General features: G+C 46.5%; 4 protein-coding genes across 5 annotated transcripts; 1 reads left to right on the forward strand and 3 right to left on the reverse strand.

Annotated features, from left to right (window-relative positions):
• Positions 1 to 5,568: 5,568 nt before the first annotated feature.
• ZNF711 (zinc finger protein 711) lies at positions 5,569 to 39,263 on the reverse strand. The gene is made up of 9 exons (XM_069746112.1): positions 38,833 to 39,263; positions 25,856 to 25,959; positions 25,191 to 25,718; positions 19,372 to 19,533; positions 11,999 to 12,145; positions 11,248 to 11,385; positions 9,153 to 9,200; positions 8,491 to 8,628; positions 5,569 to 7,347 (listed from the first exon to the last, which is right to left on the reverse strand). The coding sequence occupies exons 2-9, from the start codon at positions 25,935 to 25,937 to the stop codon at positions 6,170 to 6,172; spliced, it is 2,421 nt and encodes an 806-aa protein (XP_069602213.1). The 5' UTR covers positions 25,938 to 25,959; positions 38,833 to 39,263; the 3' UTR covers positions 5,569 to 6,169.
• A 1,708-nt stretch (positions 39,264 to 40,971) lies between these two features.
• Positions 40,972 to 57,043, reverse strand: LOC138661433 (uncharacterized). The gene is made up of 7 exons (XM_069746113.1): positions 56,895 to 57,043; positions 55,562 to 55,667; positions 46,664 to 46,858; positions 46,244 to 46,334; positions 46,068 to 46,156; positions 43,263 to 43,392; positions 40,972 to 41,226 (listed from the first exon to the last, which is right to left on the reverse strand). The coding sequence occupies exons 1-7, from the start codon at positions 56,962 to 56,964 to the stop codon at positions 41,092 to 41,094; spliced, it is 816 nt and encodes a 271-aa protein (XP_069602214.1). The 5' UTR covers positions 56,965 to 57,043; the 3' UTR covers positions 40,972 to 41,091.
• A 13,016-nt stretch (positions 57,044 to 70,059) lies between these two features.
• APOOL (apolipoprotein O like) lies at positions 70,060 to 115,452 on the reverse strand. Of its 2 annotated transcripts, none has more exons than XM_069746116.1 (9): positions 115,354 to 115,452; positions 112,720 to 112,824; positions 112,493 to 112,612; positions 112,017 to 112,071; positions 104,153 to 104,251; positions 103,355 to 103,446; positions 103,044 to 103,160; positions 101,124 to 101,259; positions 70,060 to 71,090 (listed from the first exon to the last, which is right to left on the reverse strand). In XM_069746116.1, the coding sequence occupies exons 1-9, from the start codon at positions 115,363 to 115,365 to the stop codon at positions 71,014 to 71,016; spliced, it is 813 nt and encodes a 270-aa protein (XP_069602217.1). In that variant the 5' UTR covers positions 115,366 to 115,452; the 3' UTR covers positions 70,060 to 71,013. The 2 variants fall into 2 exon arrangements, with proteins under 2 accessions (XP_069602217.1, XP_069602215.1); XM_069746114.1 differs by lacking the exon at positions 70,060 to 71,090 and adding an exon at positions 80,487 to 80,991.
• Positions 74,490 to 79,730, forward strand: SATL1 (spermidine/spermine N1-acetyl transferase like 1). The gene is made up of 7 exons (XM_069755931.1): positions 74,490 to 74,744; positions 74,864 to 75,049; positions 75,418 to 75,469; positions 77,052 to 77,132; positions 77,207 to 77,308; positions 77,401 to 77,441; positions 79,566 to 79,730. The coding sequence occupies exons 1-7, from the start codon at positions 74,490 to 74,492 to the stop codon at positions 79,728 to 79,730; spliced, it is 882 nt and encodes a 293-aa protein (XP_069612032.1).
• Positions 115,453 to 144,179: the final 28,727 nt, after the last annotated feature.

Raw genomic sequence — 144,179 nt, forward strand, 5'->3', positions numbered from 1 at the left:
GTCGGCTTGTTACCGATCAGTGACCCTGGGGGAAAATGTGTGTAAATGGGTTAGTAACTGGCTTAGTGATAGAAAGCAGAGGGTGGTTATAAATGGTATATTCTCTAACTGGGTCGCTGTGACCAGTGGGGTACCGCAGAGGTCCGTGTTGGGACCTGTTCTCTTCATCATATTTATTAATGATCTGGTAGAAGGTTTACACAGTAAAATATCGATATTTGCAGAGGATACAAAACTATGTAAAGTAGTAAATACAAGAGAAGATAGTATTCTGCTACAGATGGATCTGGATAAGTTGGAAACTTGGGCCGAGAGGTGGCAGATGAGGTTTAACAATGATAAATGTAAGGTTATACACATGGGAAGAAGGAATCAATATCACCATTACACACTGAACGGGAAACCACTGGGTAAATCTGGCATGCAGAAGGACTTGGGGATCCTAGTTAATGATAAACTTACCTGGAGCAGCCAGTGCCAGGCAGCAGCTGCCAAGGCCAACAGGATCATGGGGGGCATTAAAAGAGGTCTGGATACACATGATGAGAGCATTATACTGCCTCTGTACAAATCCCTAGTTAGACCGCACATGGAGTATTGTGTACAATTTTGGGCACGGTGCTCAGGAAGGATATAATGGAACTAGAGCGAGTACAAAGGAGGGCAACAAAATTAATAAAGGGGATGGGGGAACTACAATACCCAGAGAGATTAGCAAAATTAGGATTATTTAGTCTAGAAAAAAGACGACTGAGGGGCGATCTAATAACCATGTATATGTATATAAGGGGACAATACAAATATCTCGCTGAGGATCTGTTTATACCAAGGAAGGTGACGGGCACAAGGGGGCATTCTCTGCGTCTGGAGGAGAGAAGGTTTTTCCACCAACATAGAAGAGGATTCTTTACTGTTAGGGCAGTGAGAATCTGGAATTGCTTGCCTGAGGAGGTGGTGATGGCGAACTCAGTCGAGGGGTTCAAGAGAAGCCTGGATGTCTTCCGGGAGCAGAACAATATTGTATCATACAATTATTAGGTTCTGTAGAAGGACGTAGATCTTTGGATTCATTCTGATGGAATATAGGCTGAACTGGATGGACTAAAGGCTTTTTTCGGCCTTGCTAAATATATTACTAAGACCTTACAAAACTCTAACGCGGGAGAAGAAAATTAAAGGGATTGTCCAGGACTTTGCCCTATCATAAGGATAAGCCTTTACAACTGAAGGATTTGGAAGCTTCCCCAGCAGTATATTGAGATTTTCGGCATAGAAGAAACCTTTACGGCCGCTCGCTGAACACACCCGGTCAGTAATGGTTTGTAGAAATGGTAAAAATAAAATGCAATATCCGCTCTTTATTTGATGCTCGTTATGATGGGGAAACACAAATATTCGCACATGAACAGTCTTATCTTACAACGTGTACGTCATTTACACCCACATACAGCCACGTTACCGGCTCATCTCAGAGGAACTTTTTACCTGAAATTCATTAATAAAAAAAAAAATAGAACAGATTCTTAAAAAAATAAATAAAAAAAGGACAACAAAAACACAAGTCAAAACAGAAAACAAAATAACTTTTTTTTTCCCATTTGATACAGTTGTACAAAAAAGTAGCCACTTGCTGGGAGCGGTCCCAGGACAGACCCCTATAATGGAGGCTTGGTTACAGGGGGCAGCGAAGGTTCCCCAAGTGCTGCCGAGAATTACGGAACCTCACGTCACAACCCGGGTTGCGATCTTTAGGGTCAGTTCACATGCGGCAGATTTGCTTCAGAAAGCTTCTGCGAAAATCTGCTCCACATGCTTAAGGTGGGTTTTTCACCTCCAGTCATAAGAGTATGCACCAATTACCGAGGTCCCACAAACAAATATAAAGTCACATAAAACGCTTAATACTCCAGGACGCCTGCCCTCCCGCACTCGGCCCGGGCCGTGGTTTATGGTCGGTGGCATGCTAACACACAGCGGCACTGGAGAGACAGGTGCGTGTATGTTCACTGTAAACTATAGGATCTGCGGACCCCCTTACAGGGGGGCAGCAGAGGCTGATGGGAAAAATACACACACTGTTTGGGGTACGGCACAGCATGGGATTATGGGTGATTCCATCCACTGACAGAATTGAGGCTTTTGAACTGATCCGGTCCTGGTGAAGCTTAAAGGACAACTACTGCAAAACTGACCAGAATGACAGAGGACAGCGCATGCATCAGTGAAGCGCCAGCTCCTGGGTCCAGCCATAAGCAGTCAGGGCCACAGCTCTCGCGTCTCCATCTCCGAGGCCTACACGAGCGGCCATCGCTCTGTATACACATGGACGGATGCAACTGGGGAGAATTCGAGCCTACAAGTGTACAGGGTTTTTTTTCCCCCCTCCTCTTGACATCTGAAATAAAGGAAGAATTGCTCCAACCAAAAGCGTTGTGCCTGCTCCAGCATTGCAGGTAAAGGCTCGGCCAGGCCTGAGCAATTCCCTATCACCTTATTGCTACCTGCACCTTGCTGCAAAATCAGCAGTAAAATGCGGGAATTTCCTTACAGATTTCAAATCCGCAGTAAAAATCCACACAAATGGAAAGTCTATACAGGCTACAATCCGCAGCACAACACGTGGATATTGCAAAAGAAAAATTGAGACATTGCTGCGGATTTGCAGTATACATACCACGTGCTAGCATGTACGAAGGAGAAATATCTGCACTGCAGAGCAACTCACATGCGGAAACTCCACAGCATGGACAGCAGGGTTTGATTAAATTTCATCTACACTGTGTGCAGAATTATTCGGGAAGTTGTATTTTGATCAGATGATACTTTTTATACTTGTTGTCCTGCTCCAAGCTGATCAGGCCTGAGAGCCAACTACCAATTCAGTAAATCAGGTGATGTGCATCTCTGTAATGAGTAATGAAATTGTAGTACACATATTACACACATAGATCACATACAGAAATACCAATAATACTATCAGCGGAGTATAATGTGGTACGTGTGCATGTAAGGACCGAAGTAACAGGGACAACTGTAAAACAGGAATCCTAATACGCCACAGGAAGAACACAGTCACTATGTCCCATAAAATATAAACCTTTATTAGATATATATAAAACACATAACAGCAGAACAAGCACATTCAGTAAAAATGGGGCAGGTAAGACCAACTATATTGCAACACCACTATACACAAAAGGGCTACATGGTGCCCCCCACAGCAACAGCACACAAAAGATAATAATGATGGTAAAGTAGATAATAATGCATAGTATGTATGGGAATATAGGCCTATTATCTACCATCATTATCTTTTGTGTGCTGTTGCTGTGGGGGGCACCATGTAGCCCTTTTGTGTATAGTGGTGTTGCAATATAGTTGGTCTTACCAGCCCCATTTTTACTGAATGTGCTTGTTCTGCTGTTATGTGTTTTATATATATCTAATAAAGGTTTATATTTTATGGGACATAGTGACTGTGTTCTTCCTGTGGCGTATTAGGATCTCTGTAATGAGGAGGGGTGTTGTCTAATGACATCAGAACCCTATATAAGATGTGCTTAGTTATTAGGAAACTTCCTTTCCTTTGGCAAAATGGGTCAGAAGAGAGATTTGACGGATCTGAAAAGTCCACAATTGTGAGATGTCTTGCACAGGGATGCAGCAGTCTGGAAATTGCCAAACTTTTGAAGCGTGATCACCGAACAATCAAGCGTTTCATGGCAAATAGCCAACAGGGGCGCAAGAAGCATGTTGGGCAAAAAAGGCGCAAAATAACTACCCATGAATTGAGGAAAATCAAGCGTGAAGCTGCCAAGATGCCATTTGCCACCAGTTTTGCCGTATTTCAGAGCTGCAACGTTACTGGAGTAACAAAAAGCACAAGGTGTGCGATACTCAGGGGCATGGCCAAGGTGAGGAAGGCTGAAAAACGACCACCTGTGAACAAGAAACATAAAACGTCAAGACTGGGCCAAGAAATATCTGAAGACTGACTTTTCAAAGGTTTTATGGACTGGTGAAATGAGAGTGACTCTTGATGGGCCGGATGGACGGGCCGGAGGCTGGATCAGTAAAGGGCAGAGAGATCCGCTCCGACTCGGATGCCAGTAAGGTGGAGGTGGGGACTGGAATGGGCCGATATCATCAAAGATGAACTTGTGGGACCTTTTCGGGTTGAGGGTGGAGTGAAGCTCAACTCCCAGACCTACTGCCAGATTCTGAAAGACTTCTTCAAGCAGTGGTGCAGGAAGAAGTCGGTATCGTTCAAGAAAAACATGATTTTCATGCAGGACAATGCTCCATCACAGGCCTCCAACTACTCCACAGCGTGGCTGGCCAGGAAAGGTCTCAAAGAAGAACAAATAATGACATGGCCCCCTTGTTCCCCTGATCTGAACCCCATAGAGAACCTGTGAGATCTACAGGGAGGGAGAACAGTCCACCTCTCGGAGCAGTGTCTGGAGGCTGTGGTGGCCGCTGCACCAATGTTGGTTGGAAACAGATCAAGCAACTGACAGAATCTATGGATGGAGGCTGCTATCATCACAAAGAAAGGAGGCTATATTGGGCACTCATTTTTTGGGGTTTTGATTTTGCATGTTAGAAATGTTTATTTCTAAATTTTATGCAGTTTTATTGGTTTACCTGGTGAAAATAAGCAAGTGAGATGGGAATATATTTGTTTTCTATTAAGTTGCCTAATAATTCTGCACAGTAATAGTTACCTGCACAAACAGATATCCTCCTAAGATAGCCAAATCTAAAAAACCCCACTCCAACATCCAAAAATATTAAGCTTTGATATTTGAGTCTTTTGGGTTGATTGAGAACATAGTTGTTGATCAATAATAAAAATAATCCTCTAAAATACAACTTGCCTAATAATTCTGCACACAGTGTAACTAGCTGGTACTTTGCTTAAAAAAAAAAAAAAAAAAATCCATGTTAAATCCGCAGTGTGTAAAATGATTTAGGGTGAGTCCACAAGTGATGGAGACCCCGCTGTGCAGAACATTAATAACAAATCTCTACAATGTGCCATGGAAATTTTCAGCATGAAAAACTGACTTGCTAAAGTCTGTGAATTAAAACTTCTGCATTCATTTTTTTTTCCAGCTTTCTTGCCAAATTTTCCCCAATGAAATAATAAAAATTGCGGATGACTGTCTCCGTGTCCAAGTTCATAAAGTGGGGACCCTGCGGGCATCCGAAGATGCCGGATGAGTGGGTGTTATCCCTCCATATACTATCTTGTTCCCAATGGACAGGACACTGTCTTTAACGGCTGTAAATATGGCTGTGGGATAAAGACGAAGTGGGCAAAGCCCCTGATGAAGATCCCGGTGTGGTGCTCCCATTATATACACACACCTTGCATTTCTTGGATTTTCAGCATTGCAGTAGTTGTCCAGAAGCGCCACCGCCTCCTGCCATCCCTCGCTCACAGACGTATCTGAGATAAAAGTGCTAATTTTCTGGTATATTCTTCCATTTATAGATATAATATATTCTTATTTACATATATTTAAAATAACAGAAAACTCCATCAGACTCATACGTACGTACAATAAAACCACACTCCACTGTAATAACGATAAGAAGCTGTGTCCGTGGGGCAACGCCGCCTTATCTAGCACCTTTTATCTGGCTGCATTCCACCTTTAGGATCAGGAAATAATAAAAATGCTACTGGATCAATACTGAACCCCGTCACCTTGTCCTGTTAGCAGCGCTGTAAACTCTTTATACACGGTATCCGCCGCCATGGCGTTTTCCAGAAGGGCACAATCGCTTCATTTTGCAGCACAAGGAAATTGCAACGTTCAGGCACAAAGTTGAAAACGAGCGTTTGTGAACCCTCGACCAGTCATAGATCCGAGCCCAAGCGGAGGTGGGCGGGCCGCAGAGTGCTGGTTCTTGTGGTTCTCCTGCAGCCTGCTCCACCCCACCCCCAACGTTGACCCGTTATTTTCAGCGTTGGTCAGTTACACGTGTGTCACGTGCTCTAGTGCACAATTAAAGATTAACCCCTTCATGACCGAGGAACGCACAGCAAAGTGCAAGAAATAAATAAATTAAAAAAAAAAAAGAAAAGTCTGCGGTTCCAAACTCTGAAGTGGCAGTCGTCCCCTGCGGCAGCTGCAGTCGTCCCCTGCGGCAGCCACAGCTACATGACGACCTCTTTGTGGTGCCTCATGATGTGCTGATTTTTTTCTGACGGCCGGCGGAATCCCTTCTTGCAGAACTCGCAGCGGTGCGGGTAGTCCTTTGTGTGAATGCTGATGACGTGCCGCTTAAATCCCGAGGCGTCGGTGGTGCTGTACTCGCAGTACTGACACTGGTACACCTTCTTGCCGCTGTGAGTCTTCATGTGCTTCTTGAGCTCGAGCTGAAGCCGGAAGCCTCGTTTGCACTTTTTACATTTAAAGGGCAAGTCCTTAGTGTGAACGGAGAGGATGTGGCCGCTCAGTATGAAGGGGTCTGACGTCTTAAAGTCACAGTGGCGGCACTGGTGAATCTTTTTGCCTTTATGGGTCTCGCTGTGCTTCTTGAGTTCTGAAGGACGGTGAAACCCTTTCTCGCATACCTCACACTTGTGGGGGAAGTCCTTGGTGTGAACGGATATGACGTGCCGTTTAAGGTCACTGGAGTTGGTGCTCTTGTGGTCACAATGGGGGCACTGGTGGGTTTTGTGACCTTGAAAAAGCTCGGTGTGCCTTAAAAGTTCCTTTTCGTCAGTAAATGCCTGCGGGCACTGTTCACATTTGTAGGGCAAGTCCGTCCCGTGCCGGCTTTTAATGTGCGTTTTTAGGTTGGACTGGTCGGCGCACCTGAATTCACAATAGTGGCACAAGTACGGCTTCTCACCCGTGTGCGTCCTCATGTGTTTTTTTAGCTCAGAGGGATGCCGGAAACCCTTTCCGCATTCAACGCACACATGGGGGAAGTTCTTGCTGTGGACAGCCAGCAGGTGCCGGTTCAGCAGTCCCTGCTCGCTGGTCTCGTAGTCACAATATTTGCACTTGTGGAATTTGGGCTCTTTGTCTCGCAGGATGAGCTTGTTGGAGTTGAGGGGGCTCGCCTCCCGGTACCTCCGCGTGTATTCGGTGAACTCGTGCGTCTTGTCCACCTTGCTGCTCAGCTTGTGGCTCTCCAGGTGGTTGTGGAAACTGACCTTCTTGTTGGTGGTGAAGTCGCAGTCCGTGCACTGATATTTCTTCTTCATCATGTGGTCGGGGTGATTCTTCATGTGTCGTTTCAGGAAACCTCTGGACTTAAACTTCTTGCCACATATGTGACATGGGTAGACAGTCAGCGGCTGTCCGTCTGGACCGATGATGACGGCTGAAAAGAAAAACACAAAAGGTAAAAAACACAAAAACACTAAATATTGCAGCAGAGGATCAGCATGTGAAGAAATCATGACATATGAACTAACCTATAGCAAAAGCCCCCACTTCGGGGGACCCAAAAATAAAGTGCGCCCGGAATATGGAAGTCCTGAAAAATTGTGACCTGAATGATAATGCTGCAGGATCATGGAGCCCCACAATAAAGTCTTCACCCCACGTGACACATGGGGTCAGCGACTTCCCAAGAACAGTTGGTGTGAATCGATTAGCACAACCCGGACCATCACCCTGACTGTAATCTCTGGCTGCATCATTCTACCAGCGGTCCTGAAAGACTTCAGCATATAGTGTTTGTTTTTTTGCACCTTGTATTAGACTGGCCTAAAACATCTTGATGGCTGAGAAGTAAAACCTGCATAGGTACATGGTCACACTACACCACAGGTGGAGAAATTGGCCACAACAGTAAATTCTGGGTGCTGGGTGGGAGCTGTGATCCCGCCAATGACCTGTCGGCATCCGCAGCTCTTTTTTTTTTTGATTAGCTGACCTGGCATGAGATCACAACAATGACTCCTTGCCAGGTCAACTAATCAAAAGTAGAAGCGCAGATAAACAAATGGTGGTTCTCCCGGCTCCAGCCTAGCAGCCAGTTTACCATCATGGTGTAGTGTGACCATGTACCTAGGCAGTAGTGATGAACGAACGTGCTCAGATAAGGTGTTAAAGCATGCTTGTATGCTAACAGAGTGCCTTCAGTGTGCTCGGATACTATGTTCGAGCCTCCATGACTGCATGACTCTCGGCTATTTGATAACCCCGACACATGTAGGGATTTCCTGTTTGTCAAACAGCCAAGAGACTCAAACATATTATTCCAGCACGCCCTAGACACTATTAGCACCTTTTCCGACCACGTTCGCTCATCACTACTAGGCAGGTTTTCCTTCCCAGCACTCAAGATATTTTACGTCAATCTAATACAAGATGCAAAAACAAAACAAAAAAAAACTCCACTAAATACCTCTGGCAGAAGGTAAAATGTTAAGCAACGTCCAACACAAAACCCAGCACACAGGGGCAGGTTTACTTTTCCGGGCCATTTTGTGCGCCCTGTTCTAGGTTCTGGTGGTACCTGTCTGCCACTGCCTGGCGTCACCTCTCCTCCTCTTCTTGGCTTTTTGTTTCAGCGCTCTGCTGGTGGCGATACTGTCACAGATCTGTAGGTACTGGGTCGCTGGTCCGTTCTTGTTTTGTCGAGCCTCCAAGTTTCCTGTTGGAATAAAATGTCATAAGGAGAATAAAAACAAAAAACTGGATTGTGACCCATTTATGAGGAGGCTCACTGACCCTATGATCGTTAATAAATGTACTGTATGGTCAAATCACACTAGTATCACAGTCAGAGCTGAATGCAAAATTGTGCGGAGACAAATTCATGAAGCTCTACGGGTCTTTTGGCTCCTTGTAGGTATTGTCTATCTTCATATGTGTACGTTTTTGGCTCGATATCCTCATGTATATTTTGTGATACTCAAAAGAATCCGGTCCTGTGTCCCCCCCACCATTGTCAATAAGCCTGATGGAGACATCCAAGCTTAGCACTCTAATATTGATCTTCACGACTCCCATAGATCATGAATAGAGCGTCAGAGCATATGTATTGAGGCTGAGCCACTAAGAAGGGATTTGGGACCCTCTCTCTTGAGCTCGATGGGGACAGACACTTATCCCCCTGGAGAGGTGATAAAATCACAATGTAAGACACCACTTTTTAATTTCACTCTGATGACTTACCAGTCTCCTGCCAGTCTCCGTATTTTCTGGGCAGCTCCCGCTCATCTCCTACAGGAAAAAAAAAAGAATAATAAAATCAAGAATTACATAGAAATTCAAAGTAGTAACTTCTGACTACGTCTGTCCTGGAGCTTTCTGGCCCTCGCCATCATTCCGAAATAATGGATACACAGACAGATACATATATTCCACTTTAAAAAGACATTCCATACAATTTTTGAGTTACTTTAAGTTTACTTTGTGCGCCCGATTCATAGTAACATAGTACAATAGTTATTAAAGGGAACCTGTCACCCCGTTTTTTGAGATTGAGCTATAAATACTGTTAAATAGGGCCTGCGCTGTGTGTTCCTATAGTGTATGTAGTGTACCCCGATTCCCTATGTATGCTGAGAAATAACTTACCAAAGTCGCCGTTTTCGCCTGTCAATCAGGCTGGTCAGGTCGGGAGGGCGTGGTGACATCGCTGGTTCTTCCTCAGCTTTACGTTGGTGGCGTAGTGGTGAACAAGCAGCGCGCGATCTGCGCTGTAATCCCTTGCATCGGTGGGGGCGGCCATCTTCCTGGGGCCGCGCGTGCGCAGATCGAGTGCTCTGCTGCACGGGGCTTCAGGAAAATGGCCGCGGGATGCCGCGCGTGCGCATTAGAGATCGCGGCGGCCATTTTCCCAAAGCCGAGATGCAACTCGGCTTTGGGAAAATGGCCGCCGCGATCTCTAATGCGCACGCGCGGCATCCCGCGGCCATTTTCCTGAAGCCCCGTGCAGCAGAGCACTCGATCTGCGCACGCGCGGCCCCAGGAAGATGGCCGCCCCCACCGATGCAAGGGATTACAGCGCAGATCGCGCGCTGCTTGTTCGCCACTACGCCACCAACGTAAAGCTGAGGAAGAACCAGCGATGTCACCACGCCCTCCCGACCTGACCAGCCTGATTGACAGGCGAAAACGGCGACTTTGGTAAGTTATTTCTCAGCATACATAGGGAATCGGGGTACACTACATACACTATAGGAACACACAGCGCAGGCCCTATTTAACAGTATTTATAGCTCAATCTCAAAAAACGGGGGTGACAGGTTCCCTTTAAGGTTGAAGGAAGACTAAGTCCATCTAGTTCACCCCATAGCCTAACCTAACATGCCCTAACATGTTGATCCAGAGGAAGGCAAAAAAAAACCCATGTGGCAAAGAGTAAACTCCACATTGGGGAAAAATGCATAATTTCTCAAGTCACTTTTCATTTTCTGTTTTGTGGTATTTGTTGATATTTTTGCACCAAATTTTTCAAAATATCAAATTCTCTTTATATTTAGTAGCATGTTCCACTAAAAAGTTGCTAACTTGAGCACACAAAATAAAATATATATATTTTTGTTTTAAATATCTAGTAGTGATGGATGATTTATGCAAATATACAGAGTTATATAATGACCACACTCGGCCGCGGATTGTCTGCAGCCTTCTCTATTCCATCAAGAGCAGACTTCCATTCTGGTGGAATACAAAAAGGCTGCCGCCAATCAGCAGCAGTGATAACCGAGCTTAGAGGTCGCAGGATCTAGTCCAGCACAAGATGGGAAGAGTATAGTGTGTACCGAGGACGGGGGTTGTAGCCATCATCCAAAAGTGGGGGTTTTCTTTTAACAGACTAGGCACCTAATTATATGAGCAGGCTGACACGACAGATTTCTCCACATCTGAGAAAAACGGTCCAATTAGTCTGATCTGGCATCATTTTTTGGGGACATGGAAAGTGAAAAGATTTTAAAAAAAAAAAGTTTTTTCCCACATTCTCCATTGAGGGTTTTTTTTTTACACACTGACCCATGGACTTGCATTGCTGATTTTGATCCGACACTTGGATTAAAATTATGGACCTATCCGATTTTTTTTCTGCTGATCACTTTGTCCAAGGAGTAAAAAAAAAAAGAAAAAAAAAAAAAGGGACATGTGCACAGCCCCAAAGAATATCATTGGTACGGATCGCACTCGGTCGTGTGCATGAGCCTTAGATGTGATTTGGCTTATGGCTTCATCCCGATATCTCCCCTAGTGCCTTATAAAAGTCCTCAGGGACTGCAGCTATTTCACCCACCATAAGCAGCTGCCCAGGCCACAGGAACAAAGGTCTTGCTCAGGTTGGCGTCCTCAGTCTGAGCCTCTGGAAGAGAAGAAGCCTCCTCTTCCCCCACGATCACCTCCATGTAAACTTCATCTGCGATTTCCGCGCAGCCTGGGTATAATGGAGAAGTCGTTGACTATCACATATCACAGATTTCTGGATGAGTAGGTGCCATGTTATTAGATGAGCCAGTGTCTGATACAATAATACAGCCGCCCACGTACTCAAGAAATGGTGGGAATGAGCCTACAAATACTGAATGTGTACCATCAGCATTTCTATGCAGCTTTAGAGGTAACTAGAGTACCAGACCGGATGTAAAATCTACAAAGTCACGACATTTTATGCAGAAATGTAACCAAGATGCATGAATATTAAACGTATTATTTTCCGGGGGATGTCTGCTTGGGGTGCACTTAATCTATAATGAAATGACAGATATACTTGTGATCAGGAAGGATCTTCAGGTATCTGGTCATCAGTGCTGTGTATCAAGAAGGGAGCTGGCTCAGCCAGTAAAATTAGGCAGCCAGACCCCTCCATGCACATCAGTGTGAAGCAAAAAGGTGAAAAGTGGAGCTGCCAGGACCCCCGACCGATGCAGACAACTTGAGACTGGGGCACCTGCGTTACTACCAGTACTTCAGCTTTCTTGTGCAGCGGCGCCCCCTTGTAAAGTCTTCAGGCGACTCCTGTCTAGGGAAGAATAAAAAGGTTTCCTTACCGATATCTTCATCTTCCTGAGTGGAGTCTTTGACAGTCATGTACACCATCTTCTCTCTCTGTACTCGAGCCAGACCGCTCTGCTCGAGGACTCCGGCGATGGGATGCCCGTTGTGGAAGTCGCTCTCTGTAACAATTTCTGTCCCCCCTGGAAGAAGACGTAACAATTAGGAGAACGTCAGAAGACAACGGCTTTACCAAAATCTATCGATTTGATGAAGTGATACATGGCCAGTAGCAGAAAAGTTCCCACCAAAGAAACATCACTTTCCAGTAGCGTCCACTAGGGCGGCGCTATACAACACAAACACGCCCGATATGACATGCTAGAGCGCTGTCTGGGCTGTTTAATGTCGTCTTCACGTCTCACATTCACTCTTCACATCTCCACAACAAAACTGCAATAATCCAGCATCAGACATCTGAGCTATCCAATCTGCAAAAATATACTCCATATAGAAATCCAGAGGTCACGACTTCAGGACGCTTAAGTGACCTCAGGGGGCTGTATAAGGGGATGAGACCCTAAGATCTGGGCTGCAGACCTGGCCCCCAGGTTATCGGTGGCAGGACTGGTTTTGTCGTTTTGCAGTCTACAAAGTTTTTATATTTATTAAGCATTTTTTATTCCCCCCCCCCCTCCATTTCCAATTTGAGTGAATCGCTTACATAGTGATTCCTAGTGCACTGTCACAACTAATGACGCTGCTGTAGGAGATAGAGATGAGGTTACAGAAAGAAAATCCAGGCAGGAGACACCGACACGTGTGAAAGTCGAGTAACGTGTTGTCTACTTCTACAAATGGATTCCTTCCAGTCTACATTTGCATTCTGCCTCCAGTCACATCCAAAGCAGATTTGCTGACTTCCTGCCTTGAGAGAACGCCTTTCTGTGTCCAAGGACATCAAGTCATTTTTGGGCTCGGGCACACCGCAACACTAAGACGGTGCCTGGTCGCTGCGGCCCCCTGTAAGTGGCGGCTTGTTTTGTGACATAGGGGTTTTTGAAGCGACTTGCCGGTAGCTGCACCATCACATTAATTTACATTACCCTGCAATGTGGGAGCGACAACATATTCTGGGGGCCGAGATCTGTGACCCCCAATGATCCTGAGAAAGGGGATCTGCATACAGTGGAGGTCAACCATGCGCTCATTGTCTATAGGGCTACCAGAGACAGCCAAGTACAGCTCCGCTTTCTATGGCAGTCCTATGGACAATGAATGGTGACACGGTGCTCATGTCCCACCATTACTCCATTCACACCGAGTCCTGTGCTCAGGACCTAGAAGATCAGCAAGTCATCACCTCTCCTAGGATAGGACTGCATAAGCTTGGTACAGGTCCATTATTGGACAAAAACATACCTCTCCTCCAGGACCGGTGCCCTTCCAGCGATGGTGTCTCATGTGACATTATCATGTCCTGTGAGCACTGCAGCCATCATAGCTCCGTCTGAGGCTGACTGGCTGCAGCGCTCATACGACATGATGTGACGACCTTCGGAAGACACAGCGCTGGCATCACTGGAACGGCGCCGGTTCAGGACGTAGGTGTTTAGATTCTATCTGGATGACTCCAGCATTTAACAATCACGGTAACTCTATACGTCGGTCGAGAGTGTTAGTGACACCGCGGTCAGGGGTCCTGCACTCATTTCTCCGGCTCTCACCCTGGTGTGGACACTCGCCCAGTATACAGATTCACTTCTCCCGCTCTCACACTGGTGCGGACACTCGCCCAGTATACAGACTCATTCCTCCCGCTCTCACCCTGGTGCGGACACTCGCCCAGTATAGACTCATTCCTCCCGCTCTCACACTGGTGCGGACACTCACCCAGTATACAGACTCATTCCTCCCGCTCTCACCCTGGTGCGGACACTCGCCCAGTATAGACTCATTCCTCCCGCTCTCACACTGGTGCGGACACTCACCCAGTATACAGACTCATTCCTCCCGCTCTCACACTGGTGCGGACACTCACCCAGTATACAGACTCATTCCTCCCGCTCTCACACTGGTGCGGACACTCACCCAGTATACAGACTCATTCCTCCCGCTCTCACACTGGTGCAGACACTCGCCCAGTATACAGACTCATTTCTCCAGCTCTCACATTGGTGCGGACACTCGCCCAGTATACAGACTCATTTCTCCCGCTCTCACACTGGTGCGGACACTCACCCAGTATAGACTCATTTCTCCCGCTCTCACCCTGGTGCAGACACTCGCCCAGTATACAGACTCATTTCTCCGGCTCTCACCCTGGTGTGGACACTCGCCCAGTATAGACTCATTTCTCCGGCTCTCACCCTGGTGCGGACACTCGCCCAGTATAGACTCATTTCTCCGGCTCTCACCCTGGTGCGGACACTCGCCCAGTATACAGACTCATTTCTCCGGCTCTCACCCTGGTGTGGACACTCGCCCAGTATAGACTCATTTCTCCGGCTCTCACCCTGGTGCGGACACTCGCCCAGTATACAGACTCATTTCTCCGGCTCTCACACTGGTGCGGACACTCGCCCAGTATAGACTCATTTCTCCGGCTCTCACACTGGTGCGGACACTCGCCCAGTATAGACTCATTTCTCCCGCTCTCACCCTGGTGCGGACACTCGCCCAGTATAGACTCATTTCTCCGGCTCTCACCCTGGTGCGGACACTCGCCCAGTATACAGACTCATTTCTCCGGCTCTCACCCTGGTGTGGACACTCGCCCAGTATAGACTCATTTCTCCGGCTCTCACCCTGGTGCGGACACTCGCCCAGTATACAGACTCATTTCTCCGGCTCTCACACTGGTGCAGACACTCACCCAGTATACAGACTCATTTCTCCCGCTATCACCCTGGTGCGGACACTCGCCCAGTATAGACTCATTCCTCCCGCTCTCACACTGGTGCGGACACTCACCCAGTATAGACTCATTTCTCCCGCTATCACCCTGGTGCGGACACTCGCCCAGTATAGACTCATTCCTCCCGCTCTCACACTGGTGCGGACACTCGCCCAGTATAGACTCATTCCTCCCGCTCTCACACTGGTGCGGACACTCGCCCAGTACACAGATTCATTCCTCCCGCTCTCACACTGGTGCGGACACTCGCCCAGTATAGACTCATTCCTCCCACTCTCACACTGGTGCGGACACTCACCCAGTATACAGACTCATTCCTCCCGCTCTCACACTGGTGCGGACACTCGCCCAGTATAGACTCATTCCTCCCGCTCTCACACTGGTGCGGACACTCGCCCAGTACACAGATTCATTCCTCCCGCTCTCACACTGGTGCGGACACTCACCCAGTATAGACTCATTCCTCCCACTCTCACACTGGTGCATATAAATACAAATATTTTGGCCTGCACTCTAGAGTTGAGTCGGGGTGCTGGTGCGACAGACCATAGGGTCTAATACTAGTATTACGTTAGGATCCACCGCACTCCCTATGTGGAATATCTTATACAGAAATCTCCAATTTTTTTGAAATTTGCTAATTTATTTACGTGCAAAAAAATAGTCAATCAGGAATATCAGATCAAAACAGAATTACTACAAAAATAGTGAATGCGACTCGGTATGATTTCGACGTTTCGACCCTCCCGGGTCTTACTCGGAGGTCGCACTTAGTCCAGGCTACATGAATAATTCCTATGGTAGGAAGGATGTTGTCCCTGTGATGTCCAGGGGCAGGTATGGTTTCTTTGATATTTAAGTGCAGCCTAGTAATTGATCTGTCTCCGGATATGACCTCAATTGAAATAGACCGCGACGTATCAGCGTCTTGCTATTTGTTTTTTAACTTAGGGGCTGGTTCGTCTCTGGGTATAGGCCTCTCTTCAGGACGCAGGAGCGCGGTTCACTGGTCACTACAGGATTGAATGCCTATATAGACAACAGCAAGACGCTGATGCGCCGCTTTTACCTCCTCTCAAGGCTTTTCCTGGAAACAAAATATTCATAAGGCTGCATGCACCACCTTACCATCAACCTAGGACCTACACGCCGTTACTGCCAGATAAGGTCATACCCAGAGACGAACCAGCCCCTAAGTTAAAAAACAAATATCAGCAAGACGCTGACATGTCGCTGTCTATTTCAATTGAGGTCATATCCGGAGACAGATCAATTACTAGGCTGCACTTAAATATCAAAGAAACCATACCTGCCCCTGGACATCACAGGGACAACATCCTTCCTACCATAGGAATTATTCACGTAGCCTGGACTAAGTGCGACCTCCGAGTAAGACCCGGGAGGGTCGAAACATTGAAATCATACCGAGTCGCATTCACTATTTTTGTAGTAATTCTGTTTTGATCTGATGTACCTGATTGACTATTTTTTTGCACGTAAATAAATTAGCAAATTTCAAAAAAATTGGGAGATTTCTGTATAAGATATTCCACATAGGGAGTGCGGTGGATCCTAACGTAATACTCACACTGGTGCGGACACTCGCCCAGTATACAGACTCATTTCTCCAGCTCTCACACTGGTGCAGGCATTCGCCCAGTATACAGACTCATTTCTCCCCCTGTCACACTGGTGCAGACACTCGCCCAGTATAGACTAATTCCTCCCGCTCTCACCCTGGTACGGAAACTCGCCCAGTATACAGACTCATTCCTCCTACTCTCACACTGGTGCGGACACTCGCCCAGTATACAGACTCACTTCTCCCGCTCTCACCCTGGTACGGAAACTCGCCCAGTATACAGACTCATTCCTCCCACTCTCACACTGGTGCGGACACTCGCCCAGTATACAGACTCACTTCTCCCGCTCTCACCCTGGTACGGAAACTCGCCCAGTATACAGACTCATTCCTCCCCCTGTCACACTGGTGCGGACACTCGCCCAGTATACAGACTCATTCCTCCCACTCTCACACTGGTGCGGACACTCGCCCAGTATACAGACTCATTCCTCCCACTCTCACACTGGTGCGGACACTCGCCCAGTATACAGACTCATTCCTCCCACTCTCACACTGGTGCGGACACTCGCCCAGTATACAGACTCATTCCTCCCACTCTCACACTGGTGCGGACACTCGCCCAGTATACAGACTTATTTCTCCCACTCTAACCCTGGTGCAGACACTCGCCCAGTATACAGACTCATTCCTCCCACTCTCACACTGGTGCGAACACTTGCCCAGTATACAGACTTATTTCTCCCACTCTAACCCTGGTGCAGACACTCGCCCAGTATAGACTAATTCCTCCCGCTCTCACCCTGGTACGGAAACTCGCCCAGTATACAGACTCATTCCTCCTACTCTCACACTGGTGCGGACACTCGCCCAGTATACAGACTCATTCCTCCTACTCTCACACTGGTGCGGACACTCGCCCAGTATACAGACTCACTTCTCCCGCTCTCACCCTGGTACGGAAACTCACCCAGTATAGACTCATTCCTCCCACTCTCACACTGGTGCGGACACTCGCCCAGTATACAGACTCATTCCTCCCACTCTCACACTGGTGCGGACACTCGCCCAGTATACAGACTCATTCCTCCCGCTCTCACACTGGTGCGGACACTCGCCCAGTATACAGACTCATTTCTCCCCGTCACACTGGTGTGGACACTCGCCCAGTATAGACTCATTCCTCCCGCTCTACACTGGTGCGGACACTCGCCCAGTATACAGTCATGGCCAAAATATTTGAGAATGACACCAAAATTATATTTTCACATGATATGCTGCCCTCTGGCTTTTATTAGTGTTTGTCTGATGTTTATATCACATACAGAAATATAATTGCAATCATATTATGAGTACCAATAGGTTATATTGACAGTTAGAATGAGTTAATGCAGCAAGTCAATATTTGCAGTGTTGACCCTTCTTCTTCAAGACCTCTGCAATTCTCCCTGGCATGCTCTCAATCAACTTCTGGACCAAATCCTGACTGATAGCAGTCCATTCTTGCATAATCAATGCTTGCATTTTGCCAGAATTTGTTGGTTTTTGTTTGTCCATCCGTCTCTTGATGATTGACCACAAGTTCTCAATGGGATTAAGATCTGGGGAGTTTCCAGGCCATGGACCCAAAATCTCGATGTTTTGTTCCATGAGCCATTTAGTTATCACCTTTGCTTTATGGCAAGGTGCTCCATCGTGCTGGAAAAGGCATTGTTGAGCGCCAAACTGCTCTTGGACGGTTGGGAGAAGTTGCTCTTGGAGGACATTCTGGTACCAATCTTTATTCATGGCTGTGTTTTTAGGCAAGACTGTGAGTGAGCCGATTCCCTTGGCTGAGAAGCAACCCCACACATGAATGGTTTCAGGATCTTTACAGTTGGCATGAGACAAGACTGGTGGGAGCGCTCACCTCTTCTTCTCCGAATAAGCTGTTTTCCAGATGTCCCAAACAATCGAAAAGGGGATTCATCAGAGAAAATGACTTCTCCCCAGTCCTCAGCAGTCCACTCCCTGTACCTTTTGCAGAATATCAGTCGGTCCCTGATGTTTTTTCTGGAGAGAAGAGGCTTCTTTGCTGCCCTCCTTGAAACCAGGCCTTGCTCAAAGAGTCTCCGCCTCACAGTGCGTGCAGAAGCACTCACACCAGCCTGCTGCCATTCCTGAGCAAGCTCGGCACTGCTGGTAGTCTGATCCCGCAGCTGAAACAGTTTTAAGATACGGTCCTGGCGCTTGCTGGTCTTTCTTGGGCGCCCTGGAGCCTTTTTGACAACAATGGAAGCTCTCTCCTTGAAGTTCTTGATGATGCAATAGATTGTTGACTGAGGTGCAATCTTTGTAGCTGCGATACTCTTCCCTGTTAGGCCATTTTTGTGCAGTGCAATGATGGCTGCACATGTTTCTTTAGAGATAACCATGGTTAACTGAAGAGAAACAATGATACCAAGCACCAGCCTCCTTTTAAAGTGTCCAGTGATGTCATTCTTACTTAATCATGACTGATTGATCGCCAGCCCTGTCCTCATCAACACCCACACCTGTGTTAATGGATCAATCACTAAAACGATGTTAGCTGCTCCTTTTAAGGCAGGACTGCAATGATGTTGAAATGTGTTTTGGGGGTTAAAGTTCATTTTCTGGGCAAATATTGACTTTGCAAGTACAGTAATTGCTGTTAAGCTGATCACTCTGACATTCAGGAGAATATGCAAATTGCCATTAGAAAAAATGAAGCAGTAGACTTTGGAAAAATTAATATTTGTCTCATTCTCAAAATGTTTGGCCATGACTGTACAGACTCATTTCTCCCGCTCTCACCCTGGTGCGGACATGTGAGGTGATGAGCGGCAGCGAGCGGATACAAGTTCATACATATTCACAATCGAGCATTTCACGGTGAGATGGGTTGATGGCCGCGTGTGAAGTGTACTGACCTATTTCCACATCATCATCTGCCTCCGCTTTGAATATGTAAACTTTAATCACCTCTGAACCAAACCCATTTTCTTTAGACGCTGCGTCCCCGTGGGAAATCTCGGTGCTGATTTTGAGAGGAGCGCTGCCGATGCGTTCTAACTTGTCCCCGACGTCGTCTACTGCAGGATGAAAAGGTATTTACAGGATGTTAATTAACTGCGAAGAGACGATGTGCAGAGACAGGAGCAGTCACAGGGCACCATCATCTTCCCTGATGGGGTCTTAATCTGGGCATCCACCTGGGGCTGCCCAGGACATTGCGGTGGTCTCTGCATCTCACCACTTCTAGCGGTTGGAACCTTAATAATCCAGAGACCACCAGAGACCGCATAAGGAAGGTGCTCACAACAGGCAAGATCTTCTGTCTGGTGGAAGAAGCCACGGTACTAGGGGGCTAGCCAAGAATACGGCAGTCTCATACCAGACATGAACCTTCAAAACAATCCTACACAAGCTGCAGCCTGCTGCATTCTGCCAGCCTCACAGCTGAAATCCCCCAGCATTCCCTGTATGGTCTGTGTCTACACGGAGCGTGTTCTGATGCATCGTCAAACTCATGAGCAGCGATCTAATATATTCACTGAGCGTCTACCAAACACGAGGGCAGAGAGCGCACTGCTATATGGGAGGACGGCAGAGCCGAGAAAAGGCCAGAACTGCTCCGCGCAGAATGAACACATAGGAGAAACCGAAGATTTCAGCTGTAAAGTCTATAAAATACTCACTGCAGGATCAGTAATTTAATGTATGTACACAGTGACTGCACTAGCAGAATAGTGAGTGCAGCTCTGGAGTATAATACAGGATGTAACTCAGGATTAGTAATGTAATGTATGTACACAGTGACTGCAGCTCTGGGGTATAATACAGGAAGTAACTCAGGATCAGTAATGTAATGTATGTACACAGTGACTGCACCAGCAGAATAGTGAGTGCAGCTCTGGAGTATAATACAGGAAGTAACTCAGGATCAGTAATGTAATGTATGTACACAGTGACTGCACCAGCAGAATAGTGAGTGCAGCTCTGGAGTATAATACAGGAGGTAACTCAGGATCAGTAATGTATGTACACAGTGACTGCACCAGAAGAATAGTGAGTGCAGCTCTGGGGTATAATACAGGATGTAACTCAGGATCAGTAATGTAATGTATGTACACAATGACTGCACCAGCAGAATAGTGAGTGCAGCTCTGGGGTATAATACAAGATGTAACTCAGGATCAGTAATGTAATGTATGTACACAGTGACTGCACCAGCAGAATAGTGAGTGCAGCTCTGGAGTATAATACAGGATGTAACTCAGGATCAGTAATGTAATGTATGTACACAGTGACTGCACCAGCAGAATAGTGAGTGCAGCTGTGGAGTATAATACAGGATGTAGCTCAGGATCAGTAATGTAATGTATGTACACAGTGACTGCACCAGCAGAATAGTGAGTGCAGCTCTGGGGTATAATACAGGATGTAACTCAGGATCAGTAATGTAACGTATGTACACAGTGACTGCACCAGCAGAATAGTGAGTGCAGCTCTGGGGTATAATACAGGATGTAACTCAGGATCAGTAATGTAATGTATGTACACAGTGACTGCACCAGCAGAATAGTGAGTGCAGCTCTGGGGTATAATACAGGAGGTAACTCAGGATCAGTAATGTAATGTATGTACACAGTGACTGCACCAGCAGAGTAGTGAGTGCAGCTCTGGAGTATAATACAGGATGTAACTCAGGAGCACTGCAGGATCAGTAATGTAATGTATGTACACAGTGAGAGCGAGTATGTTCAATAATGAGTGCAGCTCTGGAGTATAATACAGGGTCAGCACCAGACAATATACTGTGAAGGAAATAACTATTTGATCTCTTGCTGATTTTGTAACTTTGTAAGATAGAATATCAAAAATAAAATTCAGAAGATCACATTGTATAAATTATATAAATGTATTTGCATTTTGCAGTAAGAAATAAGTATTTCATCCCCTACTGACCATTAACCCTCCGTCAGTGGCAATATGTTTCATAACGAGTTTAGGGGCATTGCGCCTGTCCGGCACAGGCTAGAAAATTGGCTATATTTGCCTTTTTTTAAAATGTCAATGCTCTAAAAGTGATCAGTTACCTTAATAGGAATGTAATAAATGAGAATACACATAATCTGGTGTAAAAAAAAAAAGTTTAATAACCAGAAAAGTAATATGTTTCTAGGTCTTGAGCCTCCTCCTTTGCTCTCTCCATCTTGATCTGTATCGGACACATCTGGACATTCTTCCACATCATCTTCTGAATCAATGATGTCACTTTCTTCCCCTAAATCTTCTACCTGTAAGGGGTCTGTCTCATCATCATCAAGCAGTATAGTTTGCACTTGTCCAATGCCCTTCATGTTGAGCAAGTCAAATATTCTCCTCGCCATTTCATAAGAAAAGCAGAAGCAAGAGAGAGAATATGTGTTAGGGCGCAATGTGCCTGAGAAGCACATTCTTATTTCTAACAAAACCTTCTGTGACAAATCCACAAATTTAGCACTAGCTATTCATAAAACAAGCTAAAAAAAACAATTTGGATGAATAAAAACAGAAAATTCTAATCGTCAAAGGTGTGACGCATTCAGGGGCAATGAGCCGGAGAAGCCAAAACACTGATATATCTGATCTCCTGCAGCACAAGAGGCTTCTCAGGTGTCACACAGCCTTTATAGTTATGAAGGTACTGGGAGGATGGTGTTTCCGAGATAAACCACTGAAAATAGAGAAATGAAACCAAGTGAGCTGCGCCTGTCAGATCAGTTGCCCCTGATGGAGGGTTAAAGCTATATTCACACTTTGCGGATTTTGCTACGGATCCGCAGCGGATTTGACCGCTGCGGATCCGCAGCAGTTTCCCATGAGTTTACATTACAATGTAAACCTATGGGAAACAAAAAACGCTGTGCACATGCTGCAGAAAAATCCGCGCGGAAACGCTGCGGATTACATTCCGCAGCATGTCACTTCTTTTCTGCGGATTTTCACCTGCTCCAATAGAAAACTGCAGATGAAAATCCGCAGAAGAAACCGCAGTAAAAACCGCGATAAATCCGCAGTAAAAACCGCGACGGGTTTTCACTGCGGATTTTGGAATTCTGCTGCAGAAAAATCCGCAGTGGAATCTGCAAAGTGTGAACATAGCCTAAGAGTTCTGGCTCCTACAGACCAGTTAGACTCCTAATCATCTCGTTACCTGCATTACAGACAGCTGTCTTACATAGTCACCTTTATAAAAGACTACTGTCCACAGACTCAATCAGTCAGACTCTAACCTCTACAACATGGGCAAGACCAAAGAGCTTTATGAGGATGTCAGGGACAAGATCATAGACCTGCACAAAGCTGGAATGGGCTACAAAACCATAAGGGTATGTGCACACGATGCAGATTTAGTGCAGAACTGCAGCAGATTTTTCTGCAGCAGAAACGCTGCAGAACTGCACTGTGATTTACAGTACAATGTAAATCAATGTGAAAAAAAAAAAAGCTGTGCACATGGTGCAGAAAAATCTGCGCAGAAACGCTGCAGATTTCAAAGAAGTGCATGTCACTTCTTTTGTGCAGTTCTGCAGCGTTTCTGCACCCTCCATAATAGAAATCCATTGGAAAAAAACGCATCAAAAACCGCACAAAAAACGCACCTGCGGATTCTACAAGGAGATGCAGAATTAGTGCAGATTTTCTGCAGAAAATTCTGCACCAAATCTGCATCGTGTGCACATACCCTAAGTAAGACGCCGGGTGAGAAGACGACGACTGTTGGTGCAATAGTAAGAAAATGGAAGAAATACAAAATGACTGTCATTCGACATTGATCTGGGGCAACATGCAAAATCTCACCTCGTGGGGCATCCTTGATCGTGAGGAAGATGAGAGATCAGCCTAAAACTACACGGGGGGGGGGGGACTTGTTAATGATCTCAAGACAGCTGCGACCACAATCACCAAGAAAACCATTGGTAACACATTACGCCGTAAAGGTGTAAAATTCTGCAGTGGCCGCAAGGTCCTCCTGCTCCAGAAGGCACATGTGCAGTCCGTCTGAAGTTTGCCGATGAACACCTGGACGATTCTAGGAGTGACTGGGAGAAGGTGCTGTGGTCAGATGAGGCAAAAATTGAGCTCTTTGGCATTAACTCAACTCGCCGTGTTTGGAGGAAGAGAAATGCTGCCTATGACCCAAAGAACACCATCCACACTGTCAAGCATGGAGGTGGAAACATTATGTTTTGGGGGTGTTTCTCTGCTAAGGACACAGGACTACTTCACCGCATCAATGGATGGAGCCATGTACCGTAAAATCCTGAGTGACAACCTCCTTCCCTCTGCCAGGACATTAAAAATGGGTCGTGGCTGGGTCTTCCAGCAAGACAATGACCCAAAACATACAGCCAAGTCAACAAAGGAGCGGCTCAAAAAGAAGCACGTTAAGGTCATGGAGTGGCCTAGCCAGTCTGCAGACCTTAATCCCATAGAAAACTTATGGAGGGAGATGAAGCTCCGAGTTGCCAAGCGACGGCCTAAAATTCTTAATAATTTACAGATGGTCTGCAAAGAGGAATGGAGCAAAATTCCTCCTGACATGTGCGCAAACCTCATCATCAGCTACACAAAACGTCTGACTACTGGGCTTGTCAACAAGGGTTTTGCCACCAAGTATTAAGTCTTGTTTGCCAGAGGGATCAAATACTTATTTATCACTGCAAAATGCAAAGACATTTATATAATTTATACAATGTGATCTTCTGGATTTTGTTTTTGATATTCTATCGCTCAAGGGTAAAATTAACCGACCCTTAAAATTATAGACTGTTCAGGTCTTTGTCAGTGGGCAAACTTACAAAATCAGCAAGGGATCAAATACTTATTTCCCCCACTGTATATAAGGTAAGCATTATGACATATTCAGAGACTCAAACATATGACCGCCATATACTAATTATATGACCGACCTCCTCCTTGCAGCCACCACTACATACAGAATGACACTTGCTATAGGGGCCAATGACAATAGAGATAAATGCAGGAGATCGCTGTGGCTGCAGACTAAGACTTTTATAAGTTTCTATTAAAGCTGGTGGGAGCAGGGGATTTGGAGCTCTGTATCAGAATTTCTGAATCAGTATACGTAATAGGTAACTTACAGAGCTCTACTTGTATAGTAAACTACATGTGCAGGTACTTACACAACCAACGTACAATGTGATGGGAGAGAGACAATAACTTTTCAGGCTCTTACTTATGGGGTCTCATGAGGAATACAAGCTTAAGGAGCCAGACATGAAATCTGGGCTCTCTGAGTTTGAAACCTCAATCAAATACGCTGTAAATAAAAGAAAACAAGGGCAGGGTTTAGAAAAGCATTAACGTATATAATGATTAGCTGTTACTACCCCACGCAAGCTTCATACATAGGTGAATTCTACATGTAGAAAGCTCAACAGTCCAGGAACATATGCCATAGACCGGACAGACCAGCACTTGACAGGTGTAAGGTGTCTTTTGGTGTTTGTGTCTTTGAGAATCTCAATGATGGTGTGAATGCACCAGGGAGCAGATAAGCACATGATATGTGCAAATATCCAGCAACGTTATTGCCCTGATGACCATGGACCACAGCTACGACACAATGTGACTAAACTGAGACTATATAAAAATCCCACCGGTGGCTCAAGTGTGCAGATCCATTATAAACTGCAGCTTTTTTTCTAACTATACCCTTAATGAACGGACCTTTACTTACAAGATATCATCAGGTAATCCTCCGCAGCACATTTTAGATCATTGTCCTCCGTTTTAATGGTTACGGAGGAGCCGGCAGCCTGGATGTCAGAGGAATGAATTATGGCATCAGAGTCACAGCTGGCCACCAGAACCTCCTGTGACACCATGGTTGGGGAGTGAGAGTCCGACATCACGTCCTGCACCACCTGGGCCAAGTGACCATCAGTCGCAGCCGCGAGATCGGCCACAAACACTTGGTCCGTCACGGTCTCGGTAATAATGTCAGATTGTAATACTTGATGGCTGCTTTCCAGCTCCTCCTCAAGAGCGACGTCAGTTTCCAGGACAGCCTCTGGCACAATGTCGTGCTCTGTGACGACGTCATCCTCGCTGATAATGTCCGGACCCTGCACTACGTCATCCGATAGCTCCTCCTGTGCCAAGGTGATGTCATCGTCAGTGATGACATCGGAAACTAACATGCCCTCTGGAACAGAGACGACAATGTGGTCGCCATCGACGTGGGCTGTGCCGGTCATCCCAGCCACTGCGGAGACAACCAAGGAAGACAGGAGAGAGGTTAAAGACCTTAGCAAGGTCCTGAGCACAAATCACAACATCATATTCCGCCATTACTATTAAATGTATGGAGTACGGAAATAAAAATATATAGGATGAATGTACCGAAGTCCTGCATGATCATGGTGTGAGGAATTTTGGCTTCTTGTATCTGGAGCTCCAGCCTGCCACCTCCCGGATCCATCATTATTCCGAGGCATTCACAAAACCTGCGGGAAATAAAGCCACACATTAATGGAGGAATGTGAGTGCGGTGTTCAGAAGGGTTTATTCCAGATTCCTGTCCTAGTTCAGGGTAAAGGGCCCTGTACACATTAGGCCATAGTCATCCTGATCCGCCAACGCTGTTATGTATGTGACGTGCAGGCCAACTGGTGGTTGGGGCGAGACGTTGATTGCATATGTCCAATTTCGGACTACCGAACGCATGGTTCTCCCGGATATAAGCCCCGGCCAACATGTTAGTGGCTTTCTCATAGAGAACACAGGAGCGCTCAGGTGAACAAGCACACCTGCGTATGGGAGAGCCGGCTGAATGATGTGATGTGTATGGCTGCCGTTAGGTGGGATTACATCTAATAACCACGGATCAGCAACTTTTAATTGCCCGTTCACACATGGAGACCGGGGTAAACAGTCCCTGTACGATCCATATAGATTGCTCGGTGTATATAGGCGGCCATAGTTCTTGACAGCAAAGGTCCCGTTTACACAGGTCAACGCACTGCAGAAAACCATGAACTTTTGTGCAGCACAAAAGATCATTTCTACAGATGAACAAGAGTTTTGCTCGTTATTCCAGCGAATGGCAGCCAGTTTATACTGCAAGATTATCGAAAAAGCGAGTGTTCCTAGTAAGCCATCTCCATCCACCTGATTGCACCGTGTTTAGGAGTTCACAGTGCAATCAAATAAAGGACATACAGCACCTCCAATGTACAGTGGCTGGCAAAAGTATTCACACCCCCTTGGCGGTTTCCTTGTTTTGCTACCTCACAACCCGTATTTCCGTTTTTTTTGCAGGTTTGCATCAGTTCTTGTAAAGCACATTCCTACAACTGTGAACATTTGGTTTAATTTTTATTGCGAAGCAAACAACAAATAGGACAAAATAACTGAACACTTCAGTGTGCATAACTATTCACCCCCTTAAAGTCAGTACTTTGTAGAGCCTCCTTTTGCAGCAATTACGGCTGCAAGTCGCTTTGGATAAGTCTGTATGGGTTTTACACATCTGGTCACTGGGATTTTTGCCCATTCCTCAAGGTAAAACTGCTCCAGCTTCTCCAAGTTAGATGGTTTCCTCTGGTGAACAGCAATCTCCATTGGATTGAGGTTTGGCCTTTTACTAGGCCACTCCAAAACATTTACACGTTTCCCTTTACACAACTGGAGTGTTGCTTTAGCAGTATGATTTGGGTCATTGTCTTGTTGGAAGGCGAACCTCCGACCCAGTCTCAAATCACTGACAAACAGGTTTTGCTCAAGAATTTCCCTGTATTTGGCACCATCCATCATTGCCTCGGCTCAGACCATTTTCCCTGTCCCTGCTGCAGAAAAACTTCCCCACAGTATCATGCTGCTACCACCATGTTTCACTGTGATGATGGTGTTCTTGGGGTGATGAGTTGTGTTGATCTGGTTGAAGACATAGCGTTTACCTTGGTGGCCAAAAAGTTGAATGTTTGTCTCATCTGACCACAACACCTTCCTCCATACATTTGGGGAGTCTCCCACATGGCTTTTGGCAAACTCAAAACAATCCTTAAACACAAAATTGTAAGTATAGGTTTTTTTTCTCCCTACTTTTCCATAAAGGCCACATCCATGGTGTGTACGGCTTATTGTGGTCGCATGGAGAGATACTCCAGTCTCTGTTGGGAACGCTGCAGCTTCTTCAGAGGTTGATCTCTGTGCTGCCTCTCTGATTAATGCCCTCCTTGCCCGGGCTGAGAGTTTTGGTGGGCACCCTCTCTTGGCAGGTTTGTTGTGGCACCATGTTCGTTCCATGTGATGATGATTGATTTGATGGTGCTCCAAGAGATTGGGAGATTTTTTTTTTTTTTTTAATAACCCAACCATGACTTGTTCTTGTCAACAACTTTGTCCCTGATTTGTTTGGAGAGCTCCTTGGTCTTCATGGTGCGGGCTGGAGAGCTCCTTGGTCTTCATGGTGCGGGCTGGAGAGCTCCTTGGTCTTCATGGTGCGGGCTGGAGAGCTCCTTGGTCTTCATGGTGCGGGCTGGAGAGCTCCTTGGTCTTCATGGTGCGGGCTGGAGAGCTCCTTGGTCTTCATGGTGCGGGCTGGAAAGCTCCTTGGTCTTCATGGTATGGGCTGGAGAGCTCCTTGGTCTTCATGGTGTGGTTTGGAGAGCTCCTTGGTCTTTCATGGTGTGGTTTGGAGAGCTCCTTGGCCTTCATGGTGTGGTTTGGAGAGCTCCTTGGCCTTCATGGTGTGGTTTGGAGAGCTCCTTGGTCTTTCATGGTGTGGTTTGGAGAGCTCCTTGGTCTTCATGGTGTGGTTTGGAGAGCTCCTTGGTCTTCATGGTGCGGTTTGGAGAGCTCCTTGGTCTTCACGGTGCGGTTTGGAGAGCTCCTTGGTCTTCATTGTGTTGTTTGGCTAGTGGTGCCTCTTGTTAATGGTATTGCAGCCTCTGAGGCCTTTCAGAAAAGGTAAAGTGTATATACTAACACACATGTGACACTTAAGATTGCACACAGGAATATGTCTGGTCACTAAGAATGGACGTATGAAGGGAATTCCTTGCACAAATTTTTTTTAGGGACCTCATCACAAAAGGGATGAATGCACATACCAATTTTTAGTTATTTGATCCCATAAATTTAATTTCTGCCTATATTTTTCTCACTTCACCAACTTAGACTATTTAGTGCCGATGCATCACACACAAATCGGATTTAAAAAAAAATTAAACACGTGGTAATGTAACAAAATAAGTAAAAATTCAAGGGGGTGAATATTTTCACAAGCCACTGTATATACATTTAAAAAATTCTACACGTCCCTGATAAGATCCCAGGTTTTTGACACATAAAAAAAATCCTAACAGGAAGAATGATTTCAGGAGTTTTGCACCTACAATGTCACCCACAATCTGAACAAATCCATTGTTCAAATATTTGTATTAAAAGGTTTTAATTATTTACATGCAAAGAATCAGGCATTATAATATTAATTGTAATTAAAGTTTTGTTGTTATATAGCCTGGGGATGGGAATGACAAATAGAATAGGAAACTTGCTTAGGAAGGAGAAGAAAATAACATGAGGAAAGGGTAAGACAAAACAGATTAAAATGTAAGGAGTAACATTCTTATTTAGGTTACAAACGGATATAACACACAATCAGCTATGAAGGAAGTAATCTCATTAATCAAACTGGTGATGGGGGGGTAGTCTAACCAAGGTTCCCATTTGTGAAAATATTTATCCCAAGAGTTGTTGATAATCGCAAATCTTTGCTCATAAGTTGTGTAGTGAAATTTTTTCTATTATGTCCTGAAAATTAGGAATAGAAGTTTTTTTTTCCAAAAGTGATGCAATAGCAATTTTAACCACAAGAAAGATATGTATAAACAAAGCTCGAAAATCTGGGTTAATATGTTCAGTTCTAAAGATAGAAGAGCTAAATGTGGCGAAATGGAGATATTACTCCCTATAATTTTATTGATTAAACTAAAAATGTTCTTCCAAAAATTACGTATTTTGGGGCAGAACCAAAATGAATGAATCAGGTCAGCTCTGCATCCACAATCTCTCCAGCAATGGGGAGAGTGATCAGTAAAAGCTTTCCTTAGTTACAAATGTTCAGGTAGACGACGTTTAGATTCGAGAAGGATTCTTGTACTTTTCCTTAGCTGGATAGAACACAAGATCAATTTCTGGAGCTTTGTATTTTAATCTAAGTTGTATAAATGGGACGAAATTAACGTAGTCATGAACATTTTTAATAACATTTTAGCTCCACTTTCTTCCATGATGCTCAGATGTTTTGGCTAATTATTAAATTATTTTCAATGGAATGTTTTTTATTTGCTCATATTTAGGGATTTTTTTTTTTAAGAGAGATCTGCTAATTTTTCCCAGGCAGTTATGATCTGTGAGTTGGGTACTGAGGTAGTAGGATTGGATAAAAAAAAGTTTAATAAGAGTGAATGCAGTGATAGTTTTTCGCTTAAGGAAGATTCAAGAGTAACCCAAGCAGGGGGACGGATGTTTTTGAACCAATTTTGGCAATGTTTGATTAGGTTAGTACTGTAATAAGCAGACAGATTGGGGAAACCCAAAATCCAGTGCGGTCTTACTTTTCACCAGACGGTATTTAGAGGCTCTTGCTTTTCCGTGGTTCGATATAACCTTGTTTAACAAGTTTGGAAGGATATTAATATACAGAAATAAAAAAGGAATAGCTCTAAAAACGTACAAAATTTTGAGGAAAATACACATCTGAAATAAAATGTAAACTCGTGTTTAGTGAAACTCTTTAAATCTTCTTGGATGTTCTGAACGAGACTTTATACGTCATATTCTATTGTATTTTGATGTGTTTTGCAAAGTACGACATCTAAATAGATAGTTATTTTCCCAATCAATAGAAGTTGTGTTCGTTATGTAAGATTTGGTAATATCGTAAAAAAAAAAATAAATAAATAAAAAAGGAGAGAATTTTAGATTCATTTTCATTAATTTTGTAATAAGAGACCTCTTCCAATCTTTTTAGTGTGTAAAGGATTTCTTTAGAAGAATTGATAGAATCTTTTAAAGAGAAAATGATGTAGCCACGAACAAACAAACTTTAACATTTCTGGGTTTAGTGGAATTTCTTTTAATTTTTTGGTTGGGTCTAATTTTTTCTGTGAAAGGTTACATAGCAAGGGCAAATAGGAGAGGGGATAACAGACACCCCTGATGGGTTCCCTTAGAGAACTCATTTGACAGGTGGCCATTACCAAAACCTTTAGATGTTGGATAAGAATACAAAGCCTTTACATTTTTAATCGCTTGTTCATTAAAATCACATTTTTCCACTGTCTGCCTCAAAAATAATTTCAGATAACTCTGTTGAATGCCTTCTGGGTGTCAAGTGTGATCATTAATGATGGGGATTCTTCCCTTTCTATAATGTATTAGTTTAAGTGATCTTCTTGTGCCGTCTATAGTTTGTCGACCTTTAATAAAACCAAGTTGGTTATTATACACAATTTGGGGCAGGATATTATTTAACCTGTCTGCTAACAACTTGGAGAATATGTGAATATCAGTATTTATCGATGAGATCGGTCTGTAACTTGTGACAAGGTTTGGATCGTTTTTACGTTTAGGGACCAAAATGATGATGGTGGCTTGTAACATTTCCAATTGAAATTCTATTTTCATTGCGTAAATACCTTTGTTAAGTAAAGGGTTAGTAAAGTATTGGAAGATTTTATAAAATTCATTTGGGAATCCATCTGGACCAGGAGATACTCCTGTTTTTAAGGTTGTTGATTATTCTTTTAAGGGTATGTTTACACATTCAGGATTTCCATCCTTTTTTTTTCAGGACAGTTTTTTTAAAAAACTGCAGCTCTTGGCAGAAAACGCAGGTCCTTTTTTTGGTCCTTTTTTGATGCGTTTTTTGATGCGTTTTTTTATCCTTTTTTTATGCAGTTTTCTATGCAGAGACTGTGTGTTTCCTAGGAAGCTTTTTAGGGCTAAAATGGCTGAAAATACCCTAACCCTACCCCTAACCCTACCCCTAACCCTACCCCTACCCCTAACCCTACCCCTAACCCTACCCCTAACCCTACCCCTACCCCTAACCCTACCCCTACCCCTAACCCTACCCCTAACCTAACCTTAGTGAAAAAAAAAAAAAAATTCTTAATTTTTTTATTGTCCCTACCAATGGGGGTGACAAAGTGGGGGGGTGTCATTTACTATTTTTTTATTTTGATCACTGAGATAGGTTATATCTCAGTGATCAAAATGCACTTTGGAGCGAATCTGCCGGCCGGCAGATTCGGCGGGCGCACTGCGCATGCGCCCGCCATTTTGCAAGATGGCGGCGCCCAGGGAGAAGACGGCCGGACGGACACCGGGACGCCGGGTAAGTATAAGGGGGGGAGATTAGGGCACGGGGGGGGGCATCGGAGCACGGGGGGGGGGCATCGGAGCACGGGGGGGCGGGATCGGAGCACGGGGGGGCAGCCACACTCCGCCCACGCACTTCCGCCCGCTCCCCCACACTTCCTGCTGCAGCGGTTCTGCACATCAAATCGCAGTAAAACCCGCAGATATATTTTTGATCTGCGGGTTTTACTGCGATTTTGACCTCACAATGGAGGTCTATGGGTGCAGAACCGCTGCGGTTCAGGAAAAAGAAGTGACATGCTCCTTCTTTTTTGCCACAGCTATTCTGCGCGGCTTTTTAAACGAAATTACGGATCATGTGCACAGCAGTGACTGTTTTCCATAGGGTTACATTGTTATGTACCCTGCATGGAAAACAGCTGCGGAACCGCAGCGGCAAAACCGCTGCGGTTCCGCAGTAAAAAACGCACTGTGTGAACATGGCCTAACTTCTTCAGAAAAGAAGGAATTTAATGTATCAGATTTTTGTTGAGAAATGTTTGGTAATTTAATTTTATCAAGAAAATGTTCTATGTTGTACGGATTTGGTTGGGGAATACACACAAAAATACACAAAGAAAATGGGAGACGTTTATTAGCATCCTGGATAGGACCTGTGCACAGTATATACCGTATGGGAATAAACATACCAGAAATAGGAGGAAACCAATATGGCTAAATAGAGCTGTAAGGGGCGCAATAAGTGACAAAAAGAAAGCATTTAGAGAATTAAAGGAAGTAGGTAGTGAGGAGGCATTAAATAAATACAAAAAATTAAATAAATTCTGTAAAAAGCAAATCAAGGCAGCAAAGATTGAGACAGAGAGACTCATTGCCAGAGAGAGTAAAAATAATCCTAAAATATTCTTTAACTACATAAATAGTAAGAAACTAAAAAATGATAGTGTTGGCCCCCTTAAAAATAGTCTGGGTGAGATGGTGGATGAGGATGAGGAAAAAGCCAATATGCTAAATGACTTTTTTTCATCAGTATTTACACAAGAAAATCCCATGGCGACAAAATGACTAGTGATAAAAATTCCCCATTAAATGTCACCTGCTTAACCCAGCAGGAAGTGCGGCGGCGTCTAAAAATCACTAAAATTGACAAATCTCCGGGCCCGGATGGGATCCACCCTCGAGTACTGCAGGAATTAAGTACAGTCATTGATAGACCATTATTTTTAATCTTTAGAGACTCCATAATAACAGGGTCTGTACCACAGGACTGGCGTATAGCAAATGTGGTGCCAATATTCAAAAAGGGAACAAAAACTGAACTCGGAAATTATAGGCCAGTAAGCTTAACCTCTACTGTGGGTAAAATCCTGGAGGGCATTCTAAGGGACGCTATACTGGAGTATCTGAAGAGGAATAACCTCATGACCCAGTATCAGCACGGGTTTACTAGGGACCGTTCATGTCAGACTAATCTGATGAGTTTCTATGAAGAGGTAAGTTCCGGACTGGACCAAGGGAACCCAGTGGACGTAGTGTATATGGACTTTTCAAAAGCTTTTGATACGGTGCCACACAAAAGGTTGATACATAAAATGAGAATAATGGGGATAGGGGAAAATATGTGCAAGTGGGTTGAGAGCTGGCTCAGGGATAGGAAACAAAGGGTGGTTATTAATGGAGCACACTCGGACTGGGTCGCGGTTAGCAGTGGGGTACCACAGGGGTCAGTATTGGGCCCTCTTCTTTTTAACATATTTATTAATGACCTTGTAGGGGGCATTCAGAGTAGAATTTCAACATTTGCAGATGACACTAAACTCTGCAGGGTAATCAATACAGAGGAGGACAATTTTATATTACAGGATGATTTATGTAAACTAGAAGCTTGGGCTGATAAATGGCAAATGAGCTTTAATGGGGATAAATGTAAGGTCATGCACTTGGGTAGAAGTAATAAGATGTATAATTATGTGCTTAATTCTAAAACTTTGGGCAAAACCGTCAATGAAAAAGACCTGGGTGTATGGGTGGATGACAAACTCATATTCAGTGGCCAGTGTCAGGCAGCTGCTACAAAGGCAAATAAAATAATGGGATGCATTAAAAGAGGCATAGATGCTCATGAGGAGAATATAATTTTACCTCTATACAAGTCACTAGTTCGACCACACTTAGAATACTGTGCACAGTTCTGGTCTCCGGTGTATAAGAAAGACATAGCTGAACTGGAGCGGGTGCAGAGAAGAGCGACCAAGGTTATTAGAGGACTGGGGGGTCTGCAATACCAAGATAGGTTATTACACTTGGGGCTATTTAGTTTGGAAAAACGAAGACTAAGGGGTGATCTTATTTTAATGCATAAATATATGAGGGGACAGTACAAAGACCTTTCTGATGATCTTTTTAATCATAGACCTGAAACAGGGACAAGGGGGCATCCTCTGCGGTTGGAGGAAAAAAGGTTTAAGCATAATAACAGACGTGGGTTCTTTACTGTAAGAGCAGTGAGACTATGGAACCCTCTGCCGTATGATGTTGTAATGAGTGATTCATTACTTAAATTTAAGAGGGGACTGGATACCTTTCTGGAAAAGTATAATGTTACAGGGTATATACACTAGATTCCTTGATAGGGCGTTGATCCAGGGAACTAGTCTGATTGCCGTATGTGGAGTCGGGAAGGAATTTTTTTCCCCAATGTTGAGCTTACTCTTTGCCACATGGGTTTTTTTTTTGCCTTCCTCTGTATCAACATTTTAGGGCAAGTTAGGTTAGGGTATGGGTTGAACTAGATGGACTTATAGTCTTCCTTCAACCTTAATAACTATGTAACTATGAATTAAAGAATCTTCAGCTAAATTGTATAATTTACCATAATGATTGGCAAAGGTGTTCTCAATTTCTTTGGGGTGTATACTAAACAAGTTATCTTGTTTTTCAATATTATGCTGTTTTTATTCTCATTTGTTTTACCCTTGAAGCCAAGAGCTTCGAGGGTTTGTTGAAGGATAAATAAATATGTAGGCTAGGTTCACATTGCGTTTTAATGTGAGCGCTAGCGGACAGCGTTGCACGGCGAAATTAACGCCGTTAAACGCGTCCGTTAGCGCTCCCATTGCCCGCAATGTTAAAGCGCATTGCTAGCGCGTGTCATTTTCGGCACGCGCTAGCGATGTGCCGTTCTTTTGTAGCGCGCCTCGGACGCTGCTTGCAGCGTCCGCGGCGCGCCCGAGGTCCGTTCCCGCAGATCGGGGATCTGCGAGAGCGGGGACGTTTAACGCGACCCCGAAAAAGACATTACGTTAGCGCAACCCGCTAGCGCTTAGCGCTAAACGGGTTGCACTAACGCAATGTGAACCCTAAACCTGATTGTTTTTATGTATTTGTCGCAGTCCTTGTAAAGTAAATTTCTCAGTTATATTCTTAATTTAAGTATTTTGGAATGTATGCTTTGAGATGGTGAACAAATCCATTGAGAAACAAAACAGAAATCATTTTGGAGGGGGAAAATAAAAATAGCAAAACTTAAATAATGTGGTTGCATAAGTGTGAGCACCCGTGGGAATGTGGTTGTGTTCAGAATCAGCCAATCACATATAATCTCATGTTACATAGTAGTACGCTGCACTCACAGCGATGCAGGTTAATGCCATAGAAAGCTGCTGATCTAGGAGGATTTTCCTACATTTTCTCCTAGTTGTATTTTACAGTAAAAACCATGGTCCATAAACAGCTGACAACACAGCAAAGGTATCGCACTGTGGAAAGTTATCAGAGAGGAGAAGGTACTAGATCTACCATCCTGTGTCACAGACCAGCTGTATATGGGGGGGGGTCTCCTGTGTCACAGACCAGCTGTATATGGGGGGGGGCTCCTGTGTCACAGACCAGCTGTATATGGGGGGGCTCCTGTGTCACAGACCAGCTGTATATGGGGGGTCTCCTGTGTCACAGACCAGCTGTATATGGGTGGTCTCCAGTGTGACAGACCAGCTGTATATGGGGGGGGTCTGCCGTGTCACACACCAGCTGTATATGGGGGGGGCTCCTGTGTCACAGACCAGCTGTATATGGGGGGGGTCTCCTGTGTCACAGACCAGCTGTATATGGGGGGGTCTCCTGTGTCACAGACCAGCTGTATATGGGGGGGTCTCCTGTGTCACAGACCAGCTGTATATGGGGGGGGTCTCCTGTGTCACAGACCAGCTGTATATGGGGGGTCTCCTGTGTCACAGACCAGCTGTATATGGGTGGTCTCCAGTGTGACAGACCAGCTGTATATGGGGGGGGGGTCTGCCGTGTCACAGACCAGCTGTATATGGGGGGGGCTCCTGTGTCACAGACCAGCTGTATATGGGTGGTCTCCAGTGTGACAGACCAGCTGTGTATGGGGGGTCTCCTGTGTCACAGACCAGCTGTATATGGGGGGGGTCTGCCGTGTCACAGACCAGCTGTATATGGGTGGTCTCCAGTGTGACAGACCAGCTGTGTATGGGGGGTCTCCTGTGTCACAGACCAGCTGTATATGGGGGGGGGTCTCCTGTGTCACAGACCAGCTGTATATGGGGGGGGGGCTCCTGTGTCACAGACCAGCTGTGTATGGGGGGGGGCTCCTGTGTCACAGACCAGCTGTATATGGGGGGTCTCCTGTGTCACAGACCAGCTGTATATGGAGGGGGTCTGCCGTGTCACAGACCAGCTGTATATGGGTGGTCTCCAGTGTGACAGACCAGCTGTGTATGGGGGGTCTCCTGTGTCACAGACCAGCTGTATATGGGGGGGGTCTCCTGTGTCACAGACCAGCTGTATATGGGGGGTCTCCTGTGTCACAGACCAGCTGTATATGGGGGGTCTCCTGTGTCACAGACCAGCTGTATATGGGGGGGGGTCTCCTGTGTCACAGACCAGCTGTATATGGGGGGGGGTCTCCTGTGTCACAGACCAGCTGTATATGGGGGGGCTCCTGTGTCACAGACCAGCTGTATATGGGGGGTCTCCCGTGTGACAGACCAGCTGTATATGGGGGGGGGGGGTCTCCTGTGTCACAGACCAGCTGTATATGGGGGGGGGTCTCCTGTGTCACAGACCAGCTGTATATGGGGGGGGGCTCCTGTGTCACAGACCAGCTGTGTATGGGGGGGGGCTCCTGTGTCACAGACCAGCTGTATATGGGGGGTCTCCTGTGTCACAGACCAGCTGTATATGGGGGGGGTCTGCCGTGTCACAGACCAGCTGTATATGGGTGGTCTCCAGTGTGACAGACCAGCTGTGTATGGGGGGTCTCCTGTATCACAGACCAGCTGTATATGGGGGGGGTCTCCTGTGTCACAGACCAGCTGTATATGGGGGGTCTCCTGTGTCACAGACCAGCTGTATATGGGGGGTCTCCTGTGTCACAGACCAGCTGTATATGGGGGGGGGGGCTCCTGTGTCACAGACCAGCTGTATATGGGGGGGCTCCTGTGTCACAGACCAGCTGTATATGGGGGGTCTCCCGTGTGACAGACCAGCTGTATATGGGGGGGGGGGGGGCTCCTGTGTCACAGACCAGCTGTATATGGGGGGGGTCTCCTGTGTCACAGACCAGCTGTATATGGGGGGGGGGGGTCTCCTGTGTCACAGACCAGCTGTATATGGGGGGGTCTCCTGTGTCACAGACCAGCTGTATATGGGGGGGGTCTCCTGTGTCACAGACCAGCTGTATATGGGGGGGGGGCCTCCTGTGTCACAGACCAGCTGTATATGGGGGGGGTCTCCTGTGTCACAGACCAGCTGTATATGGGGGGGGGGGGGTCTCCTGTGTCACAGACCAGCTGTATATGGGGGGGGGTCTCCTGTGTCACAGACCAGCTGTATATGGGGGGTCTCCTGTGTCACAGACCAGCTGTATATGGGGGGTCTCCTGTGTCACAGACCAGCTGTATATGGGGGGTCTCCTGTGTCACAGACCAGCTGTATATGGGGGGGGGGGCTCCTGTGTCACAGACCAGCTGTATATGGGGGGTCTCCTGTGTCACAGACCAGCTGTATATGGGGGGTCTCCTGTGTCACAGACCAGCTGTATATGGGGGGGTCTCCTGTGTCACAGACCAGCTGTATATGGGGGGTCTCCTGTGTCACAGACCAGCTGTATATGGGGGGGTCTCCTGTGTCACAGACCAGCTGTATATGGGGGGGGGTCTCCTGTGTCACAGACCAGCTGTATATGGGGGGGGGGGCTCCTGTGTCACAGACCAGCTGTGTATGGGGGGGGGGCTCCTGTGTCACAGACCAGCTGTGTATGGGGGGTCTCCTGTGTCACAGACCAGCTGTATATGGGGGGTCTCCCGTGTGACAGACCAGCTGTATATGGGGGGGTCTCCTGTGTCACAGACCAGCTGTATATGGGGGGGGCTCCTGTGTCACAGACCAGCTGTATATGGGGGGGTCTCCTGTGTCACAGACCAGCTGTATATGGGGGGGGTCTCCTGTGTCACAGACCAGCTGTATATGGGGGGGGGTCTCCTGTGTCACAGACCAGCTGTATATGGGGGGTCTCCTGTGTCACAGACCAGCTGTGTATGGGGGGGGCTCCTGTGTGACAGATCAGCTGTATATGGGGGGGGTCTCCTGTGTCACAGATCAGCTGTATATGGGGGGGGGTCTCCTGTGTCACAGACCAGCTGTATATGGGGGGGTCTCCTGTGTCACAGACCAGCTGTATATGGGGGGGGCTCCTGTGTGACAGATCAGCTGTATATGGGGGGGGGTCTCCTGTGTCACAGACCAGCTGTATATGGGGGGGTCTCCTGTGTCACAGACCAGCTGTATATGGGGGGGGGTCTCCTGTGTCACAGACCAGCTGTATATGGGGGGGGTCTCCTGTGTCACAGACCAGCTGTATATGGGGGGTCTCCAGTGTGACAGACCCTCTCCGCTCAGCTCCGGCCTGTAGATGGAGGCTCCGGCGTCCCCGGGCCGCGGCCTGTCCTCTCCATCCCCCCGGTTACCTGCCAGGCTCCGGGCGTCCTCTCTCCGCCGGGGTCTCGGGTCTCCGGATCAGGGGGCTGCGAGGCCTCGGCCAATGAGCGCGGGGAGCGGGCGCAGCCTCCTCCTCCTCCCCCCGGCCCGGAGCGGCCTCCTCCCTCCACACCTCACGTCACTGGCGGCGGAGAACCGGCAGCTGCAGGCCGCAGCACCGCCCTCCCCTCCTCACGGCCGGAGCACAGACCTCAGGACTAGCAGTCACCCGCTCACCACTGCCGGGCCCTGCGGGTGTAACGGGGTGGTGAGGTACCACAACCCCCAGCATCTCCCCTCACACGCAGGCCCCGGCCGTATGCTGCTGTACCGGGGCCTCCGTTATCCTTCCCGTTACCAGGAGACCAGTCTATAGGGCTCAGCGACCGAGAGCCGAACCGTTACCCATAGCAACCAACAAGATCACCGCTTTTATCTTTCCCCTGTAAACAAAGCATGCATGTTATTGGTTCCTATTGGCGAACGGCTATAAACACTCATTTCATTGGTTGCTCCACTCGGTTATTTAAACAATAATTTGATTGGTTTATGTTATAAAACAAGAAATGTCTAAGGTCACAGGTACAGAGAATGAAAGCGGTGATCAGATTGGTTACTATATCTATGAAGCGATTAAAAGCAATGATCTGATTGGTTGCTATCCCTGTGAAGGGTTGGAAAGCAATGGCCTGATTGGTTACTATACCAATGAAGGGAGTGAAAGCAATGGCCTGATTGGTTACTATACCAATGAAGGGAGTGAAAGCAATGGCCTGATTGGTTACTATACCAATGCAGGAAGGCTAAGCAATGACCTGATTGGTTACTTTACCAATGAAGGGAGTGAAAGCAATGACCTGATTGGTTACTATATCAATGAAGGGATGGAAAGCAATGACCTGATTGGTTACTATACCAATGCAGGGAGGGGAAGCAATGACCTGATTGGTTACTATATCAATGAAGGGATGGAAAGCAATGACCTGATTGGTTACTATACCAATGCAGGGAGGGGAAGCAATGACCTGATTGGTTACTATATCTATGAAGGGATGGAAAGCAATGACCTGATTGGATACTTAGTTACATACATAGTTATTAAGGTTGAAGGAAGACTTTAAGTCCATCTAGTTCACCCCATAGCCTAACCTAACATGCCCTAACATGTTGATCCAGAGGAAGGCAAAAAAAACCCATGTGGCAAATAGTAAGCTCCACATTGGGGAAAAAAATTCCTTCCCGACTCCACATACGGCAATCAGACTAGTTCCCTGGATCAACGCCCTATCAAGGAATCTAGTGTATATACCCTGTAACATTATACTTTTCCAGAAATGTATCCAGTCCCCTCTTAAATTTAAGTAATGAATCACTCATTACAACATCATACGGCAGAGAGTTCCATAGTCTCACTGCTCTTACAGTAAAGAATCCGCGTCTGTTATTATGCTTAAACCTTCTTTCCTCCAGACGCAGAGGATGCCCCCTTGTCCCTGTTTCAGGTCTATGATTAAAAAGATCATCAGAAAGGTCTTTGTACTGTCCCCTCATATATTTGTACATTAACATAAGATCACCCCTTAGTCTTCGTTTTTCCAAACTAAATAGCCCCAAGTGTAATAACCTATCTTGGTATTGCAGACCCCCCAGTCCTCTAATAACCTTGGTCGCTCTTCTCTGCACCCGCTCCAGTTCAGCTATGTCTTTCTTATACACCGGAGACCAGAACTGTGCACAGTATTCTAAGTGTGGTCGAACTAGTGACTTGTATAGAGGTAAAATTATATTCTCCTCATGAGCATCTATGCCTCTTTTACTGCATCCCATTATTTTATTTGCCTTTGTAGCAGCTGCCTGACACTGGCCACTAAATGTGAGTTTGTCATCCACCCGTACACCCAGGTCTTTTTCATTGACGGTTTTGCCCAGAGTTTTAGAATTAAGCACATAATTATACACCTTCTTCACCTTTGCGCTGTAGACAATGAAAGCAGTGATTTGATTGGTCGCTGTCCTCCATAATATGGTTGCTATGGGCATCTCCGCCATGTTCTGCATTTTTATATGAGGTGCAATGTACATTAATGCAGTAACACATCCGCAGCACAGCCGAACGCAGCAGATACCGCTAATAGTAATAATAATGTGTTCAGTTTTATTAAACCCTGGCGGATAATCCTGTATGACGAGGCCTGCGGCGATCCATGGCAGGAGATCACAGGCAGCGGTCGTGTGCGCTGTAATGTTCATTAATAGTCGTAGACGGCTTTAACTTGCGGACGTCCAAAACTAAAAGGCCGGGAGTCCCAGGCGGTGTTCTGGCCGGACGGCTCTGGAGACCGCTGCAGATAGTCGTGGGGAGCAGGCGCAGCCCTCGAAATCCTCTGTAACAGACACAAGAGATGACGACTGAGGTGAATGTGATAAATAACCGCCATAATGGTGATTCTAAAACGACGGGAGACGGAGAGGAAACAGTCGCCTACACCGGAAACGCACGTCTTATACTCCAGTCACAGCCAAAGCTGCAGCCAAAATAATGCTACATGGGAAAAAGCTGCAGCCCCTCGTCCACTCCCCACCCTGCAGCCATAGACACTAATACGGAGCCGTCAGATAGAGAAGTGCGATCCGTCACTGCACAGAACACGTCTCCTCCAGAGTCCAGTGATGGCAGCTTTACACCACTCCATCCGACGCTCTGCATTGTGCTTGGTGATGTACGGCTGCATACAGCTGCTCGGCCATGAAGCTCCTGGAGGGGGCGCAGTGTTTATACCAGAGGAGGTCTGGACAGTTATGGGGTCAGCAGAGCGGTGGGGACTTTTCTGCCCTCGGCTCCTCAGCACTCGGCCCCCTGCTCTATAACATTACGGGGTCTCCACTTCATGACTGAGTTGCTTCCAATTCAGATTAATATCACTCATGGGACATGGGGAAGATTCAGGAGGAAGAAACAGATTTTCAGTGCTTAAATAACACTGGTCTACAAAAGAAAAAAAAAATTTCTGGCATGGACTTTAAGAACAGTTTTAGACTAATTTGAGGCTGCTGGATTCAAATCTGATTTTATAATTTCTCTATCACATCACGGTTTTGCCAATTTTCAAGAATTCCATGATAAATATAGGTAGTGTATGAAAAGTGCCGGTTTATACGGTTCACTAAGGTAAATTTAGTTTTCATTTAGTCTCCCAATAAATGTGAGAATATCTTTGTTTTCTTTGAACATGCATAATTCCCATTTGTTATGATAACAGCCTTGTTTTCTGTGCTACTGGGACAGTAGAGCTACAGCAGAGCGTTGGGTGAACACTGAATGGCCTCAGCGACAGAGTTTGGCATCCGGCGATAAGAATGTCATCCATGATCCTCTAGTGGAGAGGAAGGACATTGTCTTTCCTCCCTTACACATAAAGCTTGGATTGATGAAGCAGTTCGTCAAAGCTCTCAATCACAGTGGAGAAGGCTTTAACTATATATGGTCAACTTTTCATGGTCTTAGTGAAGAGAAAAAAAAGGCTGGAATATTTGATGGACCTCAAATAAGAACACTTATGAGAGACCCAAATGTTATCACATCAATGAATGAGACAGAAGAAAGAGCTTGGAGGCATTGTGTAATGTGGTGCAGAATGTTGTAGGGAATAAGAAAGCCGACGACTATGAAGAGATTGTGGAAGAGAAGATCTACTAACGAGTCTACGAAATCTTGGATGGAGAGTGAGGATCAAGATTCAATATTTACAGAGAACCTTGGGGATGTGAGCGAGGAACAAGGGAGCGTCTTCATCAGGACATTAAAACAATGGAAGAACGTTATCAAGGCCGGTGGGACTCACATATGATGGCGACTATTGCTGGAGCTTGATGAGAGACAACCCAGAAGCCGAACATCACAGATCAGCCAAGAAAAGAAAGTTCAAATAACGGCCATGTGTCATTCATCTGTGCGCCATATATATGTGTGTTTATATTTTGTAGTTTAATTCTGTAAGTATATTTGATTTGCTGCACATAGACGTTGTAATCTTTGTTATTCCTTGATTAAAAATATGCATTGTAGTATCGAAAATCATGTGTTGTTATCATAAAACATACATTTTCATCAAAAATTGAAAATATCTCGAAATCCTGATGTGATAGCCAAAAAGGAGTTCATATTCGTAATCAGCAGCCAAAATTGACTTAAAATATGTTTTAAAACCTTTTGCCAGAAAAATTGCGTTGACCAGTGTAATAATTCTATTCCCTGACAGCAAACACAGATCTCACCAATGGAGAAACGTTTTGCCGTGTGATGACTGCGCGCTCCATACACTGACTGTAGTGCAGGTGTCACAGCGTCATTTATACCTGAGCACTGACTGACGTGTATCTGATTACTGCAGTAGTATAACAGCCGGAAGCTGACACTTACAGAATACTGCTGCTGCTGGTCGTAGCCCTGGAAGTCCTGCTCCGGGAGTCGGTATCCATAATTCTGAGATTGCTGCCTTCCTTCAAAGTAATTGGAGGATCGACCGACAGGAGGAACATCAGAGTAATAACTGCAATACAAGACATGTCACTCTACAGTGACTGCACCAGCAGAATAGTGAGTGCAGCTCTGGGGTACAATACAGGATGTAACTCAGGATCAGTAATGTAATGTATGTACACAGTGACTGCACCAGCAGAATAGTGAGTGCAGCTCTGGGGTATAATACAGGATGTAACTCAGGATCAGTAATGTAATGTATGTACACAGTGACTGCTCCAGCAGAATAGTGAGTGCAGCTCTGGAGTATAATACAGGATGTAACTCAGGATCAGTAATGTAATGTATGTACACAGTGACTGCACCAGCAGAATAGTGAGTGCAGCTCTGGGGTATAATACAGGATGTAACTCAGGATCATTAATGTAATGTATGTACACAGTGACTGCACCAGCAGAATAGTGAGTGCAGCTCTGGAGGATAATACAGGATGTAAATCAGGATCAGTAATGTAATGTATGTACACAGTGACTGCTCCAGCAGAATAGTGAGTGCAGCTCTGGGGTATAATACAGGATGTAACTCAGGATCATTAATGTAATGTATGTACACAGTGACTGCTCCAGCAGAATAGTGAGTGCAGCTCTGGGGTATAATACAGGATGTAACTCAGGATCAGTAATGTAATGTATGTACACAGTGACTGCACCAGCAGAATAGTGAGTGCAGCTCTGGAGGATAATACAGGATGTAACTCAGGATCAGTAATGTAATGTATGTACACAGTGACTGCACCAGCAGAATAGTGAGTGCAGCTCTGGGGTATAATACAGGATGTAACTCAGGATCAGTAATGTAATGTATGTACACAGTGACTGCACCAGCAGAATAGTGAGTGCAGCTCTGGGGTATAATACAGGATGTAACTCAGGATCAGTAATGTAATGTATGCACACAGTGACTGCACCAGCAGAATAGTGAGTGCAGCTCTGGAGGATAATACAGGATGTAACTCAGGATCAGTAATGTAATGTATGTACACTGCAACTGCATCAGCAGAATAGTGAGTGCAGCTCTGGGGTATAATACAGGATGTAACTCAGGATCAGTAAAGTAATGTATGTACACAGTGACTGCACCAGCAGAATAGTGAGTGCAGCTCTGGAGTATAATACAGGAGGTAACTCAGGATCAGTAATGTAATGTATGTACACAGTGACTGCACCAGCAGAATAGTGAGTGCAGCTCTGGGGTATAATACAGGATGTAACTCAGGATCAGTAATGTAATGTATGTACACAGTGACTGCACCAGCAGAATAGTGAGTGCAGCTCTGGAGGATAATACAGGATGTAACTCAGGATCAGTAATGTAATGTATGTACACTGCGACTGCATCAGCAGAATAGTGAGTGCAGCTCTGGGGTATAATACAGGATGTAACTCAGGATCAGTAATGTATGTACACAGTGACTGCACCAGCAGAATAGTGAGTGCAGCTCTGGGGTATAATACAGGATGTAACTCAGGATCAGTAATGTAATGTATGTACACAGTGACTGCACCAGCAGAATAGTGAGTGCAGCTCTGGGGTATAATACAGGATGTAACTCAGGATCAGTAATGTAATGTATGTACACAGTGACTGCACCAGCAGAATAGTGAGTGCAGCTCTGGAGCATAATACAGGATGTAACTCAGGATCAGTAATGTAATGTATGTACACAGTGACTGCACCAGCAGAATAGTGAGTGCAGCTCTGGGGTATAATACAGGATGTAACTCAGGATCAGTAATGTAATGTATGTACACAGTGACTGCACCAGCAGAATAGTGAGTGCAGCTCTGGGGTATAATACAGGATGTAACTCAGGATCAGTAATGTAATGTATGTACACAGTGACTGCATAGTGAGTGCAGCTCTGGAGTATAATACAGGATGTAACTCAGGATCAGTAATGTAATGTATGTACACAGAGACTGCACCAGCAGAATAGTGAGTGCAGCTCTGGAGGATAATACAGGATGTAACTCAGGATCAGTAATGTAATGTATGTACACAGTGACTGCACCAGCAGAATAGTGAGTGCAGCTCTGGGGTATAATACAGGATGTAACTCAGGATCAGTAATGTAATGTATGTACACAGTGACTGCATAGTGAGTGCAGCTCTGGGGTATAATACAGGATGTAACTCAGGATCAGTAATGTAATGTATGTACACAGTGACTGCACCAGCAGAATAGTGAGTGCAGCTCTGGAGGATAATACAGGATGTAACTCAGGATCAGTAATGTAATGTATGTACACAGTGACTGCACCAGCAGAATAGTGAGTGCAGCTCTGGGGTATAATACAGGATGTAACTCAGGATCAGTAATGTAATGTATGTACACAGTGACTGCATAGTGAGTGCAGCTCTGGGGTATAATACAGGATGTAACTCAGGATCAGTAATGTAATGTATGTACACAGTGACTGCACCAGCAGAATAGTGAGTGCAGCTCTGGAGGATAATACAGGATGTAACTCAGGATCAGTAATGTAATGTATGTACACAGTGACTGCACCAGCAGAATAGTGAGTGCAGCTCTGAGGTATAATACAGGATATAACTCAGGATCAGTACAGGGTATACTAGTGTTTCGGTTGTTTATGTAGTATTCATAAAACTGTGTGTTTGTGACCATAAGATTTTGGGTCCCAGAAGCTTTTCGCACACGACAGTCCACACTCTCATACTCACTTCAGCCTGCGCGGTTTCGGAGGGTCGGCTGCAGGCGCCGTCCATTGTGCAGTTTGTATTTTCGGTTGCGCTTGTTCTTGGACATTGACCTTAGAAAGTGATGAGATGAGATGATGTTTTTTCTCTGGTTCTGGACCCGATATAATAATATGCTGTGATTATAAACATCTCATTACCGCTGACTGGTGGTTATACGGGCGAATCTGCTCCTGATCGGGGACATACGTCTGGTTCTGATGCGTACTAGTCATCTTTCTCTCTAAATTTCTAAAAATTAAATTTATAAATATAAAAAAATTAGAAACTTAAAAAGGAGACGCCTCTGTGTATAGCAATATAATGACCTGTGATAAAACCCGAGACCCCGCACCTTATATTACAGCAGCAGCTCCTCGTGTATTACTGCTGACAACCAGCCTGTATACTGTGTGTATAAAGTTGTCAGCCCCCGCCGCTACATATAATGTTACCGCACTTCCTTCTCCATGTGATGACATTTCACTCATCAGATACAATCATCATTTTCTTCTTTTATGGACACTGGACCCATATTTTCAGTAAGTGACGGATATTCGGGGCTGACATTTTTCACTTACTTTGCCACTTTTGCCTTCTTGTTGTACGGTTTCATCTTGCAGAAGTGAATGAGCTGCGCTGTGACGGCGACGATAAAAGCCAGCGCCACCGCGGGGAAGACGCAGATGACGATCATGTCCAGGGTGCTCCATAGCTGGTCGCATTTCTCACCCAAGTACCAGTAGTTTCCATTGGGGCCTGTGTAGAAGGGGCAGCTGCGGAGCAAAACGGCCGGGCGTCAGTACCGCGTATGTGAAAGGGTAATGTAAGGATCAGATCTGCCAGCATGGAGTCACAGTCATGGGCGAAAGTGTTGGCACCCTCGGAATGGTTCCAGAAAATGAAGTATTTCTACCAGAAAATGATCACGATTCCCCACGTTTTGTTATACACAGGTTTATTTACTTTCTATGTATTGGAACAAGACGAAAAACAGAGAAAAAAGGAAAAAAAAAAGGCAAATTGGACATAATTTCACACAAAGCCCCCCAAAATAGGCCAGACACAATCGTTGGCGCCCTCCTTACTATTTGGTTGCACCCTTTGGAATAAATACCTGTGACCAATCGCTTCCTATAACATCACAAGCTTCTTACTCCTCTCAGCTGGAATTTTGGACGACTCTTCTCTTGGAAACTGCCCTAGGTCTCTCATATTTTGCCTTCTCCCAACAGAAATTTTAAGATCTCTTCACAGGTCATCAATGGGATTTAGATCCGGACTCATTGCTGCCACGTCAGAACTCTCCAGCGCTTTGCTTCCATCCATTTTGGGGGACTTATTGAAGTATGTTTGGGGTCGTTATCCTGCTGAAAGACCCATTACCAGGACACAAACACAGCTTTCTAATACTGGCCACTTCATTCCCACACAAAATCCTATGGTAATCTTCAGATTTCACAATTCCTTGCATACAGTCAAGGCACCCAGTGCCAGAGGCAGCAAAACATCTTTGACCCAACACCATATTTGACAGTAGTTGTTGTGTTCTTTTCTTTGTAGGCCTCATTCCATTTTTGGTAAAGTGTAGAATGATGTGCTTTACCAAAAAGCTCTATCTTGGTCTTATCTATCCACAAGACACTTTCCCAGAAGGATTTTGGCTTACGCGTTGTAGATTGTGAGCCCTCGCGGGCAGGGTCCTCTCTCCTCCTGTACCAGTTGTGACTTGTATTGTTAAAGATTATTGTACTTGTTTTATTATGCATACCCCTCCTCACATGTAAAGCGCCATGGAATAAATGGCGCTATAATAATAAATAATAATAATAATAATAATAATAATAATAATAATTACTCGCATACATTGTGGCAAACTGCAGTCTCACTTTTTTATGTCTCTGTATCAGCAGGGGGTCCTCCTGGGTGTCCTTTCTTAGTGTTTCATTTCATTCACATGTGGACGGATAGTTCACGCTAAGGCCAGCGTCACACTTAGCATAGGGAAATACGGTCCATTTTTTACGGCCGTAATACACAGAAAAGCTCCTGAACATTGATCCGTATTCAATGCGAGGATGCGATTTTTTTCTCCAAAAATTATCCGTGTGTCATCCGTACGGCGAGATTCTCTCGCTTGCACAATGGACATAGAATGGATCCATGGGCTCAAATATTTGTGAAAACATATATGCAGTATATATATATATATATATACATATATATATATATATATATACTAGATTGTGGCCCGATTCTAACGCATCGGGTATTCTAGAATATGCATGTCCCCGTAGTATATGGACAATGATGATTCCAGAATTCGCGGCAGACTGTGCCCGTCGCTGATTGGTCGAGGCAACCTTTATGACATCATCGTCGCCATGGCAACCATTATGACATCTACGTCGATACTGTGCCCGTCGCTGAATCAGAAACGTGAGATGTCTACGTCCTTTATGACATCATCGTCGCTGTGCCCGTTGCTGATTGGACGCGGGATTTCTACGTCGATGCTGTGCCGGTCTCTGATTGGTCGAGGCCTGGCGGCCTCGACCAATCAGAGACGCGGTATTTCCAGGACAGACAGACAGACAGAAAGACAGACAGAAAAACAGACAGACAGACAGATGGAAAAACCCTTAGACAATTATATATATAGATACCGTATATACTCCAGTATAAGCCGACCCCCCTAATTTTGCCACAAAAAACTGGGAAAGCTTATTGACTCGAGTGTAAGCCTAGGGTGGAAATGCAGCATTTACCGGTGAATTTAAAAAATAAAAATAGATCATTCTTGCCCCATAGCTGTGCCATATAGTGCCCTGCACCGTTCATTATTGCCCCATAGCTGTGCCATATAGTGCTCTGCACCGTTCATACTGCCCCATAGCTGTGCCATATAGTGCTCTGCACCGTTCATATTGCCCCATAGATCTGCCACATAGTGCTCTGCACCGTTCATATTTCCCCATAGCTCTGCCATATAGTGCTCTGCACCGTTCATATTTCCCCATAGCTGTGCCATATAGTGCTCTGCACCGTTCATATTTCCCCATAGCTGTGCCACATAGTGCTCTGCACCGTTCATATTGCCCCATAGCTGTGCCATATAGTGCTCTGCACCGTTCATATTTCCCCATAGCTCTGCCATATAGTGCTCTGCACCGTTCATATTTCCCCATAGCTGTGCCACATAGTGCTCTGCACCGTTCATATTTCCCCATAGCTGTGCCATATAGTGCTCTGCACCGTTCATATTGCCCCATAGTTGTGCCATATAGTGCTCTGCACCGTTCATATTTCCCCATAGCTGTGCCATATAGTGCTCTGCACCGTTCATATTGCCCCATAGCTCTGCCATATAGTGCGCTGCACCGTCCATTATTGCCCCATAGCTCTGCCATATAGTGCTCTGCACCGTTCATATGTCCCCATAGATGCTCCACATATATCTGTGCCATTGCTGCTGCTGCAATAAAAAAAAAAAAAAAGCCATACTCACCTCTCTTGCTTGCAGCTCCCAGCGTCCGGTCCTGGCGTGTCTCCGCACTGACTGATCAGGCAGAGGGCGCCGCGCACACTATATGTGTCATCGCGCCCTCTGACCTGAACAGTCAGAGCGCAGATAGACGCCGGGAAGATGGAGCGGCGCCCGGCGGCTGGAACGGGGACAGGTAAATATGCCATACTTACCTGCTCCCGGCGTCCGGCTCCTTCCCCCGTACAGCTGTCTTCGGTGCCGCAGCCTCTTCCTCTATCAGCGGTCACCGGCACCGCTGATTAGAGAAATGAATAGGCGGCTCCACCCCTATGGGAGGTGGAGCCGCTTTGTTATGAAAAGGTAATTCAGTACCACAATGGACATAGAAGTCAGAGCACATACAGTGACCTGACAATAACCCAAAAACATAGAACGAGCTCTGAGACGTGGGAACTCTGCTGACCGCAATCCCTAATCCTCTCCAACCACACTAGAGGCAGCCGTGGATTGCGCCTAACGCTCCCTATGCAACTCGGCACAGCCTGAGAAACTAGCTAGCCTGAAGATAGAAAATAAGCCTACCTTGCCTCAGAGAAATACCCCAAAGGAAAAGGCAGCCCCCACATATAATGACTGTGAGTTAAGATGAAAAGACAAACGTAGAGATGAAATAGATTTAGCAAAGTGAGGCCCGACTTTCTGAACAGAGCGAGGATAGGAAAGGTAACTTTGCGGTCAACACAAAACCCTACAAAAACCACGCAAAGGGGGCAAAAAGACCCTCCGTACCGAACTAACGGCACGGAGGTACACCCTCTGCGTCCCAGAGCTTCCAGCAAGCAAGAAAAAACAAATATACAAGCTGGACAGAAAAAAACAGCAAACAAAATAGCAAAGCAGAACTTAGCTATGCAGAGCAGCAGGCCACAGGAACGATCCAGGAGGAAACAGGTCCAATACTAGAACATTGACTGGAGGCCAGGATCAAAGCACTAGGTGGAGTTAAATAGAGCAGCACCTAACGACCTCACCACATCACCTGAGGAAGGAAACTCAGAAGCCGCAGTACCACTCTCCTCCACCAACGGAAGCTCACAGAGAGAATCAGCCGAAGTACCACTTGTGACCACAGGAGGGAGCTCTGCCACAGAATTCACAACACCGCTTATTCATTTCTCTAATGAGCGGTCCCACGTGACCGCTGAACAGTGGAAGAACTGCAGCACCGAAGACCGTGGGACGGCAGGGAGAGCGCCAGGATCGCTGGAAGCAGGTAAGTATGCCTCAGCGCCCTCACCCGCCGACCCCACCGCCGACCGTGACTCGAGTATAAGCCGAGAGGGGCACTTTCAGCCCAAAAATTTGGGCTGAAAATCTCGGCTTATACTCGAGTATATACGGTATATATATGAGACACATGTATATATATTTATATTTAATACAGCGCTAGATAGCAGAAAAGCCGGTAATTCAATCGTTGGCTTTTCCTATCTCCTTCCCAAACCCAACATGATATAAGACATGATTACATACAGTAAACCATCTCTTATCCCTTATATGAACTCGAGCGTGAGAAAATATTCAGAAAAATTCCTACGCTACAGTTCATATGAGTTTATGCCACCAGGGGGCGCAGCACCGCAAGTCTAGGTAGCTACGTTCCCCTGCTTTCCATTCATTCCCCAGATTTTACAGGCAGGGGCAACAGCTGCATTAGCAGTGCTCCTGGTTGGAAAATTACTTAACCCCTTCAGATGGATTTACATCGTGGGACTTGACTGTAACGCCGGAGAAGTATGGGATATTGTTTTTTTATTTTAACTTTGTTTCAGGTGACAAGGGTCTTCAATTGGATTGAGCGTATAATAAAGATATTACAACACCCTGTGTATTTCATTAAAATACTTTTTAATAATGTGTGTGTTTTTTTAACCCTTTATTAATATTGGATTAATAATGGAGATGTGTCTTATTGACACCTCTCCATTATTAACCTGGCTTAATGTCACCTTACAATAGCAAGGTGACATTAACCCTTCATTACCCCATATCCCACCGCTACACGGGAATGGGAAGAGAGTGGCCAAGTGCCAGAATAGGCGCATCTTCCAGATGTGCCTGTTCTGGGGTGGCTGGGGGCAGATGTTTTTAGCCAGGGGGGGCCAATAACCATGGACCCTCTCCAGGCTATTAATATCTGCCCTCAGTCACTGGCTTTACCACTCTGGCGGAGAAAATTGTGCGGGAGCCCACGCCAGTTTTTTCCGCCATTTAACCCTTTATTTTAACAGCTAGAGCCGCAAAATTTTACACACATACACTTCTAACATTAGTAGTGAGGGATATGTAATAGAAGAAGGGATATGAAATGGTTTACTGTATGTAACCATGTCTCATATCCTGTCGAAGGAGATAGCAAAAGCCGGCAATTGAATTACCGGCTTTTCTGCTATGTAGCGCTGTATTAAAAAAATATATATTATATATATATATGTGTGTGTCTCAATGACATATATACCCCTATACTATGTGTAGACAATTATTCCACCTATTCTACTGTAAGCTGTCAGTGTGATTTTACTGTACACCGCAATGAATTACCGGCTTTTCTCTCTAACACCGCTGCGTATTTCTCGCAAGTCACACTGTTGGTCCGTGTGTGATCCGTATTTTTCTCACCCCCATAGACTTTCATTGTCGGATTTTTTGCGCAATACGCTGACAAACGCAGCATGCTGCGATTTTCTACTCCCGTAAAATACAGCTGAGAAATATACGGCAGATAGGAGCTGCCCCATAGAGAATCATTGGTCCGTGTGTAATGCGTTGTTTTTGCGCCTCTCATACATCCGTAAAACTCTCTAGTATGACCCCGGCTTAACACTGATGCCTCCTGAGCCTGCAGGACAGCTTGAATTTATTTGGCACTTGATTGGGGCTGCTTATCCACCATCCAGACTATCCTGCTTTACAACCTTTCATCAATTTTTTTCTGCTGTCCAAGTCCAGGGAGATTAGCTACAGCATCATGGGTTTAATTATGTTGCGCACCGTGGATAACGAAACCTCAAGATCTCTGAAGATGGACTTGTAACTTTGAGACTTTTGATATTTTTCAGCAATTGTGGTTCTCAAGTCCTCAGACAGTTCTCTTCTCTTTCTGTTCTCCATGCTTAATGTGACACACAATGCAAATACTGAGTCAACGTCTCCCCTTTTTTCTGGTTTCAGGTGTCATTTTCATATTGCCCACACCTTTTACTTGCCACGGGTGAGTGTGAACGAGCATCACATGCTTGAAACAAAGTTGTTTACCCATAATTGTGGAAAGGTGCCAACATTTTTCTCCTGCCCAATTTGGGGGGGTTTATGTGAAATAGTCAAATTTCCCTGTTGTTACAACACACACAAAGGAAATAAACATTTGTATAACAAAACGTGTAATTGTAATAACTTTTCTGGGAAAAAAACTTTTTTCCCATACAACAATTTCAAGGGTGCCACTACTTTTGGCAATGATTGGATGTGTCCCTGTCTGGCTGGACACATCTCTAATAGTTCCAAAGTTTTAGAATGGGAGAGAAAAAGAGAAAAGTGCAAAAAATGATGTTTGCACCATTGAAGGGATGGTATCATTTTGGTGCCCACTTTGGGGCACCTAAAGTTTAAAAAAAAAAAAAACTTGTTTCATAAAAAAAACCCTGGCACATTGTAGACCTTGTTTGTGCTGCACATATTATATTTCTCTGAGTGCAGCTTGCAGTGTAAAGAACAGGGGTGCGTTTCAGAGGAAGGTCAATGTTCCTGGGTATGCTTGTAATACAATGTATCCTTTGGCCTTTACAAGGTAAATTACTACACACACATTGTATCACTAAAACTGTAATATATATAGGACATAACCATGAAATCCTCCATTCTTTACATTGCCGCCTGTATCCAGAAACCTGGAAGGCATAAAAACCCCAGAGGCATTCAGAAACGATGAGTTTGAGTGGAAACCGCCCCAGGAAACGCTCCATCTCTGGGTAGTTTTTGGAAGAGTTTGTTTTTCTTGAAGCGTTGTTTTTCAGCCTTCTGATTGGACGGTGTCTAGTTCGCAGCATATTCCATAAGGAGCCGCTTTAAAGAAATGGCAGCGCTTTCATTTCCCCAGCAGGGTGTCTATCAGGAAAATAAAAAAAAAATCATATAAAGAGCTAAGTGCATTTCCTACATTGCATAGGAAGAGTTTTGGGGGAAGGATTTTGGTGCAGATCAGCTCTAAAAATGTTCCTGAGGCCAGTCTCACACGCCCAGATAATTCCGGTACCGGAAAAATCGGTACCGGAATTATCCGTGTCCGTGTGCTTACCGTGAACATCAGTGTGGCACACATGCGGCAGCCGTGTGCCAACTGGGTACCACATGGACCGTGCAGGAGACAGCGCTACAGTAAGCGCTGTCCCCTGCATCTGGTGCTGAAGCCGCCATTCATATCTTCTTTCCAGCAGCGTTCGCTAGAGAGAATATATGAAAAATCCTTTTTTTTTTTTTTTTTCGTGTTTAAAATAAAGATCCCTGTCCCCACCCCCCTCGCGCCCGCCCACTGTTACTAAAATACTCACCCGGTTCCCTCGAAGCGTCCTCTCCGCGCCGCACCTTCTCCTGTATGAGCGGTCACGTGGTGCCGCCCATTACAGTCATGAATATGCGGCTCCACCCCCATGGGAGGTGGAGCCGCATATTCATGACTGTAATCGGCGGCCCCACGTGACCGCTCATACAGAAGGTGCGGCCAGGACAGGACGCTGCGAGGGAGCCGGGTGAGTATTTTAGTAACAGCGGGCGGGCGCACAGGGGGTGGGAGGGGGGTGGGGACAGGGATCTTTATTTTAAACACGAAAAATTAAAAAAAAAAGGATTTTTCATATCTTCTAGCCAGCTAACGCTGCTGGAGAGAAGATATGACTGGCGGCTTCAGCACCACGTGGGGGGGACAGCGCTTACTGTAGCGCTGTCTCCTGCACGGCACACGGACTGCACACGGACAGCGTCTGTGTGCGGTACGTGTTTTACACGGACCCATTGACTTTAATGGGTCCGTGTAATCCGTGCGCTCCCACGAACACTGACATGTCTCCGTGTTTTGCACACGGACACACGGTCCGTGAAAACACGCTGACATGTGCAGAGACAAATTGATTTCAATGTGTCTACGTGAGTCAGCGTCTCCGGTACGTGAGGAAACTGTCACCTCACGTACCGGAGCCACTGACGTGTGAAACCGGCCTGAGCAAAACTCCATGTGAACAGAGTCTGAGGCTTTGTGCACACTGGTTTTGAAGGGTTTATTTTTTAAAATCTGAAAAAAGCACCAGAAGAATCAACTAAAAAAAATACTTTTCATTAATAAAGTGGGACTGAAAAAAAATGTGCATGTGACTTGTGTGAAGTAGATCCTGATGGAAAATGCTCCAGAATAAGAACTGGTCAATTAAAAGTCTGCAAAAAAAAAGGAGAAAAACTCCTCCAAAAATGCCCCAAAGAGAGAGCTTTTCCTGACTCAACCTGAAAAACTCATCGTTTCTGATTCAATAAAGTGTTTAGGGCGAGAATTCCTGCGTTTTCAGGGCGAGAATTCCTGCGTTTTCAGGGCGAGAATTCCTGCGCTTTTAGGGCGAGGATTCCTGCGTTTTTAGGGGGAGAATTCCTGCGCTTTTAGGGCGAGGATTCCTGCGTTTTCAGGGCGAGGATTCCTGCGTTTTCAGGGCGAGAATTCCTGCGTTTTCAGGGCGAGAATTCCTGCGTTTTCAGGGCGAGAATTCCTGCGTTTTCAGGGCGAGGATTCCTGCGTTTTTAGGATGAGAATTCCTGCGTTTTCAGGGCGAGGATTCCTGCGTTTTTAGGACGAGAATTCCTGCGTTTTCAGGGCGAGAATCCCTGCGTTTTCAGGGCGAGAATTCCTGCGTTTTCCCGCCAGTACAGACCGCACAATCCGGGCCCCAGTCACCTGCAGAACGGTTGGCTGCTCCGACAGCTGCACGCGATGCCACGGGGGCAGAAGTCGCCGGCATCCCCGGTGCAGTGGCCGAAATCCTCCACATTTGTGCAGCTTGCTGCAACGGTAGAAAAGAAGCCGTCACTACCAGGACTCGGCCCCACCGGTGACGCCGCCATATAAACCACTCACATGCCGCTACTTCCTCATAGATTCCTGGCGCAGTGGATAGTTCTGATACCGGAGGCCACATGTTACGTTTATGGTCCAATAATAGACTTTGGACCTCTATACTGATGACCCATCAATATCAGATTGGTGGGGGTCCAACACCAGAATCCCCCCCACTGATCAGCTGTGTACGGCTCCCGCGGCGGCCGGAGGTGTACGGAAGCGGACCCCATAACATACGCTGCTTGGTGGCCATTCTTGGTACTGCTCGAAGTTGAACTGCACTACCAAGAACATCCACCACACAGTGTGCGGCGCTATAGTGCCCTGGCTCTACACACTGCCGACAACGGCGGGAGCTGCAATCACCTGATTGGTGGGAGGACCGGGTGTCAGACCCCTACTGATCTGATATTTCTTATCTATCCTAAGGACAGGTCATCACTGTATAGGTCCTAAACATCCCCTTTAAAACAAACTTATTTCACAACTTTTTCCATGTGTCCATCAAGATCTCTGCTTCCTGTCAGTTAAGAAGAACGTTCTTCATATCCACAGGCCTACAGATCTAATGCTCCGCTGAGCGTTTGTTACAATGTGTCGGCGCAGGTAAAGCCGGACACAGATCAGATCAGATATGATCAGAGTTTGATCCGTGGTACAGGGAAGGAAATGTGAAATGTCTATTTGCTTCTTACAGAAAATCCTGGAATACCTGTAAGGCCAGCAATCAGTGCAGGATATAGGGTAGATTGTGGAGCATGCACGTCATTGTGACAAACCCTCAGCTGTGAGAAGTAGAAGGTCAGGACAGGTTTTCTGATTGTGAGAAGATTCTCCATTCACTGTCAGCAAGCAGAAATCCCGGTTGTGCCGAGCGGTTGACGCACAAACTGCATACAACCAATTGTAGAACTGTTACCGAATTATAACAATTACACCCAATAATCAGAAAACGGACGATCACCGGATCTGACCGACAATGTCTGCAGACACGGATCACTGCTGATCCCTATTGTTTCCCCGTCCGCTGCCTCCTGACTGTATCCACCTGAGATGATCCCTGACGTCCAGGAGACCATCGATCCGCAGCCTCTGCCCGGACCCTGCGCCCCTCGTAATATGTCACTGATACAATGTAACTGGGAATATAATAAAGCAGAGGGAACCTTACGTTCTCCGGTCACCACCGCCACCAAGAAGTACAGGAGAGCAGAAACCAGGCCGAGATTCAAGGAGATCATCGTATCCTAAGAGAAACTGCAGGAAAATATGAGGCGTCTTATCCTGAAGGAAGAACTTATGTTTAGTGCAAATTACTGATTAACTGCAGCAGATAATAACACAGAGATCAATCTGCTCTGCAATAATAAAAGGGGAATGCCGAGTCAGCGCCAAATCTAATTGAGTCACATAGATTACTGATCCTGAGTTACATCCGGTATTATACTCCAGAGCTGCACTCACTATTCTGCTGGTGCAGTCACTGTGTACATACATTACATTACTGATCCTGAGTTACATCCTGTATTATAGTCCAGAGCTGCACTCACTATTCTGCTGGTGCAGTCACTGTGTACATACATTACATTACTGATCCTGAGTTACCTCCTGTATTATACCCCAGAGCTGCACTCACTATTCTGCTGGTGCAGTCACTGTGTACATACATTACATTACTGATCCTGAGTTACATCCTGTATTATACCCCAGAGCTGCACTCACTATTCTGCTGGTGCAATCACCGTGTACATACATTACATTACTGATCCCGAGTTACATCCTGTATTATACCCCAGAGCTGCACTCACTATTCTGCTGGTGCAGTCACTGTGTACATACATTACATTACTGATCCTGAGTTACATCCGGTATTATACCCCAGAGCTGCACTCACTATTCTGCTGGTGCAGTCACTGTGTACATACATTACATTACTGATCCTGAGTTACCTCCTGTATTATACCCCAGAGCTGCACTCACTATTCTGCTGGTGCAGTCACTGTGTACATACATTACATTACTGATCCTGAGTTACATCCTGTATTATACTCCAGAGCTGCACTCACTATTCTGCTGGTACAGTCACTGTGTACATACATTACATTACTGATCCTGAGTTACATCCTGTATTATACTCCAGAGCTGCGCTCACTATTCTGCTGGTGCAGTCACTGTGTACATACATTACATTACTGATCCTGAGTAACATCCAGTATTATACTCCAGAGCTGCACTCACTATTCTGCTGGTACAGTCACTGTGTACATACATTACATTACTGATCCTGAGTTACATCCGGTATTATACTCCAGAGCTGCGCTCACTATTCTGCTGGTGCAGTCACTGTGTACATACATTACATTACTGATCCTGAGTTACCTCCTGTATTATACTCCAGAGCTGCACTCACTATTCTGCTGGTGCAGTCACTGTGTACATACATTGCATTACTGATCCTGAGTTACATCCGGTATTATACTCCAGAGCTGCACTCACTATTCTGCTGGTGCAGTCACTGTGTACATACATTACATTACTGATCCTGAGTAACATCCAGTATTATACTCCAGAGCTGCACTCACTATTCTGCTGGTACAGTCACTGTGTACATACATTACATTACTGATCCTGAGTTACATCCGGTATTATACTCCAGAGCTGCGCTCACTATTCTGCTGGTGCAGTCACTGTGTACATACATTACATTACTGATCCTGAGTTACATCCTGTATTATACTCCAGAGCTGCGCTCACTATTCTGCTGGTGCAGGCACTGTGTACATACATTACATTACTGATCCTAAGCTACATCCTGTATTATACTCCAGAGCTACACTCACTATTCTGCTGGTGCAGTCACTGAGTACATACAATACATCACTGATCCTGAGTTACATCCTGTATTATACCCCGGAGCTGCACTCACTATTCTGCTGGTGCAGTCACTGTGTACGTACATTACATTACTGATCCTGAGTTACATCCGGTATTATACTCCAGAGCTGCGCTCACTATTCTGCTGGTGCAGTCACTGTGTACATACATTACATTACTGATCCTGAGTTACCTCCTGTATTATACTCCAGAGCTGCACTCACTATTCTGCTGGTGCAGTCACTGTGTACATACATTGCATTACTGATCCTGAGTTACATCCGGTATTATACTCCAGAGCTGCACTCACTATTCTGCTGGTGCAGTCACTGTGTACATACATTACATTACTGATCCTGAGTAACATCCAGTATTATACTCCAGAGCTGCACTCACTATTCTGCTAGTACAGTCACTGTGTACATACATTACATTACTGATCCTGAGTTACATCCGGTATTATACTCCAGAGCTGCGCTCACTATTCTGCTGGTGCAGTCACTGTGTACATACATTACATTACTGATCCTGAGTTACATCCTGTATTATACTCCAGAGCTGCGCTCACTATTCTGCTGGTGCAGGCACTGTGTACATACATTACATTACTGATCCTGAGCTACATCCTGTATTATACTCCAGAGCTACACTCACTATTCTGCTGGTGCAGTCACTGAGTACATACAATACATCACTGATCCTGAGTTACATCCTGTATTATACCCCGGAGCTGCACTCACTATTCTGCTGGTGCAGTCACTGTGTACGTACATTACATTACTGATCCTGAGTTACATCCAGTATTATACTCCAGAGCTGCACTCACTATTCTGCTGGTACAGTCACTGTGTACAAACATTACATTACTGATCCTGAGTTACATCCGGTATTATACTCCAGAGCTGCGCTCACTATTCTGCTGGTGCAGTCACTGTGTACATACATTACATTACTGATCCTGAGTTACATCCTGTATTATATTCCAGAGCTGCGCTCACTATTCTGCTGGTGCAGTCACTCAGTACATACAATACATTACTGATCCTGAGTTACATCCTGTATTATACCCCGGAGCTGCACTCACTATTCTGCTGGTGCAGTCACTGTGTAAATACATTACATTTCTGATCCTGAGTTACATCCGGTATTATACTCCAGAGCTGCGCTCACTATTCTGCTGGTGCAGTCACTGCGTACATACATTACATTACTGATCCTGAGTTACATCCTGTATTATACTCCAGAGCTGCGCTCACTATTCTGCTGGTGCAGTCACTGTGTACATACATTACATTACTGATCCTGAGTTACATCCTGTATTATACTCCAGAGCTGCACTCACTATTCTGCTGGTGCAGTCACTGTGTACATACATTACATTACTGATCCTGAGTTACATCCTGTATTATACTCCAGAGCTGCACTCACTGTTCTGCTGGTGCAGTCACTGTGTACTTACATTACATTACTGCTCCTGAGTTACATCCTGTATTATACCCCAGAGCTGCACTCACTATTCTGCTGGTGCAGTCACTGTGTACATACATTACATTACTGATCCTGAGTTACCTCCTGTATTATACCCCAGAGCTGCACTCACTATTCTACTGGTGCAGTCACTGTGTACATACATTACATTACTGATCCTGAGTTACATCCTGTTATAATACCCCAGAGCTGCACTCACTATTCTGCTGGTGCAGTCACTGTGTACATACATTACATTACTGATCCTGAGTTACATCCTGTATTATACCCCGGAGCTGCACTCACTATTCTGCTGCTGCAGTCACTGTGTACATACATTACATTACTGATCCTGAGTTACATCCTGTATTATCCTCCAGAGCTGTACTCACTATTCTGCTGGTGCAGTCACTGTGTACATACATTACATTACTGACCCTGAGTTACATCCTGTATTATACCCCAGAGCTGCACTCACTATTCTGCTGCTGCAGTCACTGTGTACATACATTACATTACTGATCCTGAGTTACATCCTGTATTATCCTCCAGAGCTGTACTCACTATTCTGCTGGTGCAGTCACTGTGTACATACATTACATTACTGACCCTGAGTTACATCCTGTATTATACCCCAGAGCTGCACTCACTATTCTGCTGGTGCAGTCACTGTGTACATACATTACATTACTGATCCTGAGTTACATCCTGTATTATACCCCGGAGCTGCACTCACTATTCTGCTGCTGCAGTCACTGTGTACATACATTACATTACTGATCCTGAGTTACCTCCTGTATTATACCCCAGAGCTGCACTCACTATTCTGCTGGTGCAGTCACTGTGTACATACATTACATTACTGATCCTGAGTTACATCCTGTATTATACTCCAGAGTTGCACTCACTATTCTGCTGGTGCAGTCACTGTGTACATACATTACATTACTGATCCTGAGTTACATCCTGTATTATACCCCAGAGCTGCACTCACTATTCTGCTGGTGCAGTCACTGTGTACATACATTACATTACTGATCCTGAGTTACATCCTGTATTATACCCCAGAGCTGCACTCACTATTCTGCTGGTGCAGTCACTGTGTACATACATTACATTACTGATCCTGAGTTACATCCTGTATTATACTCCAGAGTTGCACTCACTATTCTGCTGGTGCAGTCACTGTGTACATACATTACATTACTGATCCTGAGTTACCTCCTGTATTATACCCCAGAGCTGCACTCACTATTCTGCTGGTGCAGTCACTGTGTACATACATTACATTACTGATCCTGAGTTACATCCTGTATTATACCCCAGAGCTGCACTCACTATTCTGCTGGTGCAGTCACTGTGTACATACATTACATTACTGATCCTGAGTTACCTCCTGTATTATACCTCAGAGCTGCACTCACTATTCTGCTGGTGCAGTCACTGTGTACATACATTACATTACTGATCCTGAGTTACCTCCTGTATTATACCCCAGAGCTGCACTCACTATTCTGCTGGTGCAGTCACTATGTTCATACATTACATTACTGATTCTGTATTATACTCCAGAGCTGCACTCACTGTTCTGTTGGTGGAGTCACTGTGTACATACATTACATTACTGATCCTGAGTTACCTCCTGTATTATACCCCAGAGCTGCACTCACTATTCTGCTGGTGCAGTCACTGTGTACATACATTACATTACTGATCCTGAGTTACATCCTGTATTATACCCCAGAGCTGCACTCACTATTCTGCTGGTGCAGTCACTGTGTACATACATTACATTACTGATCCTGAGTTACCTCCCGTATTATACCCCAGAGCTGCACTCACTATTCTGCTGGTGCAGTCACTATGTACATACATTACATTACTGATCCTGTATTATACTCCAGAGCTGCACTCACTGTTCTGTTGGTGGAGTCACTGTGTACATACATTACATTACTGATCCTGAGTTACCTCCTGTGTTATACCCCAGAGCTGCACTCACTATTCTGCTGGTGCAGTCACTATGTACATACATTACATTACTGATCCTGTATTATACTCCAGAGCTGCACTCACTGTTCTGCTGGTGCAGTCAATGTGTACATACATTACATTACTGATCCTGAGTTACCTCCTGTATTATACCCCAGAGCTGCACTCACTCTTTTGCTGGTGCAGTCACTGTGTACATACATTACATTACTGATCCTGAGTTACCTCCTGTATTATACCCCAGAGCTGCACTCACTATTCTGCTCGTGCAGTCAATGTGTACATACATTACATTACTGATCCTGAGTTACATCCTGTATTATACTCCAGAGCTGCACTCACTATTCTGCTGGTGCAGTCACTGTGTACATACATTACATTACTGATCCTGAGTTACCTCCTGTATTATACCCCAGAGCTGCACTCACTATTCTGCTGGTGCAGTCACTATGTACATACATTACATTACTGATCCTGTATTATACTCCAGAGCTGCACTCACTGTTCTGCTGGTGCAGTCACTGTGTACATACATTACATTACTGATCCTGAGTTACATCCTGTATTATACCCCAGAGCTGCACTCACTATTCTGCTGGTGCAGTCACTGTGTACATACATTACATTACTGATCCTGAGTTACATCCTGTATTATACTCCTGAGCTGCACTCACTATTCTGCTGGTGCAGTCACTGTGTACATACATTACATTACTGATCATGAATTACATCCTGTATTATACTCCAGAGCTGCACTCACTATTCTGCTGGTGCAGTCACTGTGTACATACATTACATTACTGATCCTGAGTTACATCCTGTATTATACCCCAGAGCTGCACTCACTATTCTGCTGGTGCAGTCACTGTTTACATACATTACATTACTGATCATGAATTACATCCTGTATTATACCCCAGAGCTGCACTCACTGTTCTGTTGGTTCAGTCACTGTGTACATACATTACTGATCCTGAGTTACATCCTGTATTATACCCCAGAGCTGCACTCACTGTTCTGTTGGTGCAGTCACTGTGTACATACATTACATTACTGATCCTGAGTTACATCCTGTATTATACTCCAGAGCTGCACTCACTATTCTGCTGGTGCAGTCACTGTGTACATACATTACATTACTGATCCTGAGTTACCTCCTGTATTATACCCCAGAGCTGCACTCACTATTCTGCTGGTGCAGTCACTGTGTACATACATTACATTACTGATCCTGAGTTACATCCTGTATTATACCCCAGAGATGCACTCACTATTCTGCTGGTGCAGTCACTGTTTACATACATTACATTACTGATCATGAATTACATCCTGTATTATACCCCAGAGCTGCACTCACTGTTCTGTTGGTGTAGTCACTGTGTACATACATTACATTACTGATCCTGAGTTACATCCTGTATTATACCCCAGAGCTGCACTCACTATTCTGCTGGTGCAGTCACTGTGTACATACATTACATTACTGATCCTGAGTTACATCCTGTATTATACTCCTGAGCTGCACTCACTATTCTGCTGGTGCAGTCACTGTGTACATACATTACATTACTGATCATGAATTACATCCTGTATTATACTCCAGAGCTGCACTCACTATTCTGCTGGTGCAGTCACTGTTTACATACATTACATTACTGATCATGAATTACATCCTGTATTATACCCCAGAGCTGCACTCACTGTTCTGTTGGTTCAGTCACTGTGTACATACATTACTGATCCTGAGTTACATCCTGTATTATACCCCAGAGCTGCACTCACTGTTCTGTTGGTGCAGTCACTGTGTACATACATTACATTACTGATCCTGAGTTACATCCTGTATTATACTCCAGAGCTGCACTCACTATTCTGCTGGTGCAGTCACTGTGTACATACATTACATTACTGATCCTGAGTTACCTCCTGTATTATACCCCAGAGCTGCACTCACTATTCTGCTGGTGCAGTCACTGTGTACATACATTACATTACTGATCCTGAGTTACCTCCTGTATTATACCCCAGAGCTGCACTCACTATTCTGCTGGTGCAGTCACTGTGTACATACATTACATTACTGATCTTGAGTTACATCCTGTATTATACTCCAGAGCTGCACTCACTGTTCTGTTGGTTCAGTCACTGTGTACATACATTACTGATCCTGAGTTACATCCTGTATTATACCCCAGAGCTGCACTCACTGTTCTGTTGGTGCAGTCACTGTGTACATACATTACATTACTGATCCTGAGTTACATCCTGTATTATACTCCAGAGCTGCACTCACTATTCTGCTGGTGCAGTCACTGTGTACATACATTACATTACTGATCCTGAGTTACCTCCTGTATTATACCCCAGAGCTGCACTCACTATTCTGCTGGTGCAGTCACTGTGTACATACATTACATTACTGATCCTGAGTTACCTCCTGTATTATACCCCAGAGCTGCACTCACTATTCTGCTGGTGCAGTCACTGTGTACATACATTACATTACTGATCCTGAGTTACATTCTGTATTATACCCCAGAGATGCACTCACTATTCTGCTGGTGCAGTCACTGTTTACATACATTACATTACTGATCATGAATTACATCCTGTATTATACTCCAGAGCTGCACTCACTGTTCTGTTGGTGGAGTCTACAAAGATATGGGCAGGAGACAGGGGACGTATGTACTGACCCCCCTTCCCTTGCTCCTATGATCTGCTGAGATTAGATACATTTTGTGCCTAGATGGGTGTTAGTTTTTACAGTACGTTATACACTATGGCTGTGGAGACACCTTATTCCCCCCTCTGGAGTCCGCACACATGTAACCATGGCGGCTGCTCTAGGGCCCCTGGCCAGGATGAGTCCTCTCCCTGCTTTCTTGCAGTTGGGGTCCCATATTGTGGCGTCCTGTCCTAACCCCACCGCACTCTGGGCGGGGGACCCTTTGGCCTCATTGCGCTGATATGTGTCAGGTAGCTGTGATACGAGATCCTAGATAACCTGAGATTCCTCCTTCCCGGGAATCTTCATATCTGCAGGGACTTTGTCTCATAGAACCTTGGACTCGGATTATTATTCCTCTTCCTACTTCCTTTTATTGCGATTACGTTGATATTAATATGTAACAATTCACTGGGAGTGGTCCGGGCCCTGGGGATTAAAGGTCACGGGCCCCTGCTCTTCCACTGATTTCAGCTCCATATATTTCTATGATGCTGGCACGCTCGGGTCGGGACACCTGCGGAAAGTCAGTGATCTTGATGATTTTCACAGATATCTGAATGAGCCCTAAACAAAAAAAAACAAAAATCATTGGCTTTATTTCATCAAACAGAATTCGGACGTAAAACTCTTGGAAAAGATGCAATATTTTTAGTGCCAGTCATCGTTGCACAAACATTTTGCAACTTTTAGATTTTTTTATATCAGTCCCACAAACTTTTTTTTCTAAGTGGGCAGAGTTTAGCTGGAGGCGGCGTGGCCACCACATTAATCCTACTTTACCCCACAAAAAAGTGGTCTGAATTGTTACGGAAGTGAAGGCCGGATCCTGGAAGATGCGGCACATTCATGAAAAGGAGCACGTAATGACCGTGGTGGCGCATGTTACTCCTGCGCACTCTTCATCAAGACTGATAGACATCCATGTACAATCCTATACGAGTCGTAGTGCTGAATTGCCTCCTTCTGCGCTCTGCAGGGTCAGGAGCACCACCGACGCTTTCTAGTGTGGGATACCATGACCCCCGAATCCTTAGGACTAGCGTTTGGTACTCCAGTCATGATGTACTGCTGTGTCCAATTCATTAAAGGGTTATTCCCCCCAAAATAAAAAGTTATCCTATATCCACTGGATATGGGGTAACTTGCTGGTCACTAGGACTCTGACTGCTGAGACCTCCATAGATCTCGAGATCAGGGCTATGGAGCCATGAGAACGGGTTTCTGCAGCCCCATCCTGAATGAAGACAAGGATGCGCTCCATTCATTGTCTACCGGACTGCAGGAAATAGCGGAGAGCTGTGCTCCACATTCGGATGCACAAGGAATGGAGCGTAAGCTGCTCATGCGGATTCTCTCCAGATAGGATGAGGGTGCAGAGACACTGTCTCAAAGCAGGGCCGGCATTAGGGGCAGGCAAACTAGGCATTTGCCTAGGGCCCCCACTACCCCAGGGGCCCCTGGAGGCAAATCATGCATCAGCAATGGGGCCCATGAGTCAGAGACGGCCTGATGCCAGAGCTGGCTCCGGTCCCCCCCTTTCCGCATTGCACATTCAACATTCGTAGATGTCAATACAGTTGAAAGCAATGATGGAGAAGAGAGCGTCCGGTGACACTCCCTCTCCCATCATTCTGCCTCTGACGCATTGCGCACCACGCTATGCCGGGCAGTGGAGCTCCTGAGATGAGGAGATGCACTGTAGAGACTGGGGCAGTGGGGGAATGAGGAGAGGTATGTTTGTTTTGTTTTTTTAAATAAGTGACTACGTCATGGCCATAAAACTGGAAGACTATTGGGGCTGTATTATACTCTTTGGGGCTGCATTATACTCTATGGGTCTGCATTATACTCTTTGCTTCAGCATTACACCCCTGTGGGGCTGCATTATACTCCTGTGGAGCTGCATTATACTCCTGTGGGGGCTGCATTATACACCCCTGTGGGGCTGCATTATACACCCCTGTGGAGCTGCATTATACTCCTGTGGTGGCTGCACTATACGCCTGTGGGGGGGCTGCATTATACCTGTCGAGGAATGTGGGGGCTGCATTATACTATGTAGAGGACTATGGGGTGTGCATTATACTATGTGGAGGACTATGGGGTGCATTATACTAAATGAGTGAAATGCTGCCTATTCATCGAGTGATTGGATTGTTTGTCAGAACAGAAATCATTGTTCTCGGCAGCACATCGCTGGTGTAACGTGCAGATATGCTGCAGATAACATGATATATATGGGGACAGATTGATCTATTAGTGATCGTTCTGTCTCCATCATTCTTTCTCAGTTGGTGTAAAGATCCCGGGATACAAGTGTCGAATGACTTCAATATTGTTGATCACACACATATACTGGCCGGAGCAGTGGGGCCCCAATATGGGAGCATATAATGTCCTTCTTTAAACTTTTGCCCAGGGCCCCACTTTGTCTAAAACCAGCCTTGCCTCCAAGTTTCAAAGTCCAGATCTTATCCTTGCTGAGGGTCTCAGAGATTGGACCCCCCAGGTGCTCAGCAAGTTACCCCCATCATATTCATAAAGGATAACTATTTTTTTTCTTTTATTTGAATACTCATTTGCTAAACAAACATGTGCAGAACACAATGAATTAAAAAATAAACAGTCTATGAATATACTTTATTGTCTTACATAGTACAACAGCATTAAACACCAGATAAACAAGACAGAAAGAAGAAGGGGACGGGAACCCTAAAAAAACCACGAACTCTCGGCTCCATGCTAAGTACATAGGAAGAGGAAAGGAAAGCCCAAGTGTGAATCAAGAATCACTGTGGTCACCTGAAAATCAATAGAGGCAGAACAAGGATACACAAAAGGCAAGTTACAAATGTGGGAAACAATACAAGACATAAAAGATCATAAATACAAATGTGATACGTAAACTCATAGGAAAAAAAGTCTAAGCAGAGCAAAGTACAAGTGCAAAGCGCCCGAGCCGCATGTTCATGATGTAATGTCATGTATGACCAGACAAAATGACAGCGAGTAATACAGGGACACCGACCAAAAAGGAGGAGTTTTCACCAATCTGCTTTGTCTGGGTCTAAAAATGATATTTTCAGGGTTATACATCCCCTGTTCTTTCTGCCTTGTTGATTTGGTTTTTAATGCTGTACTCAATGTCTGTCCACTATTTCATCCTTCTCCACTAGATTTCTAAAGCTTAACATGGACAAAATAGAATTCATTGTCTTCCCCCCCATCTCACGCGACCCCCCCAACGAACCTATCCATTACAGTAAATGGCGGCCCACTCTCCCCAGTCCCACAAGCTCGCTGCGTCGGGGTAATCCTTGACACCGATCTCTCTTTCAAACCACATATCCAAGCCCTTTCCACTTCCTGCCGACTTCAACTCAAAAATATTTAACGGATCCGTACATTCCTCAACCAAGAATCTGCAAAAACCACTAGTGCATGCCCTCATCATCTCCCGCCTTGACTACTGCAACCTCCTGCTCTGTGGCCTCCCCTCGAACACTCTCGCACCCTTCCAATCTATTCTAAACTCTGCTGCCCGACTAATCCACCTGTCCCCCCGCTATTCCCCAGTCTCTCCCCTCTGTCAATCCCTTCACTGGCTCCCCATTGCCCAGAGACTCCAGTACAAAACCCTAACCATGACGTACAAAGCCATCCACAACCTGTCTCCTCCATACATCTGTGACCTCGTCTCCCGGTACTTACCTACACGCAACCTCCGATCCTCACAAGATCTCCTTCTCTACTCGCCTCTTATCTCCTCTTCCCACAATCGCATACAAGATTTCTCTCGCGTATCACCCCTACTCTGGAACCCTCTACCACAACATATCAGACTCTCGCCTACCATCGAAACCTTCAAAAAGAACCTGAAGACCCACCTCTTCCGACAAGCCTACAACCTGCAGTAACCACCGATCGACCAAACCGCTGCATGACCAGCTCTATCCTCACCTACTGTATCCTCACCCATCCCTTGTAGATTGTGAGCCCTCGCGGGCAGGGTCCTCTCTCCTCCTGTACCAGTTATGACTTGTATTGTTTAAGATTATTGTACTTGTGTTATTATGTATACCCCTCCTCACATGTAAAGCGCCATGGAATAAATGGCGCTATAACAATAAACTGTTTTATTACTGGAGTCCTGCACCTACCGTTATGTGGAAATTAATAGCAGTGTGTTTAAAACCACTGAGAAAGCCGAATCCTCATAATCGCATTTATTTCCATACACAGGCGCTGCGAGCTAATCGTTCAATTCCAAATGAAAACAAGAACAAAATATAAATTTTTAAACTGAAAATGAAGAAAAAGGAATAACTGGCATCTCCAAAAAATAGTAGTGCCTGCATTGACATCGACAAACTAGAACCTTCACACTATACTGGAATGTGTTTCCAGATGTCACTTTTCGGTTAATCACTTTTCTAATACTTCGTTGTATCACCTTTATTTCTGGTAACGGCTTTAAGATCTGTGCGGCATGGAATCACCTAACATCAGACCCCTGCAGACAGATCGTCCGCCCACACTGACTGCATTATATTCCAACAAATAAAGTAGCGCTCTATAGCGCCATAGCATGCAAACATGGAATACATGAAATATGAATTGCATTACTGCAGTAGAAAATATGAAAAATTGAGAATACTTTGCTGATAAATTGGCCAATTCATGTATACCCAGCAGCCACGATAAGGCAATTCTCGATGCTGGGAACCTATCTAAAATGGCTTCTTTTACACATGAATTGGCCAATTTATGCGCTAAGGATTCTCAATTTTTCATATTTTTTAGCGCAGTAATGCAATTCGAGTTTCATATATTTCATGTTTGCATGCTATAGCGCTACAGAGTGCTACTTTATTTGTTGGTTATGTATGGAGACGGCTACTCTTAGGAAGCACCTGTTCACACCTGGTTTCTGTTTGGAAGTGGCGGTCAGTCTTTTGGTATTTGCACTACATTGCTCACTTCTTTTCCATTCTCAGGTTTTGTATCACAAATGGCATTATTGATGTCGCTCCACAACTGCTCAATCGGATTGAGGTCTGGGGATCGGGCGGCCTCTTCATAACTCCCATCTTGTTGGTCTGAACCCAGGATGTAACTTGCTGATGTGTTTCATGGGCATTTCTTCTTCAGCATAAGGCAACACAACCTCTTCTAGTATTGTAATATATTGTTAGAGAAGGGATTTCCAACCTACTCAGGTGTTCTGTCTTTTAGGTACCTACGCAATGAAGCAATAATCAGAGAGACACACGCTCGTTGTCTGTCCAAATAGTCTCTGGTCTTTATTTTCAGGGCTGGGCTTTTAAAGGCCCAAGATCAAAAGGAAATGTAGAGTTACATAATAAATTGGCAAGGAGATATATTATACAATGAGTTGTCATACACATCCTGGTATCCAAGATAGATCACATGAGAAGAATGAAGGGGGGGTGCTTTGCACATGTCTGCATTTTATTAGATGGCTGAACATTCATTTTTGGGTGGATAAAGACAAAAACAGACATATATCATTTATCTACAAATAAACTACATGTCCTTGACCAATTCTGAGAAATTCTGACCACTACTATGTGGAATGTCCGGGGAATTGTCCACAAGGAGAGACAGATGATAACATCTTGCACAATACTTTTTTTTCCTGCTATTTTTCTGATATTAAAAAGATGAAGATTAACCATTTCTTTAACAGTTCCCCTCTTTTTATCATCTGATCTACCTTGCCCTAGCTGATCCCTTACTGTTACTCAGATCTGCAAGATAACCCTACTTCACGAAATACACGGCTTATCCAGTGTATATCATGGGATACCGACATGCTGTGTATCCATTCAAATTATACTTGTGGGTCAGACCTTCTGTTCGTTCTAACCCCATTTCTATCAAGGGATTATTATAAAGGGGATGATATATACATTTTTATGACATGGAAATATAGACATTTATATTAATATATTCAAATATGTGTTAGAAAATAGAATATCATTTTTGTTTGTTAGTAAAATTCATAGAGTCCATATTGTCAATGAGTCTTTGTAAGTTCTCTGTGGGCTCTTTGTCTTTTATCAGACTTTTGGTCTTCTGAAATACAATCCGCCAAGTCTGCTGAAGTTTGCTTGTTGCAGAATCTGCATTCAGGTTGGAGTGCAGTTATTGAGGTAGTCATCACTTGGGTTTACTTTCTTATCATGGTAGTCATCACTTTGGTTTACTTTATTATCAAGGTAGTCATCACTCGAGTTTGCCTTATCTCAGAGTCAGTATCGATTTTAGCTTTACGTTTACCTGGAAGACATTTGCAATTAGAAGTAAGAATTTTCTTTATTGCGTAACAAATAACTTTATCATCACTACAAAGATTAGTATCACTAAAACTGCTTGAATTAGGACATGAATTACACCCGATATCCATCCACCTATTCCTTTGAACAGGTTCACTGGGTTTAACCATAAGAGCCATTCAGGGAGGGGTAAATCATCCAGTGAGTTAGCTTTTCGCACCCCTTCCCTTTATCATTTCAAGTTATTCTATATCAGGAGTAACTCTCATTAGTCCGGAAGGATCTATATAGCGGCAACAGGCAGGTCCGACCACCTGACAGAATGATGTACTATAATAATAATAATAATTTTTATTTATATAGCGCCAACATATTCCGCAGCGCTTTACAAATTATAGAGGGGACTTGTACAGACAATAGACATTACAGCATAACAGAAATACAGTTCAAAACAGATACCAGGAGGAATGAGGGCCCTGCTGCTCGCAAGCTTACAAACTATGAGGAAAAGGGGAGACACGAGAGGTGGATGGTAACAATTGCTTTAGTTATTCGGACCGGCCATAGTGTAAGGCTCGGGTGTTCATGTAAAGCTGCATGAACCAGTTATCAGCCTAAGTATGTAGCAGTACAGACACAGAGGGCTAATACTGCATAAAGTGAATGAGAACATAATGCGAGGAACCTGATTTTTTTATTTTTTATTTTTATTTATTTTTTTTATAAATAGGCCACACAGGGATCGTTAGGTTAATGCATTGAGGCGGTAGGCCAGTCTGAACAAATGAGTTTTTAGGGTACGCTTAAAACTGTGGGGATTGGGGATTAATCGTATTAACCTAGGTAGTGCATTCCAAAGAATCGGCGCAGCACGTGTAAAGTCTTGGAGACGGGAGTGGGAGGTTCTGATTATTGAGGATGCTAACCTGAGGTCATTAGCGGAGCGGAGGGCACGGGTAGGGTGGTAGACTGAGACCAGAGAGGAGATGTAGGGTGGTGCTGAGCCATGGAGTGCTTTGTGGATGAGGGTAGTAGTTTTGTACTGGATTCTGGAGTGGATGGGTAGCCAGTGTAATGACTGGCACAAGGTAGAGGCATCGGTGTAACGGTTGGTGAGGAATATGATCCTGGCAGCAGCATTCAGGACGGATTGGAGCGGGGAGAGTTTGGTAAGAGGGAGGCCGATTAGTAGAGAGTTACAATAGTCCAGACGAGAATGAATAAGTGAAACAGTCAGAGTTTTTGCAGAGTCGAAAGTAAGAAAAGGGCGAATTCTAGAAATGTTTTTGAGATGCAGGTAAGAAGAGCGAGCCAGTGATATACTATATACTATAGAATGATGATTAATAACTATAAGCTGTTTCATGTAGGCCGATTTAACATTTAGAGCATCAAATAAATAATCAGTTATACTATCAAAAATGTCACCTAGTCGATACAAACTAACACATATTCATAGATGCCTACCTCTAGAAGCTGTATGAAATTAATTTGAGGCAGCTGGAGCAGGTACAATGGTCAGGCGGTGCACTTTTCCCACATTTAGGCATACACAGGCTACACATCCCTATACGAATATAGCAGCAGCACAATGTAATTCTGGGGTCACACTGGTCCACGGTGCCTGGTGTGCGATAAATGGGCCCAACTCCATGGTATGAGGACATCCTCAGTCCATTCTGCTCGCACCTCCGTGTTTTCCAGTCCTCACAGTTACTGTGGTCTGGATTCAGTGTTTATGGGTGGTCTCACGAACTGTCTGTGGCCTTTAGACCCAATAAGAACAATCTTGCTCTCATCTGTCCATAGAATGTTCGGCTCTTCTTCTTAAGACGTTCACTGTGTTCTGTGGCAAATTGTAACCTTTTCAACACATCTGGCTTCAGCATTGGTACTTTACGAGGGTTTCTTGCAAATAGTTTGGCTTCACATAGGCGTCTCCTGATGGCTGCAGGACTCGCAGATTACTGAAGATCTTCTCTGATCACTTTTGATCTCAATCTTCTCTGATCTCCCTGCAGCTGATCACTGCCATCTTGTAGTTCTACTATCAATACAGATGGTGGTATTTATTTTCCTACCACTATACTTAGTATAGAAAAAAAGACCTAAAAATTATTATTTATTAGATGTACCTTACATTAAAAGGATGAATCACATCCAACAGCAGACATACATACAAAGAAAAATAAATATAAATGTGAACAGGGAGTTACTATCACACCCTAACCGATTCCCTCTCCTGTTACCTGCCCACCAGCGGAGGGTGGCACCCTAGGGGGATTGGATAGTGGTGCCCCCGCTCCTCGGTGGCTGTCCCTATTTTCCTAGATGACCCTAGGTATAGAGCGACATATAATTACATGCAGACCCAGGCAACATAAACCAAAGCAAATTGTTTCTTGGACAGACACCTTGGTAATTTGGTAACATTGTGTCCAAGGGAATGACAATTAGTTAAAAAAAATCTCTCACTGGGACCAATCAACCATAAAATGCCAGGAATTGCTTATAATGATGGTATGCGTTTTACTCAATGATGATAGAAACCTATAATGTGTTAACAGCTGATATTACACTGAATAAATCCTTCTCTGTCGCCTCCCTACCAGTGGAGGTTGGCACCACATAAGGGTATATTTCCACGGGGTGTAATCTCTGCGCTTTGGACCCAGCGGATACCCCGCTCCGCCCAAAGCGCCGCCCCTGTTGTACGCGCGGTGATTCCGGATGTGTTCATTGAACACACGTGGAATCACCGCATCGTATTCATAGACTGGGTTATTTACCTTGAGCGTCTCCGCAAGATAAATAGACATGCTGCAGTCTGGAAAGATGAGCTGCATGTCCGGTTACGCAGGGAAGCCGGAGGAGTCCCTGCACGCATAGTGGAGACGGGATTTCATAAAATTCCCTCCACTACGCTGTAACATCTGGACGCTGCGGCTGTACGCAGCATCCAATCCGCACCAAATCCTTAATGTGGAAACATACCCCAAGATACAATAATGGCACCCCCACTCCTCAGCGGCTGCCCCTAAATGTCTTTGTGAAGCCCTACAACAAACCCTTGGGCAAAATCAACAAGACCACATAGTGTGCAGCCATACCCATATTCAAAAGACGGCTATGCCAGATACAAACAGAAAAAAACAACATAATCATTTTAGGTAAGCAACAAAAAGATGACAAATCAAAATAATTAATAGAGACAAGAAACCACGGTCACTATTGACAGCAGCATCTAAGGGGTTAAACGGTCATGGCCGGTGCAAACGCTGATCGTGATTGATGCAGCAGGTTGTCAGCTATAGTGTACAGCCGACAGCTGCAGCATTTTCACCCTTCGGGGGGATGCTATCCTCATATCACAGGTCAGTAAAAGTACGGATTGATGGTCACTATGGGGTGCTGGAAATCCTTTTGGAAATGTGTAAGTGCAATAATTATCTGGGAGAAATACTTCATTTTCTGGAACAATTTCAAAGGCGCCAACACTTTCGGCCAGGACTGTACCCAGAATCTGACATTCCAGCACCTGGACTCGCTGGGTAAAACTATTTTCACTTTTACTGCAGTATTTGTCTCAGAGTTGAGTGATGAACCCATTATGAGCCATGATGGTGAGATTCATACCTGGTGTGTCGCAGGCGCCATTGTGAGTCATCGGTTATGTCATAATCCGGTACTGGAGATTCTGACAACTCGGGTCTCCATTAAGGATGTAAAGTGTCAGAGGGCAGGACCGTGGAGACAACATCTGGACGACGGCTCTAGATCAGAGGCCACAGGGTGGAGAATCACAGCATCCCAGAGTCATGCAGTCCAGGTCCAGGTCCTAGCGAAGACCAGTCTCAGACGAAAGAGGAGGGCGGCACCAGTCACAATGGCGCAGAAAAGCCCACATTTACCATTCGAAAGGCCAAACCGGACGACTGTCCGGAGCTGCTGCAGATGATCAAAGTGAGAGCCCCTGGGCATTAAAGCACACATAGATCTCTATACAGTCTGCGTTCACAATCACCTGCCTCCCATCATATAGTTAAAAAGGTCTTAAGGGAAAAGATAAAAGGATCTAATTATTCTCTGCAGGAAACGGCGCCACTTTCATCCATGGTTGGGTCTGGTACTGCAGTCAGCCCTATTCAACACCAGACACAGACAATGACCAGCAAGGGGAAAAAAATCCTTCGTTTTAATCCCAAAAAGTGAGATTAATAGTGTCCTCACCATCATGACCCCATGATTGAACTGAGCCGGGCACGTTTATGCTGAAATACTTTGTGCTGTAGGAGAATTCCGATAAAATGTGCAGTATTCTTATATTATAGGATCTGGCGGATTACGAGAACATGTCGGACGCTGTGGAATTAACGGTGAAAGGTGAGAGGACGACATGAGAGGTTACTAATGGCCTGGGAAGTGATACATTGTATCCGTCCAGTAGCTTTGTCATTGCCCCGGCAGGAAAAAGTGGATGATATGATGAGACAGATACAATGTAATCGGCTCCGGTATTCAGATACATTCTAATCCGACTCTGGATTTCCACAGGACCTGCAGTACGGATTTAAAGGGGTTGTCCAATAGTGACTATTCTGATGAACACTTAGGGTATGTGCACACATTGCAGATTCCATTGTGGATTTTTCCGCACGGATTCTGCAGAATCCTCAGGTAAAATGATCTGCGTTTTGCCTGCGGGTTTTCTGCGGATTGTGTGCGGCTTTCGCCTGCATTTAAGGGTATGTGCACACGTTGCAGATTTCCTGCAGCTTTTTTTTCCGCACAGAAACACTGCAGATCTGCAAGTGATTTACAGTACAATGTAAATCAATGGCAAAAAAAAAAATGCTGTGCTGATGGTGCAGAAAACATTGCACGGAAAACGCAGCAGATTCAAAAAAGGAGCATGTCACTTCTTTTTGCAGATCTGCTGCGTTTCTGCACCCATTCCATAATAGAAATCTGCAGGGGTAAAAAAAAAAAAAGGAAGAAATCTGCACAAAAATCTGCAACGTGTGCACATACCAAAAAAAAGGCGCAGATTCTGACTAGTGTTTTTTGCCAAGAAATGCAGAATCTGCACAGAAAATTCCACAGTCAAATCTGCAACGTGTGCACATAGCCTTACACCTGCGGATTCCTATAATGGAATAGATGTAAAACGCTGCAGATTCCGCACAAAGAATTGACATGCTGCGAAAAATAAATCGCTGCTTTTCTGCGTGGAATTTTCCCCATGTGCACTGTGGATTTGGTTTTCAATAGGTTAACATGTTACTGTACAACACATGGAAAACTGCAATATGTGCACATACCCTTAGTCTGGGGTCTCCATTATGGATGCGCCACTCACCCAATGAAATATGTGCGGACTCAGGTGTCCAGCGCCGGCGCAGTCAGCGCCTGGAACCTCTTATGTATAATGTAGACTGAGCATGTGCAGATGGCCTTTGGCCACACATGCTCAGTACAGCTGGCCTTTGGCCACACATGCTCAGTACAGCTGGCCTTTGGCCACACATGCTCAGTACAGCTCGGCTCGCATGATCTTCCCTACAATGGCCAGGCAGGGCTGGTGAGAGGTCTCGCATGTGCACAGCTTTAAGGGAGGTGAACACCTCGATGCAGGAAGCAGAATATGTAAAAAGTGCTTTTGCGAGAATGACATTGGAGAAGCGAGTAAGCGCCGTACAGCAAGTTTTAGAAAAGAAAATGCGCATTTTAAGAATATTCCAGATATATTTGATGCATTATGAAATAAATCTTGAAAAATCAGTTTCAGCATTATACAATCTTTTTAAATCCACTGCTGATTTTCGCTGCTGATTTTCACAGTGGATTTCACCTTTTGCCGTACAGAAGGCGAGATGCGGAGCAGAATCTGGTGCGGATATTATCTTCTCACATTGTACCTCCTGTGGACATCCCCCTATAGTCATGTCCCCCTTTTCTTTACCAGATTTACTAGAAGACGGCTTTGGAGCCCACCCCTATTACCAGTGCCTTATAGCAGAGATGCCGAAGAACGGGGAGGGCGAGGGTAAGTGGGGCCATGTGGGCAGAGAAGGGCGATGCCGCCCACGTAATCTATACATCATAGATGTCTCCTTACAGGCAGCGCAATAGTCGGATTCGCCATGTATTACTTCACCTATGACCCATGGACTGGAAAATCACTTCATCTAGAGGAATTCTATGTGAAGGAGCCGCATCGAGGTGAGACCTTCCCCCGTGTGAGTCCCGTTATCGTACGATTATCACCCGGTGCCTCATCCTGTATCACACACTACAGCTATGCTTCTCCACAGGTACGGGCATCGGCTCAGAAATACTAAAGAGGATAAGTCAGGTGGGTCCACTAACTTATACACAACATGGACAGCAGGTGACTATGGAGCCTGGAACAGATGACCAGAGCAAATGCTGGAGAAGCAGGGGGTGCTGGGAGATTACAGCTCTGAAACTGCTGAATAGTGAGCGCAGCTCTGGAGTATAATACAGGAGGTAACTAAGGATCAGTAATGTAATGTATGTACACAGTGACTGCACCAGCAGAATAGTGAGCGCAGCTCTGGAGTATAATACAGGAGGTAACTCAGGATCAGTAATGTAATGTATGTACACAGTGACTGCACCAGCAGAATAGTGAGTGCAGCTCTGGAGTATAATACAGGATGTAACTCAGGATCAGTAATGTAATGTATGTACACAGTGACTGCACCAGCAGAATAGTGAGTGCAGCTCTGGAGTATAATACAGGATGTAACTCAGGATCAGTAGTGTAATGTATGTACACAGTGACTGCACCAGCAGAATAGTGAGTGCAGCTCTGGAGTATAATACAGGAGGTAACTCAGGATCAGTAATGTAATGTATGTACACAGTGACTGCACCAGCAGAATAGTAAGTGCAGCTCTGGGGTATAATACAGGATGTAACTCAGGATCAGTAATGTAATGTATGTACACAGTGACTGCACCAGCAGAATAGTGAGTGCAGCTCTGGAGTATAATACAGGATGTAACTCAGGATCAGTAATGTAATGTATGTACACAGTGACTGCACCAGCAGAATAGTGAGTGCAGCTCTGGAGTATAATACAGGATGTAACTCAGGATCAGTAGTGTAATGTATGTAAACAGTGACTGCACCAGCAGAATAGTGAGTGCAGCTCTGAGGTATAATACAGGATGTAACTCAGGATCAGTAATGTATGTACACAGTGACCGCACCAGCAGAATACTGTGTGAAGCTCTGGGAAATAATACAGGAGGTAACTCAGGATCAGTAATGTAATGCATGTACACAGTGACTGCACCAGAATAGTGAGTGCAGCTCTGGAGTATAATACAGGAGGTAACTCAGGATCAGTAATGTAATGTATGAACACAGTGACTGCACCAGCAGAATACGGAGTGAAGCTCTGGAGTATAATACAGGAGGTAACTCAGGATCAGTAATGTAATGTATGTACACAGTGATTGCACCAGCAGAATAGTGAGTGCAGCTCTGGGGTATAATACAGGAGGTAACTCAGGATCAGTAATGTAATGTATGTACACAGTGACTGCACCAGAATAGTGAGTGCAGCTCTGGAGTATAATACAGGAGGTAACTCAGGATCAGTAATGTAATGTATGAACACAGTGACTGCACCAGCAGAATAGTGAGTGCAGCTCTGGAGTATAATACAGGAGGTAACTCAGGATCAGTAATGTAATGTATGTACACAGTGACTGCACCAGCACAATAGTGAGTGAAGCTCTGGGGTATAATACAGGTTGTAACTCAGGATCAGTAATGTAATGTATGTACACAGTGACTGCACCAGCAGAATAGTGAGTGAAGCTCTGGGGTATAATACAGGATGTAACTCAGGATCAGTAATGTAATGTATGTACAGAGTGACTGAACCAGCAGAATAGTGAGTGCAGCTCTGGGGTATAATACAGGATGTAACTCAGGATCAGTAAGGTAATGTATGTACACAGTGACTGCACCAGCAGAATAGTGAGTGCAGCTCTGGAGTATAATAAAGGAGGTAACTCAGTATCAGTAATGTAATGTATGTACACAGTGACTGCACCAGCAGAATAGTGAGTGCAGCTCTGGAGTATAATACAGGAGGTAACTCAGGATCAGTAATGTAATGTATGTACACAGTGACTGCACCAGCAGAATAGTGAGTGCAGCTCTGGAGTATAATACAGGATGTAACTCAGGATCAGTAATGTAATGTATGTACACAGTGACTGCACCAGCAGAATAGTGAGTGCAGCTCTGGGGTATAATACAGGTTGTAACTCAGGATCAGTAATGTAATGTATGAACACAGTGACTGCACCAGCAGAATAGTGAGTGCAGCTCTGGAGTATGATACAGGATAAGTAATGTAATGGGGACTATGGTATAACCTGTCACATGATGTTTGGCGGTGCAGTTACAGTTTTTGTTGTTCGTCTCCTGTCGGTAGGAGGCCATAGGACAGCACTGCAGTGACATCGAGTTTCTGGTTTTGTCTTCTAACGTGGCCGCCATCCAGTTCTACAAGAGGAGAGGAGCTGCTGACCTATCGGAGGAGGATGGCTGGCACCTGTTCACATTTTCTCAGGACGACCTGAAGCGGATGGCAGACTGAGCCCGAGTCTGGTGCCGATAATAAGAGGATGCCTCGTGTCTTATTACAAGATACCTTACAGTCAGAAATTAAGAAACATCTGAAGCAACGACTGCGGGCCGGGCGCAGGGTGTCCCTTACTCCACAGCCATTACACATACAGGGCGTTTTGTTTCGGTGAATTGCGACCGTAAATCTGGAAATAAAAAGTTACCTGAACGCCCAGAGACGGGTCCTCGATTCGTGCCGTCATTTTCCATTATAAGCGACATCCCATGACACAAACGACGGGAAAATGTCAGAACCGGATTCGGACCACAGAGTGAAGGACTTTCCCTCAAAAGAGAGATCAGACATGTCCAGCTGAGAGGGGTGAAGGAAAGTCTGCGGAGACGACCAGGCGGCAGCTCTGCCAATCTGCCCAGTCGGAGCCTAAAAGCCAAGAAACTTGTTAAAAAAAAGGGCATATGTACGCGGATATTGGCAGGAGGGGACGATCATCTGGTAGAATTCGGTCTCTGCCCATTGAAGACACAAGAACAGTAATCTCCAGTAGCCTCCATGACTCAGAGAGGAAGAGTCAGCTGGTCTGACACAGTAGTTGTAGGACTGTCCAGCAGCAGGTCTGGGAATATCACCTCTGGGCCGTCCACCGCCCAAACTTTCTAAGTGACCCATTTACACTTTGTGAAGTCCCAGCCTGAAGCTACATTTTTTTGAACCATTTTCACCTAAGATCTTCCCAGGATGACCAGTAAAGGACAGGACCGGACCCCATCACCTTTGGGACACATGTCCCATTTATTTTACCAAACATGACAAAGTGAGGCACCTGAGTGTGGAGGGTTAATAAAGTTCATAAAATTGTCAGAGACGCCTCATACACCGGAGCTGGAGGCGATGTCCCCGTCAGGTTCTGGTGGCGACGTCCCCGTCAGGTTCTGGAGGCGACGTCCCCGTCAGGTTCTGGTGGCGACGTCCCCGCCAGGTTCTGGTGGCGACGTCCCCGCCAGGTTCTGGTGGCGACGTCCCCGCCAGGTTCTGGTGGCGACGTCCCCGCCAGGTTCTGGTGGCGACGTCCCCGCCAGGTTCTGGTGGCGACGTCCCCGCCAGGTTCTGGTGGCGACGGCCCCGTCAGGTTATGGTGGCGACGGCCCCGTCAGGTTCTGGTGGCGACGGCCCCGTCAGGTTCTGGTGCTGTACAGATCCACATCCTCCGGGTTGGACTGTCCGTGGTCCACAAGTTCTGGCGGAGGCTGAAACTTCACATCCTTTGACGGCTCTGTAATAAATATAAAGAGCCCGGGTCACTCCAGGAGGGGGCAATTAACCCTTTAAAGATGCAGTCTACCTACCCCTTTTTTTCCCATCACCCCGTTATGTTATTTTTTAATGTTTTCATTCACATATTGGGGCCTGTGCTCTATGAGACAATTTGGATTTATTCGTGGCACCATTTCATGGGAAGTGTGATGTATTGAATGGTAAATAAAAAAAAAATTATGTTGACTAAATTTAGAAACCGCTTATGGTGGAAAACTCGCACACCAGAAGACTTCATCCACTTTAGATTTATGTTAAGAACCTATAACTCTGCCCTTCACCTCGCCAAACAGACCTAGTTCACCACCCTGATCTCCTCACTAGCCAACAACCCCAAGAAACTTTTTGACACCTTTTACGTTTACTTATGACTTGCGTTTGAAACTGTTAAAACTGTAAAGCGCTGCCTGAGAGCTCTGAGGAGGCATCCTCAAAATCGGCACACATCGGCTTCAAATCTTTAATTTTTCACAAATTGGACATTGGATTCAACATCCACAAGTTACCAGGATCCTTTTGAGACCAAAATTGCCCATCTATAGGTCTCTCATCTCAATCTCCTGAGCAGGCCGCATGGTCTGGGCCTAGCCTAGGCCTCAAGCAGCTAAAACCTTTACAACTAGGCTTTTTATATTCTGGTTCGCCACATTCATCCTTCCACACATGGACATTCATCCTGCCTCCAGCAGTGATAGATAAAATCACTGCCCCAAACACCGTCTGCAGGGAACGGCTCCGGAGTCCTGAGGCAGCGGCCCTGCAGCTGCCGCGGTCTGATTGAAGCAGTCAGAGCCGCCCCCGCATCAGCACACAGCAGCCGCTGGGACACATCCACCTGGAGAGGGTAAGCGCTGTAGTACGCTCCCCTCTCCTCTCGGAGCTGCGGGCTGAGCGAAGCAGTGGTAGTCGCCGCCACATCTATTCCTCGCGGCCGCCAGACCCCAGGGGTAGGAGGCGCAGGAGCGCACTCCCCCCTCCCTGCATCCGGTGACCGGAGGTGAGAAGCTGCGTCAGTGAGCCCTCCAGTCCGCGCTGCAACCAAGCGCGGTGAAGCGGCCGAAGAGCAGAGCCGCCGGCGGAGAAATCACAGATCCCGGGGGACCCACTGGAGTGTGTGTGCGCGCCGGAACGTCCGCCGGGGATCGCGGAGGTCCCGGCTAACCGTTAACCGTCAACACCAGGAACGTTCCCCGCACGCCGGGAGGTAAGAAGTCCCGGGCCCAGCACTCGGAGGACTTAACCCTTACAGCAGCGCGGCTGTAGCGCTGCGGCTGCGGTCCCCGGCTTCCCCGCGCTCATTATCACCCCGCAGTGAGCGCTGACAAGACGGCCCCCCCTCGCTCTTATAAGGGCTCACCAGAGAGCCCCCCCTGAGCCACAATAAGCCGCAGCAGTTGATCAGAGCGGCGGCTACCACACCGGCAAAGCCGGTAATCTAATCTAACTACTCAGTTTACTAACTGACTGTCTTCTGTAAACTGCACCGGAGCAGTTCCAAGGAGGCCAGCGTGAAGAGAACACTACCGTGAGTGACTCCCCGGTGCCCCCTCCTCCTCACCGAGACAAACGTCCCGGGTCCAGCACTCGGTTTACTAACGCCAACAGCGTGGATTCAGCGGTGTTAACCCTTAGTCTGCGGGCACAGCAATACGCGGCGAGCGCCACTTTCTGGCGCCATTTTCTTCAGCCTCCCAACCTCTCTCACAAAACACCTGGGTCTTGTGTATAAGAGGGAGCACACCATAGCCATCTTTCCCTCATTCCTCTTCACTTTGCTCCTCATTTGCGGGCAGTATTAAAACGCTAAAGAAACATTAAAGGGACACATACTGCAGCTCTTGCCATATATTACAGGCACTCTCCTTCATGCTAAAAAATCTGTAACCGCGGGTTCTTTGACATATATAGAGGCTGGTTTGGGGACTGCAGCCCTGTGACGTGCTGCTGGATTTAAGGTGGCACTTGTTGTTCAATTTCCACCCATTACCAAGCAGTGCCCGCTCGGCTCTGCTACATCTCCAGACAGATCTGAACTCTCTGAGCTGGGAAGTGAAGGGACTGCATCTGTCTCACGGGTCTCTATCCTCAACATATACTGCTACATATCACTATATTCTACCTCTCCTTTATTAAGCTTAGTTCATTGTTTGCTTGGTGAACAGTACTTTCTGCTATATTTGTTTGTTCAGCGTACCACATCTGTTATACTCTAATCAGGGGTTTAGGAAGAGTCTGTGTCTGTAACCTCCTTTATACATGGCATATTCTGTATAGATTCATATATCAGCCGTAGATTGGGCTTAACAAGCACTCCCAGTGAACATATTTCCCTTCAGCACAATCATCGCATTAACGAGCTGTACTGACCTGGTGAAGCGACTATTGATTGTTCGTGTGTGTTGGGATATTGCAGGGTCTCAGGACAGTCTGGACACATAGTCCTCAAATTAGTTTCTGTTGTAACCAGCTTTCTATTCAGAAGCAATGAGTCGTTCCAGTTCTAAAAATTACATCTCAAAGCTCCCTCAACCCAATTCCCAAAAATCCAATAAATCATACCCATCAGGCCGCAACCCCTCTCTAGATTTGGTAAATGTAATAAGCCCAGCCAAAGCCAGATCTAGATCTAGGTCCCCAAGGACCCCTCTAAACAGTCCAGGTGACAAATTAGTTCAACGTAACAAGTCCCAAAACAAACCTTCACCACAACATCACAACAAGGTCACAAAAATGGATACGTCCGTTTAAAAAAAAAAGACTGGGCCCAGATGAGTGGGGGGAGGAGAGAAAGGTTGCTTCTGATTATTCGGGCTACGAATCGGAGGATTTTTCCCCGAACGCAAGTCCGGTGAGAAGAAGGACAAAAAATGCACAAACTGGTTTAGAGGACTCTACTTCACATTTCCTGAGCATGATGGATGCTCACATGAAAATAATAACCAAACAAATCAGAGAGGAAATGCACCTCAATTTTGAAAAACACTCTAGCCAGATACATAAGTCAATGGAGGCATTTACTGAAAAATTAGGAAAACAGGAGGAAAAAAATCAAGGGGTTGGAGAAAACAGTGGCCAGGCATACAGCCGAAAATAGAGATCTCAGGTCAGAGGTAGACCGTCTCAGACTAAAAATGGCTGACCTGGAGGATAGAAACAGACGTAACAACGTAAAAATTCGTGGCATCCCTGAAAACGTCCCTCCAGAAAAACTCCTCAACTTCGCACAAAATCTGATTAAAAAAGTTATCCCTTCAATATCAGCCCAGGAGCTCACTATAGATAGGATCCATAGACTGCCCAAGCCCTCAAGCGTTGCTGCAGACCTCCCTAGGGACACAATACTCAGGATTCACTTCTTCCACATAAAAGAACAGCTGCAAAACTTCATTAAAGTGGAGAAAAAGTTCCCTGAACCCTTTGAGAACTTAAAACTATACGCAGATCTTTCTAGGGAGACTCTGGAGGGCAGGAGAACTTTTAAAAAGGTGACAAACTCTTTAAGAGACATGGGTATCTCATATAAATGGGGGTTCCCGTTGAAGCTTCTGGTACAATACAAAAGTAAAACAGTCCCCATTAGTACTCCTGAAGATGGAGAAAGGTTCATTTCCTCCATCACTTAGTTCAGTTTAAGAGTTATTTTTTCCCTGATTACTCTATATGACCTTAGCCTGCTGTCTATACATGGATTTTTGTATGAGTTCCAAGGTTCAAGATATTACAAATGTTATAATGTTTATATTAAAATTTGTATTCCTTTGTCCACTTTTTCTATATCCCGGAGGATGCCTCAAGCTCCATCCAGAGCTCTTTCACGAACTATCCCCCGGACAGCGAAGATCCCACTGGAGGGTTTCTTCGGAGAGGACAAGTCAAGTTTTCAAGTGTGTGTTGCTCTATTTTTGTATCTTTGTTTTACTGCACACTAAAAGTAATTTCTAAGTCTTTAGTTAGTGTAGTTCTGTTATACAGGTCCTAAACCTACTCACAGGTATCCACAGGTGAATAACTTCTTCACATCCCCCTCAATCAAACATGTCTCTTAAGATAATGTCGTATAATGTTAGGGGTCTTAATAGTCCGAGAAAGAGGTTCTCTATCAAAAATGAACTGGTTAGATCAAAGTCCGACATCATGTGCATACAGGAAACCAAATTTAAATCCAACGACCACCCAAAATTTACAGATAGAAAGTTTTCTCAGGTTTTCGAATCTTGTGGTAGCAAAAAGAAAGCTGGTGTCATGACCATAATTAGCCACAATGTCTCATTTGAACTCATCAAGGAATGTAAGGACTCAAAAGGCAATTTTCATATCCTAATCGGTAACATCGATAACCATCTTTTCACCATTGTCAACATTTACGTCCCGAACAAAGGCCAAATTAGATTTCTGAATAAGCTCATGAGAAAAGTGTTGGAGATCAAGAAGGGAGATTTAATAATGGTGGGAGATTTCAACGTGGTTCCTGATGGTCACCTTGATTCCTCATCCCAGAACAGGCATAAATCTTTGACCCTAAACAAATGGCTCCACCAAAATGAAATGTATGACATTTTCAGATGTCTCAACACCACCTCTATTGAGTACACCCATTTTTCTGACGTGCATCATTCCGCCTCCAGAATCGACCTGATGGTCTCCAACATTTTCTCGTTACCAAAATTCAGAAAAATCTCAATCCTTCCTAAAACAATCTCAGACCACTCTCCTGTCATTGCAGAACTTACTTACGGCCCAGCATCCAAATCTCACATTTCATGGAGGTGCAACTCTTCTATTCTTTGTAATCCAGTTCATAAAAACGCGTAAACCAGACTATTAAAAACTACTTCAGAGAGAATGAATCAGACTCTACTGACCCATTCACCCTTTGGAACGCCCACAAGGCTGTGATCAGAGGGGCATTAATCCAAATCTCTGCTAGGGAAAAAAAACAAAACAGGGCCAAAATAAAGGAGTTACAGTCAAAAATAAAAATCAAGGAAACAGAACTTGCTAACTCAATCATCCACTCTCCCAGTTTACATACTGAACTGATATCCCTCAGGCAAGAGTTGAAGACCCTAATCTTCTCTTTCTATGACGCGTCAATTGGGTCTTTAACCCCTTTCTGACATGGGACGTACTATCCCGTCGAGGTGGGGTGGGCCCCCATGACCACGGACGGGATAGTACGTCCAGCGCGATCGGCGGCGCTCTCGGGGGGAGCGCCGCCGATCGCAGCCGGGTGTCAGCTGTTTATCGCAGCTGACATCCGGCACTATGTGCCAGGAGCGGTCACGAACCGCCCCCGGCACATTAACCCCTGGCACACCGCGATCAAAGATGATCGCGATGTGCCGGCGGTATAGGGAAGCTTCCCGCAGGGAGGGGGCTCCCTGCGGACTTCCCTGAGCCCCCCGCAGCAACGCGATGTGATCGCGTTGCTGCGAGGGTCTCACCTCCCTCCCTGCTTCCTCCAGCCCCGGATCCAAGATGGCCGCGGATCCGGGTCCTGCAGGGAGGGAGGTGGCTTCACAGAGCCTGCTCAGAGCAGGCACTGTGAAGGCTGCAGCGCTGCATGTCAGATCAGTGATCTGACAGAGTGCTGTGCACACTGTCAGATCACTGATCTGTGATGTCCCCCCCTGGGACAATGTAAAAAAGTAAAAAAAATTTTTTCAAAATGTGTAAAAAAAAATAAAAAAAAATATTCCTAAATAATGAAAAAAAAAAATATATATATTATTCCCCTAAATACATTTCTTTATCTAAATAAAAAAAAAAAACAATAAAAGTACACATATTTAGTATCGCCGCGTCCGTAACGGCCCGACCTATAAAACTGGCCCACTAGTTAACCCCTTCAGTAAACACCGTAAGAAAAAAAAAAAAAAAACGAGGCAAAAAACAACGCTTTATTATCATACCGCCAAACAAAAAGTGGAATAACACGCGATCAAAAAGACAGATATAAATAACCATGATACCGCTGAAAGCGTCATCTTTTCCCGCAAAAAACGAGCCGCCATACAGCATCATCAGCAAAAAAAAAATAAAGTTATAGTCCTGAGAATAAAGCGATGCAAAAATAATTATTTTTTCTATAAAAGTTTTTATCGTATAAAAGCGCCAAAACATAAAAAAATGATATAAATGAGGTGTCGCTGTAATCGTACTGACCCGAAGAATAAAACGGATTTATCAATTTTACCAAACGCGGAACGGTATAAACGCCTCCCCCCAAAAGAAATTCATGAATAGCTGGTTTTTGGTCATTCTGCCTCGCAAAAATCTGAATAAAAAGCGATCAAAAAATGTAACGTGCCCGAAAATGTTACCAATAAAAACGTCAACTCATCCCGCAAAAAACAAGACCTCACATGACTCTGTGGACCAAAATATGGAAAAATTATAGCTCTCAAAATGTGGTAACGCAAAAAATATTTTTTGCAATAAAAAGCGTCTTTCAGTGTGTGACGGCTGCCAATCACAAAAATCCGCTTAAAAAACCCGCTATAAAAGTAAATCAAACCCCCCTTCATCACCCCCTTAGTTAGGGAAAAATTAAAAAAATGTATTTATTTCCATTTTTCCATTAGGGCTAGGGTTAGGGCTAGGGTTAGGGTTTGGGCTAGGGTTAGGGCTAGGGTTAGGGCTATGGTTAGGGCTAGGGTTAAGGCTACAGTTAGGGTTGGGGCTAAAGTTAGGGTTGGGGCTAGGGTTAAGGCTACAGTTAGGGTTGGGGCTAAAGTTACGGTTAGGGTTTAGATTACATTTACAGTTGGGAATAGGGTTGGGATTAGGGTTAGGGGTGTGTCAGGGTTAGAGGTGTGGTTAGGGTTACTGTTAGGATTAGGGTTAGGGGTGTGTTTGGATTAGGGTTTCAGTTACAATTGGGGGGTTTCCACTGTTTAGGCACATCAGGGGCTCTCCAAACGCGACATGGCGTCCGAACTCAATTCCAGCCAATTCTGCGTTGAAAAAGTAAAACAGTGCTCCTTCCCTTCCGAGCTCTCCCGTGTGCCCAAACAGGGGTTTACCCCAACATATGGGGTATCAGCGTACTATGGACAACAACTTTTGGGGTCCAATTTCTCCTGTTACCCTCGGGAAAATACAAAACTGGGGGCTAAAAAATAATTTTTGTGGGAAAAAATTTTTTTTTTATTTTCACGGCTCTGCGTTATAAACTGTAGTGAAACACTTGAGGGTTCAAAGTTCTCACAACACATCTAGATGAGTTCCATGGGGGTCTAGTTTCCAATATGGGGTCACTTGTGGGGGATTTCTACTGTTTAGGTACATTAAGGGTTCTGCAAACGCAATGACGCCTGCAGACCATTCCATCTAAGTCTGCATTTCAAATGGCACTCCTTCCCTTCCGAGCCCTCCCATGCGCCCAAACGGTGGTTCCCCCCAACATATGGGGTATCAGCGTACTCAGGACAAATTGGACAACAACTTTTGGGGTCAAATTTCTCCTCTTACCCTCGGGAAAATACAAAACTGGGGGCTAAAAAATAATTTTGGGGGGAAAGATTTTTTTTTTCAATTTTCACGACTCTGCGTTACAAACTGTAGTGAAACACTTGGGGGTTCAAAGATCTCACAACACATCTAGATGAGTTCCTTAGGGGGTCTAGTTTCCAAAATGGTGTCACTTGTGGGGGGTTTCTACTGTTTCGGTACATTAGGGGCTCTGCAAATGCAATGTGACACCTGCAGACCATTCCATCTAAGCCTGCATTCCAAATGGAGCTCCTTCCCTTCCGAGCCCTCCCATGCGCCCAAACAGTGTTCCCCCCCCCCACATATGGGGTATCAGCGCACTCAGAACAAATTGGACAACAAATTTTGGGGTCCAATTTCTCCTGTTACCCTCGGGAAAATACAAAACTGGGGGCTAAAAAATAATTTTTGTGGGAAAAAATTTTTGTTTTATTTTTACGGCTCTCCATTATAAACTTCTGTGAATCCCTTGGTGGGTCAAAGTGCTCACCACACATGTAGATAAGTTCCTTAGGGGGTCTACTTTCCAAAATGGTGTCACTTGTGGGGGGTTTCTACTGTTTAGGTACATTAGGGGCTCTGCAAACGCAATGTGACACCTGCAGACCATTCCATCTAAGTCTGCATTCAAATGGCACTCCTTCCCTTCCGAACCCTCCCATGCGCCCAAACAGTGGTTCCCCCCACATATGGGGTATCATCGCACTCAGAACAAATTGGGCAACAAATTTTGGGGTCCACTTTCTCCTGTTATCCTCGGGAAAATACAAAACTGGGGGCTAAAAAAATAATTTTTGTGGGAAAAATTTTTTGTTTTATTTTTACGGCTCTGCATTATAAACTTCTGTGAAGCACTTGGTGGGTCAAAGTGCTCACCACACCTCTAGATAAGTTCCTTAGGGGGTCTACTTTCCAAAATGGTGTCACTTGTGGGGGGTTTCAATGTTTAGGCACATCAGTGGCTCTCCAAACGCAACATGGCGTCCCATCTCAATTCCTGTCAATTTTGCATTGAAAAGTCAAACGGCGCTCCTTCCCTTCCGAGCTCTCCCATCCGCCCAAACAGTGGTTTACCCCCACATATGGGGTATCAGCGTACTCAGGACAAATTGTACAACAACTTTTGGGGTCCAATTTCTTCTCTTACCCTTGGGAAAATAAAAAATTGGGGGCGGAAAGTTAATTTTTGTGAAAAAATATGATTTTTTATTTTTACGGTTCTACATTATAAACTTCTGTGAAGCACTTGGTGGGTCAAAGTGCTCACCACACATCTAGATAAGTTCCTTAAGGGGTCTACTTTCCAAAATGGTGTCACTTGTGGGGGGTTTCAATGTTTAGGCACATCAGGGGCTCTCCAAACGAAACATGGCGTCCCATCTCAATTCCAGTCAATTTTGCATTGAAAAGTCAAGTGGAGCTCCTTCGCTTCCGAGCTCTGCCATGCGCCCAAACAGTGGTTTACCCCCACATGTGGGGTATTGTCGTGCTCAGGACAAATTGTACAACAATGTTTGGGGTCTATTTTCTCCTGTTACCCTTGGTAAAATAAAACAAATTGGAGCTGAATTAAATTTTTTGTGAAAAAAAGTTAAATGTTCATTTTTATTTAAACATTCAAAAAATTCCTGTGAAGCACCAGAAGGGTTAATAAACTTCTTCAATATGGTTTTGAGCACCTTGAGGGGTGTACTTTTTAGAATGGTGTCACACTTGGGCATTTTCTATCATATAGACCCCTCAAAATGACTTCAAATGAGATGTGGTCCCTAAAAAAAAATGGTGGTGTAGAAATGAGAAATTGCTGGTCAACTTTTAACCCTTATAAATCCCTAACAAAAAAAAATTTTGGTTCCAAAATTGTGCTGATGTAAAGGAGACATGTGGGAAATGTTACTTATTAAGTATTTTGTGTGACATATCTCTGTGCTTTAATTGCATAAAAATTCAAAGTTGGAAAATTGCGAAATTTTCATAATTTTCGCCAAATTTCCGTTTTTTCCACAAATAAACGCAGGTACTATCAAATAATTTTTACCATTGTCATGAAGTACAATATGTCCCGAGAAAACAATGTCAGAATCACTGGGATCCGTTGAAGCGTTCCAGAGTTATAACCTCACAAAGGGACAGTGGTCAGAATTGTAAAAATTGGTCCGGTCCATAACGTGCAAACCACCCTTGGGGGTAAAGGGGTTAAAATTCAAACAGTTTGCCTCCCTGAACAAGCCTAACAGGTTCATGCTAAATAGATTGAAAAAGCAAAGGATCCAAAATAGGATCATAAAAATAGTACCCCCAGGTGGTCGTATGCTTACGCACCCGCAGGACATAGTGGATGCGTTTGCTGCCTTTTATTCAGAATTATACAATCTCAACTCAAACCCCCAACTAGTACAACCATTGGACACTGATATTAAAAAATTCCTATCAAATCTTAATCTACCTAGACTCACGCCGGAAAATATAGAGGTACTCACCGCCCCGTTCTCCCCTGAGGAGATTTTCGAAAACATTAAAAAATTAAAATCTCTGAAAGCCCCAGGGCCGGACGGCTTCACCAACGAATATTTCAAATCTTTCAGTGAAATCCTAGCCCCACACATGTCTAAAATCTTCAATTCTGCTGCAACTTTGGGCAAGTTCCCAAAAGAAATGTTGGAGGCCTCAATCATTTTGATCCCCAAAGCTAAAGGTGACCCTGTTCATCTGCCAAACTATAGGCCAATATCATTAGTCAACTCAGACATCAAACTGTATTCCAAAATCCTTGCAAATAGAATCAACAATTTCCTTCCAAATTTGATAATTAATGATCAGATAGGGTTTGTCAGGGGCAGACAGTCGAGTGATGGAACTAGAAGAATCATAAACCTGACGAAGCTTGTCAACTCAAAAAAAATCCCCTCAATTTATGCCTCATTGGATGCAGAAAAGGCATTTGACCGCTTGAACTGGTCATACTTAAAACTCACTCTGCAACAATTTGGTTTTAACCCAAATTCTATCTCTGCAATTATGGCTCTATATTCGGGTCCCAATGCCAGGGTTTTTTCCAATAACCACCTTTCATCTTCTTTTTCAATTACAAACGGCACGCGTCAGGGCTGCCCCCTGTCCCCTTTACTATTCGCTTTGGCGATGGAGCCTTTGGCTCAGTCAATAAGAAAAGATGATAACATAACTGGCATTCAAACAAAAAATAGAGAATTCAAGATAGGCCTCTTCGCCGACGATGTCATCCTGACCCTGACAAACCCTATAGTATCTGTCCCTGCTACCCAAAAATTATTAGATACTTTCTCCCAGCTCTCATACTTCAAAACCAACAAAACCAAATCATGCAATTTAACCTCGACCCCATTCAAATTAAAGAATTATCAAAAGCAACTTCGTGGAGCTGGGCAACTAGCGATTTCACCTTTCTGGGGATCAAAATCACCAAAAATATAGATTCACTCATTCCCACCAATCTTGAATGCCTAATCAAAACTATCTCAACTGATCTGAACCACTTTGCAGGGAGAGATCTCTCCTGGTGGGGAAAGAACTTATCAGTAAAAACATTTATAATCCCTAAAATCCTATATATTTTAGGTCCATCCCTGTTCCTATCCCAACCTCCTACTTAACTAATATCCAAACTCTGATCAACAAGTTCCTATGGAACAATAAAAAAGCGAGAGTAGCTACTAGTACTCTTTACAGAAATAAAGCGTCAGGGGGAATGGGCCTTCCCAACATTCTGGCTCATTACCATACAAACCTGATTAAACAAAGTTGCTCCTGGTGGTCTAAATCAGAACCCCCAGCCTGGCTGGAGATCGAATCATCTTTAAACCTGGATAGAGCTCCTAGAGAATTGATCCTAAACCAGCTTATGAACATAAAAAATTCCAGTAATAAATCCCACCCAATTTTTATTGCAATAAGTAATGCATGGTCCAAATTTGCTAGGCCCAAAAGAAGAACTGAAAGATTCGAGTCTCTGAAAAATCTGGCTATCTCTTATATATTTGAGTTGCATAACAAATTGATCAATCTCAAATGGTCCGACTACAAAAATCACAAAACTTTCCCATATATTTGACGGAGAAAATTTTGTTCCTTTTAATTCTCTCAAAAACACTTATAATATCCCCTCTTCTATGTTTTGCGAGTACATGATCATCAAGGATCAATGTCAGAAATTCTTATCAAAAAAGCCCAGTTTTTCTGAAGCAGCTCAAAATCTGATTTGCAACCCCGACCATAATATTTTCTGGAGCTACAGATATATCTATGGCTGGTTTAACCATGATTCAGACTTCGCGAAATCTCCTTCCATGCTGAAATGGGAGCAAGATCTCCAGACAATAATTGACCCAGATGAATGGGAAAGTGCTTTGGTCCACTCATACTCAGCTTCCATTTCTGTGTCATTACAAGAGTCCTATTTCAAACTAGTCACGCGCTGGTACCTCACCCCAGCAAGACTGTCCATGATAGGGGGTCATACCTCTCCAGATTGCTGGAGGAGCTGCGGTCACAGGGGCAATTTGCTCCATATTTTCTGGAGCTGTCCTAAAATTAAATCACTTTGGTCTAAAATCTCCGATCTGATTGGAGTACTTCTGAATAAAAATCTCATCTTGACTCCTCAGATGGCATTGCTCTCTGTAGGATTAAGTGACATACACTTTCCTCTCAAAGCGTTGGTCATTCATATTCTTTTGGTCACCAAAAACGCCATCGCATACAATTGGAAAAAGCCTAATCCTCCATCATTCCAAGAGATTAAAGATCGTATTGACCTCCATAGAACATACGAGCAAAAATTCGCCCTAAATAATGACAGCCTCAAAAAATGCTCAAAAAAATGGGCTCGTTGGGAAGAAGTTTTCCTGTAGCAATTTTCAGTTGAAATTGGCACAAAGTGAACTGGACTTTGATTTAATGTGTCTGTAATTCAGGACTGGCCAGTGAGTCCACCCTTCTTTCGTGATCAAATGTATTCTAATTATTCACCTTCCAAACGTTGTTTTATCATTTGACAAATAGAAAATTTGTGTTCTCTTTTGCCATTTAGCAAAAAAAGTAAAAAGTAGTAAACTTTTTATTAAAAAAGTCGCAGTTACCGTATATACTCGAGTATAAGCCGACCCTCCTAATTTTGCCACAAAAAACTGGGAAAACTTATTGACTCGAGTATAAGCCTAGGGTGGAAAATGCAGCAGCTACCGGTGAATTTGAAAAATAAAAATAGATGCTCCATACCGTTCATTATTGCCCCATAGGTGCTCATTATAACGCTGTGCCCTATATGCTCTGCACCGTTCATTATGGCCCCATAGGTGCTCATTATAACGCTGTGCCCTATATGCTCTGCACCGTTCATTATGGCCCCATAGGTGCTCATTATAACGCTGTGCCCTATATGCTCTGCACCGTTCAGTTCGGCCCCATAGATGCTCCACATAAATCTGTGCCCCATATATAACGCTGCTGCTGCTGCAATAAAAAAAACAAAAAAAAAAACACATACTCACCTCTCTTGCTTGCAGCTCCCAGCGTCCGGTCCCGGCGTCTCTCTGCACTGACTGATCAGGCAGAGGGCGGCACGCACACTATATGTGTCATCGCGCCCTCTGACCTGCACAGTCAGAGCGGAGAGACGCCGGGAAGACGGAGTGGCGCCCGGCGTGTGGATCGTGGACAGGTAAATATGACATACTCACCTGCTCCCGGCGCGGCCCCTGGCTCCTTCTCCCGGACAGCTGGTCTCCGGGTGCCGCAGCTTCTTTCTCTATCAGCGGTCACCGTTACCGCTGATTAGAGAAATGAATATGCGGCTCCACCCCTATGGGAGTGGAGTCCATATTCATAAGTTTAATGAGTGGTCCCACGTGACCACTGTACAGGGGAAGAGCTGCGGCACCCGAAGACAGTGTGACAGGCAGGGGGAGCGTCAGGACCGCCGGGACTAGGTAAGTATATGACAGTCCTCTCTCCCCCTCACCCGCCGACCCTGCCACAGACCGTGACTCGAGTATAAGCCGAGAGGGGCACTTTCAGCCCAAAAATTTGGGCTGAAAATCTCGGCTTATACTCGAGTATATACGGTACTTTTTTCAGATACATAAAACTTACTGATTCATTTTTGAGAGGAATAACGCAGATTCTTATTCTCGGTACATTAAGCCGATTGTATAGTCAAAATGTTCTGCACCTATTTATTAGCCCAGGGACCAATCCATCATGCGCTTGACCCCATCCCATCCCACCTCCCCCCCAACCTCACCACCACACTAATCCCATCCCCAACTCATCTCTTCAACCTATCACTAACTTCTGGTACCTTCCCCTCTGCTTTCAAACATGCCACAATCACACCTATCCTCAAAAAGCCATCCCTTGACCCGAGCGCCATGTCCAGCTATCGCCCCATATCTTTGCTCCCATTTGCTTCCAAACTCCTTGAGCAGCATGTCCACGCTGAACTTTCCTCTCACTTTGCATCTAAAGGCCCCTTCACATTTAGCGACGCTGCAGCGATACCGACAACGATCCGAATCGCTGCAGCGTCGCTGTTTGGTCGCTGGAGAGCTGTCACACAGACCGCTCTCCAGCGACCAACGATGCCGGTAACCAGGGTAAACATCGGGTAACTAAGCGCAGGGCCGCGCTTAGTAACCCGATGTTTACCCTGGTTACCATGCTAAAAGTAAAAAAAAACAAACAGTACATACTTACCTACAGCTGTCTGTCCTCCAGCGCTGCGCTCTGCTTCTCTGCTCTCCTCCTGTACTGTCTGGGAGCCGGAAAGCAGAGCGGTGACGTCACCGCTCTGCTTTCCGGCTCACAGCCAGTACAGGAGGAGAGCAGAGCACAGCGCTGGAGGACAGACGGCTGTAGGTAAGTATGTAGTGTTTGTTTTTTTTTACTTTTAGCATGGTAACCAGGGTAAACATCGGGTTACTAAGCGCGGCCCTGCGCTTAGTTACCCGATGTTTACCCTGGTTACCAGTGAAGACATCGTTGGATCGGTGTCACACACGCCGATCCAGCGATGTTAGCAGGAGTCCAGCGACGAAATAAAGTTCTGGACTTTCTTCAGCGACCAACGATCTCCCAGCAGGGGCCTGATCGTTGGTCGCTGTCACACATAACGATTTCATTAACGATATCGTTGCTACGTCACAAATAGCAACGATATCGTTAACAATATCGTTATGTGTGAAGGTACCTTAACTCTCTCTTCAACAACCTACAATCTGGCTTCTGTCCCCACCATTCCTGAGACAGCCCTGACCAAAATTACTAACGACTTACTTACAGCCAAAGCTAACAGATAATTCTCTATACTCCTCCTTCTAGACCTGTCCTCTGCCTTCCACACAGTTGACCACTGCCTCCTACTACAGATCCTCTCTTCCTTCGGTGTCAAAGACCTCACCCTGTCCTGGATCTCCTCATACATCACCAACCGCACATTTAGCGTTTCCTACTCCCATACTACCTCCTCATCTCGCCCCTTCTCTGTTGGTGTCCCCCAAGGCTCTGTCCTAGGACCTCTTCTCTTCTCAATCTATACACTCGGCCTGGGACAACTCATAAAGTCCTATGGCTTCCAGTATCATCTATATGCCGATGATACTCAGATCTACCTCTCTGGCCCAGATGTCACCGCTCTGCTCTCCAGAATCCCGGAGTGTCTATCAGCCATATCCAAATTCTTCTCCTCTCGCTTCCTCAATCTCAGCGTGGACAAATCTGAACTAATTCTCTTTCCTCCATCACGCATATCTTCCCTCCCTGATCTATCAAAATAAATGAAATCACACTTTCCCCTGTTCCTTCAAACCGCACATCCAAGCTCTTGCCACCTCCTGTCGCCTCCAGCTCAAAAATATTTCCAGAATCCGTTCTTTCCTCACCCCTCACTCTACCAAAATGCTCGTGCATGCCCTAATCATCTCCCGCCTCGACTACTGCAACATCCTCCTCTGTAGCCTCCCCTCTAACACTCTCCCACCCCTCCAGTCCGTCCTTAACTCTGCTGCCCGACTAATACATCTCTCTCCTCGCTACTCCTCCGCTTCCCCTCTCTACAAATCTCTGCACTGTCTCCCATTCCCTCAGCATATCCAGTTTAAACTACTAAGGCTATGTTCACACCTTGCGTCGGGTCCCTGCGGGTTCTCCCGCAGCGGATTTGATAAATCTGCAGGGCAAAACAACTGCGGTTCTCCCTGCAGATTTATCGCGGTTTGTTCCGCGGGTTCCGCTGCGGGTTTCCGCCTATACTATTGATGCTGCATATGCAGCAATATGCAGCATCAATAGTAATGTTAAAAATAATAAAAATTGGTTATACTCACCCTCTGACGTCCCGATCCCTCGGCGCTGCACCCGGCGGTCCGGTTCCAGAGATGCTGTGCAAGAAGGACCCTTCGTGACGTCACGGTCATGTGACCGCGACGTCACCGCAGGTCCTGGTCGCACAGCAACTCTGACCGGACAGCCGCGTGCAGCGCCCAGGAGCTCCGGACATCAGAGGGTGAGTATAACCAGATTTTTTATTTTTTAACCCCAAATATGGTTCCCAGGGCCTGGAGGAGAGTCTCCTCTCCTCCACCCCGGGTACCACCCGCACATTATCCGCTTACTTCCCGCAATGTGGGCACAGCCCCATGCGGGAAGTAAGCGGTTCAATGTATTCCTATGGGTGCAGAATCGCAGCGATTCTGCACAAAGAAGTGACATGCTGCGGGTTGTAAACCGCTGCGTTCCCGCGCGGTTTTTCCCGCAGCATGTGCACAGCGGTTTGTGGTTTCCATAGGGTTTACATGTTACTGTAAACGCTATGGAAACTGCTGCGGACCCGCAGCATCAAAATCGCGGCGGTTCCGCGGTAAAAACCGCTAAGTGTGAATATAGCCTAACACTGACCTACAAAGCCATCCATAACCGGTCTCCTCCGTATGTTTCCAAACTAATCTCCCAATATCTTCCCTCACGTAATCTCCGATCCTCCCAAGACCTCCTTCTCTCCTCCATGCTTATTTGCTACTCACTCAATCGCCTCCAAGACTTCTCCCGAATATCCCCCATCCTCTGGAATTCTGTGCCCCAACACGTCCGGTTATCAACCACATTTGGATCCTTCAAAAGAAACCTAAAAACCCATCTCTTCAAAGAAGCTTACAGCCTGTAATGACCACACGGCCACCTCAACACCATCGGAGCTACTGCAACCCCCGACCTACTGTCTCCTTCCCCACCATCCTGTAGAATGTAAGCCCGCAAGGGCAGGGTCCTCGCCCCTCTGTATCAGTCTGTCATTGTTAGTTTTGTTTACTGTAAGTGATATTTGTATTTTGATGTAACCAAGTCTCATGTTCAGCACCATGGAATTAATGGTGCTATATAAATAAATAAATAATAATAATAATAATAATGTGCAGGGTTTCTTTTAACATTACTTTACTTTTGTCTTGTGGCATAGCATTGCAACAAATTCTTCAAAAATAGAGATTAACTTGCAGGAACCTGGCACAGAGAATGATGGATAAGAGCACAAGCATGAACAATGTTCACCCAAAAATTGTTCTATTAAAACTAAATTTTATTTGAACTGTTAAAAACACTAAATTGAGAATCCATGTGTATACCAGGACTGATGAGGCTACATACTATATTTGGTATTATCTTCATTCAATTTGTCTTAAATGAAAAAATACAAAAAGAATGGTCCTAAAGCCAAATTGGATATAATTCCACATCAAACATAAAAAAGGGGGTGGACAAAAGTATTGGCACTGTTCGAAAAATATATATTTTTTTTAAACTATAACATTGCCCCCGGGGGGGGGGGGCATCATGTTATAGTGTAAGATCGCTGATCTGACACTTTGCTGTGCACTGTGTCAGATCAGCGATCTGACATGCACAGAGCAGTGAGGCTTCCCGGCGCCTGCTCTGAGCAGGAGCTGTGAAGCCACCTCCCTGCAGGACCCGGATGCTGCGGCCATCTTGGATCCAGGCCTGCTGCAGGGAGGAGGAGGTAAGAGACCCTCGCAGCAACGCAATCACATCGCGTTGCTCTGGGGGTCTCAGGGAAGCCCGCCTGGAGCCCCCTCCCTGCGCGATGCTTCCCTATACCACCGGCACACTGCGATCATGTTTGATCGCAGTGTGCCGGGGGTTAATGTGCTGGGGGCGGTCCGTGACTGCTCCTGGCACATAGTGCCGGATGTCAGCTGCAATAGTCAGCTGACACCCGGCCGCGATCGGCCACGCTCCCCCCGTGAGCGTGGCTGATCACGTATGACGTACTATCCCGTCGGTGGTCATACGGGCCCACCCCACCTCGACGGGATAGTACGTCACATGTCAGAAAGGGGTTAAATGGGAAAAATCTGACTTTTTTTGGTGGCCGTCCCGAGTCATGTTCTCTGGGGTCTCAGCTACCCGGCAGCCGAGACCCCGGAGAAATTCCGACTCTGGGGGGCGCTATACACCTATTTATTAGCGCCATTAAAAAGCGAAGCTGCGGAATAAGTACCCTTAACTGCTGTTGTTAAAAGGCGTATCGGCAGTCATTAAGGGGTTAAAACCCAGCAGTTCTTGTGCACCAGACAGCAGCTCATCCCTCTGAGCTATTCAGCTTGCTGGACATTTCCTTCCTGACCCAGATACTAGTACCTGTGTTGTTTCCAAATGTCTCCACCCTGATAGAACATCCTACTTAATTGCACTTGTTTCCAAGACTATTCTGCTGCTACTATGTACTGACTCCTGGCTATTCCTGACTACGCTGCCTGCAGATCCTTCAACTATACTGCTGCTCCCGTGTACTGACTCCTGGCTATTCCTGACTACGCTGCCTGCAGATCCTTCAACTATACTGCTGCTCCCGTGTACGGACTCCTGGCTATTCCTGACTACACTACCTGCTGATCCTTCAAATATACTGCTGCTCCCATGTACTGACTCCCTGGCTATTCCTGACTACGCTACCTGCTGAGCCTTCAACTATACTGCTGCTCCCGTGTACTGACCTCTGGCTATTCCTGACTACGCTACCTACTGATCCTTCAACTATTCTGCTGCTCCCGTGTACTGACCTCTGGCTATTCCTGACTACACTACCTGCTGATCCTTCAATTATACTGCTGCTCCCGTGTACTGACCTCTGGCTATTCCTGACTACGCTACCTACTGATCCTTCAACTATACTGCTGCTCCTGTGTACTGACCCCTGGCTATTCCTGACTACACTACCTGCTGATCCTTCAACTATACTGCTGCTCCCGTGTACTGACCCCTGGCTATTCCTGACTACGCTACCTACTGATCGTTCAACTATACTGCTGCTCCCGTGTACTGACCTCTGGCTATTCCTGACTACACTACCTGCTGATCCTTCAACTATACTGCTGCTCCCGTGTACTGACCCCTGGCTATTCCTGACTACGCTACCTACTGATCGTTCAACTATACTGCTGCTCCCGTGTACTGACCCCTGGCTATTCCTGACTACACTACCTGCTGATCCTTCAACTATACTGCTGCTCCCGTGTACTGACCCCTGGCTATTCCTGACTACGCTACCTACTGATCCTTCAACTATACTGCTGCTCCCGTGTACTGACCCCTGGCTATTCCTGACTACACTACCTGCTGATCCTTCAACTATACTGCTGCTCCTGTGTACTGACCCCTGGCTATTCCTGACTACACTACCTGCTGATCCTTCAACTATACTGCTGCTCCCGTGTACTGACCTCTGGCTATTCCTGACTACACTACCTGCTGATCCTTCAACTATACTGCTGCTCCCGTGCACTGACCCCTGGCTATTCCTGACTACACTACCTGCAGATCCTTCAACTATACTGCTGCTCCCGTGTACTGACCCCTGGCTATTCCTGACTACACTACCTGCAGATCCTTCAACTATACTGCTGCTCCCGTGTACTGACCCCTGGCTATTCCTGACTACACTACCTGCAGATCCTTCAACTATACTGCTGCTCCTGTGTACCGATCCCTGGCTATTCCTGAGTATTCCAGATACCGATGCTGACCCTAGTGGCTGCAATACCACTACTCCAACCAAAGTAAGTCCATAACAGCTAAAGCCAGACATCGTTGAGAGGGGCTCCAACCTCTGGCCAGGTAGGGTATATGTTACCAACAGAAACCTCTAGAATTCCGTGGGCTGGGAATTTTTTGATTTGATCCCCATTATCCACAAACCTGATGCGACCAGGTCAGTTGTCAGTGTTCACGGGGACCAGATCCCTGTAAACCATCTCCAACCTGCCGGCATCCCTGCTCCTCTTGATTTATAGTTCTGGCACAGCATCACATCACTACAATGAGGTCATGCCAAGAAAACAAATCAATAGAGGAGCTCGGGATGCCGGCAGGTATATGGCGTACAGCTACATATAAGCAGATTTACGAGCACAGAATATCATCGCTGTCGGTAACGCACATGGTGGCTATAGCGAGTGCTATAATGCCACCATGATTAGGTGATTGGAGCAGTGCTTTGCTGGTGCATCAGCTGAAGTTTACACAAGCCAATAATGGTAGTGGTAAATTTACCTGTGGGGACACTGGTGGCACTGGGCTCTGCTGGATCTATAGGCAATGATGAGCTCGGCGGTGCCGGTGAGCTGGTCGGTTCCCGGTGCTCTGCGGGGGACTCTGCCGCACCGCGGTCCTCTTCTCTCAGAGCCTCCTGTCAGGAATGGGAGCAATATTCGGATCAGTACAGGCTGAGTAACACTGGGTGAGCTGCAGTTCGTAAACTCTGCACCATGTCCACGATCGCTGCAGATTCTGGGGTAAAAGGCTACAAATTAGCACCACGGAATTACAAAGGGCAAATCCTAACAAAGATTCACTGTGCAATTAGCTGCAAATGTTTAAGATTAGTGTTCACCTGCCCTTAACCCTTTTATGACATGTGCCATATATATATATGCCGCAAATCGAAAGGGGGTGTATGGTGCGGGCTCATGCAGTGAGCCTGCCCCATAGACAGCAGGCAATGGCTGTGAATTACAACCATGACCTGCCGATAACAATGACGGGTGGAGCGGAGCTCACGATTGATAACCTGTTAAATGCACCTGTCAATCTCTGACAGCAGCATTTAACTCCCGCTGACGAGCGTGCATGTAGTTACTTCCGCCCATCAGTGCACCCTTGATGTAATCATGGATTGCCGATGGGTTGCCATGACAGCCGGGGGTCAGCAGATGACCCCCATGCTTGTCATTACGGAACTCCTTTGAAACTCTGTTTGTGGCCGAACTTCAAATGAGACGGTGATTTCTGCTATATGCCGCAAAGCTGTGGCATCACTGTATATAGCACAAGCAATAAGACGATCGCATCTTCAAGCGCTCTAAAGGGGCGAACAAGATCAGTAAAAAAAAATAGTTTTAAAAAAATACGAAAAAAAAAAAAAAAGGTTCAACCGACCTCCCTTCCCCCCAGTGAAAATAAAGAAATTTAAAAATTAAAGAAATACACATATTTGTAATCGCTGCTTTCAGAAAAGTCCAATCTGTTAAAACATGAAAACAGTTAACCAGATCGGTGAACATCCTAAACAGAAAAAAATTCAAGGACAACAAAATTATATTTTTTTGGTCAGCACAATTCCACAAAAAAAATGCTGTAACAAGCGATCAAAAAGTCACATCTATCCCAAAATGACATCAATAAAAATGTCACGCCCTGCAAAAAAGAACCATCACACCTCTCCATCTCCAAAATGTCTCAGAAAGTGGCGACAACTCCAAAAATGTTTTTTTTGCAAACTTCAGATTTTTTTTTCCACCACTAAAATAAAAAAACTGGACATGTTTGGCATCGCCGTAATTGTACTGATGGGGAAAATCATATTGCATGGTCACTTTTACCATAAAAACATTTCCCAAAATATGTCAGAATTGTGTTTTTTTCACAATTTCACCAAATTTGGAATTTTTTCCCGCTTTTGTGTACAATATGTGGTAAAATGAATGGTGTCATCCAAAAGTACAACTCATCCCGCAAAAAAACAATGTCGACAGAACAATAAAATAGTGATGGCTCTGGGAAGAAGGGGAGGACAACAGAAATAAAATAAAAAGGGCTGCGCCGTGAAGGGGTAAAAGGGATGACTCCTCCCACTTATGTTTCGGGTTAAAAATAATTTTTACAATTGGGTTTCATTAAACTTTTTCACAGTTTTGTTCTTGAAGGCTCTTTGTTTTGCTGCACATTCAACTTTAATGTGGTCTGTGGCCATAAATCAGCTGAGAGGAGCTCAGAAAAAGACAAACGGGTTACCATCTCTCCCGTCAGAATGAGCTCACTGACAGATCCTCAGTTAAACCGATTCTGCAGACAGCAATAAACGGTGCAACATGAAACTCAGATGTAAATTTGATTTTGAGCCTAAAATAAATACATTTCATAAAAAAAAAAAGTGCCCCCAACAGTGGACGGCCCCTTTAATATTCCATTTACCTTTGTGTCCTCTGATCTGACTGGCATAGCTACTTCGTTCTGTGGTTTCGTCCTCCACAACGAGCTCACGCCATCATACGTCCAATGACCAGCGCTGTATAACTTCTTACCGGTTACCTGAGGAATCGTATCAAGCGGGCGTCAGACAGTCACATCATCATATCTGCTACAACGCATCTTACAATTCACTGACAGCAAGCAGAGATGTGGAATGTGCTGGATTCTCTTATGTCATGATTACCAGTCCTAGCACAACCCCCTCCCGTCTCCGACATGTGCTAAACACACATCGAGGGTGAGAACATCTTTACCTTGGCAAAAATAACTGCGTGTGCGGGATAACAGACGGATGCGCCCAAGGCGGCCAGACCCGTCGGGTACACGAGCTTCTTCAGCCTGGAGCCTATAAAATAAAGAGCAGACGGAGAAAGGTCAATTTAATTTATATTCATGATACTTTGTGACCTCGATACAAGTCATAAAAGACACAATGTAACGAGTTTCCAGGATTATCACTTTAGTGTCTGGTTCGATGACGCATAACCCCAAGCCCTAAATATCGGAGCATCAAAGGGCACATTCATTTCATGGACAGCCAGATAATTATTACCAGCCAGGGCAATAATCTGGGAAATGAATTCTCAGTGTTGACATCATATCTATAGCATGTGACCGCTGCTGACAATCACTGGTCATGACCACTGAGTAGCGATTGGTGGCTTGAGAACATGATGTAGACGTGATGTGATCACTGCACCTAAGGATCGATGGAGGGCAGTAACATGACGTAAATATGGATGATGCTTTCAAGCTCAAGTCTGTTGGCCACTGAATTGTGGCCCATGCCCCTACGCTCACATCTGGTCTCCCATAAAACACACGTTAGTAACCTATTGGGTTTTGGAGAAAGCTGGGTGGAAAGCAACATGGCTGCCACCACTTCTATCACTGCTTTTCCCACAGGGGGTGAACATTTTAGAGATGCACATTTTTCCCCCTCTAATTGCGCCGCGACATCCCCCACTGCAGCGGGCTACGTTATCACGCACATCCACGGTCTCAGATTCCCTGTTTATAGGGATACGTGACACTGTACAGCCGGAGCTCACCTCTCCTGGCCAACACCAATCCGGCCAATCCACTGACTGAGATGATCCCCACTCGTGGCAGAAACTCGGGGGGCGGATTCTTCAAGTAAACGAAACTATCTAGAAAGGGGGGAGATGGAAAATAATAGTGTTATTGATTTCACAGGCGGGTGGCTGATAATTTCTTACATGATGTCCGGTCTGTGTGCAGCCGCATCTACAGACGTCACGTGCAGGAATGAATACGACAACCACGACTACTGCACACGCAGTTATGTCGCGATTCTGCCGGAACAGTCCAGGATTTATCCTCTACATCAGAGGTCCCCAACTCCAGTCCTCAAGGCCCACCAACAGGTCATGTTTTCAGGATTTCCTTTGCATTGCACAGGTGATGCAATTATTACCTGGGCAAGACTAAGGAAATCCTGAAAACATGACCTGTTGGTGGGCCTTGAGGACTGGAGTTGGGGACCTCTGCTCTACATACACGAGATTGAGGTCCGACCTTGGCCTCTCCAGACTTCCCCAAAGACATCGGTGCAAGGCCGTGTGTTCATGAGTTTCCAAAAGGGAGAGAAGAAAGCTACCGCTCCACTCCTCTTCCCTTACTATAGAACTGCACGATCCCTCTCTACCCCAATATCAGTGTCTGGAAGCCCCCATACACAAAGGATGAACGTCGTCTGTCGTACCCATCCATCTTGTGTGTACAGGGGCCTTTATTGTTGTGAATTCTGTGGCTGAGTTCACTTCTGTGGTCACAAGTGGTATTGCAGTCTCTGGGCTTCCTCCCTCAGGTGTTTTGGTGAGCTCGTTGGCTACCTTGCTATTTAGCTCCACCTGAGTCTGTCTTCCTTGCTCCTTGTCAATGTTCCAGTGTTGGATCTGAGCTACTGCATCTTTCCTTGGGCCTGCTGCTCTGCTAGATAAGTGCTTCTAGTTTGTTTTCTGTTTTTTCTGTCCAGCTTGCTATTAACTTTTGCTGGAAGCTCTGAGAAGCAAAGGGGTGCACCGCCGTGCTGTTAGTTCGGCACGGTGGGTCTTTTTGCCCCTTTGCGTGGTTTTCGTTTTAGGGTTTTTTGTAGACTGCATAGTTCTCTTTGCTATCCTCGCTCTGTCTAGAATATCGGGCCTCACTTTGCTGAATCTATTTCATTCCTACGTTTGTCTTTTCATCTTGCTAACAGTCATTATATGTGGGGGGCTGCCTATTCCTTTGGGGTATTTCTCTGAGGTAAGTCAGGCTTGTATTTCTATCTTCAGGCTAGTCAGCTCCTCAGGCAGTGCCGAGTTGCATAGGTAGTTGATAGGCGCAATCCACTGCTGCTTACAGTTGTGTGAGGATAGATCAGGTACTGCAGTCTACAGAGATTCCACGTCTCAGAGCTCGTCCTATTGTTTTTGGTTATTGCCAGATCTCTGTATGTGCGCTGATTACTGCACGCTGTGTTGCCTGATTGCCAGCCATAACAGTACAAGGAGCCCTCCAATGATTTCCAATAGAGGGAAAAAAGAAATTCTGACATCATTTTTTTTTCTTAGCTCTGTCTTCAGTCTTTTTTTTCCCCTAGACATTAGAGTGCTTCAGGACACAGCTGTGGACATGGATATTCAGGCTCTGTGCTCCTCAATGGATAATCTCGTTGTAAATGTACAAAAGATTCAAGATACTATTGATCAGAAATCGATGCTAGAACCAAGAATTCCGATTCCTGATTTGTTTTTTGGTGACAGAACTAAGTTCCTGAGTTTCAGAAATAATTGTAAGCTATTTTTGGCCTTGAAACCTCATTCTTCTGGTAATCCTATTCAACAGGTTTTGATTATTATTTCTTTTTTGCGCGGCGACCCACAGGACTGGGCGTTTTCTCTTGCACCAGGAGATTCTGCATTGAGTAATGTTGATGCATTTTTCCAGGCACTGGGATTGCTTTACGATGAGCCTAATTCAGTGGATCAAGCTGAGAAAAATCTGCTGGCTTTATGCCAGGGTCAGGATGATGTAGAAGTATATTGTCAGAAATTTAGGAAATGGTCAGTACTCACTCTGTGGAATGAATCTGCACTAGCGGCTTTGTTCAGAAAGGGTCTCTCTGAAGCTCTTAAGGATGTAATGGTGGGATTTCCTATGCCTGCTGGTTTGAATGAGTCTATGTCCTTGGCCATTCAGATCGGTCGTCGCTTGCGCGAGCGTAAATCTGTGCACCATCTGGCGGTATTGTCTGAGAGTAAGCCTGAGCCTATGCAGTGCGACAGGACTATGACTAAAGTAGAACGGCACGAACACAGACGTCTGAACAGACTGTGTTTCTATTGTGGTGATTCTACTCATGCTATTTCTAATTGTCCTAAACGCACTAGGCGGTTCGATAGCTCTGCCGTTATTGGTACTGTACAGTCCAAATTCCTTTTGTCCATTACCTTAATGTGCTCTTTGTCATCATATTCTGTCATGGCGTTTGTGGATTCAGGCGCTGCCCTGAATCTGATGGATTTGGATTATGCTAAACGTTGTGGATTTTTCTTGGAGCCTTTGCGGTGTCCTATTCCGTTGAGAGGAATTGATGCTACACCTTTGGCCAAGAATAAGCCTCAGTACTGGGCCCAGCTGACCATGTGCATGGCTCCTGCACATCAGGAAGTTATTCGCTTTTTGGTACTGCATAATTTGCATGATGTGGTCGTGTTGGGGTTGCCATGGCTACAAACCCATAATCCAATATTGGATTGGAACTCTATGTCGGTAACCAGCTGGGGTTGTCAGGGAGTACATGGTGATGTTCCATTTTTGTCTATTTCGTCATCCATTCCTTCTGACATCCCAGAGTTCTTGTCGGACTTTCAGGATGTATTTGAAGAGTCCAAGTCTGATGCCCTACCTCCGCATAGGAATTGTGATTGTGCTATCGATTTGATTCCTGGTAGTAAATTCCCTAAGGGTCGTTTATTTAATTTGTCCGTACCTGAACACACCGCTATGCGCAGTTATGTGAAGGAGTCCCTGGAGAAGGGACATATTCGCCCATCGTCGTCACCATTGGGAGCAGGGTTCTTTTTTGTAGCCAAGAAGGATGGTTCGCTAAGACCGTGTATTGATTACCGCCTTCTTAATAAGATCACTGTTAAGTTTCAGTATCCCTTGCCATTGATTTCTGACTTGTTTGCTCGGATTAAGGGGGCTAGTTGGTTTACTAAGATTGATCTTCGTGGTGCGTATAATCTGGTGAGAATCAGGCAGGGAGATGAATGGAAAACGGCATTTAATACGCCCGAGGGTCATTTTGAGTATCTGGTGATGCCGTTCGGACTTGCCAATGCTCCATCTGTTTTTCAGTCTTTTATGCATGACATTTTCCGTGAGTATCTGGATAAATTCTTGATTGTTTACTTGGATGACATTTTGATCTTCTCAGATGATTGGGAGTCTCATGTGAAGCAAGTCAGAATGGTTTTCCAGGTACTGCGTGCTAATTCCTTGTTCGTGAAGGGATCAAAGTGTCTCTTCGGTGTGCAGAAAGTTTCATTTTTGGGGTTCATCTTTTCCCCTTCTACTATCGAGATGGATCCGGTTAAGGTTCAGGCCATCCAGGATTGGACTCAGCCGACATCTCTAAAAAGTTTGCAGAAATTCCTGGGCTTTGCTAATTTTTATCGTCGCTTCATCTGTAATTTTTCTAGCATTGCCAGACCATTGACCGATTTGACCAAGAAGGGTGCTGATTTGGTTAATTGGTCTTCTGCTGCCGTGGAAGCTTTTCAGGAGTTGAAGCGTCGTTTTTGCTGTGCCCCTGTGTTGTGTCAACCTGATGTTTCTCTTCCGTTCCAGGTCGAGGTTGATGCTTCTGAGATTGGTGCAGGGGCGGTTTTGTCACAGAGAGGTTCTGGTTGCTCAGTGTTCAAACCATGTGCTTTCTTTTCCAGGAAATTTTCTGCTGCTGAGCGTAATTATGATGTGGGCAACCGAGAGTTGCTGGCCATGAAGTGGGCATTCGAGGAGTGGCGTCATTGGCTTGAGGGTGCTAAGCATCGCGTGGTGGTTTTGACTGATCATAAGAACCTTACTTATCTTGAGTCTGCCAAGCGCTTGAATCCTAGACAGGCCCGTTGGTCGTTATTTTTTGCTCGTTTTGATTTTGTGATTTCATACCTTCCGGGCTCTAAAAATGTGAAGGCGGATGCTCTGTCTAGGAGTTTTGTGCCCGACTCTCCGGGGTTATCTGAGCCGGCGAGTATCCTCAAGGAAGGAGTCATTGTGTCTGCCATCTCCCCTGATTTGCGGAGAGTGTTGCAGAAATTTCAGGCTAATAAACCTGATCGTTGTCCGGCCGAGAAACTGTTCGTCCCTGATAGGTGGACTAGTAAAGTTATCTCTGAACTTCATTGTTCGGTGCTGGCCGGTCATCCAGGAATCTTTGGTACCAGGGAGTTGGTTGCTAGATCCTTCTGGTGGCCATCTCTGTCACGGGATGTGCGTGCTTTTGTGCAGTCCTGTGGAATTTGTGCTAGGGCTAAGCCCTGCTGTTCACGTGCCAGTGGGTTGCTTTTGCCCTTGCCGGTCCCGAAGAGGCCTTGGACACATATTTCGATGGATTTCATTTCTGACCTTCCCGTTTCTCAAAAAATGTCGGTCATTTGGGTGGTCTGTGATCGCTTTTCTAAAATGGTCCATCTGGTGCCCTTGGTTAAATTGCCTTCCTCCTCTGATTTGGTGCCTTTGTTCTTCCAGCATGTGGTTCGTTTACATGGCATTCCTGAGAATATTGTTTCTGACAGAGGTTCCCAGTTTGTCTCGAGGTTCTGGCGAGCCTTTTGTGGTAGGATGGGCATTGACCTATCTTTTTCCTCGGCCTTCCATCCTCAGACTAATGGCCAGACCGAACGAACCAATCAGACCTTGGAAACATATCTGAGATGTTTTGTTTCCGCTGACCAGGATGATTGGGTGTCATTTTTGCCATTGGCTGAGTTCGCCCTTAATAATCGGGCCAGCTCGGCTACCTTGGTCTCTCCATTTTTCTGCAATTCTGGGTTCCATCCTCGTTTCTCTTCAGGACAGGTTGAGTCTTCGGACTGTCCTGGTGTGGATTATGTGGTGGACAGGTTGCAGCAGATCTGGACTCAGGTAGTGGACAATTTGACCTTGTCCCAGGAGAAGGCTCAGCTTTTCGCTAATCGCAGACGCCGTGTGGGACCCCGACTTCGTGTTGGGGATCTGGTTTGGTTATCTTCTCGTCATATACCTATGAAGGTTTCCTCTCCTAAATTTAAACCTCGTTTTATTGGTCCGTATAGGATTTCTGAGATTCTCAATCCGGTGTCTTTTCGTCTGACCCTCCCAGACTCCTTTTCCATACATAATGTATTCCATAGGTCGTTGTTGAGGAGATACGTGGCACCTATGGTTCCATCTGTGGAGCCTCCTGCCCCTGTTTTGGTGGAGGGGGAATTGGAGTATATTGTGGAGAAGATTTTGGATTCTCGTGTCTCTAGACGGAAACTCCAGTATCTGGTCAAATGGAAGGGTTATGCTCAGGAAGATAATTCCTGGGTTTTTGCCTCTGATGTCCATGCCCCAGATCTTGTTCGTGCCTTTCATGTGGCTCATCCTGGTCGGCCTGGGGGTTCTGGTGAGGGTTCGGTGACCCCTCCTCAAGGGGGGGGTACTGTTGTGAATTCTGTGGCTGAGTTCACTTCTGTGGTCACAAGTGGTATTGCAGTCTCTGGGCTTCCTCCCTCAGGTGTTTTGGTGAGCTCGTTGGCTGCCTTGCTATTTAGCTCCACCTGAGTCTGTCTTCCTTGCTCCTTGTCAATGTTCCAGTGTTGGATCTGAGCTACTGCATCTTTCCTTGGGCCTGCTGCTCTGCTAGATAAGTGCTTCTAGTTTGTTTTCTGTTTTTTCTGTCCAGCTTGCTATTAACTTTTGCTGGAAGCTCTGAGAAGCAAAGGGGTGCACCGCCGTGCTGTTAGTTCGGCACGGTGGGTCTTTTTGCCCCTTTGCGTGGTTTTCGTTTTAGGGTTTTTTGTAGACTGCATAGTTCTCTTTGCTATCCTCGCTCTGTCTAGAATATCGGGCCTCACTTTGCTGAATCTATTTCATTCCTACGTTTGTCTTTTCATCTTGCTAACAGTCATTATATGTGGGGGGCTGCCTATTCCTTTGGGGTATTTCTCTGAGGTAAGTCAGGCTTGTATTTCTATCTTCAGGCTAGTCAGCTCCTCAGGCAGTGCCGAGTTGCATAGGTAGTTGATAGGCGCAATCCACTGCTGCTTACAGTTGTGTGAGGATAGGTTCAGGTACTGCAGTCTACAGAGATTCCACGTCTCAGAGCTCGTCCTATTGTTTTTGGTTTTTGCCAGATCTCTGTATGTGCGCTGATTACTGCACGCTGTGTTGCCTGATTGCCAGCCATAACACTTTATATATAGAAGACTTATCTTTAGGACAGATTAGTGGGTGTCCAGCACCTGCTCTGATCCGCTAGGTGTATGGATCCAAAATGCCACAGGTCTGTACTGTGTAGTGTCCATCCTTGGATACTACAGATCCTATTCACTGTAATGGGAAAGGAGCTGCAGTACTGAAAACGGGCACTATACAGGGAATGGAGCTGTGCTGTTTGCCCTAAGGATACGTGCACACGTACGTGGGATCTCTGCGGATTTTTCCGCACCTGTTTTTGTAAATCCGCAGGTAAACCGCACTGCGGCTAAACCGCGGTTGTTGTGCGGATTCCACCTGCAGATACCTATTATGGAGCAGGTGTAAAACGCAGCGGAATCCGCACAAAGAATTGACATGCTGCAGAATAAACAACGCAGCGTTTCTGCGCATTTCTTTCCACAGCTTGTGCACTGCGGATTTTGTTTTCCATAGGTTTACATGGTACTGTAAACTCATGGAAAACAGCTGTGAATCTGCAGCGTCAAAAACGCTGCAGATCCGCAGCAAAATTCGCAGTGTGTGCACATAGCCTAAGGCCTGTAAAAAGCTGGCTGGTGGCGGTACCAGACCCCCGCCGATCTGATACTGATTTATCCTAAGGACAGGTCATCAACATCAAAGTCCTGTGTTACCCATCTTTAGGGACTTTTATTAGCCCCATTTTATTTGGGGCAAAAAACAATAATTTTTTCAGTTGGTTTCATTAATACTTTTGCAACATTTTGCTTTTACAGGCTCCGTTTTCCTGGATAATCAATGTTGATGTTGTCATACATCAGCTAAGAGGAGCTCAGAAAAAAAAAACAAAATAGGTACAAATTCCCTGGCCAGCCTGTCAGGGAGAGCTGACTGACAGATTCTCAGTCACCTCATTCTGCAGTCAGCAATAAGACAGTGCCACACAGCGGCTACAGAAGGCGAAGGAGCAACATTTTTAATGAAACCCAATCACAAGAATTACGGTATATTTATTACACATGTATTCAAAGGAAACCTGTCAGTAAGAAACCCCCAGAAACCATTTGTATGGGCATGCAAGTCTTAAAATGTAAATCCACCATCACCCTTAAATCGTGCATCTATTGCTGCATCCTGAGTAATTACTGTTTTCTTTCATAAGCAAATGATGCAGAAAGTGGTCTGAGTGGGGGAAAATGCACTTAAAGAGCCCTCCCTCCCCAAGGTTGTTTAGCTTGATGAGCTTCATTGATGGCTCAAACAGGCTGGTGCTGGGCAGGGTAAGAACCTCAGGAGCCGGAAGCTTGACAAGTGCTTTGTCATGCCCAGAGCACTTACCACCTAATTTGCATATGGGTGAAGAGGATTTAAACTGTTCCAATAGGTTTCCATAGGATTCTTCCCCGTTCTTACATTCAGTGGAGAAAGTGTGCAGTAAAACAGCTAATGAAGCGCAGCGGGAATCTTCTGCCGAGCACTCACCTTTCCCAAACTGTATGGTTTCTTCTACTCCATTCCGGACTGAGGTGCAGGCGTTCTGAAGGAAGCAGAGTGATACAATGTAACCAGAGCATTCAGGCCTCCTCCCCCGCCCGGGTATATGACAGTCACCATATTGGCAAACAGCGAAAGGATTCTTACAGGATAAGTGAGTAAAATGAGAAAAATCCAGTACAGGAGAAACACACCATAAAGGATTTGGTACGCTCAGCCTAGTCACAGGCTGCAGCGAATCACAGGCAGCAGCAACAACTGGGTCATCACCACTTCAACCAGTGATCAGCTGCAGCAGTCACACACCTATGCTGACCAGCAGCACAGAGATTGCCACAGCACCAAGGTAGTTCTGTGAGAACAACTCTGGGGAATCCATGAGGCAAGTAGAATTTTTAATTTTGTTTTTTTTTCATTTTTAAGTATGATAGGTCATTTAAAAGACACGCTGCACCATAACTTACCTGAGTCCAGGTCACCGCAGGCCACACTGTTTTCCGTAAAGCAGAGACCACGCACTGCACTCGGCCCGGCGATGCTTCAATAAATCTGGATTCTTGTGGAGGGATGGCGTACACTGACAACTGGAAGAAAAGAGAGATCGGGATGATGAGCGGGGGCAAAAACTAAAAACACTCCAATACCACCAGATCTGCTCCCCCAACCATGGCTGACGCTGCACCCTGGCTACCTGGTGGGGGTTCAGACGATCGCCTTTAGCCTCTCGGTCAGACACTGCATAAAGGCCATAGGAGGAGACGACCAGCCCCACCGGTATCGCGGCCACCTTCAGCATCTGGATGGAAGAAAAAAAGTTAACAGAAGTTTTCCATAATAAGGGGTACAGCAGCGATGAGTACGATATAGATATATAAATATATATGTACATATACACACAGTGCTGTGCAAAAGTTTTATACAGGTGCATAAAAAATGCAGAGTAAGAAGCTACATACATAGAAGCGTTACTAGTTTATTTCTATCAGTTCCCATCTGCCTCCATCACGTCTTCTCATCACTCGCACACAGTGTATGAAAGATCTCAGCAGGAGGTTGTTCCAAATATCTTGGAGAACTGACTCCAGATCTTCATCACACAGCCGGGCGTTATGCTGAAAACTGGCTACTGGGACACTTTGGAGAAACGGCCACACCACTGTATACCCCACCACAAGGTTACACTGAGCTGTCAGTGCTCCTGGAATGAAGACTGGAGGGGTCCGGCTACTGGACATTATGCCCCCTACACCATAATTCCGGGAGCAGGACCGGTGTGACGTTCCCTTGTGTTCCCTTCCAGAGGAAGACTAAAATAAACAATACACCCTGAAGTGGAGACTTGTCCTCCTTGGTGAGGAGTCCTGATTTTTTTGGGATTCACTGATAGGGAGAGATTGGTCTGAGACCACATGGGTGACGCCATGGAGAGGCCTCACGAGGAAACGGGAAAGTCTCCCGGGACCTGTCAGTACAACACAACCCGACCGCATGTTCCTCGCACTACTGTGAGCCTCCTGCGTGGCCTGAACCGGCTCCCATGGCGTCGGGCGCGTCTCCATCGAGCACATTAGGGGTAATTGGTCGGTGATTACACAGGAGCTGCCGGCAGCGTTTCTGGACTCGTCTCCATGGAGCACACTAGGGGTCATTGATTGGCGATTACACAGGAGATGCTGGCAGCGTCTCCATCGAGCACATTGGGGACATCATTGGTCGGTGATTACACAGGAGCTGCCAGCAGCGGGTCCTGATGATTTCTTTCCTCAGACGACCATTAATGACCTCAGTGCCTGCAGCCGAGGCCAAAGGTGCCGGGACTTCTGCACGAGGCTTGGGGTGCTGGGATTTCTCCACGAGGCCGGAGGTGGCGGGATTTCTCCACGAGGCCGGAGGTGCCGGGATTTCTACACGAGGCCGGAGGTGCCGGGATTTCTGCACGAGGCCGGAGGTGCCGGGATTTCTGCACGAGGCCGGGGGTGCCGGGATTTCTGCACGAGGCCGGAGGTGCCGGGATTTCTGCACGAGGCCGGGGGTGCCCGGATTTCTGCACGAGGCCGGAGGTGCCGGGATTTCTGCACGAGGCCGGGGGTGCCGGGATTTCTGCACGAGGCCGGAGGTGCCGGGATTTCTGCACGAGGCCGGAGGTGCCGGGATTTCTGCACGAGGCCGGAGGTGCCGGGATTTCTGCACGAGGCCGGAGGTGCCGGGATTTCTGCACGAGGCCGGAGGTGCCGGGATTTCTGCACGAGGCCGGAGGTGCCGGGATTTCTGCACGAGGCCGGAGGTGCCGGGATTTCTGCACGAGGCCGGGGGTGCCGGGATTTCTACACGAGGCCGGAGGTGCCGGGATTTCTCCACGAGGCCGGAGGTGCCGGGATTTCTGCACGAGGCCGGAGGTGCCGGGATTTCTGCACGAGGCCGGAGGTGCCGGGATTTCTACACGAGGCCGGAGGTGCCGGGATTTCTACACGAGGCCGGAGGTGCCGGGATTTCTGCACGAGGCCGGGGGTGCCGGGATTTCTGCACGAGGCCGGAGGTGCCGGGATTTCTACACGAGGCCGGGGGTGCCGGGATTTCTGCACGAGGCCGGGGGTGCCGGGATTTCTACACGAGGCCGGAGGTGCCGGGATTTCTACACGAGGCCGGAGGTGCCGGGATTTCTGCACGAGGCCGGGGGTGCCGGGATTTCTGCACGAGGCCGGAGGTGCCGGGATTTCTGCACGAGGCCGGGGGTGCCGGGATTTCTGCACGAGGCCGGGGGTGCCGGGATTTCTACACGAGGCCGGAGGTGCCGGGATTTCTGCACGAGGCCGGAGGTGCCGGGATTTCTGCACGAGGCCGGGGGTGCCGGGATTTCCGCACGAGGCCGGGGGTGCCGGGATTTCTACACGAGGCCGGAGGTGCCGGGATTTCTACACGAGGCCGGAGGTGCCGGGATTTCTGCACGAGGCCGGGGGTGCCGGGATTTGTCTACGAGGCCGGAGGTGCCGGGATTTCTGCACAAGGCCCAGACTCCGGACTAGGTGAATCCAGCGGTTGTGATCCCGTTGATTCCTTCTCCCACAGATCAGTGACGTCTCCGTCCTGTGATCTCCATCACTGCTTCTTGGTGCTGTAAGGTCAATGTGAGGAGAGCAGTGACAGCCGCACTGCATGCTGGGCTGTGAGCTCTGCACTATACACTTCACATGGGTCTATGAGGTATAATCTCCTCTGTACTGTGACTGTCTGCAGAGCTGAGATATATACACCACAGTGAGAATACGGTGACAGAACTACAAGTCCCAGCATTCCCCCGCACCGTCTGTCAGGTTCCGACACTCACCTTGGACACCATGGGGCGCCCCCCTCCTCTTCCTCCTGCGCAGTCGCAGTCGCACGGGTCGGTGACAGGTTAGTACGGAAAGCAGCGCGGACCAAACCTCCTGTCAGCGCGACGCCGACTGATGACGTCCCGGGCTTAGCTGTCACTCACGGCAGGGGGCGGGGTTAGTGGGCGCTGACCTGACAGGAGAGTTCTGCACGTTGTGTATGTGGCGCTGCACGGCCGCGGTATATGTCAGCGCTGATAACAGAGAACGCGCACATAGCAGAGGCTGCCATATCCGTTTGTGCGTTCATTGCGGTTTTTCATCTACCAGATCTGTCAGAGATAATGAAAACATTGGGACGTGTCCAACACCGTCACCGCACACCCCCAGGATGTCTCCAGCGCCTCACACCGTCACCGCACACTCCGGGGACGTCTCCAGCATCTCACACCGTCACCGCACACTCCGGGGACGTCTCCAGCATCTCACACCGTCACCGCACACTCCGGGATGTCTCCAGTGCCTCACACCGTCACCGCACACTCCGGGGACGTCTCCAGCACCTCACACCGTCACCGCACACTCCGGGGATGTCTCCAGTGCCTCACACCGTCACCGCACACTCCCGGGACGTCTCCATCACCTCACACCGTCACCGCACACCCCCAGGATGTCTCCAGCGCCTCACACCGTCACCGCACACTCCGGGGACGTCTCCAGCACCTCAGACCGTCACCGCACACTCCGGGGATGTCTCCAGTGCCTCACACCGTCACCGCACACTCCCAGGATGTCTCCATCACCTCACACCGTCACCGCACACTCCTGGAAAGTCTCCAGCGCCTCACACCGTCACCGCACACTCCCGGGACGTCTCCAGCACCTCAGACCATCACCGCACACTCCCGGGATGTCTCCAGCATCTCACACCGTCACCACACACTCCGGGGACGTCTCCAGCACCTCACACCGTCACCGCACGCCCCCAGGATGTCTCCAGCGCCTCACACCGTCACCGCACACTCCCAGGATGTCTCCAGCACCTCACACCGTCACCACACACTCCGGGGACGTCTCCAGCACCTCACACCGTCACCGCACGCCCCCAGGATGTCTCCAGCGCCTCACACCGTCACCGCACACTCCCAGGATGTCTCCATCACCTCACACCGTCACCACACACTCCGGGGACGTCTCCAGCGCCTCACACCGTCACCGCACACTCCGGGGACGTCTCCAGCACCTCACACCGTCACTGCACACTCCGGGGACGTCTCCAGCACCTCACACCGTCACCACACACTCCGGGGACGTCTCCAGCATCTCACACCGTCACCGCACACTCCCGGGATGTCTCCAGCATCTCACACCGTCACCGCACACTCCGGGATGTCTCCAGTGCCTCACACCGTCACCGCACACTCCCAGGATGTCTCCATCACCTCACACCGTCACCGCACACTCCTGGAAAGTCTCCAGCGCCTCACACCGTCACCGCACACTCCGGGGACGTCTCCAGCACCTCACACCGTCACCGCACACTCCGGGGACGTCTCAGCGCCTCACACCGTCACCGCACACTCCCCGGACGTCTCCAGTGCCTCACACCGTCACCGCACACTCCGGGGACGTCTCCATCACCTTACACCGTCACCGCACACTCCCAGGATGTCTCCAGCACCTCACACCGTCACCACACACTCCGGGGACGTCTCCAGCACCTCACACCATCACCGCACGCTCCCGGGACGTCTCCATCACCTCACACCGTCACCGCACACTCCCGGGATGTCTCCATCACCTCACACCGTCACCACACACTCCCAGAACGTCTCCAGCACCTCACACCGTCACCGCACACTCCGGGATGTCTCCAGTGCCTCACACCGTCACCGCACACTCCCAGGATGTCTCCATCACCTCACACCGTCACCGCACACTCCTGGAAAGTCTCCAGCGCCTCACACCGTCACCGCACACTCCGGGGACGTCTCCAGCACCTCACACCGTCACCGCACACTCCGGGGACGTCTCAGCGCCTCACACCGTCACCGCACACTCCCCGGACGTCTCCAGTGCCTCACACCGTCACCGCACACTCCGGGGACGTCTCCATCACCTTACACCGTCACCGCACACTCCCAGGATGTCTCCAGCACCTCACACCGTCACCACACACTCCGGGGACGTCTCCAGCACCTCACACCATCACCGCACGCTCCCGGGACGTCTCCATCACCTTACACCGTCACCGCACACTCCCAGGATGTCTCCAGTGCCTCACACCGTCACCGCACACTCCGGGGACGTCTCCAGCACCTCACACCGTCACCGCACACTCCGGGGACGTCTCCAGCACCTCACACCGTCACCGCACACTCCCGGGATGTCTCCATCACCTCACACCGTCACCACACACTCCCAGAACGTCTCCAGCACCTCACACCGTCACCGCACACTCCGGGGACGTCTCCAGCACCTCACACCGTCACTGCACACTCCGGGGACGTCTCCAGCACCTCACACCGTCACCGCACACTCCCGGGATGTCTCCATCACCTCACACCGTCACCACACACTCCCCGGACGTCTCCAGCACCTCACACCGTCACCGCACACTCCGGGGACGTCTCCAGCGCCTCACACCGTCACCGCACACTCCCCGGACGTCTCCAGTGCCTCACACCGTCACCGCACACTCCGGGGACGTCTCCATCACCTTACACCGTCACCGCACACTCCCAGGATGTCTCCAGCACCTCACACCGTCACCACACACTCCGGGGACGTCTCCAGCACCTCACACCGTCACCGCACGCTCCCGGGACGTCTCCATCACCTTACACCGTCACCGCACACTCCCAGGATGTCTCCAGCGCCTCACACCGTCACCGCACACTCCGGGGACGTCTCCAGCGCCTCACACCGTCACCGCACACTCCCCGGACGTCTCCAGTGCCTCACACCGTCACCGCACACTCCGGGGACGTCTCCATCACCTCACACCGTCACCGCACACTCCGGGGACGTCTCCAGCACCTCACACCGTCACCGCACACTCTGGGGACGTCTCCATCACCTCACGCCGTCACCGCACACTCCTGGAAAGTCTCCAGCACCTCACACTATCACCACACACTCCCAGAACGTCTCCAGCACCTCACACCATCACCGCACACTCCTGTAAAGTCTCCAGCACCTCACACCGTCACTGCACACTCCCAGAACGTCTCCAGCACGTCACACCATCACCGCACACTCCGGGGACGTCTCCATCACCTCATACCGTCACCGCACACTCCTGGAAAGTCTCCAGCACCTCACACCGTCACCGCACACTCCGGGGACGTCTCCATCACCTCACGCCGTCACCGCACACTCCTGGAAAGTCTCCAGCACCTCACACCGTCACCGCACACTCCCAGGATGTCTCCAGCACCTCACACCACCGCACGCTCCCGGGACGTCTCCAGCACCTCACACCGTCACCACACACTCCCAGGATATCTCCAGCACCTCATACCATCACCGCACACTCCTGGAAAGTCTCCAGCACCTTACTCCATCACCACACACTCCCAGGATGTCTCCAGCACCTCACACCATCACCGCACACTCCTGAAAAGTCTCCAGCACCTCACACAGTCACCGCGCACTCCCAGGATGTCTCCAGCACCTCACACCATCACCGCACGCTCCCGGGACGTCTCCAGCACCTCACACCATCACCGCACACTCCTGGAAAGTCTCCAGCACCTCACACCGTCACCGCACACTCCCAGAACGTCTCCAGCACCTCACACCATCACCGCACACTCCTGGAAAGTCTCCAGCACCTCACTTCGTCACCGCACACTCCTGGAAAGTTTCCAGCACCTCACACCGTCACCGCACACTCCCAGGATGTCTCCAGCACCTCACACCACCGCACGCTCCCGGGACGTCTCCAGCACCTCACACCGTCACCGCACACTCCTGGAAAGTCTCCAACACCTTACTCCGTCACCACACACTCCCAGGATATCTCCAGCACCTCATACCATCACCGCACACTCCTGGAAAGTCTCCAGCACCTTACTCCGTCACCACACACTCCCAGGATGTCTCCAGCACCTCACACCATCACCGCACACTCCTGAAAAGTCTCCAGCACCTCACACCGTCACCGCGCACTCCCAGGATGTCTCCAGCACCTCACACCATCACCGCACGCTCCCGGGACGTCTCCAGCACCTCACACCATCACCGCACACTCCCGGGATGTTTCCAGCACCTCACACCATCACCGCACACTCCTGGAAAGTCTCCAGCACCTCACACTGTCACCGCACACTCCTGGAAAGTCTCCAGCACCTTACACTGTCACCGCACACTCCCAGGATGTCTCCAGCACCTCACACCATCACCGCACGCTCCCGGGACGTCTCCAGCACCTCACACCATCACCGCACACTCCTGGAAAGTCTCCAGCACCTCACACCGTCACCGCACACTCCTGGAAAGTCTCCAGCACCTCACACCGTCACCGCACACTCCCGAGACGTCTCCAGCAGCTCACATCGTCACCACACACTCCCAGGATGTCTCCCGCACCTCACACCGTCACCACACGGTCCCGGTACGTCTCTTAGCACCTCACACCATCACCGCACACTCCTGGAAAGTCTCCAGCACCTCACACCGTCACCACATGCTCCCAGGATGTCTCAATCATCTCACACCGTCACCGCACGCATCCGGAACGTCTCCAGCACCTCACATCATCACCACACGCTCCCAGGATGTCTCCAGCACCTCACACAGTCACCACGCTCCCGGAACGTCTCCAGCACCTCACACCATCACCGCACACTCTCGGGACGCCGACATTCTGGACGGCCCCAGCATCCGCCGGCTCTCTGGACGGACCCACCATCTGCCCGCTCTCAGGACGGCACTAGTGTTCGCACATTTTCGGGACGGTGGGGCAAATCTCTTTACTTAAATATGTTGTGTTTGGGGTACAAACAACACTTTTAGATTTTTTTTTTAAGTAGGTGTCGAGGCTGAAAACCTTCAACTCTGGCGTTTCCATTTTTTTAAATTCTGATATACAAGCTAATTTATTGGGCAATATACTACGTGGCTCTGCTGTATACTATGTGGCTGGGCAATATACTACGTCACTGAGCAATATACTACGTGGCTGAGCAATATACTACGTGACTGGGCAACATACTATGTGGCTGGGCAATATACTACGTCGCTGGGCAATATACTACGTGACTGGGCAATATACTATGTGGCTGGGCAATATACTACGTGACTGGGCAATATACTACATAGCTGGGCAATATACTACGTGACTGGGCAACTGTCACGATTCCCCTGACCGCTGTCACCAATGGGTCAGGATTCACACCGTGACCGTCACCCCTACGTCACGGGTTGGGGTGACTTTAGGCCAACAGACGGCTATCACATGTGCAGGGGGGCTTATCTTAGTTATCCCTCCACTCCACGATGTGATGAAAAACCACACACAAGGCTATTGACCTCTTAGTTTACAGCAGGGGCTTATTTTAGGTATCCCACTGCTTTTCTATATACCACAACCTGCAGGGATTTATGTATATCCCGCTTACAGTTCCACTTAACACTTGCAGCTCTCTGGCGCCCCCCTTTCTCTCAGGTCAGATTAGGTACTGCACCCTGGGTAATTAGTCGCCAGAAAGGCTGCCTGCTATGTACTGGCTATTGGGCACGCTGCAGCGACGCGATAACTACTCCCACACAGGCAGGAACAATAATTATTAACCCCGCAGTCGCTTCAGCATCGCTCAACAGTCTGCACACTTTCGCTGCCACCAGCTTCGATTAAACGGGTCCGAAGCTAACCCAACTCAACAGTAACAGTAGCGTATTTCCCTTCAGAAGACAGGGTAAGTTTAGAGCATGGATGAACGAACTAATATATAATAGTATATTCCATTGAAATTAATTAGGCAGTGCTTTACCAAAAATATTTTATAAAGAAGTTACAAATGAGACAATTGCAAATATGTACAAGGGTAATTATGAAATAAACAGGGATTAAATGAGAAAAAAGTATCACTCACATGTTCAACGCATTGCAGGCAATCAGGCTAGGGCAGTTTCCATATATCCCAGTCCATGGGATGCTGCTGGCTTCAGGAGAGGACAAGAAGTCAGGAAGAAATCTAGCAGAAAGTGACTCCTCAGAGCCTGCCAGACACTTAAAACATTAAGGCTGTGACATCACAGAAAGGCTGGCTTATCCAGACCCTCCTCTCTCTACATTCTGCCTAAACTTTAAACTATTCTCTCTGATTTCTATAACTTCACTACAAAACATGTCAGAGTCAGACCAAACTCATCATTCATCTCAGATTAACGTGGGCATTCTAATGAGATCAAATATGTCCTATCTGGGATACATATTTCCAGAGAAATCCCTACTTCTTTACCAGATGGAGTTAGAAGCTCGTGTTTCGCGGGTTGTGTAGATACACCGAGTGAGAATAAAAATATATATTTTCGTATTTCTAGCTTAAATCGTTTGCCTAATATCTAACAAAAACTAAACAAAGAATCTTTCCTGAATCTTGGAGCCACTTTTCCAGTTTGAACTAGAGAATGTGGGAGGGGTGAGGGACTTTCCTCTGAGCCTGGAATTTACGACCCCAGAGCAATAAAACCTCTCTTCCCCCATACTCTCAGAGAAGGAAAGCCAGGAATTTGCAGCTACAAACTGTTGCTCCAAGAAGGGGGGCTTAGCCCACACAGGCTAGAGAACTACTTATGATATTTCATACCATATCGTGACACCTCCCCCTTTTGGTGTGCGCTAGGGAGGCAGTACCCCACGGTATGCCTCCATGGGCACCTCAGTAGGTTCACCCTGGCGGGAGAGTCCATCTGCATTCCCATGCTCTTTGCCCGTTTTATGTTCAATGGTGAAGTCAAACTGCTGAAGGGCAAGGCTCCAGCGTAGCAACCTGCCGTTGGTTCCACACATGGCGTTTAGCCAGCGAAGAGGGTTGTGGTCGGTCACAAGCAAGCGCTGCAGGGCCCAGACTATGGCCAGGCACTCCTTCTCAATTGTGGAGTAGGCCACTTCCCTCGGCAAAAGTTTCCGGCTCAGGTATAACACGGGGTGCTCTTGGTCCTCCGAGTCAACCTGGCTGAGCACAGCACCAAGGCCAAACTCGCTGGCGTCGGTCTGCACCAAGAACGGTCGACTGCTGTCGACTGCTTTCAACACAGGGGCGTTGCACAGTGCGGTTTTCAACGCCTGGAAGGCCCCCTCACAGCCATCTGTCCAGTTGACAATGTGTGGTAGCTTCTTCCTGGTGAGGTCCGTCAAAGGTTTTGCCAGGCTACTATAGTGCTTTACGAAGCGCCTATAGTACCCTGCAGTGCCCAAGAAGGACATCACCTGTTTCTTGGTCACGGGAGGGGGCCAGTTCACGATCACTCCCACTTTGTCAGGCTCTGGCTTCAGGGTGTTCCCGCCTACCCGGTGCCCCAGGTAGTGAACCTCCCTCATGCCCATCTGACACTTTCCCGGCTTGATAGTCAGTCCTGCTTGGTGAATTCGCCTGAGCACCTCCTCGAGATGCTGCAGGTGTTCCTTCCAGGAGGGACTGAAGATGGCAATGTCATCCAAGTACGCCACGGCGTACGTCTCCAGTCCCTGAAGCAGGAGGTTGACCATCCGCTGGAAAGTGGCAGGGGCATTCTTCATGCCGAAGGGCATGACCGTGGACTCGTACAGTCCAAAGGGTGTGATAAAGGCGGACTTTTCCTGCGCCTCGGGGCTCGGGAATCTGCCAGTATCCTCGACTCAGATCCATTATTGTTAGGTAATCTGCGCCAGCTAACTTCTCAAGCAGCTCCTCCATGCGCGGCATTGGGTGCGCATCCGAGGCTGTGATGGCGTTGAGCCCCCTGTAGTCCACGCAGAACCGGGTGGTCCGGTCCTTCTTTGGCACGAGAACTACAGGTGATGCCCACGCGCTCTTTGACCGTCGAATCACCCCCAGCTGTAACATCTCATCGATCTCTTGGCGCATAGTCTGCTGCACCTGGTCAGAGATTCGATAGGGTGTTCGCCGTAGTGGGGCGTGATTCCCGGTGTCCACCTCGTGGACTGCTAACTCAGTCCTCCCAGGTCGGTTGGAGAATACGACCCGGAAGGGTTCCAGTGTGGTTTGCAACTGCACCCGCTGGGGTTCAGTTAACAAGGCGCTTACCTCCACATCCTCGATGGACCCATTGGCCTTGGCTTGGGCCAGCAAGTCCAGGAGGGTGTCTTCCTCCCCGTCTTCGGGTAAGCTGCAGACCGGTAGGACGAAAGGTTCACGTTCATGATGAGCCTTCATCATGTTGACGTGAAAGGCCTTTCGCCTACCCCGAGCGTGGTCAAGCGTGACCACGTACGTGACCGGGTTGAGCTGTTGGTGGACGACGTACGGGCCCTCCCAGGCTGCCTGAAGCTTATCCGTTGGTACAGGGACCAGCACCCACACCTTTTGACCCACGTGGTAGGTCCGCTCCCGGGCGTTCTGGTCGTACCAGTGCTTCTGATCAGCCTGAGCCTGCGTCATGTTGTCATGCACCAACTGCGTCAAGGTCTGCATCTTGTCACGGAAGCGCATGACATACTCCACTATGGACACTTCAGAAGGGTTCGGCTCCTCTTCCCAGAATTCTCTTACCAACCCAAGGGGTCCCCGGACTCGCCTGCCGTACAGGAGCTCGAAGGGTGAGAACCCCGTCGAGGCCTGCGGAACCTCTCGGTAAGCGAACAGCAGGTGTGGGAGGTACCGCTCCCAGTCGCGCCCTTGAGTCTCAACCAGCATGCGTAGCATCTGTTTGAGGGTACCATTGAAGCGTTCACACAAGCCATTGGTCTGTGGGTGATACGCACTCGATACCAGGTGCTTCACCTGCATTCTCTTACAGAGAGCCTCCATTAGGCGAGACATAAATTGGGTCCCTTGATCAGTAAGCATTTTCCTGGGAAACCCTACACGTGAAAAGATGGCCAACAGGGCATCCGCCACCTTATCTGCCCTAGTTGACGACAGAGCTACTGCCTCTGGGTACCGGGTAGCGTAGTCTACCACAGTAAGGATATATTGCTTTCCAGAGCTGCTGGGGACGGCCAGCGGGCCCACAATGTCCACCGCGATCCTCTGGAAAGGCTCCTCTATCACTGGCAAAGGGATCAGGGGAGCCTTAATAGCAGGCCCCGCTTTCCCCACCCTTTGACAGGTGACACAGGAGCGGCAGTAGTTTGACACATCTGTCCCCATCTTAGGCCAATAGAAGTGTTGAGACAGCCGGGCCTTAGTTTTGCTGATCCCCAAGTGTCCAGCTAGCGGGATCTCATGGGCAATCCGCAACAACTCACCCCGGAATTGCTGTGGGACGACCAGCTGTCTTTCCCTCAACCACTCCTTTTGTGATTCTCCGGGTACTGTCTCCCGGTACAACCTTCCTTGTTCCCAGAACACCTTCTCCTTATCAGCCTCGGAGAAGTGCGTCCCGGCAAGTTGTCTCAAACTCTCTAGGCTCGCATCTGTGTGCAGAGCGGCCTGAAACTCCTGGCTAGGGGAAGCCAGAAGCGATGTCAGGGTCCCTTCCCCACGGGAACCCTCTTGGACCTGCTCTGGGTCCACCTCTGGTTCAGTCACAGTAATGACTGAGGAGGGTCCGGAAGGCTGACAGTTATCTGCGTTCCGGGCACTCTGACTGCGGGTGACAGCAGCTACGTAGGCTGTCTCCCCGGGGATTTCTACAGGCCCATCAGCCGGCGCTGCTATGGGCTCTACCTCCCCATCCACCCCCAACACTTCAGGGGCAGTGCTACTTATGGGCCAGTTACCTTCCTCGGTGGCACTGGTCACTTTCATGGCATCACCTTCCTCACGGTTCCCATGCATCTCCCCATTTCCTGTAGCACCGACACTTGCCCCTGTTAGGGGTTCCTCAGCCGTCTCACTCCGCAGAGCGACGTGGCTGGGCACGCCTGTACCTATGGACACATTAACCTTCACAGAAAAATCATTATCAGGTTCAGCTGGCACAGGTACAACATTTTCACCATCAATCCTAGGGAAAAAATGGTTATTAGATGCATCATTACAAGATAAAGCATGGTCAGGTAACACATGCGATTTCCCATCATCATCATCAGGGTTAACTTTACCCTTATTAGTAGATTGGGGAGGGGTGTCAGGGACGTAGTATGCAACCATCCTCCCCAAATCAGTCCCCAACAAAACATCAGTGGGCAAATTATCAGACAGCCCCACTTCCTTCACCCCGCTCCCGGCACCCCAATGTTGTGAATTCTGTGGCTGAGTTCACTTCTGTGGTCACAAGTGGTATTGCAGTCTCTGGGCTTCCTCCCTCAGGTGTTTTGGTGAGCTCGTTGGCTGCCTTGCTATTTAGCTCCACCTGAGTCTGTCTTCCTTGCTCCTTGTCAATGTTCCAGTGTTGGATCTGAGCTACAGCATCTTTCCTTGGGCCTGCTGCTCTGCTAGATAAGTGCTTCTAGTTTGTTTTCTGTTTTTTCTGTCCAGCTTGCTATTAACTTTTGCTGGAAGCTCTGAGAAGCAAAGGGTTGCACCGCCGTGCTGTTAGTTCGACACGGTGGGTCTTTTTGCCCCTTTGCGTGGTTTTCGTTTTAGGGTTTTTTGTAGACTGCATAGTTCTCTTTGCTATCCTCGCTCTGTCTAGAATATCGGGCCTCACTTTGCTGAATCTATTTCATTCCTACGTTTGTCTTTTCATCTTGCTAACAGTCATTATATGTGGGGGGCTGCCTATTCCTTTGGGGTATTTCTCTGAGGTAAGTCAGGCTTGTATTTCTATCTTCAGGCTAGTCAGCTCCTCAGGCAGTGACGAGTTGCATAGGTAGTTGATAGGCGCAATCCACTGCTGCTTTCAGTTGTGTGAGGATAGATTAGGTACTGCAGTCTACAGAGATTCCACGTCTCAGAGCTCGTCCTATTGTTTTTGGTTATTGCCAGATCTCTGTATGTGCGCTGATTACTGCACGCTGTGTTGCCTGATTGCCAGCCATAACAGTACAAGGAGCCCTTCAATGATTTCCAATAGAGGGAAAAAAGAAATCCTGACATCATTTTTTTTTCTTAGCTCTGTCTTCAGTCTTTTTTTTCCCCTAGACATTAGAGTGCTTCAGGACACAGCTGTGGACATGGATATTCAGGCTCTGTGCTCCTCAATGGATAATCTCGTTGTAAATGTACAAAAGATTCAAGATACTATTGATCAGAAATCGATGCTAGAACCAAGAATTCCGATTCCTGATTTGTTTTTTGGTGACAGAACTAAGTTCCTGAGCTTCAGAAATAATTGTAAGCTATTTTTGGCCTTGAAACCTCATTCTTCTGGTAATCCTATTCAACAGGTTTTGATTATTATTTCTTTTTTGCGCGGCGACCCACAGGACTGGGCGTTTTCTCTTGCACCAGGAGATTCTGCATTGAGTAATGTTGATGCATTTTTCCAGGCGCTGGGATTGCTTTACGATGAGCCTAATTCAGTGGATCAAGCTGAGAAAAATCTGCTGGCTTTATGCCAGGGTCAGGATGATGTAGAAGTATATTGTCAGAAATTTAGGAAATGGTCAGTACTCACTCTGTGGAATGAATCTGCACTAGCGGCTTTGTTCAGAAAGGGTCTCTCTGAAGCTCTTAAGGATGTAATGGTGGGATTTCCTATGCCTGCTGGTTTGAATGAGTCTATGTCCTTGGCCATTCAGACCGGTCGTCGCTTGCGCGAGCGTAAATCTGTGCACCATCTGGCGGTATTGTCTGAGAGTAAGCCTGAGCCTATGCAGTGCGACAGGACTATGACTAAAGTAGAACGGCACGAACACAGACGTCTGAACAGACTGTGTTTCTATTGTGGTGATTCTACTCATGCTATTTCTAATTGTCCTAAACGCACTAGGCGGTTCGATAGCTCTGCCGTTATTGGTACTGTACAGTCCAAATTCCTTTTGTCCATTACCTTAATGTGCTCTTTGTCATCATATTCTGTCATGGCGTTTGTGGATTCAGGCGCTGCCCTGAATCTGATGGATTTGGATTATGCTAAACGTTGTGGATTTTTCTTGGAGCCTTTGCGGTGTCCTATTCCGTTGAGAGGAATTGATGCTACACCTTTGGCCAAGAATAAGCCTCAGTACTGGGCCCAGCTGACCATGTGCATGGCTCCTGCACATCAGGAAGTTATTCGCTTTTTGGTACTGCATAATTTGCATGATGTGGTCGTGTTGGGGTTGCCATGGCTACAAACCCATAATCCAGTATTGGATTGGAACTCTATGTCGGTAACCAGCTGGGGTTGTCAGGGAGTACATGGTGATGTTCCATTTTTTTCTATTTCGTCATCCATTCCTTCTGACATCCCAGAGTTCTTGTCGGACTTTCAGGATGTATTTGAAGAGTCCAAGTCTGATGCTCTACCTCCGCATAGGAATTGTGATTGTGCTATCGATTTGATTCCTGGTAGTAAATTCCCTAAGGGTCGTTTATTTAATTTGTCCGTACCTGAACACACCGCTATGCGCAGTTATGTGAAGGAGTCCCTGGAGAAGGGACATATTCGCCCATCGTCGTCACCATTGGGAGCAGGGTTCTTTTTTGTAGCCAAGAAGGATGGTTCGCTAAGACCGTGTATTGATTACCGCCTTCTTAATAAGATCACTGTTAAGTTTCAGTATCCCTTGCCATTGATTTCTGACTTGTTTGCTCGGATTAAGGGGGCTAGTTGGTTTACTAAGATTGATCTTCGTGGTGCGTATAATCTGGTGAGAATCAGGCAGGGAGATGAATGGAAAACGGCATTTAATACGCCCGAGGGTCATTTTGAGTATCTGGTGATGCCGTTCGGACTTGCCAATGCTCCATCTGTTTTTCAGTCTTTTATGCATGACATTTTCCGTGAGTATCTGGATAAATTCTTGATCGTTTACTTGGATGACATTTTGATCTTCTCAGATGATTGGGAGTCTCATGTGAAGCAAGTCAGAATGGTTTTCCAGGTACTGCGTGCTAATTCCTTGTTCGTGAAGGGATCAAAGTGTCTCTTCGGTGTGCAGAAAGTTTCATTTTTGGGGTTCATCTTTTCCCCTTCTACTATCGAGATGGATCCGGTTAAGGTTCAGGCCATCCAGGATTGGACTCAGCCGACATCTCTAAAAAGTTTGCAGAAATTCCTGGGCTTTGCTAATTTTTATCGTCGCTTCATCTGTAATTTTTCTAGCATTGCCAGACCATTGACCGATTTGACCAAGAAGGGTGCTGATTTGGTTAATTGGTCTTCTGCTGCCGTGGAAGCTTTTCAGGAGTTGAAGCGTCGTTTTTGCTGTGCCCCTGTGTTGTGTCAACCTGATGTTTCTCTTCCGTTCCAGGTCGAGGTTGATGCTTCTGAGATTGGTGCAGGGGCGGTTTTGTCACAGAGAGGTTCTGGTTGCTCAGTGTTCAAACCATGTGCTTTCTTTTCCAGGAAATTTTCTGCTGCTGAGCGTAATTATGATGTGGGCAACCGAGAGTTGCTGGCCATGAAGTGGGCATTCGAGGAGTGGCGTCATTGGCTTGAGGGTGCTAAGCATCGCGTGGTGGTTTTGACTGATCATAAGAACCTTACTTATCTTGAGTCTGCCAAGCGCTTGAATCCTAGACAGGCCCGTTGGTCGTTATTTTTTGCTCGTTTTGATTTTGTGATTTCATACCTTCCGGGCTCTAAAAATGTGAAGGCGGATGCTCTGTCTAGGAGTTTTGTGCCCGACTCTCCGGGGTTATCTGAGCCGGCGAGTATCCTCAAGGAAGGAGTCATTGTGTCTGCCATCTCCCCTGATTTGCGGAGAGTGTTGCAGAAATTTCAGGCTAATAAACCTGATCGTTGTCCGGCCGAGAAACTGTTCGTCCCTGATAGGTGGACTAGTAAAGTTATCTCTGAACTTCATTGTTCGGTGCTGGCCGGTCATCCAGGAATCTTTGGTACTAGGGAGTTGGTTGCTAGATCCTTCTGGTGGCCATCTCTGTCACGGGATGTGCGTGCTTTTGTGCAGTCCTGTGGAATTTGTGCTAGGGCTAAGCCCTGCTGTTCACGTGCCAGTGGGTTGCTTTTGCCCTTGCCGGTCCCGAAGAGGCCTTGGACACATATTTCGATGGATTTCATTTCTGACCTTCCCGTTTCTCAAAAAATGTCGGTCATTTGGGTGGTCTGTGATCGCTTTTCTAAAATGGTCCATCTGGTGCCCTTGGTTAAATTGCCTTCCTCCTCTGATTTGGTGCCTTTGTTCTTCCAGCATGTGGTTCGTTTACATGGCATTCCTGAGAATATTGTTTCTGACAGAGGTTCCCAGTTTGTCTCGAGGTTCTGGCGAGCCTTTTGTGGTAGGATGGGCATTGACCTATCTTTTTCCTCGGCCTTCCATCCTCAGACTAATGGCCAGACCGAGCGAACCAATCAGACCTTGGAAACATATCTGAGATGTTTTGTTTCCGCTGACCAGGATGATTGGGTGTCATTTTTGCCGTTGGCTGAGTTCGCCCTTAATAATCGGGCCAGCTCGGCTACCTTGGTCTCTCCATTTTTCTGCAATTCTGGGTTCCATCCTCGTTTCTCTTCAGGACAGGTTGAGTCTTCGGACTGTCCTGGTGTGGATTATGTGGTGGACAGGTTGCAGCAGATCTGGACTCAGGTAGTGGACAATTTGACCTTGTCCCAGGAGAAGGCTCAGCTTTTCGCTAATCGCAGACGCCGTGTGGGACCCCGACTTCGTGTTGGGGATCTGGTTTGGTTATCTTCTCGTCATATACCTATGAAGGTTTCCTCTCCTAAATTTAAACCTCGTTTTATTGGTCCGTATAGGATTTCTGAGATTCTCAATCCGGTGTCTTTTCGTCTGACCCTCCCAGACTCCTTTTCCATACATAATGTATTCCATAGGTCGTTGTTGAGGAGATACGTGGCACCTATGGTTCCATCTGTGGAGCCTCCTGCCCCTGTTTTGGTGGAGGGGGAATTGGAGTATATTGTGGAGAAGATTTTGGATTCTCGTGTCTCTAGACGGAAACTCCAGTATCTGGTCAAATGGAAGGGTTATGCTCAGGAAGATAATTCCTGGGTTTTTGCCTCTGATGTCCATGCCCCAGATCTTGTTCGTGCCTTTCATGTGGCTCATCCTGGTCGGCCTGGGGGTTCTGGTGAGGGTTCGGTGACCCCTCCTCAAGGGGGGGGTACTGTTGTGAATTCTGTGGCTGAGTTCACTTCTGTGGTCACAAGTGGTATTGCAGTCTCTGGGCTTCCTCCCTCAGGTGTTTTGGTGAGCTCGTTGGCTGCCTTGCTATTTAGCTCCACCTGAGTCTGTCTTCCTTGCTCCTTGTCAATGTTCCAGTGTTGGATCTGAGCTACAGCATCTTTCCTTGGGCCTGCTGCTCTGCTAGATAAGTGCTTCTAGTTTGTTTTCTGTTTTTTCTGTCCAGCTTGCTATTAACTTTTGCTGGAAGCTCTGAGAAGCAAAGGGGTGCACCGCCGTGCTGTTAGTTCGGCACGGTGGGTCTTTTTGCCCCTTTGCGTGGTTTTCGTTTTAGGGTTTTTTGTAGACTGCATAGTTCTCTTTGCTATCCTCGCTCTGTCTAGAATATCGGGCCTCACTTTGCTGAATCTATTTCATTCCTACGTTTGTCTTTTCATCTTGCTAACAGTCATTATATGTGGGGGGCTGCCTATTCCTTTGGGGTATTTCTCTGAGGTAAGTCAGGCTTGTATTTCTATCTTCAGGCTAGTCAGCTCCTCAGGCAGTGCCGAGTTGCATAGGTAGTTGATAGGCGCAATCCACTGCTGCTTTCAGTTGTGTGAGGATAGTTCAGGTACTGCAGTCTACAGAGATTCCACGTCTCAGAGCTCGTCCTATTGTTTTTGGTTATTGCCAGATCTCTGTATGTGCGCTGATTACTGCATGCTGTGTTGCCTGATTGCCAGCCATAACACCCAATCAATAAAAACCCGGGCCATCGGTAAGGGACAGCTGATGCCCCCAATCCCAGTGACAGTTAGGGTTTTCCCCGGAATGATTTCTTCAGGGGCCGCCAGTTCGGGTCGGATGAGGGTTCGTTCAGCCCCGGTGTCCTTGAGGCCTGTAGCAACATGGCCTCCCACAGTGACGGGCTGTACGTTGTCACACACCCTCCCAACCACACCACCCACCAAAAGAACTGCTGCATTAGGCCCTGGGGCCTTGGCTTGGGTGTTCTTCTGCTTGGTTGGGCAGGAGAGACTGATATGACCGGTCTGACGGCAGGTGTAACACGTGCGAGGTTCGGTGGTCGGTCTGGTGCTGTTGGCCACGGGGCCAGGACCTCTGGTGTGTTGGCTGGCAGGGGTACTGGCGTTGGTTGCAGGCTTACCCCCTCTCCAGCTGGTGGTGACTGGCTTCCACCCTTCCGATCTACGGTTGGCCTCATAGGCATCGGCAATCTGTGCTGCTTTCGTCACGTCTTTGGGTTCTCTGTCCATCACGAACTGTCGCACCTCAGCTGGGCAAAGATGAAAGAACTGGTCTTTGATCATCAGGTCTCGCAGCTGTGCAAAGGTGGTCACTGACAGTCCTTGGGTCCACTGGTCAAAGTGGGTCCCCAGTCCATGCACCACATCACTGTAACTGTCGTGTGGGCCACGTTGGAGGGTCCGGAACTTTCTACGGTACACCTCGGGTGTAAGCTGGTACTTGGCTATCAGAGCCTTTTTGATGGCCTCATAGTCACCATCTTGTTCTTGAGGGAGGGCAGCAAATGCCTCCAGAGCTTTACCTCTCAGCCCTGGTGTCAGGTATCGGGCCCATTCATCTGTAGGCAGCTGGTACTGCCTGCAGGCTTTCTCAAAGGCCCGCAGAAAAGTGTCCAAGTCCCCGTCCTTCTCCATAACAGGAAAGTGATCGGGCCGGGGCTTAGGTATCTGAGCGCTGCTGGGCTCACGTCTCTGGGCGGTGGAGGGCATCCCCCCCTGCCGGAGCATCTCCAGTTCATGTGCTCGCTGGGCTTGGCGCTCGGCTCTCTCAGCCTCCCGCTCGGCCTCTCGCTCGGCTCGCTCCTGGTATTGCTGGATCAGCTGCAGACGCCTCTCTAGGTCATCTGCGGAGCATTGTTGCAGAGCCAGCTGCAGGAGGAGGTCTGCACCCCCCTGGTTGCCAGTAGGGCCCGTATTCAGTGGTTGGACCTCTGCTGCAGCACCATGTTCGCTCGTGCTGGCTTCTGCGGCCTCTGGGCTCTGTGGCCTGGCTTGGTCTGCTTCAAATTGCACCAGTTCAGCGACCATTTGAGCCTTGGTCTTGCCCTGGGGGTTCAGGCCATGGCACGTGCATATCCCAGCAAGAAAGTCCTTCTTCTGCTGGTTGTACCAGGCTTCCCCTTTCGCAGCCATGGTTGCCAAATAAAAGATAGGATAGAAAAACAAAGAGAAAGGGAGGGGATAATTACCCGTACACAATTGTCTCACAACTAAAAAGCACTGAGTTCGTTCTCCAAACTTATTTGCGCAGAGTCCTCGCAAGAACTTTCTGCAAGTTTTTAGTGAGAGGAATGATTACTCAAACCAAATCACTAATGCTCTAAGATATCCCACCGCTGCCACCAATTGTCACGATTCCCCTGACCGCTGTCACCAATGGGTCAGGATTCACACCGTGACCGTCACCCCTACGTCACGGGTTGGGGTGACTTTAGGCCAACAGACGGCTATCACATGTGCAGGGGGGCTTATCTTAGTTATCCCTCCACTCCACGATGTGATGAAAAACCACACACAAGGCTATTGACCTCTTAGTTTACAGCAGGGGCTTATTTTAGGTATCCCACTGCTTTTCTATATACCACAACCTGCAGGGATTTATGTATATCCCGCTTACAGTTCCACTTAACACTTGCAGCTCTCTGGCGCCCCCCTTTCTCTCAGGTCAGATTAGGTACTGCACCCTGGGTAATTAGTCGCCAGAAAGGCTGCCTGCTATGTACTGGCTATTGGGCACGCTGCAGCGACGCGATAACTACTCCCACACAGGCAGGAACAATAATTATTAACCCCGCAGTCGCTTCAGCATCGCTCAACAGTCTGCACACTTTCGCTGCCACCAGCTTCGATTAAACGGGTCCGAAGCTAACCCAACTCAACAGTAACAGTAGCGTATTTCACTTCAGAAGACAGGGTAAGTTTAGAGCATGGATGAACGAACTAATATATAATAGTATATTCCATTGAAATTAATTAGGCAGTGCTTTACCAAAAATATTTTATAAAGAAGTTACAAATGAGACAATTGCAAATATGTACAAGGGTAATTATGAAATAAACAGGGATTAAATGAGAAAAAAGTATCACTCACATGTTCAACGCATTGCAGGCAATCAGGCTAGGGCAGTTTCCATATATCCCAGTCCATGGGATGCTGCTGGCTTCAGGAGAGGACAAGAAGTCAGGAAGAAATCTAGCAGAAAGTGACTCCTCAGAGCCTGCCAGACACTTAAAACATTAAGGCTGTGACATCACAGAAAGGCTGGCTTATCCAGACCCTCCTCTCTCTACATTCTGCCTAAACTTTAAACTATTCTCTCTGATTTCTATAACTTCACTACAAAACATGTCAGAGTCAGACCAAACTCATCATTCATCTCAGATTAACGTGGGCATTCTAATGAGATCAAATATGTCCTATCTGGGATACATATTCCCAGAGAAATCCCTACTTCTTTACCAGATGGAGTTAGAAGCTCGTGTTTCGCGGGTTGTGTAGATACACCGAGTGAGAATAAAAAATATATATTTTCGTATTTCTAGCTTAAATCGTTTGCCTAATATCTAACAAAAACTAAACAAAGAATCTTTCCTGAATCTTGGAGCCACTTTTCCAGTTTGAACTAGAGAATGTGGGAGGGGTGAGGGACTTTCCTCTGAGCCTGGAATTTACGACCCCAGAGCAATAAAACCTCTCTTCCCCCATACTCTCAGAGAAGGAAAGCCAGGAATTTGCAGCTACAAACTGTTGCTCCAAGAAGGGGGGCTTAGCCCACACAGGCTAGAGAACTACTTATGATATTTCATACCATATCGTGACAGCAACATACTACGTGACTGGGCAATATACTACGTAGCTGGGCAATATACTACGTGACTGGGCAATATACTACGTGGCTGGGCAATATACTCCATAGCTGGGCAATATACTAGGTGACTGGGCAACATACTACGTGACTGGGCAATATACTACGTGGCTGGGCAATATACTACGTGACTGGGCAACATACTACGTGACTGGGCAATATACTACGTGACTGGGCAATATACTACGTGGCTGGGCAATATACTACGTCACTGGGCAACATATTACGTGACTGGGCAATATACTACGTGACTGGGCAACATACTATGTTGCTGGGCAATATACTACGTGACTGGGCAATATACTACGTGACTGGGCAACATACTACGTGACTGGGCAATATACTACGTGACTGGGCAATATACTACGTGGCTGGGCAATATACTACGTCACTGGGCAACATATTACGTGACTGGGCAATATACTACGTGACTGGGCAACATACTACGTTGCTGGGCAATATACTACGTGACTGGGCAATATACTACGTGACTGGGCAACATACTACGTGACTGGGCAATATACTACGTGACTGGGCAATATACTACGTGACTGGGCAACATATTACGTGACTGGGCAATATACTACGTGGCTGGGCAATATATTACGTAGCTGGGCAATATACTACGTCGCTGGGCAATATACTACGTGGCTGGGCAATATACTATGTGGCTGGCCAATATACTATGTGGACATGCATATTCTAGAATAGCCGATGCGTTAGAATCGGGCCACCATCTAGTTTTATATATTTACTGAGTAGTGATGCTGAATATGATTATTAATTTTGACTTTTAAACTAGAAAAAGATCAGTGATTTATAATTTTAATTTTTTTATATTGTTTTTGTAAAAAGTTTTTTTAATCACTTTTTTATGCTTAACTCCTCATAAGGGAGTTAAATTTGTGATCATTTGATCGCTTATTCTATATACACCAATAAATACCATAACAACTCATCAGCACGTCACCATCTCATTGCAGTGGGGCTGACGGAAGTCTGTACATTCGGGCACCATCAATCGTATCTATCGTCTGCCTCAGTGATTGGCAGCGGAAGTTTAATCTCTTGCTCCTGTTGAAGGCAGATGTCGACTACATACACAGCACATTCTCCGGTCAGTGCTGTTACATGCAGATTCTGGCTGTATACATACCTCAGGTTTTGGTCACTGTTGTTGCAGGCGCATGCAAGCTATATACACAGTTCAGGCTCCAGTCGCTGCTGTTACAGACAGATGATGGCCATATACACAGCTCAGGCTCAAGTTGCTGTTACAGACAGATGATGGCCATATACACAGCTCAGGCTCAAGTTGCTGCTGTTGCAGACAGATGATGGCCATATACACAGCTCAGGCTCCTGTTGCTGTTACAGACAGATGATGGCCATATACACAGCTCAGGCTCCCGCTGCTGTTACAGACAGATGATGGCCATATACAAAGCTCAGGCTCAAGTTGCTGCTGTTGCAGACAGATGATGGCCATATACACAGCTCAGGCTCCTGTTGCTGTTACAGACAGATCATGGCCATATACACAGCTCAGGCTCCTGTTGCTGCTGTTACAGACAGATGATGGGCATATACACAGCTCAGGCTCCTGTTGCTGCTGTTACAGACAGATGATGGGCATATACACAGCTCAGGCTCTGGTCGCTCCTGTTGCAGGCAGATGCTGGGTATATACACAGCTCAGGTTTTGATTGCTGCTGTTGCAGGTGGATACCAGCCATATACACATTTGAGAGCAGGATTTATATTTATCCTAACTTCATTTTAGTTTCTTTCTACATGTAATTATTTCCTTCCAAAATGGAGTCCATATTAAATATACTTATTTCGTATATTCATATATTCAGGACTTCTTACCAGATGCGATACTCTAAAGAAAATGTCATGATGCTTCTTATAAAAAATGTAGTAGTTTATTGGATTGTCCACCAAAAAGCATCATTACAGCAAAATATAAAATAGGTGATAATATATAAAGAGATTGTCCATTTGTCCATATCAAAGTTTGTTCCCCATCTTTCCTAGGATCCTGTATGGTCTGTGTCTGTCCAAAGCATCTCTGGAAGAAACACGTGGTTAACTCACCCACCTATCCATCTGATGTCTGTGAAGTGAGAAGTGAGCCCCCCTTCCTGTGTGTCATATGGTTATATACGTCCCACAGAGCACGTGTGCTCTCTATATGGTGTTAACATTTACCCTGAGCTAAATATACAGAAACTAGATGGTGGCCCGATTCTAATGCATCGGGTATTCTAGAATATGCATGTCCACGTAGCATATTGCACAGCCCACGTAGTATATTGCCCAGCCACATAGTATATTGCCCAGCCACATAGTATATTGCCCAGCCACATAGTATATTGCCCAGCCACATAGTATATTGCCCAGCCACATAGTATATTGCCCAGCCACATAGTATATTGCCCAGCCACATAGTATATTGCCCAGTCATGTAGTATATTGCCCAGCCACGTAGTATATTGCCCAGCCACGTAGTATATTGCCCAGCCATGTAGTATATTGCCCAGCCACATAGTATATTGCCCAGCCACGTAGTATATTGCCCAGCCACGTAGTATATTGCCCAGTCACGTAGTATATTGCCCAGCTACATAGTATATTGCCCAGCCACGTAGTATATTGCCCAGTCACGTAGTACATTGCCCAGTCACGTAGTATATTGCCCAGCCACGTAGTATATTGCCCAGCGACATAGTATATTGCCCAGTCACGTAGTATATTGCCCAGTCACGTAGAATACAGCACAGAGCCACGTAGTATATTGCCCAGCCACGTAGTATATTGCCCAGTCACGTAGTATATTGTCCAGTCACGTAGTATATTGCCCAGTCACGTAGTATATTGCCCAGCCACGCAGTATATTGCCCAGTCACGTAGTATATTGCCCAGCCACGTAGTATATTGCCCAGCCACGTAGTATATTGCCCAGTCACGTAGTATATTGCCCAGCCACGTAGTATATTGCCCGGCCACGTAGTATGTTGCCCGGCCACGTAGTATATTGCCCAGCCACGTAGTATATTGCCCAGCCACGTAGTATGTTGCCCAGTCACGTAGTATATTGCCCAGTCACATAGTATATTGCCCAGCCACGTAGTATGTTGCCCGGCCACGTAGTATATTGCCCAGTCACGTAGTATATTGCCCGGCCACGTAGTATATTTCCCAGTCACGTAGTATATTGCCCAGTCACGTAGAATACAGCACAGAGCCACGTAGTATATTGCCCAGCCACGTAGTATATTGTACAGCCACGTAGTAGTATATAACAGCGCGTGTAGTATATTGCACAGCCCATGAAGTACAGGGTGGAGCGCGGTAATTTGCTGATTTGGGAATGAAATAAAAAAATTATGATCATTGGAAAAATTTATTTTATATTTTAATTATACTGAACAGTAATGGAATTTTTAAATTACATGGTTTTAAATAGTGTATCTGGCAAATGTCGACCTTCGCTATCCACACACTGCTGCATACGTTTTCTGAAGTTTTCATGAACTCTAACAAGCATGTCCACTGGTATTCTGCCAATTTCAGCTTCAATATTGTTCCTTAGGTCTTCCAAGGTGTTGGGACGGTTGATATACACCTTAGACTTCAGGTAACCCCAAAGGAAAAAATCGCATGGGGCTAAATCTGGTGAGCGTGCTGGCCAGTTCACATCTCCCCTCAAAGAGATAAGCCGTCCAGGAAACATTTGCCTCAAACAATTCATGGTAACCCTCGCTGTGTGTGCAGTGGCACCATCCTGTTGGAACCATGTATCCTCTAGTTCCATTGCCTCAAGAGCCGGCTGAAAATAATCCTGTATCATAGACAAGTACCGTTCGGAGTTCACAGTTATGGCACGACCATTATCCTGAAAAAAGTAAGGACCAATGATGCCTACTTGTGATATGGCGCACCACACAGTGACGCGGTCCGAATGCAGAGGTCTCTCGTGAACTTCTCTGGGGTTTGTTTCACTCCAGTAACGCATATTTTGTTTGTTTACACACCCACTGAGGTGAAAATGTGCCTCATCAGAAAAAAACACAATTGCGTCACGGGGTATCGTTGCTAACATGTCTTCACAAGAGGTCCGCCGTGTCAAATAGTCCCATGCCACGCACATTTTATACGGGTGAAAATTCAGTTCATCATGAAGAATCCGGTGGAGAGAACGTCTTGAAATGCCAAGAGCAAATGATTGCTTCCAAGCAGAGCATTTCGGAGATTGCAGTACTGCTGCTCTAACTCTCTCGATGTTTTGTGGTGTTGTAATCCTTCTCTCAGGTCCCCTTCGTACACATGACACATTCCCTGCTGTTCTGAATGCATTCACCCAATTTACAATTGATTGCCGTCCAGGAACACGTCCGCGTGGAGGAACAGCGAATTGTAAACGAAAAGCACGCTGCACTGCAATGATCGAGTGGGCATTTGAAAAATACGCTTCAACACAAAATGACCTCTCCTCACGTGTCCACTGCATGATGGCAACTGAAAGGCAGAGGAATACAAATCTCCCATCAGCCACTGTAAGCCACACCCACTCTCCCCTCTCTTCGACCGACAGTGCCGCCACAGCATGCAGTGCAAAAAAAGCAAATTACCCTGTATATAGCAATGTGGGCACCATATCCCTGTTAAAAAAAGAATTAAAATAAAAAATAGTTATATACACACCCTCCGTTGGCCCACGGATCGAAGCGGCCGGTTACCGATGCTCCTCGCGTGCTCCGGTCTGAAGAGTGCATTGCGGTCTCGCGAGATGATGACGTAGCGGTCTCGCGAGACCGCACGTCAACATCTCGCGAGACCGCAATGCATGGAGCGGTCACCGGGGCGTCGCGAGGAGTGGGAAAGGCGCCGGAAGGTGAGTATATGATGATTTTTTATTTTTTTTTATTATTTTTAACATTAGATCTTTTTACTATTGATGCTGCGTAGGCCGCATGAATAGTAAAAAGTTGGTCAAACAGGGTTAATAGCAGCGTTAACCGAGTGCGTTACACTGCGGTCAACGCTGCCATTAACCCTGTGTGAGCGCTGACTGGAGGGGAGTACGAAGCGGGCGCTGACTGCGGGGAGGAAGGAGCGGCCATTTTTCTGCTGGACTCTGCCCGTCACTGATTGGTTGTGGCTGTTTTGCCACGACCAATCAGCGACTTGAATTTCCATGACAGACAGAGGCCGCGACCAATGAATATCCGTGACAGACAGAAAGACAGACGGAAGTGACCCTTAGACAATTATATAGTAGATAACCTGTCAGCTAAACTTTTCATGAGACAATGTGCTCAGAATTAAGAATAAGAATAAATCAATAACCAAAAATATTTATCAGTCCATGATCAGATAAGGGGGCTCAGGAATGCCTTTGTGTAAAGTCATAAAGATCAGAGAAATGAAACTTAGAAGCTAGTGCGACCCCTAGACCACAAGCCGAGTGTTAACAGTGTTAACCTAGCCAATTAGAAGTATGTATGCTAAGGCCAGCACATATTTAGAGATAAGATGATACAATTATATTGTTACAATGAATGAATACTAATAACCTATGTCAGATGATGTTATGGGGTAATAAAGGAGAGATCTACTTTCATTCTTAATGTATAAGAGTGGCTTTTCTATGCACGCATTTGAAATTTGCAATTTAATTTGGAACAGGCACAACGTCTCAGAACGTCCCACATAATGTGGCCGACTATAAAACCTGGCGCAACGAACAGGGACCCATTAGTTCAAAGGACCCTGTGATCCAAACGTTTTGCTGACACTTAGGCCGGCTTCACACTCAGCGTATGAAAATACGGTCCGTATATTACGGCCGTAATACGCTGAAATGTCCCGAAAATAGTGGTCCGTAGCTCCTCCGTAGGCAGGGTGTGTCAGCGTTTTTTGCGCATGGCATCCTCCGTATGTAATCCGTATGGCATCCGTACTGCGTGGTTTTCTCGCAGGCTTGCAAAACCGACATACCGCTATAGAAATGATCCATGTGTCCCAAAAAGAAAAAAAAAAAAAAAAATATATATATATATATATATATATACTGTATATATATATATATATATATATATATATATATATATATATATATATATATATATATATATATATATATATATATATATATATATATATATATTTACCGGCTTTTTCTTTCTCCTTCCTAAAACCCGACATGATTTGAGACATGGTTTACATACAGTAAACCATGTCTTCTCTCCATTTTTTTTGCAGATTCCACACTACTAATGTCAGTAGTGTGTATCTGCAAAATTTGGCCGTTCTAGCTCTTAAAATAAAGGGTTAAATGGCGGAAAAAATTGGCGTGGGCTCCCGCGCAATTTTCTCCGCCAGAGTAGTAAAGCCAGTGACTGAGGGCAGATATTAATAGCCTGGAGAGGGTCCATGGTTATTGGCCCCCCCCCTGGCTAAAAACACCTGCCCCCAGCCACCCCAGAAAAGGCACATCTGGAAGATGCGCCTATTCTGGCACTTGGGCACTCTCTTCCCATTCCCGTGTAGCGGTGGGATATGGGGTAATGAAGGGTTAATGCCACCTTGCTATTGTAAGGTGACATTAAGCCTAATTAATAATGGAGAGGCGTCAATTTTGACACCTATCCATTATTAATCCAATTGTAGTAAAGGGTTAAATAAAAGACAAACACAATATTTAAAATTATTTTAATGAAATAAAAACAATGGTTGTTGGAGTATTTTATTCTACGCCCAATCCAGTCACTGAAGACCCTCGTTCTGTGAAAGAAAAAACATAATAAACCAACAATATACTTACCCTCCGCAGATCTGTAACGTCCAACGATGTAAATCCTTCTGAAGGGGTTAAAACCGTTTGCAGCAAGGAGCTTTGCTAATGCAGGCTGCTCCTCGCTGCAAAACCCCGGAGAATGAGTCTAAATATAGATCAATGAGCTATATTTAGCTTCATTTGCGGTGAGGCGCCCTCTGCTGGATGTTCATAGATCGTGGGAACTTACCTAGAAATCCTGGGAGCCTGGGAGCCTGGGAGCTTTCTAGGTAAGTTCCCACGATCTATGAACAGCCAGCAGAGGGCGCCTCACCGCAAATGAAGCTAAATATAGCTCATTGATCTATATTTAGACTCATTCCCCGGGGTTTTGCAGCGAGGAGTAGCATTGCATTAGCAAAGCTCCTTGCTGCAAACTGTTTTAACCCCTTCAGAAGGATTTACATCGTTGGACGTTACAGATCTGCGGAGGGTAAGTATATTGTTGGTTTATTATGTTTTTTCTTTCACAGAACGAGGGTCTTCAGTGACTGGATTGGGCGTAGAATAAAATACTCCAACAACCATTGTTTTTATTTCATTAAAATAATTTTAAATATTGTGTTTGTCTTTTATTTAACCCTTTACTACAATTGGATTAATAATGGATAGGTGTCAAAATTGACGCCTCTCCATTATTAATTAGGCTTAATGTCACCTTACAATAGCAAGGTGGCATTAACCCTTCATTACCCCATATCCCACCGCTACACGGGAATGGGAAGAGAGTGGGCAAGTGCCAGAATAGGCGCATCTTCCAGACGTGCCTTTTCTGGGGTGGCTGGGGGCAGGTGTTTTTAGCCAGGGTGGGGCCAATAACCATGGACCCTCTCCAGGCTATTAATATCTGCCCTCAGTCACTGGCTTTACTACTCTGGCGGAGAAAATTGCGCGGGAGCCCACGCCAATTTTTTCCGCCATTTAACCCTTTATTTTAAGAGCTAGAACGGCCAAATTTTGCAGATACACACTACTGACATTAGTAGTGTGGAATCTGCAAAAAAAATGGAGAGAAGACATGGTTTACTGTATGCAAACCATGTCTCAAATCATGTCGGGTTTTAGGAAGGAGAAAGAAAAAGCCGGTAATTGAATTACCGGCTTTCAAGCTGTATAGCGCTGGAATAAATATTAATATACAGTGGGGCAAAAAAGTATTTAGTCAGTCAGCAATAGTGCAAGTTCCACCACTTAAAAAGATGAGAGGCGTCTGTAATTTACATCATAGGTAGACCTCAACTATGGGAGACAAACTGAGAAAAAAAAATCCAGAAAATCACATTGTCTGTTTTTTTAACATTTTATTTGCATATTATGGTGGAAAATAAGTATTTGGTCAGAAACAAAATTTCATCTCAATACTTTGTAATATATCCTTTGTTGGCAATGACAGAGGTCAAACGTTTTCTGTAAGTCTTAACAAGGTTGCCACACACTGTTGTTGGTATGTTGGCCCATTCCTCCATGCAGATCTCCTCTAGAGCAGTGATGTTTTTGGCTTTTCGCTTGGCAACACGGACTTTCAACTCCCTCCAAAGGTTTTCTATAGGGTTGAGATCTGGAGACTGGCTAGGCCACTCCAGGACCTTGAAATGCTTCTTACGAAGCCACTCCTTTGTTGCCCTGGCGGTGTGCTTTGGATCATTGTCATGTTGAAAGACCCAGCCACGTTTCATCTTCAATGCCCTTGCTGATGGAAGGAGGTTTGCACTCAAAATCTCACGATACATGGCCCCATTCATTCTTTCATGTACCTGGATCAGTCGTCCTGGCCCCTTTGCAGAGAAACAGCCCCAAAGCATGATGTTTCCACCACCATGCTTTACAGTAGGTATGGTGTTTGATGGATGCAACTCAGTATTCTTTTTCCTCCAAACACGACAAGTTGTGTTTCTACCAAACAGTTCCAGTTTGGTTTCATCAAACCATAGGACATTCTCCCAAAACTCCTCTGGATCATCCAAATGCTCTCTAGCAAACTTCAGACGGGCCCGGACATGTACTAGCTTAAGCAGTGGGACACGTCTGGCACTGCAGGATCTGAGTCCATGGTGGCGTAGTGTGTTACTTATGGTAGGCCTTGTTACATTGGTCCCAGCTCTCTGCAGTTCATTCACTAGGTCCCCCCGCGTGGTTCTGGGATTTTTGCTCACCGTTCTTGTGATCATTCTGACCCCACGGGGTGGAATTTTGCGTGGAGCCCCAGATCGAGGGAGATTATCAGTGGTCTTGTATGTCTTCCATTTTCTAATTATTGCTCCCACTGTTGATTTATTCACTCCAAGCTGGTTGGCTATTGCAGATTCAGTCTTCCCAGCCTGGTGCAGGGCTACAATTTTGTTTCTGGTGTCCTTTGACAGCTCTTTGGTCTTCACCATAGTGGAGTTTGGAGTCAGACTGTTTGAGGGTGTGCACAGGTGTCTTTTTATACTGATAACAAGTTTAAACAGGTGCCATTACTACAGGTAATGAGTGGAGGAAAGAGTAGACTCTTAAAGAAGAAGTTACAGGTCTGTGAGAGCCAGAAATCTTGATTGTTTGTTTCTGACCAAATACTTACAATGTGATTTTCTGGATTTTTTTTTCTCAGTTTGTCTCCCATAGTTGAGGTCTACCTATGATGTAAATTACAGACGCCTCTCATCTTTTTAAGTGGTGGAACTTGCACTATTGCTGACTGACTAAATACTTTTTTGCCCCACTGTATATACATATATGTGTCTACTGACATATATATATACAGTCTATATATATATATATATATATATATATATATAGACAGTATATATATATA

This window comes from Ranitomeya imitator, chromosome 2, assembly GCF_032444005.1.
Source record: "Ranitomeya imitator isolate aRanImi1 chromosome 2, aRanImi1.pri, whole genome shotgun sequence".
Classification (NCBI taxonomy): domain Eukaryota; kingdom Metazoa; phylum Chordata; class Amphibia; order Anura; family Dendrobatidae; genus Ranitomeya; species Ranitomeya imitator.

Excerpts from the sequence above, each read along its gene's own strand:
- ZNF711 (XM_069746112.1), bottom strand. The coding sequence starts at position 25,937 with ATGATGGATCCGGGAGGTGGCAGGCTGGAGCTCCAGATACAAGAAGCC. Across the intron at positions 19,534-25,190 it reads GGATTACCTGATGATATCTT|TAGACGACGTCGGGGACAAG; the intron begins GTAAGTAAAGGT and ends TTCATCCTGCAG. Across the intron at positions 11,386-11,998 it reads TCAGGAAGATGAAGATATCG|GCTGCGCGGAAATCGCAGAT; the intron begins GTAAGGAAACCT and ends CATTATACCCAG.
- LOC138661433 (XM_069746113.1), bottom strand. The coding sequence starts at position 56,964 with ATGATCTCCTTGAATCTCGGCCTGGTTTCTGCTCTCCTGTACTTCTTG. Across the intron at positions 43,393-46,067 it reads CCGAAACCGCGCAGGCTGAA|TTATTACTCTGATGTTCCTC; the intron begins GTGAGTATGAGA and ends CTTGTATTGCAG. Across the intron at positions 41,227-43,262 it reads ACCAGCAGCAGCAGTATTCT|AGGATTTCGAGGGCTGCGCC; the intron begins GTAAGTGTCAGC and ends TGTCTGTTACAG.
- SATL1 (XM_069755931.1), top strand. The coding sequence starts at position 74,490 with ATGGGGTGCTGGAAATCCTTTTGGAAATGTGTAAGTGCAATAATTATC. Across the intron at positions 75,050-75,417 it reads AGCTGCTGCAGATGATCAAA|GATCTGGCGGATTACGAGAA; the intron begins GTGAGAGCCCCT and ends CTTATATTATAG. Across the intron at positions 75,470-77,051 it reads TGTGGAATTAACGGTGAAAG|ATTTACTAGAAGACGGCTTT; the intron begins GTGAGAGGACGA and ends TTTCTTTACCAG.
- APOOL (XM_069746114.1), bottom strand. Across the intron at positions 103,161-103,354 it reads ACGCAGTTATTTTTGCCAAG|GTAACCGGTAAGAAGTTATA; the intron begins GTAAAGATGTTC and ends ACGATTCCTCAG. Across the intron at positions 101,260-103,043 it reads TCAGATCAGAGGACACAAAG|GAGGCTCTGAGAGAAGAGGA; the intron begins GTAAATGGAATA and ends CATTCCTGACAG.